Source organism: Oryza brachyantha, chromosome 5 (genome assembly GCF_000231095.2).
Source record: "Oryza brachyantha chromosome 5, ObraRS2, whole genome shotgun sequence".
Lineage (NCBI taxonomy): Eukaryota > Viridiplantae > Streptophyta > Magnoliopsida > Poales > Poaceae > Oryza > Oryza brachyantha.
The window spans coordinates 12,528,460-12,660,586 of record NC_023167.2 but is presented as its reverse complement, the minus strand read 5'-3'; the positions used below and the strand labels follow the sequence as shown (position 1 = coordinate 12,660,586).

Sequence of the window (132,127 nt, the reverse complement as noted above, 5' to 3'; positions counted from 1 at the left end):
GTAACTACTACAAGTTACCTAAAGAGGCCTGTAGCATAGCAAATTCATGTAGACAACAAATTGAAAATACAATTATCATATGTGCCTTTGTCACCGCACATCATTTTTAACCATAGGATCGCTAATTTCATTCGACTCATCAATTGCCTAATCAACTACTTGAAAATTGTTAATCATCTTCAATCGCTTACTACTAATAACTAAAACCCTCAAAATTATACATGATATCGAACTCTTTTCATCTAAACCTTAATTTATGCAGTTCTACATATATGGATATTCAGATTTTGTCAATTTTATCGGTTTAACGTGAATTTTTCTTAGGATGTCCAATTAGCATATAGAATAGAGATTAGAGTTATTATAATCAATGACTATATCTAATTTGCTGATTGTATGCAACCTATTGACCTTTACTAAGCGCAGTCTAGATCTCATCAATATCATTTGCATATAAAAAATATATGTCTTAGACTTAGCATGGGGTTCATATATATGGGCAATATTTTTCTTCGGTAGCACGCAAGATACTCGTCAACTGCAAAACATACACTCCCTCTCCATTCTATTTATAAGATTTGTCTAAATTTATCTAAGTATCAATATATATGTGTTCAAATTTATTAACATTCAAATGAATCTAGTCAAAGCGATAGACCAAGAAACCTTATAATGTATAACAAAGGGAATACCCAAGTATTCTAGACTGTGTTCGAGGGAGAAGTTTGGAAACTTCCCCCACATGGAAAATAGAGTGGTGGATTAGCGCACGATTAATTAAATATTAGTTTAGAAAACTTGAAATGAATTAGTATGAATTTTAAAAGCAGTCTTCCTATATAAACACATTGTTTAATAGCTCAAATTGGAACTTGGAAACGAAAAAAGTATAAATTGGAAAGGAGAGAAACAAACTCATCCTTAGATGTGCTTACAAGAGTAAGATGTGCGTGTATGTGCATTTACAAGAGCAAATGTACCTGCATATTGGGTGAAAATGGAGCGGATTTGAATTAATAATGGTCTTACTATGTCCTATACGGCTACACGTAATATTTTTTTTAGCGGATTCGGATGTTCGAAATAGAACAAAGATCGTGTTCTTCTTTGAGATAAGTAATTGGCGCGTAAAACATAGTGTGTATTAGTGTATCATTAATTAATTATTACCTATAAAAACTTAAAGAATGGATTGATGTGATTTTTAAATTCAACTTTCTTATATAAAATTTTTACAAAGTACATACCGCTTAGCACTTTAGTAAGCGTGCGTGCGAAAAACAGTAAAATTTGGGTTAGTTAACCTGGGGAAATAAAGTCAGTGTAGACACCGATCACAAGATCACAAGCTGACCATAATTATCGAATAGCATATACATCTATAGATAAAAGAAAATAAGTGATAATTTATTAAAAAAATTATGCCATTCTAAACTGACAGTAGAGTCTCTAAGTGAAAAGATAAACAAGATATTTGAATTGACTATAACAACGTATGGTTAAATCATACGGTAGTAGTTATATGACATGAAAATCAGATTATCCAAATTGCACCTGATCGTATTATCCTAGCATAAAGAATTGGATACTTCATATCCGTTGAATTTTAGATCAACATATCATAATCCATATCCGTTGGATTTTAAGAACTATTTATCATATATTTTTCTCGGATTATATCAATCGAAATTTAGAACAACATATCATAATCCACATCCATTGGATTTTAAGAATTTCTCTCTGATTCGCATAAGATCTATTTTCCGTATACGTAAATACAGTGTGTCTCGGGGGAAAGTTTGACGAGCCGTGGCCAAACACCATGGTTAGTGCCTTAGTTGCAAACCACGAAGTAGAGCCGTACAACGACCCAGCTGCCTCCGGCGCCGTGTGGCCACCTAATTATAAATTTCGTCAATCAATTAGTGACGAAGATGAGGCCGATTAATTAGCGTAACATGGCCGACGCATTATTGCGGCGACCTCGCGGCCTGCATGCCGCGATCAGTGAGGCAGTATATTATCGCACGGAGCTTAATTTCATATCATAAATAAATAAATGGACGCGTCTCCGGCCTCCGCCTTCGCTGTTACGGCTGTTGTTCGTTCGGTAGGTGCCCCCCACCACATCATGCGACAACCGCGCAAGAAAGCCAAGCCACCCCCGCGACCGCGAGCGATACGGGGGATAGCCGGGGGCGTCCCAGATCGGTCAACGAGGACGGGGGTATCTGGGCCTTGCTCGCAGTAGGTGTGGCCGGGGGAAGCGAGGCTTTTTGTGGTTGTGGAATGTCACTCACGGCGGTGGACTGGTGGGCCGCGGGGCGACGGGCGCCCGCGGCCGGTGTGGTCGCGGGCTGGGAGGAGGTCGCGCGACGCGGAACGAGACGGACCGCGACGTTCTCCGCTGCCAGAGCCCAGGTGGACTGCACCGTCGTCTGCACATCGTCGTCGTCTTGTTTTTGCTTCCTTTTTTTTCCCATCTTGCATCAAGCTCCGGATGGTGCCGTCGGTTACCGTACTTAAGTTTCCAGCAATCAGATCATAAGGATCAGATCCTTCATGAAAGCAAGGATAATAATCAGCGGTTATTTTGATCTAATCAGCATCTATATATGGACGCCATGCATGCCGTTAGAGAGATTTTTCTTTTCTGCAGTGCTTACACTATTCAAAAACGTGCTCAACTAGTCACTAAAATGTCAGGAATTGTTGGGTTCGGATGCTTCATGTGCTGCATCATTTCCTTCTCCAAGCCGGCCCAACCAAGCCCAAGAAAGAAGTACAAAAGGAACAACAGCTGCTTCTCCAAGGAGGAAAACAGATTAGGAAGAGCTGAAGCTCACGGTGGCGGCGGTGACCTGGGTGGCGGGCTTGCTCCCATGTCGATCTCTTTCTCCTCCCTGTTCCTTTCTTTACCTTGTATTTCTTAGTTTCTAGAAGCTTCCAGAACATTGTATCCCTTTAGTTTTCCACCTAATACCACTGCCATAACTTGTACTGATAGTTTCTATTAGAGTTGGAGTTTGAGGCCAGCGTGTTAGGTTGCTAACATAAAAAGATCTAAACGTGAGCAACTAAAATGACATGCCGACATGTAAAACCATATAATTGATCTAAACAATGGAGATAGAAAAAACATTTTCTCATCAAACGAATGGTCAATAATAACATAACCACATCTCAGTTGAATAAGATATTTATGGTGGAGATCTCAATTTCTTAAGTGACTTATGGTGGAGATACCATCGAAACTTGCCGCCTCCCCACATGTCCATTAGGATGGCAACGGCGGGCCTACGTTGACTAGATCTAGCGGGTTGATATGGTGGTGCTGGTGGTGGTGGTAGTAGTGGCAAAAAAACATTTATCAGAACCTCAACAGTAACGACGTGGTTTGGGTAACTCGACAACAGTGTACTAGGGAAGCTGTGACTATGGAGGCAATGTGAATGGTGTTGGGAGTTGTCGGTGACTAGTCAGCTCATCGATAACATGCCGCTTGGAGGATGGGTCGATGATGATTGTGGTCTTGATGGCGATGGCGATGGATTCATTTTCTTGTTGTAGCGTGATTCAATTCGAGGTGGTATTGATGATGTCCAGGGGAGCGGATTCAGCCTAATGGTTAGATCTAGTCTCCTTTGAGTGAGCGATCTGTCATCAACAAATAGGGAAGACAGCGAGCTCATTAGCAATGTCGGCGATGATTGGGATGGTTAGATCTGACCTAATGACGAAACATGATATATTTCTTGTGAGCAAGGCGGCTATAGTGAGGAGCAAAATCAGCATAATGACAATGGGTTGGTTGGCGCCTTGGGGTGGAGTGACAGCTAGGGCACAATGTTGGATCTAGGGTAGACCTACGACTGGGTATCCATTACACATCCTCATATCCATACCTGTACTATTTATGTAAGGTACCTGTAAATTACGCATTTGAATTTTGGACATGGGGATTGTATTACCCATTTTTAAACACTTTCTTCCTAACCATTTGATATGTGTAAAACTCATAACTAATTTAGGTGTGACTAATCTCTTTGTAAATGGGCATGGATAAATTTGGGTAGATATGGATTACCCAATACCCTCCCAGTGTTAGGCCTAATCTAGGGCCTATGTGCTACTAGATCTAGGGTGTCTGTGCGTATATTTGTAAGTTCACATTGGCAGCGCTCTTCTTCTCCACTTACACTAAACAACGTATAAGCAAAAGAACTAGGGCCAAGAGCTATTAGATTTCGATTGGTTGGATCAAGACAATGGAAGGGGCCGTGTGCTGAAGAAGCCAATTAGAGGTGGACAGATTATAAATGAAGGGTGTGAAAGTTGAAAGTGCATCTAGCATTCTCGTGAGTTTTGGTGACAAAGTATCTAGGGGGACTAACATATCTGTTAAGAAAAGTGTAGGTTTTTGCTCCCTTGTTATATATAAGGATGCATGACATCCAAAATAGGTGTAACTGGGTTAGGAGACATCACAAGATTGTACCACTACCGAGGGACAACAAGAAATGGTGTGATTGGTTGTACTAGACCAGAGACATTATTTTATAATTCTTGGGCAAAAAGTGGTGAGATAAATTAAATAATACAAGTTTGCCTGCCTACTAGCTGGTTGATGAGCACTAATTAAGGTTCAACCATGCGGAATATTCGTCGACGATGTGAGGTTTCTTTGGGGACGATGTAGGAGGGGTAACCAACATCGTGCATGGCATGACACCTGGCAGTGGGGGGGGGGGGGTGGGAGAAGGCAACGGACGGATGAGGTTGCGGATGGTAGCAAGCGACAACCCTCTACATAATGGACTACAACCCTAATGATGGGCACTGAGTCTACCCCTACCCGATGGTCATCGATGGTGATGAAGGAGAGGCATACAATTGACTCTGCATGCATTGACGAGAAGGATGAATAAGACTAGTGCAATTCCTTTCCATTTGCAACGACCATAGGCTCGAGGGTAGGAGGCGCTCTCAGAGGTAGTCAGCTCGACGACATATATTTTCTTTTTCTTTTTGCATTTTGCGAACAATGAGGAGAACTATTGCCCCGACGTCTTCCATCGTGGGCCCATACCATGCTTTGTCCACCCCCGAGAAGTCCATTATAGTCCTACATGCTTGGCTAGGACCCACAGGGAACCATCATTGGTCATCTTTGTCAATCCAGAGCCACATGTTCCTATTTGTCGATTGGTGCAAGGGCAATGTTGTCCTTTTTTTATTTCTCTGACTTTTGTTGCCTAGAGATTATAAAATATTACCTCCGTTGTCCTACAGCCAATTACACCATTTATGTGTTGTCCCTTAACAGTGACACAATCTTGCGGTGTCCCCAACCAATTTAACATATTTTGGAATCATGTAGTAAAACGTGCCTACATAGAATGGTGAAAAGGAATTCCACACGAAACAAAGTATTGGTGAACAAACTCAAATAGTTTTATTTCAATTATTTTCTTTGTTGAGTTCTGGGATCACTATACTATTAATATACTATTAAGAGGTGTCAACATCAGTTTACTCTGGTATGGAGGGGGCATTTCCTAACAATCCAAGAGGTCTGCAAACTTGTGTAGTTGAGTGATATTATGCATAACATGGGAGCGTCTTGCAAGAATGATTACACCCAATATTGTGTTCACATTATCATATTAAACATATTGTTTATATAAAATCACATCTATGCAGTCAAAAAATACATATCCATGCAGAGGACAATATTCTCTATCCAATTGTATCGTCTTGATGAAATTTATTATGTTCAATAAAACTTCCATTACCTAAAATAATACATTCAAAATAGTTACTTTCACACAATTATAGCTAGACATTTTACAAAAATGTAACAATAACAAATAATTTCATTAAGAAAATATTCCCTATGTGTCTTTGATATGTAACTTGCAACATCACGACTTTTACATATGTGTGTACCATGTGAGACTAGAACATTTACTAATTTAAAAGATTCTTATAGAACTTTTTGCAACGGAATTATGGTGGTGATTGTTTCGCTTTTTTATGGGGAAAGCGAAATGACTTATTTACAAATGAAACATAATTTATGAATAAGACTTTTATATATGTGTTCTTGGTAATTAAAAGCAAAGACTGAAATATAAATTGTGATGAGAAAAATCCATAAAATTAACTCTAAATTTAAGTTGAAATTTAAATTTTGACTTAGAAGCATAAGCGGAAAGATCTTATTGCCATATCAACCATTTGCTCCTTTGTCATATTTTCATGGAAATTAATATATAGTAATTAGCATATTTTCAAGAAAATTGCAGTTTCAATAATATGTTAATTATTGTATTTCTAAAGAACCGAGTACCTATGGTCCATGCCTCCATTTGGCCCATAGACTAAAGGCCCATCGAGTTCTCAACTAAATCCCTAATTTAAGTACATGATTTAAATTTAAAGGGTTGACACTTCGTTATTTACACAGTATAAGCATGTTAAATATTAAAGAGAAATCCTATGAAATATGCACGAAACTTATGAAAGCTTTGCATTTGGACCCAGCTTCATGAAATCTCATTCAGATAGTATGAGATTTCATCGGATTTCTAGATGTTTGATGATATCATGGTGTCAAAAACATACACCCCGATGTAAACTGAAAATACGGGCTAAACCTGTGTGTATTGAAATAAGGTACAATTTATCCTGTGTAAAATACAATTTAGTCTCTCTCTCTCTCTTTTTAAAGCAGAGGCACAATCTTTAACCACCACCGGGAATATGTAGAATAGCAAAGCCGAACACTGCTGGTGCTTGTAAGCCAATTGGACATATATTCTTTAAGAAACTTCGCGGTTGTCAGACTTGAAAGAGTGATGGTCCCTCTGAGACCCAAAAAAAAAAAAGAAAAATCCTAGATGACTTGTATGTATCCTATAAAAGATATCTTATGATTGATTCTTACCAATTTTGTAAAATTAAGTTATCTCGGAGCAATTTTAGAGAAATATACGGTTGGGATGAAACCTTATGCTTTCTCATTCATATCTAAGGTCAGTCTCAGTGGAAGTTTTATGGGTAATAAATAGGGTGTCATGTAGATATTTTTGATAATGCGATAAAGTATTAGGGCCTCTTTGAATTACAGGAATGAAAAAATGAAGGAATAGAAAAAATATAGGATTCTGACAGGAATGTAGGTGTAAAATAGAGGATTGTAAAACACAGGAAAAACATATGAATGACCGTTTGATTGGACCACAGGAAAAACACAGGAATTTGAGAAAAGATATAGACAAAGGATTTTTCCATGAGGTCCAACCTTTTGTTAAATTTCATCCAAAACTTATATAGGAAGATGCATTTCATATTCATAGGATTCATTCCTGTGATTCAAAGGGTTTTGTAGGAAAATTTTCTATAGGAATAAAATCCTCTAAAATTCCTATGAAATTCCTTTGAATCAAAGGGGACTTAATGAAGATAGGGATGCATAAGTTTTATGGAGATGAAACATTTTATGCATTGTTACCTAGACAGCTTATGTCTTGCATGTAACCTATGAAACAACAATAGATGAAACTATGTATTGAGAGAAGGATCTATGAAACAACAATAGATGAAACTATGTATTGAGAGAAGGATGTTTTATTCTAGTTTCAAACTTTTTAGATGACATGTCACTCTAGATAATCGTATCCACGAAACTTACAGTTACAGAGTAATCGTATCTACGAAACTTACGAAGGATAGCCTACTACCGTGTTTTCCCCGTGTGCCTATCAACACTTTAGTTTTGATCTTTTTTTTGTCCTGAGATCATAAAGAAAACTGGCACTTCCCGTTTGTCTTTTTCAGCAAAAAAACCAAATGGCATATTTACAAATAAAAAATAATTTATAAATAAAATTTTATATAAGTGTTCTTAGCCATATATAAGCAAATGCCACGATGAAAAACCTCTAAAATCATTTTTTTAAAAAAATTAAAGTTTATGTTATAAGTATAGACGGAAGTCAAATGATGATGAACCTGCTAATAAACATGACATTGTATTTGTAAGTATTTTTTTTATTTATGCGTTTTGACATTATTACGTTTCAAAGGGCCGTTAGGTAAGTAGTTCACACCGGCAACAATTAGGGGTGATTAAAAACCAAATGATATATTTACAAATAAAAAGAATTTATAAATAAATTTTTATATGTGTATTTTCACAATCTAAAAGCCAAATCTGAAAAATAAATTTTGGTAAAAACAAAATCTAAAATCAATTCTAAAGGTTAAAAATTTAAATTTTAATTGATAAGCATATGCGAAGGGAAAGAAAGACGGTGAACATTTGTACAATTGTTATCAGCGAACATTTCTTAGAGCAGGTACAATAATAGACTATAAACCGGCTATAAACATATTTTAAGAAGATAAGAGAGGAGAGAGAAGAGCAGTGGGCTACTAATTTATAACCAGCTGCAGCACGAACTCTAAGACATAATATCTGTATGACAGATGTGACAGTATAGTATATATTTTGTAGGTAGTTATTGTATGGATTGATTATTAGATTGACTATAGATGAATTGGAGCCTATAGTATTGAACTGGCTCTTACGCCCAGTTTAGTTCCCAAAAACTTTTTTAAAAAACATCACATCGAATTTTTGGACACCTAAATAAAACATTAAATATGCATAAACATTAGAACTAGTTACACAATTATGTGAGAAATAGTGAGACAACTCTTTTGAGACTAATAAGCACATGATTAGCCATATGTGCTATAGTAACCAAATGTGCTAATGACGGATTAATTAGACTCAAAAGATTCATCTCGTGGTTTTCATATGAAATCTGAAATTTGTTTTGTAATTAGACTATGTTTAATACTTCCAAGTCCAAGGTCCAAGGTCCAAGGTCCAAAGTCCAAAGTCCAAATTAGACTACGTTTTCATACGAAATCTAAAATTTATTTTGTAATTAGACTACGTTTAATAGCCGTGATTAGCAAATGTTTACTATAGCATCACTTCCTTGTCCAAAGTCCGAAGTCCAAGGCCTTGTTTAGTTCCCAATTTTTTTTTCCAAAAACATCACATTAAATCTTTGGACACCTAGATAAAGTATTAAACATAGATAAACTAAAAAACTAATTGTACAGTTACGGAAGAAATCTTGAGACGAATCTTTTGAGCCTAATTAGAAAGTGATTAGCCATAAGTGCTACAGTAACCAACATGTGCTAATGACGGATTAATTAGGCTCAAAAAATTCGTCTCGCGGTTTTCAACCGGAATCTGAAATTTGTTTTATAATTAGACTACGTTTAATACTTTAAATATGTATCCAAAAACTTGATGTGATATTTTTGCAAAAAAATTTTACAAACTAAACACCACCTAAGCCGCCGATGATTCTTGCTCTAGTTTTTTTTTCCTTGTCCCATTCCATTAACTGCATTTGAATGCTCCTTTTTTCCTCGTAGCTAAACATATGTTATATTTTGGGACATGATCAAAACTGTTGGACTAAATTTCAATTCAAATAGATAGATGTCCATCGAATTTTTGAAACTTTCGTTTTAAGCCTGCAAACTTTGAACCCAACAAAATTGTACTAAATCTTGAGAGGTTTTTCCCAAATTTGTAAAACTTCCAACTTAAAAGGAATTTGTACTAAATTTGTAAAACTCAAATATGTAAAAGAGTAAATTGCACCTTAGGCCATCTTTTATTACCCAAGTTTCACTTTGGATCATCCTTAAATCTATATATTTTTTACTTTCGACATGTAATTTTACAATTGTTACTGTTTGGACCACATCAAGCAACTTTTTGCTATGTCTAGCGTGTATTTCGGCAAATATATAAACTACAGATAAATAGGAGTTTACTAGTATACCGGTCTGATATGTTTAAGGTTATTGATGTGTACCGGAAAAAAATATTTGGGGTGATCCAAACAGAACGATGATAAATTCACCTAGTCCAAAATAAAAAATATATATATTTAAGGATGGTTTAAAGTGATACTAGGGTTATAGAATATATCCCAAAGTACAATTCACTCTTACTATTTTTTGTTCATATGTTCATATCAACCAATCACAATCCTCTCTAATTTAGTATATTGTATTTTGGATAATCTTTTATTACATAATTTTCACTTTGAATCACCCTTGAATCTATCTTTCATTTTGGATTGAGTTAATTTGCTATCGTTGCAGTTTAGATCACCCCAAAAAACTTTTCAAGCCATGTCCAATCTCTCATTTTGCAAATATATATGAGTTCACTCGGTGTTGGAGCTAATGTATTTGAGGTCGTTGATACGTAATGAAAAGAAGTGTTTGGGTGATCCAAATGCAACAATTGTATACCAATTCAAAGTAAGAAAAAACTTTAAAGGTGGTTTAAAATAATACTCAGGAAATATAAATAACTCAAAATATAATTTACTTGTATTTTAATGAAAGAATACTAGATGACTAAGGCAAGGACAAGGGGGACACGGATACATACCCATACCTATGTCCATGAGATAAACTTTACTCATGGGTTACCAACTACCCATGACGGATATAAAACCTTGTTCATACTCATTCATATAGCTACGTATTTACTCATTTACCCTTCACTGTGTATATATATATATGTATATATATATGTGTGTATATATATATATATAATAAACAAGTTTACTTGTGGATTAGCTATCAACTACAATATTTTTAATGCAATTTATTTAAGAGTTCAATCATATCATATCAGAAGACACTTAAAAAGTAGTGAACAAATATACTAGGGCTTGAAAATGTGAAGGATATTCTAGTCTTATAGCATTACATAAGTATATATGAGATATCACATATATTAAAATAAAAAATTTAGGGACCGAAAAAATACAATTTAATAACTGGCTTAACCTTATATTAAAACATTATAGACTAGTAGAACTCATATATCAATTGGATTCGATAACTAAGGGCCCATTTGATTCACAGGATAGGAAAAATATAGGAATTGAAGTAGTATGATTCTTCAATCCCATAGGAAACAAAAACACATGAAAAAATGAAATGTGCCCTTTGATAGTGCTATAGAAAAATACAGGATTTCTCTTTCACAAAGTTTCCAAAGAGGTTGGACCTCTTTCTTATTTTATGAAAATGAACTAAAGAAATACAATCGTAAGAAATGTTTTCTTTCCTTTCCAAGGAATTAAATGCATACATAGAAAAAAAATCCATAGGATTGTAAAATTTTTATACCAATTCTTTGAATCGAAGGAGCGCTAAACGAATAAGCAGGGCATGGGTTTTAACCTACAACAGATCCACTAATATAAAATAAAGAGTATACCCATTTTTACGGGATTTTTAACACACGGGCATCATTATCGTCGCTAAGTCACCGCGACCTCACTGACGAGAACATTAACATATGTAGTATATTCTACAAAGCCACATCTTCTAGAAAGTCGTCGGACGTCACGCCGCGCGGGAAATAAAAAAGGGAGTGCGATGTTGACAGGTTGCGCGAGGTCGTGCGTTTGGACTTCCAGAATCCATGACCAGAGCACGACGTGTCAAACAATCAAAACTGACGACCGACCTGTTCATGGAAAAGTATTCCGAACATATGTATTAGTTCTAAAAATTTTAGAAATTATAAAAATAGATTAATATTAAATATACAACTAAATATACAAGCCTAAATATAACTTATACAGTCCATAATAAAAATAACAAATATAATGGCTGGGTACACGTATTATTCAAAATTTAATTTGTTATTTTGTTATAGATAGCTTACATGTTTAGAAAGTGATATATATTATATTAACCTATCATCATAAATTTTTTTCGTCCAAATAACCACGCAAAATTTAGGCATTCCTAAACTTTTTTTCCAAAAACAACACATCGAATTTTTGGACATCTAAATAAAGCATTAAATATAGATGAACCAAAAAACTAATTACACAGTGACGGAAGAAATCTTGAGACGAATCTTTTAAGACTAATTAGTCCGTCATTAGCATATGTTGGTTACTGCAAATAACCACGCAAAATTTAGGCCTTGTTTAGTTCCCAAAATTTTTTTCCAAAAAACATAACATCGAATTTTTGGACACCTGAATAAAACATTAAATATAGATGAACCAAAAAAAACTAATTGCACAGTTACGGAAGAAATCTTAAGACGAATCTTTTGAAACTAATTAGTCTATGATTAACCATAAGTGCTACAGTAACCAACATAGGCTAATGACAGATTAATTAGGCTTAAAAGATTCGTCTCGCGGTTTCTATGCTATCCAATGAAATTCGTTTTTTCATTCGTGTCCGAAAACACCAATTCAAACATTTAACGTGACACTTGTTCCAAAAATTTTCTCGATTAAGCACCCCCGTTAAAATCCACTCCCCTACCCATGGTCTCGAGTCAACGACGCATTTCATCTTCTTCTTGCCGTTCCGCTCCCGCCAGTGATAATAAAAACTCCCAAATCCAAGAACCACCTGCACCCTGAAGCTAAAGCTCGCAGAGGCCGAGCAGCCGCAGAAGATGGCCGCGCTCCTGGGCGTCCTCCTCGCGGCCTTCCTCGCCGCCGCCGGCGGCTACGCGCTCAGCCTGCTCCACTCCTTCCTGTGGGTCCCGCGCCGCCTGGAGCGGCGGTTCCGCGGCCAGGGCATCCGCGGCCCGCCGCGCCACCTGCTCTCCGGCAACGCCGCCGACTACCGGGCGCTGCACGCCGCCGCCCAGTCCACGCCGCTCGCGTCCTTCCACCACGCCGTCGTCGACCGCGTCGCGCCGCACTACCGCGAGTGGCCGAAGCGCTACGGCCGGCCGTTCCTGTTCTGGCTCGGGCCCCGGCCGCGGCTGGTGGTCTCCGACCCCGAGGCCATGAGGGCCGTGCTGACCGACACGGGGACCTTCGTGAAAATCGGGCCCGGCGCGAACAACCCGCTCGCGAAGCAACTCTTCAGCGAGGGCCTGGTGGGCCTCTCCGGGGAGACGTGGGCGCGCCACCGCCGCGTGATCGCGCCGGCGTTCAACATGGAGAGGGTCAAGGTAAGGAGGCTTCACCTTGGAACATTAGAGTGGGTGATTATGCTCGCAGCTCATGTTGAGAATCTTTTAGACACTTATCTTTTAGCTTTTTTAAAAAAATAAACTTATTTACAAACGAAAAATAATTTATAAATAAAACTTTTATATATATAAACTTCACGATCTAAAAACAAGCAAATAATAAAAAAATAAAATATGATAAAAATAAAATTAATTTTAAATTTAAGATTCAGCATTTATATTTTGGCTTGTAAGCATAAGTACAATTGAGAAAAAAGTCTTTTAAACCTCTCGATATACAACGGACTAAAAATAACCTCCTCAAATTAGTCGTGGGTGGAGGACTCTTTCCTCCGATTCAAATCCTGACACCTACAAATATGACTTTGTGCATCCTAGTTGATGCAGATTCTGGAAGTAACATTTCAACCATCTAGAAAAATATATGCCCATGCGTAATTATGTAAGTAACTTAGATGTAAGTTGTGTCATATGTGAACTTTGTTACTCTTATTCTGCAAGGCTACGACCATCTTAGAACTAGTTCCAAATTTACTCTGATTCTTACTCATTTCTGGTAACTTGTGATTTTTTTCGTTCCAATATGCCGTGCTTACATATTGATTTTGAAAATGAAAGATTTTCGATACATATTTTTTTAGGACACGTAAGTTTTGTCTGTCATTTATATGCCGATGTCATCAAAAGTTCTGCTATCAACAATGCATTAGTCAAAGAATTTACCAGTGAGGTTAAATTGTTGTTCTTTCCAGGGATGGGTTCCAGAAATAACAGCTATCATATCATCCATGCTGGATAAATGGGAAGTTAAAGATCAAGCACGCTCTGAGTTTGAGATAGATGTAAACAAAGAATTCCACACTTTGATTGCTGATGTCATTTCCTGTGTGGCATTTGGAAGTAGCTATGAGGAAGGGAAGCGAGTTTTCCAATTGCAGGATGAGCAGCAAAACCTGGTACTTCTTGCACTGAGGAGTGTGTATATTCCTGGCTTCAGGTGAGGTTACCTCTATCTCTTAAGGGCTTCTTCGGATCACAGGAATTTTACTTCTTTGGATCATAGAAATTTCAAAGGAAACGGTTCAATTCTTCTATTTTTCCTCTGAAAACCCTTCAAACCGAAGAGACACTTAGCTTGCTTGCAACCCATGCCATGCCACGATTGAGGGAGAAAATACTGACCCCTTTCTCTCACAGGTTTGTGCCAACAAAGAAGAACCGAAGAAGGCATGCGCTAAACCAGGAAATCCGGAATTCCTTGCGTAAATTGATCGAGATCAATGGAAGGAAGTGTGAGGATTCCAACAACTTGCTTGGGATGATGTTATCAGCTAGTAAAAATGGCAGCGAGTTCAGAATGGGAATCGAAGAAATAATTGACGAATGCAAGACATTTTACTTCGCCGGGAAAGAAACAACGGCCACATTGTTGACATGGGCGACTCTTCTTCTAGCTCTACACCAAGAGTGGCAAAGCAAGGCTCGCGACGAAGTGCTTCAAGTGTGTGGCAAGCACGATCACCCGAAAGCGGAAAACCTGAGTGATCTCAAAATCGTGAGTCCAGTTTGTTTTCACCTTCTCTGTTCTCTCTCGTTCCTTGAACACAGCAAGTGATGCCTTTTCTTCTTTTCAATGCTGAAATGCAATTCCATCAGGTAAACATGGTGATAAAAGAAACCCTCAGGCTGTATCCTCCGGCTGTGCTTCTCAACAGGACGGCCATCAGGGATGTGAAGCTGGGCAAGCTCGACGTTCCGGCTGGCACGCAGATCCAGCTGCCCGTCCTTGACATCCACCACGACGTGAGCATTTGGGGACCCGACGCAGATGCGTTCGATCCGTCAAGGTTCGCAGAGGGCAGGAGCTACCACCTCGGCGCGTACTTCCCCTTCGGGATCGGCCCCACCATCTGCGTCGGCCAGAACCTCGCGATGGTCGAGGCGAAGGTCGCCCTCGCGATGATCCTCCAGCGCTTCGCGTTGGTGGTCTCGCCGTCCTACGTCCACGCGCCGATGCTCATGCTCACGCTCCAGCCCCAGTATGGCGCTCAGGTTCTTGTCCACAAGATCTGAGACCTTCGATTGATCTCTCTGTATGGATTTCCTGTGTGTTCTTGCAATAAGGTATTGTGATTTGTGAATGTTGTGTGTTCAGTGTTCTATGTGTCTTCGTGAGCGGTTTTGAAAGGACGGCTCCAGCTTGTCTGAACGTTCGTTCTCTCAGAAATGGGGCGAGGCGTCGTTAAATCTGGAATTTGCTGGAGGCAATGATAGATTAGTGCCTTTTAGTGGGAGCAGTTACTGTGTAGTAGTACAGACTACTCTTGGTACCTACAGATATGCACAGAAAATAAAATGGTTTCAACACTTGCAAATCTTGCTGAAATCTACTGATACAAAATTGGTTGCAATTGAAAATATCTCTGTTTCTCTCTTTTTTGAACTACATATGCTGTCGTCTGTCCAGCTGATCAAGCAACCACCCCACCATATGGTGGCTGGCAAAATGTATGGCCCACAAGGATATCGACCCATCTACGGCTGGTTACCAAATTTGGCCCGCATGCCAACTAGTTCTTGTCCATTAAATTCGGCCCAGTTCTGGCCCGTAATGTGATACGGCCCACCTGCGGCCACGGGAGAATCTGGCCGAGCACCCCGGTTCATGATGTGAGCGGGCCATGGAACAATTCGGCTCGCATCCGGTACATGAACGAATTTGAGAAAAGGTTATTTCGCCTCCCTTGACTTAGGCCCCCAACCATAAAACCGGGTACCAACGAGGCCGAAAAGGCTAATTAGCGAACGTTCGCTCGAACGGTCCATGCGCGAACAGGCCCAAAACAGCCCAAAAACAGATATTTTTTTACTCTATGTGTGTAAAGTTTTTTTATTTATGTATATAAAGTTTACATGTATAAATGTGTACATATAAAAATTTATATGTATTAAGTTTATATCTATAATATTTTATGCATATGTAATATTTGTAGTACTTATTAGATTTTAATATGGATGAGTTTGTATGTATAAAGATATTAAATTTGTATACATAAAGTTTATATGTCTAAAGTATATATATATATATATATATATATATATATATATTATATATATATATACACACGTACGTACGTATGTAAAAGGATAAAGTGCGTGGGTTCTCTTGTGGGCCGGCCAGTTTTAGCTCGTGGGCTGGACTTGCTAGGGAAGAGGGAGAGAGGAGATCGTGCGTACGTGTATTTTGTTCTTCTGTGTGTTCGCACGGAATAGACGTGCGCGAAGGTTCGCGTATTAGACCCATCCAAACTAGGCCGTTACTATGGGCCGTAGTTAGTGCTGTGCAGTTAATGGGCTGTGATTTCTCCGCCGACCACTTATTTCAATATTTTTGGGCCGTGCTATTCAGAGCATGTTTCTTGTCGGCTACTTTTTGTGGGCCGCTCATTCGTTTTCTTCGTGGGCTGTGTGTGTCACCACGGAAGGCCCTTTTTTCTGGGCCGTGCTATTTAGGGTCTGTTTAGTTACGCGTATTACTCTAACCTGGCTCATCTCTTATATACAAGCTGAATTTGGCTAGTCAGTCTCTATAGATACAGTCTCTATAGATACAGATGCAACTGTTTGGTTGTCTGTATTTGGTTGTCTATATTGCCTGAGCCCGGATATAGTAGATAGATATTGTTTAATTGCCGGTAGCCGGCAAATGGTTGTATAGAGAAGATGTTGTTTGGTTAAGTTATACACATTTCTGAGAACTACCCATACATAATTAATAGAAATTTTATTGAATAAAAGTCACAAAAACATACCTTTAGTAAACATATAAATGTATTCATCAGGTTGGATTTATTGAAGGCACCTGGATTGTACAAAGAAGTAGCAAAAAGGAAAAAAAAAAGGCTTGCTGCTGCAGCCGTACACAGAAGAACAAGTGCAAAAAATAAAGAACAAGCTTGCTGCTGCTGCGTATACAGCAAGAACAAGTGCAAACAAGAAAGAACAAGCTTGCTACTGCTGCTGCTGCATATGCAGCTCCCCGGCGTAGGAGGCACGGCCGCGCGGGGGAGGTCGGCGCGGCGTACGACGGCGTGGAGAGGATGGCCGAGCGGAGGACGGCGCGGCGGAGAAGGCCGACCGGAGGAGGATGGCGTGGGGGAGGTCGCGGGGGAGGACGGAGGTCGCCGCGGGGAGGACGGCGTAGGGGACGTCGCTGCGGCGGAGGTCGCGAGGGAGGCCGGCGCGGGGAGGTCGCCGCGGCGGAGGTCGCGGGGGAGGTCGCCGTGACGGAGGTCACGGGGGACGCCGGCACAAGGGAGGACGGAGGTCGCCGCGAGGGAGGACGGCGCAGGGGAGGAGACCCCAAACCCTAGCTCTTTTCTTCTGGCAAGCAAATGAGGAAGAGAACGATTCACGGGATTCACGCGCGGTGTGCGCCTGCACGAGCGGGTGCTTGCTTGCACGGGTGGGTGTAGCTACTCTGCATGACGAGGGCCAAGCCGACGAGGGAAGGTGGATTTCACCGTTTCTACTCACCCAGGACACGGGGCCTTTTTTTTTTATCTGCTGGGTCTGGCTCTGCTCTCATCCAGTCACTAAACAGCCATCTCAATACATGATAGATGTGAGACAAATCTAGTACAGGCAACCAAACATCCTCTTAGAGCATGAGCCACATCTTTTCGTTTATCTTTTGTTTATAACCAAAACCTTAAAATTTTTAATAAGTTGTTTTTTATTCTAATTTATGTTTTGATCTTTATTTTTAGCCAAATATATAAGATTTTTATTTATAAATATATCACTTCGTTTTTTGATAACCCGCATGTTTCTTGTTAGCTGTACTTGTGAATTCACATACTTAAAAAAATTTTGGTAATCAATTTTTATCATATACGTATCTTTCAATTCAAATTTGAACACCATTAAAAGTTTAAACCTAATTCAAAGTACTAAAAAATAAATAAATAAGGATCCGTCTAGTGATCAAATGTTTAAAATTTTAATGTCATCCATCAAATTCTGTCACTGCTATTAGATAATAATCTGAAAGCGTACATACAAGAAAAAAAATACATACACATCCTTTTACAGCCCTATGTATTAAACGCATGTTTGACAGAAGAAAAAAAATCAAAAATTTAATCAACAGCAAAAGTGAATAAAAAACACCCCATCTATTCACGGTATCCCCGCGCCCTAGGGGCAGGTCAGCAACCGGGGAAAGTTGCGTCGTCGAAGCGAGCGGCGGCTCACGCGGGAGGTAGGCGCCTGCCGTAAACATAATCAGAAATCAGAATCCAGAAAAAGAAACTCGGTGAATCCATGAGCACGACTTGTGAAACGATGGCCTCCCAGTACTCCCAGAGTCAACGCCTCTCTTCCTCTTCCGCGGTTCCGCCCGAGTTGTCCCGCCGGCTGAGCAGTGAGCACAGTAGGCGATGGCCGCGCTCTCGGGCATCCTCCTCGCGGCGTTCCTCGCCGCCGCCGTCCCTTACGCGCTCCGCCTGCTTCACTCCTTCCTGTGGGTCCCGCGCCGCCTCGAGCGCCGGTTCCGCCGCCAGGGCATCCGGGGCCCGCGGGGCCACCCGCTCTCCGGCAACGCCGCCGACTACCGCGCCCTGCTCGCCGCCGCCCAGTCCGCGCCGCTCGCGTCCTTCCACCACGCCGTCGTCGCCCGCGTCGCGCCGCACTACCGCGAGTGGCCCGAGCGCTACGGCCGCCCGTTCGTGTTCTGGCTCGGGCCCCGGCCGCGGCTGGTGGTCTCCGACCCGGAGCTGGTGAAGACCGTGCTGACCGACTCCACGGGGGCCTTCGACAAGGCCGGCTCCGGCGGTGGCAACCCGCTGGCCAGGCAGCTCTTCGGCGAGGGGCTGGTGGGGCTCACCGGGGAGAAGTGGGCGCGCCACCGCCGTGTGATCGCTCCGGCGTTCAACATGGAGAGGGTCAAGGTAAAAAAGAGGCGTTTCTTGAAGTTGACTTGTAACCTGATGAAAATGAATGATTCGTATGCTTGTTGTCATGTACTCATGTTGTCAACTTTGCTCCCAATAATTACAGACAACGACTAGAAATAAAATCATCAAACATGTGTCTTCGTCTAATTATATAAGCCTTACTAGAATGTTCACTATTCAGTTCTTGGATGTAACATGTGTCATATGTGAAATCATGGAGTCAGGGACCCGTTATGGGAGTGGGACTGCCAAAATTTGAATTTCTAGTAACGCGTATACAATGGAATTGGATTAGATCTTTGTTTTTTCAGCAATACTTTGTGCTTGCATATTGATTGATTTTGAAAATTAAACATTTTTAATACATATTTTCGAAGACAATTTGTACTAGTTTTCATGGTGAATAAACCTTTCATGTACTCTCTCCGTTTCATATTATAAGACGTTTCATATTATAAAACTTTTTAGATTTGACTAAATTCATCTATGTATTAATGTATACGTGTCTAGATTCAGTAACACATATATGAATCTACGCAGGGCCAGAAAGTCTTATAGTGTGTAACAGAGGAAATATCTTAGTAATATATGCAGGCATGATAAAAAATTGAACTCTGGATGATGCTACTAATCAAATTCCTTCCTTTCAGGGCTGGATTTCAGAAATAACAGCGATCACCTCATCCATGCTGGACAAATGGGAAGTTCAAGATGAAGGACGCGCTGAATTTGAGATCGATGTATTCAAAGAATTCCACACTTTGATTGCAGATGTCATTTCCTGTGTGGCGTTTGGAAGTAGCTATGAGGAAGGAAAGCGTGTTTTCCAATTGCAAGAGGAACAGCTAAAGCTTGCTCTTCTTGCAATGAGGACTGTATATATTCCTGGCTTCAGGTGAGGCTGCTATGTCTTTTAGCTTGCTTGGAACCCATGCTTATCAAACGCCATGGTTGGGGGAGAAAATTTTGACGCCTTTCCCTCATAGGTTTGTGCCAACAAACAAGAACCGAAGAAGGCATATGCTAAACAAGGAAGTTCGGAATTCCTTGCGCAAATTGATCGAGATCAATGGAAGGAAGTGTGAGGATTCCAACAATTTGCTTGGGATGATGCTGTCGGCCAGTAAAATTGGTAGCGAATTCAGGATGGGAATTGAAGAAATAATTGATGAGTGCAAGACATTTTACTTTGCCGGGAAAGAAACAACAGCTACCTTGTTGACATGGGCAACTCTTCTTCTAGCTTTACATCAAGAGTGGCAAAGCATGGCTCGCGACGAAGTCCTTCAAGTGTGTGGCAAGTACAAGCACCCAAAAGCAGAAAACCTAAGTGATCTCAAAATTGTGAGTCCAATTTTTATACTCCCTCCACTCTTTTTTTATACGACGGTATTGACTTTTGGATTTATGTTTAATCATTTATCTTATTTAAAAGATTTACATAGGTTTACTTATTTTATAAGTAAATTTTATAAAACTTTAGGTACTTTGACCACATTATCATAAAACTATATATTCAAGATTGTTATCACAAAAGTACAGATTTAGCATCAAATTTCTCATAAAACTATAGATTTAAAGTCTTGTAAGTAGTGAAATTATCAAAGAACCACAGGTTATAGAGTTCAACTATTATATTTTTTAAGTTACAAAAGTTGTATTTTTGTGATAAAACTAATATTAAATCTGTAGTTTTGTGAAAAAAAATGGTGTTAAATATGTAGTTTTTATGTACACACCCTTAAATATGTAGTTTAATACACACCCTTAAATGTGTGAAATTTACTCTTATTTTGTTGTGATGTGATTTATTGCTAATAATATTAAGTGTGACTTATAATTTATCATATTTGCATAAAATTTTTGAAAAAAGACGAACAGTTAAATATAGATCCAAAAGCAAATGGCATCAAACTAAAAAAACAAAGGGAATATTGTGATGTTGATGTTATCTCCTTTCTTGAGTACTTCAAGTAATACTTTTGTTTAATGTTTGAATGCAATCAGGTAAATATGGTGTTAAAAGAAACCCTTAGGCTATATCCTCCAGCTGTGTTTCTCAGTAGGATAGCCAACAGGGATGCCAAGCTGGGCAAACTCGACATCCCGGCTGGCACGCAGCTCCATTTGCCTATTCTTGATATTCATCATGATGTCAACATATGGGGCGCCAACGCAGATGAGTTTGACCCATCAAGGTTTGCAGAGGGCAAGAGCTATCACCTTGGTGCGTACTTCCCCTTTGGGATTGGCCCTACCATCTGCGTTGGCCAGAATCTTGCGATGGTTGAAGCAAAGGTGGCCCTTGCGATGATCCTTCAGCGCTTCGCATTTGTTGTCTCACCGTCCTATGTTCATGCGCCAATGCTTATGCTCACACTCCAACCCCAGTATGGTGCTCAAGTTCTTCTCCACAAGATTTGAGACTTCGATTGATCTGTGTGTGGATTTTTGGGTTCTTGCAGTAAGGGATGGTGAATGCAGCTGGTATTGTGTATCATATATCTGTGAGTAATTTTGAGAGGATGTTTCCATCTTGTCTGAACTTTCTCTCAGAAGTGGGGCAGGACTTGTTGAATCTCAGACGATGATAGATTAGTAAAAACTCTTGGTGCCTGCAGAAATGTGCACAACATAAAATAGTTTGCAACTCTGCATGTCTTACTTGATGGACTGTACAGAAAATATATGGTAATGGTTTGCAATTGTAAATGAATGTTGCTCTCCTTCTCTTCTTTTCTTTTGGATCATCTACTGCATATGTTGTCATATCTCGAACAAATTTGTCCTAAGCTAAGCATCATCCCATTTGCCATCCTATCTTCTAAGAATAATCAAATAAAAAGATCTCAAGAGTTAATCGAGTTTTCAGATAGAAGGGACGATATTGCATTCATTCAAGCATCTAAGTAATTAGCACGAACCAGCAGCGCAAGAGCACATCTAATCCTTCTTTCTTTTTTGGAAAAGCTAGCGTACGACGATGCCGTACGAATTGGACGATTAATGATCGCATCTCCCCCGCACAGCGTGCCTCCTCCGCATCGCACGTCTCCATACTGCTGCACCGTGCGCCTCCTCCACACCTCTCCGAACCTCAGGCACCTCATCTCTTCTTCTTCCGACTGCCCAACAAGCCCTAGGAACTTATCGTGGTCCAACAACCTGTCACCATCGGTGTCTGCCGTTGCGAGGATCGCTGCAGCCTCCTCCTCAAAGACGTTCGCCGAGCGCCGTCGTCACGCAGCCACGCAGCTCGGCTGCCGACATCTTACTATTGCCGTCCTCGTCGAAGGCCAAGAGGACGAACGGCAACGCTGCTATTGATACATGTTGATACCTTATGATACTATATGATATCATTTAGGACCTAATAGATTGATACCTGTTGATACCTTCTAACATCGTTTTGGTATTATCTAACACGTTTTGATATTAATCGGTATCTTCTAGGTTTTCATATGAGAATCAAACGGTACCTATCGATACTAATTGATTAATGCTGACATCATATGATACCACTTAGAACCATATGTTACTCTTGGTATCACCTGGTACCATGTCATACCTGCATTTTTTTAAGTTTTACTTGTCGCGCGACACTATGATATCAACTGGTATCATACTAGTGGTATCATCTGGTACCAGTTATCCATTGGTACGTGAGGCGCATCTGAGCGCGAAGACAGTGGAGGCGTGCGACACGCTGCGGCGAGAGCGCGACGTGGAAGCGCACAGCGCGACGTTGGCGGAGGCGGCGGCACGCGGCGATGGTGGAGCCGGCGATGGCGGAGCCGGGCAGGCGACATGCGGGGACGTGCGGAGGAGGGGGGGATGCAGATATTTGAATCATTAAACTATCCCGTACTGCAACGGGATACCGTGCTCTAGCATTTCTTTTTTTTTTAAAGTCAGATTCGATTAACCACATCTAGATCACATCGAATTTTCCTGCCAATATCATTCTGCAACTATGGTTAATCCCCTCTACGACGGCCAGCTCCAGATGACAGGCATCGCTTCTCCACTAGCCTTTGCCCTTCACAAAAAACAGCAGGCAAGGCAGACAGATCGACGCAGACGTATGTACGTCGTGCGCGAGCTCGCGCCATGGCCGGGAGCCCGCCATTTGGAGGGAAAGACGAAAGGATCCATGGAAGAGACGCTCAGGACCACGCTTGCTTATCTCCTCGTTGCTGCGTTGCTGAATGCATGGCGCGATCGCTTGCTGGAATGGTTTCGTGTGGCTCCTCCGCGTCGTCGTCGATCAGTGGAGGCCCAGCAGGCGCCGGAGCTCCCGCGTCGCCGAGTCGTCCACCCCTGCCGCCGCCGCCGCTGACGCGGCGGTGGCTGCTTCCCGGCAGGAGGAGAACCGCGGAAGCGGAAGCGCCCGCGGCGACGGCGACATGGCCCCGAACGCCGGCCCGGCGTACGCGTCGTCTTCGGCCGCCGCTACCTTGACCCGGACCACCCGCGTCACGGCCGGCGCCGCCACCGCCTGTCCGCCCTGCGGCCCACGCACGTCGCGCCGGCGCGCGGTCTGCTGGCGCGGCGACCGCTTGGTGGCGTGGGCGTGGGCGCGGACGCGGTCGAGGCAGTCGTGCGGGCGGAGCACCTCCGTCCCCATGGCGCTGGCGCGCGGCGGCGACTACGAAACGGCTCTAACGGTGTAGGTAGGAGGCGGCGGAGGAGGAGGAGGAGAGGAGGGGTGGGGGGTTGGATGAAGCGTGGGCGGCTTCCACCCCCTCTCCCGTCGGCGTCCCGCTTCCTCCGCTACGATCGCCTGGTCTCCACGGCGCGCAACGGTGCCCTCCGCTTTAAAGCCAAGCCATCCCCCGCGCTTTCTTCCCTCCCGGAGGTCCGGACGACAAACGTACGACGGCGCGCGCGTCGAGGAGTAAAAAACGCGCGGTTTGCGTGAGGCCGCCGCGAGCCCGCGGTGCGCGCGGGCCGCGGGCAGATCAGATCACACAGCCCACGTCTCGTCGCGAGGCCAAGGCCGATCCGCCCGTTCGAGCCGGCCCGTGGTGCGAACTGGGAGCACGCGCGCGCGCGCGTCGTCGTTTTCGCGGTGACCGGTGGTGGGGTGGGTTCGGGGAATCCCCTGGAGCCACACGCAGAGACGCGGGGGCCAGCTAGGATAAGGCGCGCGCGGCCGCGGTGATTGGGGCGCTTGTGAACGCCGTGGCGCCGCGTGGCGGCGACGGGACACTCCAGCCGCCAAATTTTGCGCGCCTAGTGGCCTCGCCTCGTCTCCCTTTGCTTCTCCCCCTTCTTTTCCGCGATCGCGCCTCGCCCACGCGCCCACGCCACACACGACCTCTCCAGCTTCGTTGGAACACCGAAGCGGGCTCCCCCTGCGTCAGGTAAGCAGCAGCCACGACGTTGCTCGGTTGATCTCACGCGGCGACCATGTGGTGATGTGTGCAAGGCGAATGATCAGCGCTGTGCACTTGTGTTTGGCGTGCGTCGGTAGGTGAAGCTAAGCTTGGAGTTGGATCGGGAGCAGGATGCCGTCGGTTTCGAGGGCCGTGTGCGTGCAGAGGGCGAGCGGGAACGGCCGGAGGAGCAGAGATGCGACCGCCGCCGCCGCTGCGGGCCGCCGATCGGTGGCGGCGCAGAGAGCGCGGCACGCCATCCGCTCAGGGCCCGGCCGCTCGGCGCGGGGCGGGCATTGCTCGCCTCTCGGGGCGGTGGCGGCGCCGGTGCCCACCACCACGAAAAAGGTAACCATGCGTTGCACCCCTTGCTCGTGCGCGCGAGCGCGATTGCTTTGTTCCAAGTTGCAAACCGTTGATTCGTTCGTGCGAGGAGCACCGATCAGGCGATTAATGGTTGTAATTAGCGTACGGAGGCGCTCAGAACAAACCATCGTATATACTCCTACAGCTCACTAGGTAGTATGAACGTACCTAGTTCGCCAGCCCAGTGGGCAATAAATGAATAAAGCCCATTAAAACATAGTTGTAGTCACATTTTTCTTCTAAAATATTCGTACCTGTGGTCACATCAATAATAAATTTAGCTAAGATTCAGCTGGCTTTTTATTGATTTTGACATAAAATTTTAGTGGTGCTTCCGTGAAGGTCCTATAGTTTTAACGGGGACAGTAGGGGCTTTAGTCCCGAATGTCGGTATGGTAAATCTGCCCCTAAGCCATATTTATAGTATTAACTTATAACTATATACATTTGCACACAACAGGTAGCCAAGTATCTATGGTGTGTTCTTTCTGTCTGTTTGCTTCATCACTAAACCGAATCAACGTATAGTAACTGGATTTTTATGTGAAACAGCAACTGGAAATAGTGTATATCCTGATATCCGCGCGGAGTTCCGTGATGCATGTTTGATACTCCCCGGTCTCAAAATGAATGGACTTTAAACAGAATTGATTTCCTTTGGAATGGAGGGAGTATGCCGTATTACCACGGTTGGAAAGATATTTGGACCAGACTAGATTGACGTCCTAACATAGTCGATTTGTTTCAGGTAGTATTGTGCAACTTTTTGTTTTTGTCATTATGGCTCACCTATTGTAGGACTGTGCTTCTCTACAAAATGTGCTCAACGTGGTAGACAGCTACTCCCTTAGTCGTAAAATGAAATTAATTTTGGATCTTCACACAGTCTTTGATAGGGTACTTAATCAATAATATTTAAAAAATAAGTTATTTTAAATAAAAAAGTTACCTATTATCATAGCTTATTTAGTGATAAATCTAGTAACATCATTTTACGTGATTGATCTTTTAGATTTTTATCTATTATTAATAATCAAAATTTAAAATGTTTGACCTGATACTATTTTTAAATAGTTATATTTTGAGACGGACGAAGTATTTTTCTGGGGCCTGTGGCACATTTTAGCCACCTTGAACAGTACAAATTTATAAATGTACCACCCTAATATGTGACAGTTAACAATTGGTTGGAGCCACCAAATGATATATATACTCGTTCCGGCCTCAAAATATATATATATATATATATATATATATATATATATATATATATATATATATATTCGTTCCATCCTAAAACGTAAACATTTCATGTATTAAAAATGACTGAACAAAGATTATAATCGGTTGAGAAGAAAATATAGATAAAAAATAAATAAATAATGATTGTGATTGGTTGGAATGAAAAGATAGGTAGATAAATAGCTATATTTAAAGGTGTGTTCTTTAGGGCAGATTTTTCTCGGCTTTTGCGTACATGCTTCCCAAACTGTTAAACGATATTTTTTTTTACAAAAAGTTTATATAGCGAAGTTCATCGTCTCATATTTTTAAAGTGGATTTTTAACTTTGTAATAATTAATTATATCATTTATATCAATAAATAGTTATCACAAAATCAAATAATCTTTTATGTTTTATCGATAATCTTCGAAATAATGCACATGATGGGTGGAAGTACTTTTCGCGATAATAGCGCCTAATAGTATCAGAAATCGAATGGCACAAAGAAAGACAGCAAATGACCGGGGAAAACAACAGCCGTAAAATTTCCATTGACATGCCTTAATTTATAGCTTATAGATCGCAAACAAATTGGAATTTTAGAACTAAATTAGAGGGGATCCTTTTGTTTCCTTCCACTTTGTAACCTTAATTTTTGAGTCGGAAAGAGTAAGAGCATAGAGTTCTTACCTGAATTTCTCTCTCATTAATTCTTGTTTTCTCGGCTTACAAATTATAGCTCAACGGACATTAAGGGGCTGTTTGGTATGGCTTCGGGTTCTTAGCTTCGTTTATTCTGAAGCTAACCCAACCAAATAATTTAGTGAGAAAAAAAACCAAACAATTGAGCTTAAAAAAACTAGAATAAGGTGGAGTTATAAAAAAATAGAGAAGTGAAGTGGGACTTGGGCAGCTCGACAAATCCACTTCACACTTAGAACATATTTCCTCCGTTTCATATTTATACTCTTGGCTAGATTTATTTATGTGCCAATGAATCTAGATGTATATTTAAAATATATATATTGATACATGAATGAATTTTGTAATATGGAACGAAATGAGTAAAAGTTAGAGCACTACTAAATATGCCACATGGTGCATTTTACTATATGCTTCCCAATCTCTTAAAATTAAAATTTCTCTGTTTCGTGTGTGTCTCTCTCTATATAAATATAATATTAAGTTTCTCGTCAAATCTTTCTAAATTTAGATTTTTATTTGATAGTACTCTTTCTATTCTAAAATAATTTTATCTTTCTAGTTTGAAATCGGACTAAAAAGATAAAATTATTTTAGATAAATGAAGCAAGTTAATTAAGTTGTTTATGCCCTTAAATAGTTATCATAAAAATCAAATAACCCTTCTATCTCAACCATCTTGAACACTAATAAGTGACATTTGCACGATTGGATTAACGAATCCTTCGTTCCAAATACCGAACTCCTTTTAGTGACCGCTTTGTCCGAGTGAAAATCAACGTATGATCCAGCCAGCGGGAATGAGAAGTATATATTTAGCTCCCCCATGATGTGATGGTAGTTCACATATAGTAGCTCACTGTGGAAATTAGTTAGCATATATACAAATGTCTATCGACGACCTATGTCTAAATATTATTATTACCAACTGGAAAAGGAAATAAAAATATGCAACTTAATGACAGTCTTATAATGCTCTGATTGAATAGGCTGATAGGTGCAAACAGCTGAAAGCTTAATCATTCCACCATTTGGAATCTTCGGGGGTAAGACAAACTGCAGTGACACTTTATCTATGTAGAGCTGCGTTCGGGCGAGAAAAAAGTGGTATTAGTTATCTGACGTAGAAAACGTAGCAATAGATTAGTATATAATTAATTAATTATTAATTATAAAAAAATAAGATAGATTAATATGATTTTAAAAACAAATTTACTCTAAAAAGTTTTAAAAAAATACATTACTTAGCAGTTCGTGAAGGATGCCTGTGAAACATAAGGAAACCTGGGATTAGAAAGGAGGAGCCCAACGTGGCCCTAGTGACTCCCAATCAATTTGGTAGACTTTCTAGTTACCTTATATATTTTTTAATTTCATGCACTGCTCATAGGCATCTTTTAGATTCTGGATTGCCAAGCCCATGGTTTTACCAAAACCAGAAAAACAGATACAGTTTACACGCAGATATTTTTTTTCATCCGTCCCAGTACACCAAGAATGTGAACGGAATCGAGCCTGGAATCCATGGTGAGACACTACTGGGACAGGGACCAAATGCATCTTGGCAATCTAGCAACTTAATTAAGCATTTAAGCTGGTAGGCTCGACCATTAGGCAAGTGGCGGCCAAAGTTGTGATCACGCAAGTAGAAAACTAGGATTTTTAAGTACTTTTCGCCGCGGCTAAATCCAAGCTATCACGGGAAACTTTAACAGCAATCTAGCCAATTAGCACGGAGGTGTATCGGCACATGCATGAATGGAATATATATACTATCTCCGTCCGGAAATAAAGTCATTTCTTAGGTTTGAGATACAATATTTTGACTCTTCGTCTTATTTGAAAAAATTTTTATCAATATTTTTATTGTTACTAGATAATAAAAATGAATAGTAGATCTTTTAAATTTTTTATAAATTTTCAAATAAAACGAATGATCAAAGTATTGGACACAGAAATCGAAAAATAACGTTATTATGGACGGACGTAGTATCTGATATCTGAGGGGTTGCAGAGATGTTCATTTCACTTGACATCATCACGGACCTAAGCAAACATTAGGGCCGTGTGCTGCTAATTTCTTATCTGTCCATCAGATGTTCGGTTGCAATAATGTTCTCAATGGTCATTCGTGCATGCTGCAAATTTTCTTATCTTGTGACGTCTAACTCAAATCATGTCTTCTGTAAGTTAAATCATGGTTTTTGAGGACTAATTCATATGATGGTGAATCATATATGGTTGAACCAAATGCCGTGCGATTGCTTGAATTGGCCGACAGCGGAGTAATATATTTTCCGTACTAGGTGGTTATCGTTTGGTTTTTTTTTAAAAAAAAACAGAACTATATATTTGCAAATAAAAAATAATTTATAAATAAAACTTTTATATACGTGTTTTCATGATTTAAAGCCAAGGTTGAAAAATAAACTATGAAAACCCCCTAAATCAATTCTAAATTTAAGATTAAAAATTAAAATATTGATTTATAAGTATAAGCAGAAGCAAACATATTAGGATACTAGCACAGCTAATTAAGGCTTATTGTATTTTGGTTTATTGCCTAAACCAATTGCGAATAAAACTGGTAATAACAAAGCATTTATAGACTTACTTGTTTTGCTGTAAACAATTTGACAATAGGAATATTTTAGTAAGACTAAATAAAATCTTAAGGGACTAAGTAACACAAAAAAATGTTTGATAGGACATTTTTTTATGGAGTTCTGTGTGTTAGATTTGTTGCTAAAATTGAATCTACTGTTACGAAAATTTCCGATCGGTTTCCGATTCTACCAAACAGATGATTTAAGACAAAAATTGCTACAGTCCATTGAAAAAACACGTAATTAGCCGGTGGACACCGTAAGATCACAAATTTGCTACAGGACACCACAAAAATATGGTAATTAGCTACCGGGCACTCCGGCCAATTTTTTAATATTTTCGGAGTTAAAAATTTTAAAAATGATGAAATTTCCCTCGGTGGCCAACCCATTATGCGTCCTCGTCGCCGCTGGGTCGTCGCCCTACTCGCCCTGTAGGCTAGGGTTCGGGTGTGGTGCGGCGCCGAGACCAACTAGGTCTGGTTTGAATGGACCCAATCGACATAACGGTTGGTCACTAAGGGCAATCTTGTTATTTTTAGAATTTTTGACTCTAAAAATAATAAAAAAAATGGCTGGAGCTAATTACCACATTTTTTGGTGCTTTGCAGTAAATTCGTGATCTTACGGTGTCCACCAGCTAATTACGCGTTTTTTATGCGTTGTAGCAAATTTTGCCATGATTTAAAGGTTACTTACAAAAGTTGAAAATTGAAATGGTAAAGAATATAAAAATGAAAATAGAAACTGTTTTGTTGTTTTACCAACTGTCTACATATTCTGAAAAAAAATACCATTTTTATAATGATATATAGGAGTATTTCTGAATACTCCAATATATAGGATGGTGCATGTTTTTATTTGGCACATAGTTTAGAGCATCAACTTCTCAATCAAATCCCGATTTTAAGTATGAGGCTAAAGGGGAGATGGTTCATAGTTTGTCGATGGAGCATTTTGGTACGACACATTTACTAGGATAGCAAACCGAACTAGCTAGCTCTAAATTAACATTGCCAAGATTTTAACATCAGAGTAAACAATTTCTTTCATCAAAATGTTAGCTTGCCAATATTTTAGTAAGTTTAACATGGGGGCAATTGCTCTGTTGACCATATTTCCATGCCTAACGACCAATTTGATATTGCTTTGTGAAGTTTGTTCATTTGATCTTTTTTTCAAAAACGAAAATAGGAGCCGTATTCTGTGAAGGCACAGTAAGAGCATCTTCAAGATAATACTAATATTTCACTATCCAAAAACTTGTATTGGGTTTATCTAAAAAAACATTGGGCATAAAAATTACACGCTCCTCCAACAAAAATCTAAAAATGAATAACTTCTGTTAGGATACAATTGAGGTAATTTTAGACATGAGTAAATATTACGAATGTATTTGGTAGAGCAATTTTACAGTCCTGAGTAGGTATTGGTACCTCTGTTAACTTCTCAAAGACCGTAAAATTACTCTATTTGGTAACCTATTGGAGATATATTTTCTAGTCCGATTTATAAAATTTGGTTTTAGAGATTAATTCTAGACATCTCTTTGAGATGCTCTGACCTGGTTAACTCAAGGATAAAATACAGTTTATGCCCATGCTCATTTCACCCTACTTTCCCATTGGATTATGCTTATTTGACCCAATTTTGTACCGATAATGCATTTGACTGATTTGACAATGCAATGAAAATTTTGACTCAAGTTTGACGAATTTTAGTATGGCTTAAGCAATTCGGGTAAGGTTTGGTATGGTGCAGCCTGCGTCGCCCGCTGGGCGCGTCCTATGCCGCTATACGCCCATGCAGCGCGCCTTGGAGGTCACCGCCGGCCACCACACGCCTCCGCCGCTACTATGCAAACCCTAGGTACAACCACACAGGCACATCTGGTGGCTCCTGTCCTTTCTGCTTCTTCTGTGCTGGGAGCATCTAATCCAGCCATAAGGGCATTTTGGTTTTCTACCATCTCTAAATTTATTTTCCATAATGTTATTATAACTGAGACATTAAAACAAGACGAAACGTCACCTATATTTTTAAATAAGAGGGTCAAACGAGCAAACTTTTTAAGATGGAAATCAAATTGATAGTTAGACCAAAAATAGATTCAACAGATCAATTACCCCGTATAACATTGACTGCAAGCCAAACAATACCATAATGTATTTTTCATGTGGTAGGATAGTTGTTGTAGAAATGAACGTTTCTATACAAACCAAGACACTGTAAACATAAGTATATATAATGTGGTTACGTTCATACAACATAAAATATATTGTCGTTCGTGCTCAGATGGTTCTGTTCAAAATATGCTGGAATTTGTCAGTTTCATGCCCTTCATATTAGACTTAGAACCACGAGATGTTTTTTATAAGGACAATAACAGAATTATATACTGTATTTTATTATACATTCCAGTTCTGGCCTCTGGGGCATCATGCGTCTGGCCTCTGGGGCATCATGCGTCTTTGTTTGCTGCAAAAACCGCCACCTTCCGTAGGAAACCAGAGTTTCTACTCCCCACAGATTCAACCGAGTGTACTTAATTAGTGATAAATTAATTATAACTAGGAGAGAGGACATACCATCAACGTTACCGACAGGAAGACATTCGTCACAAAGGCTATAAATTGTGACTGCAAGGACATCGTGAGATGATCTACTTGGCAAATATTATGAGACCCATAAAACCATTTCTATTGGAAAGTTTTATTTTTATGTTTCTAATAATGCCATATAAACCACAAATATTTAATTGATAATCGAAATAGACTATAGTAATTATACTTGTTTTACTTCGTAGTTTCATAGGTAATGCATGCAGTAGATAAACTATACTAGAAACCATGTAAACATGTTTCCATTTGGATAAAATCCAGTCTCTCTTTCTTTATTAATTATTTGTCACAATATAAAAAAATACTCACATATCACTTATTTAATAAAAATCAAGCCCCTATTGAGAATATCCTAATGAAAGTTTGTGTGCGATGAATTTCCTATAAGACTAGGCATTTATATTTGAGGCCAGAGAGTACTATTGAACATTTAAGTTTCTTACTTTTATATTGCTTAATGGTTCTTTCTCTAGTTCGATAATTCTTACCGTTTTAGACAATGACTGTTAAAGTTTGGTACTGTTGGTCAAGTTGACAATTGACCAGTATTAGAGCAACTTTTTATAGAGTTGAATGCTACATCTAATTTTATTTATGAAAATAACTCATTAGTTAAGAGATGGGTACATATAGTACACCGCATTTACACTACCTCTAATAAGAGGTAATATATATAACACACTGCCTCTGCATTAGCTATAATACACTAATTTGAGCTATTACATAGATCATGCAAAGATTACCTCTACACGAGAGGTGGCTTATTCCCTTTCGTATTCACCTTACTATTTAATCTTAGGAGGTATTCTAGAGCTTACGTTAAGAGACACATAGAATTTGCTCTTAGCGAACTATATGAGTGTTACATAAAGCTAGGCAATATGCATGGTTTTCTTTTTAAGTAGTCTAGTCTGATTTTGCTTTAGTTAAACTTGTAAATTACAAAATTTGGGGAAAAGAAGTGATTCAAACGTGGCACTGCAAACTGATTCTGGCTGAGGAAATGGATAATCCTATCCCTTGCCATCTTCTAACCTAGAAGTCCATTTGGAGTTGCCAGGTAGTGAAAACATGCAACACGTTTTTTTAGAGAATTTCCGCGTTGGCAAAATTTTGACATGATCCGGTAGCTTATTTTTCAACAGATATACGTCATTTTCCTTGCTTCTATATGCAAGAAAGATTATTTTGTTGACATATCTTCGACCTATTATACTACTCACTCATCCAAAAAACTTTATTTTTAATCTACTTTACACGTACTACTACAAAATCACAAGGATTAAAATGTTTTTCATATTTTCAAAATTGTTCACTATTTTTTTATATCACTCACATGTCTTTTATTTTAGCAAAATTCAATACAGTAATTACTTTAAAAATAAAGTTTTTATAGAATAAACAAGATAAAACAAAATAAAATCTTTTTAAAAACGGAGAGAGTACCTGTACGTCTCGTGCTTATTTTTCACTCTCTCAGCCCCGGTTTGTCTTTTTATTTTAAAATAATCAGAGCCGCACATGTTGCGCCACATGGGGGTTTAGATAGCGTGCGCTCGTGCGGCTGCACGTGCCGCGCCGCTCGGGTGCCTGTCGCGACAAACGCCGTGGAGCGGAAGCGGAATACCGGCCGGGCACCGCCCGCGGGTTTCCCTTCCGCGCGCGCTGCTGCCGCGTCCGTCCAAAGTAGTCCAAACGCGACGCGAATACGTGATGCGTACAATGGCGTTGCGCGCAGCCTCGCTCGCTGCGGTGATGCATGCCGTCGCAGCGTGGGCGCACGGAACCCAACCCCGCCCCGCCCCGCCCCGGCGGCCACGCGTCGAGGCAACCCGACCGCGCGGCAGAGCAGGAGCAACGTCCAAAATCCCCCCACCAGATGAGCGAGAGTGTTTGCATGCGCCGTTTCGACGACCTCATCTAACCTCTGTTGTTAGCTCCGTTTGACCAGCAAAGCCACCTACCTAATACTTGACGACGTGGCATCATCAAAGATTTCAAGACGCTTTCGGAGAAGCACGCTTGGTTGGTCGCCACCGGCGACGGATGTAGCAGACGATGCTGCAGGGGTCTCAACAAACTGTAAAAAGTTTTAACATCTTTTCTGTTCATCCTTCGCATAAAATTATAAGAAGGTTTATCTGAGAACTCCATAGACTTAACGAAAATTGTAAGAGGGTTTATATGAGAGCTCCCATAGACCTAACGGTTAGGGATGACAATTTTACCCATGGGTATGGGTACCCGTGGGCACCCAACCCGACGGGTATGGGTGTGGGTGTAATTTTTTGCTCGTGGGCGTAGCCGTCCGCGACCGGACTACCTAATGGGTAGCGGCAGGGTTTTAATTTTTACCCATGGGTAACCCATGCCCAACATGAATATAATTTTCCCCCAATTTATCTATATAAATAACCATATATATTTTATTATGATCCTATGGTTTGGTTGGTAGTTCACTATTTTTTTAAGTGTGATACTATGTTTTTGATATCATTGTTCTTTTTATTTGAAATTTTAAGTTCATTGTTTCTTTTACTATTTTTTTATGTATATTGGATAAGGAATTAAGGATATGTTTATTTGAAAATACCCACCAGGTACCCAAGCGCCCGCTGGGTATGGGTATGGATATAATATTTTGCCCCCTAAGCAATTCATGTACGGATCGGGTATTCATGGGCGGGTATCGGGTCAGGCATGTTCCTGCTCCGCCCGTACCCAACCCGATCCATTGTCATCCCTACTAACGGTGTAGTGTGGGCTTGAGCCCACACCGTCCTCACGTTGGATCCGTTGTTGGACGACACTATGTACATACACGAGTGTTTAGATCTTTGGCACTTAAAATCACGGGCAACCAGTGGCGAATCTTTTGCAAACAAAACGAGATATTTGCAAATGAAAATAATTTATAAATAAAACTTTTATATATATATATATTCTTAACAATTCAAAAGCTAAAAATGAAAAATAAACGAACATCCTCAAAGTCAACTCTAATTTAAAATAAAAAATTCAAATCTAACTTACAAATATAAGCATAAACGAAAAGGTGAGTATGTATAGCATGAGCACGGTAGGCACCCGAGCTCCACCGCCCCGTTAAAACCATGAGAGCCTCTACTAAGATATTCATAAAATTTATGTTAACAAACAAACAAAAAAAGCTTATAGCATCATTGGTTAGATAGACCACTACGCACAACCCATACATAAAACTGGTGAGAAAATAGTAAATTACCATATGATTAATTGATTCTAGCTATAAACAAATATGAAATGGTATAATATTTTAAATCAACTCTACTGTAGAAAACATCACCGATTAGCCGTTTAAAAAATGTACCCGTGACAAACGAAGGAATGTTAATCGGGAAGAAATGGTAAATAAAGCGTGGCGAACAAATTTTATCCATTGTCCTTCGTTCTTTTCTTTATAGACGTGACACGGCCTTTGTTTGCTGCGCATACCTGCTCTCTCTCTCTCCCTCTCTCTCTAAAAATCAAAGCCACTTGCAGCAGAGCAAATTGCCAACGTCGTTTTTCCACGATCGAATGTGGTGTCACAATCACGAAACGATCGCTCACTGTCGCGATAAAGGAGCATCATATCCTCGCGGCGATCGACCAGAGAGGGACGGACGTGTAGCCGATGTCGAGCTGCCAAAGGGTTTTGATTGTTTGGGTTTTTAGGAAAAAAAATCAACCAACATATTTATAAGCGAAAAATAATTTATAAATAAAACATATATATATATTATTCATAGCAATTTAAAAACCAATGAAAAAATAAACGTTATGAATAATAATTAAAATCAACTCTAAATTTAAGGATCAAAAATTCAAATTTTAGCATATAAGCATAGGAGGCTATTATAGTATGGTCTCCTGTATTAAAACAGGATAATTCCAACAAAATATCAAACATCGTATCTCATCGATATTAGATATGATACTACACCGACACTAGCTGATACCAGAGTAATAGCTAGTGCTTGATTAGTACCAATTTATACTAGGAGGTATTAGTTGATACCCTGTCGGTAATGATTGATATAAGATGGCTACTCCATACTTGAGAAACCCTCGCTCTAGCCGTTATCGTATTTGAGCATTGACTTTATCTTGTTTTCACTACCAACTATTGGTACGGACCAATAACTAATAAGGGCATTTCAACCCATAACACTAGATGTAGTTTCCATAAACTCCGAATCATCAAGAAACTAGTACTATACACTACTCTTCCAATGCAAACACTATTATTCTATACTTTAATTTAATGCTACTTATCTCACATGATATCTTGAATGTTGTGTAGAAACCATGTCTAATGCAAGACATGGTTTCATTCTCTTTCCTCATTTATTCACTTATCACATCATCTTTCATACTAGATGATAACTTATTTAATGTTATGGACATCATCCTAGTTATTGGGTTTGGAATGCCCTAAGTATCAGGTTTCATATAGTTGCATATGTGATAAATATAAAATATGTATGTATGGCAAGGATCAGTTTGACGTATTTACATGTATTAGACCATTTGATGGGTTATGTTTAACAACGCAAGTAAACAATATCAAGTGCTATAAGTGGCCTTCGGAGTTAAAGCAAATCACTTCATGTAGGTCATGAGATTATAGAAGAAAGAATCATGTTAATTATTTGAGAATAATGAGAGAATTATAGAAAGAGAGAATCATGTTAATTATTTGAATAGAAAGATAGAATCTTGTTAATTCGTTGAAGCAAAACACAAGCTGCTTAATATGGCACATCGATGAAAATAAAAGTAAATAGAGGTACCTTACCGAGAATAAAAATACGATTTTACCGTATAACATTTCTAATAAATATAACTAGAAATTCTAAAAAGATGCTATTGAAAATCCATCCCTGCAATGCACACACAACGGCACAAGCAAGCGACGAGACGGGGCACCGGCGCGCGGGCGGAGCCCATCCTGCCACGCCGGACGTGGCTATCCGTTGCACGCGTGTCGGGCGTGGCCGTGCGTGTGCACGCCTCGGGCTCTTCTTATCTCCAAGGTGACCCGAAATGTCCGCTTGCTTGGAGAATTTTGCGTGTTCACACCGTCAGCTGGTACCCATCAGCAAATAATTTCTTTTGTTAGCTTAATCAAACCGGAAAATTTGCAGTGTTGCCCCCATTTGATCCATCTTTAACTTTGTGCTGATTAGCAAATGGTAATAAGGTCAAGTTCGTTTTATGAAAAATTATCCGACACAGAAAACATAATAATAAATAAGTACATGGTTAATTAATTATTAGTTGTAAAAATAAAAATAAATTAATACGATATTTTAAAACAACTTTTATATAGAAATTTTTTTAGAAAATATACTATTTAGGTAGTTCAGAAAATATACGTGCGAAAAACGAGAAAATATGAGTGAGCAAGAGGGACAACCGAATACGAAGAGCTAAAATAGGTTAGGAGTGTTTTGGGGGGGGGGGGGGGGGGAGTCATGGTCATCCTAATGCAAGCAAGCAAGCAAGGCTATATATGGCCTGTGCTTTTCGCTTTAACTCGTCCTTTAATTTCCCTCCTATAGTCTCATGAAAGTTCATGGCGCCAAACAACTGAACTAGTGGCAAATGATGGGATGATATGCATGTACAGCTACTTTTATTTGGGCTGGACGTGTTGGTTCTAAACTGAGCCTGCACCGCTATCAGACAGTGTACATAACGCCATCGATGAGCAAAGGAAACAGAAAGGCTACTGCCCAGCGACATTTTATTTGGTCATTTCTGCTGCAAAGCCCTCTTTGGTTCTTATTGAATGCCAATTTGGCGAAGACCAATTTCTAGATGGTTTCCTTGGTGGTAAAACAACTTGGTATTGCTTAATTCTGTATACTCCGTATTTAGTAGCGAGTCCTTGAGAGCTTAAACTATAGCAGTTTATATTTATAGTAGAAATACGGGTGCGTTTAGAATTTTCCACTATAATGACAAGGGTATTCTAGTAATGCGATAATTTAGCTTCAATCCAATCGTAAAAATTGATCTACAACGATGAAGGACGACGGCACATTCTGTGGCAGCGTGATTCCTCCCATTCTCTTGTCGTTGCTACGTCCCGAGCATCTCCTGTCTACATGGCTAGTAACACAAAAAGGACATTGTTACCAATTTTTTCTCGCACAATAACATAGAAAGAGTAATTTATTTTTTTTAATTTTATACCACAATCTATTTGGGTTGACATAATTTAATAGGCACAGTTCGATAATTTGTACTGATAATATATATTTCAACATAATAATTCTCTTCCTTTTCATTGTATATTTTCTATCTGTATAAATACATATAACAAATTTGATTATGTAGCAGAAGAATACAACAGTCATGAAGTGGTGGCTCACATTGAGCTAAGAGTTCAATCGAGCAATAATGAACAACTTAAAACTTCGTGATTGAATCAGAATGGATACGTTACTGTCTAGTACATGGCCACTGATGTGTGTGTGTTTGCGTTGATAAGTTTGAGCCATAAAGCAGTGGGTTGAAGATGAGCAAACCACACCATCAAACTAATTTTGAGTTCTATGTGGAATATCATGTGTGGTGGTGGTATTCTTGGATGCATTTACTGACATAATTGGTTGGTGACCCAGGTTTTTTTGCGGACAAAAATGTTTGTCAACACCAGTGTTACTATGTGCCGATGTCATATAGTGTTTATAAACGGCGAGCACCAAAAAAAAAAAAAAAAAACACACACACACACAGAGCCGATGAGGCATTGCTCACACAAGCAAAAGAAACTTGTTTGGTGTAAAGATATTTGGCTCTTATCTAGTTTGTTGGAGCACATTACGTTGCATTTTCGACCTATTACAATCCTTACAAAGCATGCATAGTTCATCTGTGTGCTGTGCAACTTTTGGCCGTAACACATTACACTCTGTATGCTCTGCTCAATTTCGTGCACACTCCTAAACACATGCTAATTCCTATCTAGTCATAACGATGGGCTCTACACATATACCCCTGGTTTTGAAGCAGAAAAATCCAATTTAATTCACGCTTAAAACTCACAAAGATCTGCATTTTTTTTTCATTTACCACACGTCTAATTTCTTTTGGGCTCTACACATATTCCCCTGGTTTTGATACATAAGCATCTAAAATTTACTCGCACCGGAAAGCTCACAAAGCCTGCATTTTGTTCACCACACGTATAAATTTCTTGTTCACATATTGTACTTTACATTGCACTATTAGACTTTTTGTACGACTTTACAATTACATTATTAGGTGTTTTTTTAACACAAAAATCCACCTACCAAAGGGCCCTTTTGCCGGGCCGGTCTTTCTTCCCCCGCTTGAGCCACCCGTGGCGATGGCGTCTCCCGGTGGGTCACACCGTCAGACGCGCGCGGGGGTGCTATAAATAGAGGGGCTTGGCCTCTCCGCCATGATCACCACCACTGAGCAAGCTTAGCTCTCTCACCGGCGGCTGCGCTTGCACTGGGCACTGATCGGTGTAGTCCCTCTCTCGCCGGTGCTAATGGCTCCAGCTCAATGTGCGCGTGTGCAGAGGGTGTTCCACTTCGGCAAGGGCAAGAGCGAGGGCAACAAGGCCATGAAGGACCTGGTAATTGGCATGATTGATTAAATTGTTTGTGATGAGTTGAACTGAACTGGGAACATTTGGTTGGTTGAACTGACGCCGGTGATGGTGGTGGTGGTGGTGGTGCAGCTGGGAGGGAAGGGGGCGAACTTGGCGGAGATGGCGAGCATCGGGCTGTCGGTGCCGCCGGGGTTCACGGTGTCGACGGAGGCGTGCCAGCAGTACCAGGCGGCGGGGAAGAAGCTCCCGCCGGGGCTGTGGGAGGAGATCCTCGAGGGGCTCCAGTGGGTGGAGGAGTACATGGCCGCCCGTCTCGGCGACCCCGCCCGCCCGCTCCTCCTCTCCGTCCGCTCCGGCGCCGCCGTGCGTATTACTACTTCACTTACTCTCTCTCTCTCTCTCTCTGCCTCCCCGTCGCCGTCGTCGTCGTCGTCGTCACCGGCGGTGAGGTGATCGGTCGATCGATCTCTGTCGCTCGTTTGCTGATCGTTTTGCGTGCAGGTGTCGATGCCGGGGATGATGGACACGGTGCTGAACCTGGGGCTGAACGACGAGGTGGCGGCCGGGCTGGCGGCCAAGAGCGGCGACCGCTTCGCCTACGACTCCTTCCGCCGTTTCCTCGACATGTTCGGCAACGTGGTACGTTTCACTCCGCTCCACTCCACTCCTCGCCTGGCTGAGTGACTCGGAGCTCAGCTCCCTAGCTCGTCGGAGTTTTTAGCCCGATTTGCTTGCGTGGTGCGTGTGACCGGGTGAGTCACGCTGCCACGGCTGCGTCGATGTGGTGGTACGCGAGTTGGACGGAGTTACGTGCGTTTCGGCAGAAGTCATGCTGCGTCAGCGACGCGACGGTGGTGGTGGTGGTGGCTGGCCGCTGGCCGCAGATGCGCATACTTTTGTGCGCCCCCGGGTGGGCCCCGGTTTTTTCCGGCTCATCCGATGTGGGGGGAATTTGTCCGCACTAGAGTCACTCGCTCCAACTTCCCAAACGCTATTTGTTTTTACAGACCATTTTTGTTCTTTTGCGGTTCTGTTTTTTTTACTAGTACTACTGGTACTAAATTAAGAACATTTGACTTTAAAAAAGTATTTTTCTTTGTTTTATATTATAAGTTATTTTAGGATTATTTTAAGTCAAGCATGTTTTAAAGTTGAATCAATTTTGCACAAAACTAATATAATATTTCAACACAAAAATATACTATAAAAATATTTAATAATGAATTTAGAGAAACTAATTTAGTATTGTAGCTGTTAGTATGTTTTTTATAAGCTTGGTCAAACTTAAACTTAAAAGAAGTTTAACTAGGAAAAACCTGAAATGACTTACTCCCTCCAGTTTATTATTTAATATCGTTAACTTATACATCTACATCTGATCATTTGTTGTATTTAACTTTTTGTGTAAATATGAAAAATTATAAGTCATGTTTAAAGAGTTTTTACTAATAAATTAAATCACACCAAAATAATTAATAATTATATAATTTTTTTAATAAGACAAATGGTCAAACCTACACCCAAGAGTCAACGACATCAAATAAAAAAAACTAAAGGTGTATAATATAAAAAAAAGTAACATGGAGAGTACTGTGTCAACAAATACAAATATCATATATGCGAATTTACGTGCTGTCAGTATTCGAGGTCCTGGGAAGAATACAAGAGGTTTTCCTAGGAGACCTGTACGGCACCATTGCCGTATATTGACCACAGTTCTATTGATGGTGACGTGTGACTAGTAGTAGAATTTGACACTCCTTAGCTTGTAGTACATAGCCATGTTTCATTGTTTCGTAATTATACTGTGGCGGTACGGGGTGCAAAAAGATTTATACCTTTTCGGTTTGAAGGTATTTAATATGAATGTTGAAGTAATTGGTGTGTTTTTAGTGATTTTTTAAAAAAATTCGTTGTTCCAAATAGCCTGCTCCAGACCTCCAACATAACTGATGAGTTCTATATTGCGAAAATATCTGTCTTCCTAGAAGTTCCAGCGTTTATTGGACAAGTTGGTTTTGTCCTTCCTAGCAAGCTAGCTAAATATTTCCAGTAATACTATCAACCAAACTATTTTTTTGCCTACATAATAATTGGGTATACCTTCTTTGAATCAAAAGTCAACTTTCATTATCACCTAATACATGGAGTGTAATATTAACTTTTTGGGAAAAAAAACATTCTTTAGTTTTATTCTTCTTTTTAGCAAATGTCATTTTAGTGTTAAAAAAGCAGCAAGTTTTTTCAAGTGAAATCACCGCTCAGGCATTCACCACCGGGCCTGCACGACTTTTGCACGTGCACCACACGGTCACACCGGCCGGCCGGTCACCTTGCACCGTCCCGGTCGGGCGCTGGAGTCCCAAGCGGTTCGAACCCCCGAGAGGAGCCCTGCGCTCGAGCCCCTCCCTCCCTCCACCCTGCCCATCCCAATATCCCATTCCTATCCATGGCTGTACTCATCGCTAGCGACGCCGCGCCTGAGCCCGCCGCCATGGAGGATCCTTGGCCGCGATTCGCCGGAAAGATAGGAGGCTCCGGTAAGATAGCACTATAGCAGGATGGCAGGGTTAGTCGCCTAAGTGTGATGGTTGTTACTTTACTCAAACACAGCGGAAATTTACTTTTGTTCTGCTCAAAAATCGGTTCCAGGTTTTGCGAATGCGTTCTGGTTCTTGAATCCTACAGAGATCGGTGGGTCTTAGGGGAATCTTTTTTTTTTCTATTTTCCAGGTCATGGACATTCCTCATGCACTGTTCGAAGAGAAGCTCGAAGCCATGAAGGCAGCCAAGGGACTGCACAACGACACTGACCTGAGTGCCAGTGACCTCAAAGAACTAGTGGGGCAGTACAAGAATGTCTACGTTGAAGCCAAAGGAGAGCCATTTCCCTCTGGTATGGCCATGAAATTTTCACCCTTTGTGATACCTGAATTCAGTGTCTTGAAACTGAGCCTTTTCTTTTGGCACCAAGATGCTCATGCACTGTGTCTTCTTTCTTTTTCTTTTTTTTGCTTGCCATAGATCCCAAGAAGCAGCTGCAGCTGGCAGTGTTAGCTGTGTTCAACTCATGGGACAGCCCAAGAGCAATCAAGTATAGAAGCATTAACAAGATCACTGGGCTGAAGGGCACTGCTGTAAACGTGCAGAGCATGGTGTTTGGGAACATGGGGAACACCTCCGGCACTGGTGTTCTCTTCACTAGGAACCCAAGCACTGGAGAGAAGAAGCTCTACGGCGAATTCCTTGTGAATGCTCAGGCATGACTCTGATCATGTTGCTCATATTTGCATCTCTGCGGTTTAGCAGCAACAATTCATGTATACCTAAACGATTTCTTATGATGCAATAATGTTTCTTCTGCAGGGTGAGGATGTGGTTGCTGGCATCAGAACTCCTGAGGATCTTGATGCTATGAGGGACCACATGCCGCAGCCTTATGAGGAGCTTGTTGAGAACTGCAAGATTTTGGAGAGTCACTATAAAGAAATGATGGTATGATATTCTAATATATGCTTTATGCATCTATCCCTTAATGGTATTAAGGCATTTCTAGAAGCATAAGTGTTCTACTTACCCTCTGAAAAACTTAAGGAAACATCAAAATGATCGTCTGATCATATACTCAAGCATTGGTGATATCTCCCATAGCTTGCACACAGACATGAGTTATCTTGAACCAATTTTGATCATGCTATTGTTTAAACAACTAGGTAATGTGCATCCACTATATTTTCTGGGAGACTAACTTACTTTTCATGTATAATGCAGGATATTGAATTTACTGTTCAGGAAAATAGGCTTTGGATGCTGCAATGCAGAACAGGAAAGCGTACAGGCAAAGGTGCTGTAAAGATTGCTGTAGACATGGTCAATGAGGGCCTTGTTGAGCGCCGTACAGCACTTAAGATGGTAGAACCAGGTCACCTGGATCAGCTTCTTCATCCTCAGGTATATTATATAACTAAGAGGCTCTAATGGTCTATAAACTCATCCACATGAATAGGCACATACCTTTTCTTGCTACCTGAGTTGTCCCACAATGATCTGTGCTGTTTTAGAACAATTTTGTTGGGTTGTGTATTGATGTCATGGAAGTAAGCACATCGATTGTGTGCTTAGAATAAATCAGTTAATTGTATGCTGGAAGAATCAAAGAATAAATGTGTGTTTCTGATCTATTACTGAAATTTGATATGCATTTCTGCTTTAATTCTGAGCATCAAAACATTTTAGTTTATATATTTCGACAAAATAGGTAGAATGTGTGCTACTTGAACTCTCAGCGTTGTTAATTATTTGAACCGACTTTTAGCAAACAAAACAGATTATCTCATTATGCATTCCGTTGTAAAGTATAACACCATTATCATAACTGATAAATGCCAAACATAACTCACTCAAGTGTTCATGTTGGCAACTGTTATTTAAAACTTTGTTTCCTGCTAGCTCATATACAGATCTTTGACATGTGTACTTAAGTTTCAGTTCACAACTAAATTAATGGTAATTACTGATATGTCTCTTTTAATATGTCATGAAAACCAGTTTGAGAACCCATCAGGGTATAAAGACAAAGTCATTGCCACTGGCTTACCAGCATCACCTGGGGCTGCTGTGGGCCAAATTGTATTCACCGCCGAGGATGCTGAAGCATGGCATGCCCAAGGGAAAGATGCTATTCTGGTACTGCTTAATCACCCTTCACTCTAGGAAAATAAATCTTTTATAATTTTATATGATGTTTAGTTGACTTGTGCTCTGGTGAAAAATGGTTTGTAAATTATCATGGCAACATTTGTTTGTTTCCTTGTTCATATTTGAACAGTAACAGCTGTTTGTAGGAAAAAAGTAGTTTTATCACAGCTTATATGAGCTGCACATGGAAACTCCATACTTCATCACTACATTTGTTGTATCTTGACATTTTCCTGTCCTTTATGAATTTAAAGGTGAGGACAGAGACCAGCCCAGAGGATGTTGGTGGCATGCATGCAGCTGTTGGAATTCTTACAGCAAGAGGTGGTATGACCTCTCACGCCGCTGTTGTAGCGCGGGGATGGGGCAAATGTTGTGTGTCAGGTTGCTCAAGTGTTCGTGTAAATGATGCAGCAAAGGTGATTGGACTAGTTTTCTGCATCACACAAACATTTAAGAATTGTTCTCTTATGTACAAAGAGGCTGTCTTTCCCACATCGAGTTTGTAATTATCAGTTTATACTGCAGTTAGTTACTTAAATTGCTGTCTCTCTGCAGATTGTAGTGATTGAAGACAAGGAGCTTCATGAAGGTGAATGGCTGTCATTGAATGGATCAACTGGTGAAGTGATCCTTGGCAAGCAGCCACTTTGCCCACCAGCCCTTAGTGGTGATTTGGAAACTTTCATGTCCTGGGTGGATGAAGTTAGGAAACTCAAGGTAAAGTTCCTAGAAACAATAGATGCCTGCCATTAGTCGCAAAAGAAGCAAAATACGTTTCAAGTTGAAGTCAGCCTGAAAAAAGTACATTAGTATTATTTTCTCACTAAGGTTACCTAGTCCAGTTGCCAGCTTCAAAAAAAATGCTTATTATGAGTATGTTCCATGTTCTAGGTTATGGCCAACGCTGATACCCCTGAGGATGCATCAACAGCCAGAATGAATGGGGCAGAAGGAATCGGGCTATGCCGGACTGAACACATGGTGTGTATTAACTTTGTTGGTAAATGCTTGGTATTTTTTTCTAGGATGATAGGTGCCTGAACTCTTTTGTAGAGTTCAACATTTAAATGTTAGATTTATGGATGCATCTCTTCTCTTCTAGACAGTGCAGATAGTTTCATGCCCTGTTCTCTTTTTCTGCTTTCATAGTTCTTCGCTTCAGACGAGAGGATTAAGGCTGTCAGGCAGATGATTATGGCTTCAACTATTGAACTAAGGCAAAAAGCACTAGATCGCCTTCTGCCTTATCAGAGGTCTGACTTTGAAGGCATCTTCCGTGCAATGGATGGTAAGTGAAGTTTTTAACTTATTTTTTACATGTGTCTTAACAGATTTGGATGCACTAGTGTTTTACAGAAAAAAAAAGTTGAATACTAAGGAAGAGCTTAGTATCAAAAGTATCAAGAGGCAAATAAACCCTGCCCAGAAAATTTAGAGGGTGATTGTTTAGTTTTTCAGGAAAAAACAAACGGCATATTTACAAACGAAAATAATCTGTGGATAAAACTTTTATATACATATTCTTAGCAACAACTCCAAAATCAACTCCTAATTTAAGGTTAAAAATTCAAATTTTGGCTTATAAGCATAAATAGAAGTGAAAAGATAAGGCTATTAATTTTGGGGCAACATTACAGTACTTTTTACTTGTAGTGGTAGAGTGTAGTATATATTCTTATAAGTATATTAAATATTTTATTCTAAACTTTGGTAAGATATATTTATCAATTTATCTATTTTAAAATGATACATGACACACAATTTTATTGTAGAGTTATATATTTTAGTTTCAATTTTACCCTTATAGAATTTCTACTACACATACTAGCGGTGTAGTATAACAAAATCAGATCTGTTGGATTCAAAGTAACGAACGGCCCACAATCATTTAAGGGTATCTTAAAAAAGTCCTAATTTTGGGAGGTGGTGAGTTACCAACTTACCAGGCATTGAACCGTGGCCAGTGGCTTGCTCCTGGTAGCTATCTACCAGCTGAGCAATGCACTGCTCTCACACTAGTGTTTTACTGAAGGAAACAAAAGCAGGCTTACTTTCTTAGATAAGATAATTCATTTGCTCTAGTGTAGAAGCAAAGTTATAATTTTGAAAACAAAAGATGCAATATACTTTTAGAACATTATCCATAAGACCATAATGTAACATAAGCATCACGCATGTTTATGGGCACAGTTCTGCCACTCCTGACTTTTTATGGAAAGGGGTACATTGACGATGTACACCAACATGAAGTATAATTCATTGCATCTTGCACACTACATATTTGGTCATGCAGGCTGGTTTATAATCAATATTTGTTGCATTCTAGGGCTTCCGGTGACCATTAGACTCTTGGACCCTCCACTTCATGAGTTTCTTCCAGAAGGTCATGTTGAGGATATGGTGCGTGAGCTATGTTCTGAGACTGGAGCAGCTCAGGATGATGTCCTTGCAAGAGTAGAAAAGCTCTCAGAAGTAAATCCAATGCTTGGTTTCCGTGGGTGCAGGTTAGTTTTTGTACTTTGCTATTCAGTGTTGAAATAGGTTTTTCCTTTTTTAGAGCATGTAGTCCTCTTTTGTTTGGGCTTGCAGAAATAATCAATTTGCATTGTTTTATTCTGCTAATGCTGGAAATGATCAATATTCAGGCTCGGTATATCGTACCCTGAACTAACAGAAATGCAAGCCCGTGCCATCTTTGAAGCTGCTATAACCATGACCAACCAGGGTATTAAAGTTTTTCCGGAGATCATGGTTCCCCTTGTTGGTACACCTCAGGTATGATCGCTGCTTTCTTCTTTTCATTCACAGTATCTTTTTGCCGGAATCATTCACAGTATCTGGCTTGTGTAAATGGATGTTTGGCAAGCTGTTGCACTTCAGAACGATAATAACCTTTTCAATAATGACAAAATTGCATAATAATTTCTATTTACATGTATCCCATATCCTGGAACCATGCAAGTATAAATCATATTTATGGAACACTGACTTCAACCAGGATGTGGCCCAATTCATCTACTTAAAAACTAACTGCTTCCATGTTCTGATATATTTGTTTTGTTCCCATCGGTTTCAAACAATTGACATTTGAGTATATTACTGTATCAGGAATTGGGGCATCAAGTGGATGTTATCCGTCAAATTGCTAATAAAGTGTTTGCGGACATGGGAAGAACCATTGGGTACAAAGTTGGAACTATGATTGAAATTCCCCGGGCAGCTCTAGTGGCAGACGAGGTAGGAAACAATTGGTAGCTCCCACCTTTTCTGGAAGTCCTAAGTATGGTTACTGCCATTCAGCATGTACACAGAACTGCACATGCAATAGTTAGTGATAGAACATTCAAAGTTCAAATGATGATTGATTATAAGAATATTCAAAGTTTAAATCTATACACTGACAGTGTTGTGGTGGCTGCATATTTATTGACAGATAGCAGAGCAGGCTGAGTTCTTCTCCTTTGGAACAAACGACCTCACACAGATGACATTTGGTTACAGCAGGGATGATGTGGGAAAGTTCCTTCCCATCTATCTGGCTCAGGGTATCCTCCAGCATGACCCTTTTGAGGTAAATTTGTACAACCAAAATGTCACTCCTTAAAAGTTTAGTAACCACCCATATTTTCCAAAATGGCTCAGGGTATCCTCGCAGCTCGTATTTGCATTTTCTTTTTCCCAAGTATTGTCTCCTGATTGTAATCTGATCAATATATTAGGTGCTTGATCAAAGAGGAGTGGGGGAGCTGGTTAAGGTGGCTACAGAGAGGGGCCGCAAAGCTAGGCCTAACTTGAAGGTCAGTCTTGTAATGGAGGACACTACGGCCCGTTCTTTCTCCCTTCTATCTAACCCAGATTTTCTCGTTTTTTTACACAAATGCTTCCGGAACTATTAAACGATGTATCTTTTACGAAAATTTTCTATAGAAAGTTATTTTAAAATATCATATTAATATATTTTTCAATTTGTTTACAACTAATAATTAATTAATCATATACTAATCTATTACTATGTTTTCCGCGCCGGTTACTGACCTACAACCCAACGCAACCCTACCTTGTATAGAATCCATGGTTTTTTATATTGAATGGTCTTTATTTGCAAACAGGTGGGCATCTGTGGTGAACATGGTGGAGAGCCTTCCTCAGTTGCTTTCTTTGCAAAGGCCGGGCTGGACTATGTTTCTTGTTCTCCTTTCAGGTTAGTGGAGTGATAAACAACATCAAAGAAGTCGACTCTTTAGATTCATGGATCAATCATTAGCCTGTTCTGACATATATATACTCTCTTCGGCAGGGTCCCAATTGCTAGGCTAGCTGCAGCTCAGGTGCTCCTCTGAGGGCAGGGCGCCTCCCTCCTCTTTACCGGCAACCAGATCGCTTGCTGTTGGTGCACCTGGTGAAGAATAATAATACATAGCCATGGAATATTGGAATGTTGGAAACTCTGCTGCCTGACAAAGGCCTTTGTATGTAGTCTGCGTGTGCGCATTTAAGCCTATGTTTGTGGTGGTTTCTGAACTTCGCTCGAACTGCCATGGTAATGTACCAAACAGCGATGACGACGAAGAATCAAAATAAAGGTGGCGATTACCTGTAATCCAAGTCCATGCATGGATCTTCTTCAGATCACTCTTCTCCTTGAGTTGCACGTGAGTCCAAAGGACATCTTAAGCCAAGCTGTTGGAAACCAGCGTTGCTTGATCAGATGCTCAGATGTGAATTAAACGCACGAGTCCAAGCTAGATCAGAGAAATGAACATATATCAATGCTAGATCATCCCCATATTCATTGCTGCAGAGGAGGGATACGTTCTCCATTCTTGGAGAGGTATATACTCCTTATCACTTAAAAATGTGTACCTTACCATAAGGGAGGTACCAAAACTAATTTCACAGGTGGAAGTGGGATTGGATATTCACACACACATATCTATAAAGATCTTAGTTTTTAGTGAGGTACGGCAGGATGTCCCGCTCCTCGCCACGTAGCCTAGCACTGTTACACTGTTCATGCTTTTTTTCTCGTCTGATCAGCCTGCACCTGTTTTGGCCTGCAACGGTTTTGGTCATACATGGGGAAGAAGACGCTAGGTTGGTTCTTGCCACGTCTTGCTATTTACTGTTCACCATTCTTGCCAAGTCTTGCTATTTTTGTTTTTGGTGAACACGTTGTTGTTAGCTTTCACAGTTCACACGAATGTTTATATGTCTGAAGCGCACATATTTTACTATCATATCTATTATGTTCTTCGCAATGTCTGTGGCTTTGCCACAGGTACACCTTAGTGTGTGTATATATATATATATATATATATATATATTCTTCAATTCTTCTCCAGTCTTTACAAGGCTATCTGTACCTTCTAAGGATCTTAGAAAAGTTTAACATTGTCGACCGTGCATTTTTATTCTAATCAGTTTCCGGTTTAAAGTTTTGCCTCTTAAATGGTAGGGATAAAATTTCTAAAATAAATAAAAGTAGTCAGGACATATATACCTCTGCAAGATGTAAAAAAAAAGACAGTAAAAGTTAGATATCTGTAGCTTTGGAATCTTTTTTTCCAAAAATAAATACTAATCCTAATATATACAAAGGAAAGAGGTCCTATTTTTCCTACCTCCACCTACAATGACGAACATAGGTATTTTGGAAGTGTTGGGTCACCTACATCTAATATTATCCAATGGATCATAGTCCAAGTTGAGCCTCCACATCAGCTGCCACAATGGACCAACGTAAGTATTGCTAATCAATCTCATCAATCAGTATAACCAATCTCTTCCCAAGGATAACCGCTGATTAGACATACCGTAAATTAAGAGCTACTTCAAACCCCCTTATCTTGCTCCCTGCACTGCTGTAGGATCAGAATATAGCAGAAAGGGGTAGGGGTGGGCGCTCGATTATAACCAAACCGATCATTTCGGTTTTTTTGGTTTTCTCTAAATTTCAGTTTATCTAAGAATAGAACCGATCTATTACTAAAAAAAAAAAATCAAAACCAAGACATTTCTGTCCGGTCTCGGTTATGACCGAAATAACCAAAAGATGAAATATCAGTCTCCTCAAAAGATTCACAACAATCATAAAGATAGAAAAAAACACCGAAACGTTAAAAATCACACAAAAAAATTACAGATATATATCGACTCCTACACATTGCTCGCCGTCCTCCGGCAGCTGCCCAACACCACCAAAGGCAACCCCCCCCCCCCCCCCCCCCCCCTAAATCAACCAGTGGCCTCCACGTTGCTCACCTGAGTACCGAGAGAGACAAGGAGGATGACGAACAACCTACACATTGCTTACCAACTCCACCGCTAGATTTAGGGGGCAGCGAGAGAGATGGCAGATGGGGAGGAGGATGAAAAGTGTGGACTCAAGGAGGGAGGCATGAGACGCATAGAGAATCGACGGCGAGACTAGATTTGGGGGCAACAAGGGAGACATGGAGGAAGACAAAAAGTGCGGACTCGATGAGGGAGACACGGGCACGGAGAGATTCAGTGGGTGCAACACTGGATTTAACCGCCGGATTTGAGGGGCAACGAGAAAGACAGAGGGGTTCCATTCTTTTGTGTTTGCAGCTGCGTTTCGGCACGGTAGGCTGCTGCTTAAAAAGCAAAAGCAATTCCATTTTTTTTTTTTGCTTATGAGGAAAGAATCATTGAGTAGTGGATCTTTTGTGTCCTCGTGGGAATTGAGTAATTTTTTGTGAGATTATACATGTTTTTGGTCTTCACTAGACAATTTTTCTTTTTTACAAAATGATAAGTAATTATTGAACATAAAACAAAAAATCAAGAAAGGACTCGTTGGCATATTATTGATTTCACATAATTAAGTTAGTAGATCGACCACACATAGCCGTAGATAGATCGCGTATTGCGTGCGGCCCACTAGCAATGGATTATCCAAATTTAGCCTAGTAAGAGAGCCGATGGGCTTACGCTGAAAATCTTTAGCTACAATAATAAACCGATAGAGCCTAGGGAGGAAGAGCTGACGTGGACTAGGCGACGGTGTAGACTCAATGAGGTAGGCGTGAACACAGAGCAAATGAAGTGAAGGAGTTAGGGTTTATAATAGTGGGCTTGGTTGGCTAGCTATGCATTGTAGGCCTTTTTATTGGGCTTTACCGATTTTTCGAGTAGTTCGGTTTTTTCGTTTAACCAATCGCAGGAACCAAACTAACCATACTAATTTTAATTAATTGTTATTGCTAACCAAACATATGATCAAAAAATCGGTTCTGATTAATTTGGGTTCAATCTTGGTTATTTCCGTTTAATTTCTTTTGCCCACCCCCAGTAAGGGGGTGGGGTGTGCCAGGTAAATGATTTGTGAAAAATGCATGCGGAGCAACGGCATATAGAACTCCAAAGCGGCGATGCTGAGTGGGGCATCCAGAACTCAACCATTGCTAGTGTAGGCACAACATAATTACATGCATAGCACCATGCTAGAAAGCCAAAGCTGCCAACTCCCCTTCCTGTAGTGGCCGACTCCAACCGGTCTCCGTTGTGGTATGCATTTTTCCTTAGAAGTAGAGTCGAATGTGAATTTTTAATTGTTATTTAAGATATATTACGGAACATGCATAGCATGTGAAAGGTTGCTAGTGATACAAAAGAGGAAAACTAACTGTACCTTTCCCCATACAACATATTAGATCTTAGCCATTTCAATGGATAACAATGCCAGCCTATATAACATAAATAGGACAATTACTACCAGGAGCAAAAAGGAAAACTGACTGGACCTTTGCACATTGCTTAAAGCATGACTCTGCTGGGCTAACCACGCAGGTGTACAGCTAAGTACCAGCGCGTGCCATATAGGTAAATTTGTCATATCTGAGATAAGCAACGAAAAAACAAAAAAAGAAAAGTTGGAAACTACCTGGACGCTTCGCCCACAGTTTCCAAATACTACTCTGCTCTAAAAAAATAAATGAATGCACAGCTAATACCAGCAAATCTTCCCAAATGCAATAAATGGTACAGTGAAATCATTTAATTAGTACTAACATATCCTTCTAAACCCCTCTAATACCACCGTGTTTTAACAATGTGAACTGGTTATGCTGTTGTAAACAGAGCAGATAAATATCTTGCCTACAGCTCAAAACTCAAGCTCCCTAGGGATCTCTATAAATACAAAGGCTCCTGAACAAACTAATTCAAACTATCAATACCTTTCCCCACCTATCTATCTGCAGTTCTACACTCCCAGCCCCAAAGGTGGCCACCATGGCTCTGGAGGTACTTGTAAGATCTTGTTTTAATTTCTAGTCTGTTTTGCTTTGGTTTGCTTGGATCAGGTGGTGTTGTGGTTTTATCCACACACGCGTGTGCTTTTTTTTTTTGGGCTGAATCGGATGCCCTGAGTCCGTTTCGGATTCCGACTCCCTTGTCGGATTCCAAGTACTATTTCCCATGTATAATTTCTTCTATGGGATACGGCAAGAGAAATCCGAGTCGGATTCCACACGTGTCCATGTTGTTAGTATGATTTAAATTTTAACTTTCATGTCAGATCTATGGTAGCATTTCCTATGTATAATATATTTTATGGGATAAGACATGATAGATCTAAGTCGGATTCCAAATAAGTGTCCATCTCCATGGAACCCACAAGGTTGTTGATCTCTATTCTCATCACTCATGTCAATGAATAATCATCACTTCCTTAACATGTCTTTTCTCCCATATCATAGGAGGGCAGAGGTCATAATAGGAACAGTTTTATGAGGTCCATCTTGGCATTAATACTGTGCCAATATAAAAGTTCTTCATTTGTAGCACCACTTGTGTCAGTGAGACACTTGGCAGCAAATCGTGATGCAACAATCTTTGTAATGTCATGTCCTAGCATCCCACCTTATGGTTGGATGAGATTAGATCATCAGTATAATTTTTTCTTATGATGTATTCGCCAGATAAAAAGGGGTCAGTCTCAGGAGTAGAACAACTGTATTGAATTGAATCCCTTTTTACCTTGGTGAGGATAAAGGAGAGCCGTTGATAAGGACGAAAAATATGATATCCCAACAAACTCTTCTCTGCTAGACCTTCCCTGACTAGCTTGCTTGTTGTCTTGTTGATACTTTGATGATAAACCTTTTGTACTTAAATTTTATTTTCTCAAATATAGCTAAGCTTGTTTTCTTTAAAGTAGTTTTGAACAAAATTCTGGATGAAACTAGGGGTAGTTGAATTCTGAATTCTTTTGTTGCAATTAACTTGAAAGAAAATAAGCATGATCCAGTACTGTGCTGAAATTCCCAAGGAACATTTTTGTCATTAACATCCTTCTCTTTACTTAAATACTTGAATTCCATGTTTCCAATGTTTACCGAAGATGTTCAAATTCTGTCCTTCATGATATAATTAAGAACTATTTTTAACTTTATATTTTTAATAGGGGAAACAAGTTTCTGGAGATTCTGTTACCATGTACGCCATCCAATGCTGCGAATGCGAGAAATGGCGTATCATTCCAACGAAAGAAGAGTTTGAGAAAATCCGTATGAACTTCTCCGTGGAGCTATGGTTCTGCAGGAAAAAGCCCAACTGCTCATGTGAGCACCCTGAAGATATCCAGTATGATAGCAGCCGCATTTGGGTCTTGGACAGGCCTAGCATCCCTAAGCCTCCTCCGGAGACACGGAGGCTGGTGATCATGAGGACCGATCTATCTAAGATGGACGCCTACTATGTCATGCCAAATGGGAAGCGTGTGAGGGCCAAAACCGATGTAGATAGGTTCCTGGCAGAAAATCCAGAGTATGCTGCTACCTTACCAGCTTCAAGCTTCAACTTCTCAACACCTAAGATTGTTAAGGAGACTGTTTCTGAGAGTGCAAAGTGGGTGATCGCAAAGGCTAAGATGGCAGGTCGTAAGGAACAGGGTGCAACAAATGTCCAGAGTGGCAGCAGCAAGTAGTCACCATTGAACCTATGAATCTAGATGCACCACACTTCAGGTGACGCCAAACTTGCGAAAGATATGGGAGCAGCCACCTTAGAAACCTACCTATTTCCCTTCCTTGTTTACCTCAAGAAGTCATGCTATGTTTTGCAAGTTGCTTTTATGTGTCGAACCTTTATATTTAAGTTCATATCGACTGCTGCAAAGTTTTAGAACTATTTTCATCTGGTGATTTTGGATATTTGCTATCTAGTAGTGGTTTTACATGTGCTTTTGTGTTTGTACCTTTTCATACCAATTAACTATTTTCAGGTGGTGATTTTCGATACTTGCTATATATGCAATATGTATCTACAATGCAGTTTTGATCCACACAGACTATTGATTTTATTATCGAGTGCAGGTGTCATCCACACGGGACAGAAAAACTTTTTGGGGCAAATATTAACAAGTTGCCCAAGCATTACAACAAAATACTAGATTATGATAGGTTATTGATTGTTTTATAGATCCATTAAGTGGCATCGAGATCTCTCCTCTCATCTTTTCGCTTATGCTTATACTATAAGCCAAAATTTGAATTTTCAACCTTAAGTTTGTTTTTGGGTTTTTTCATTACCGTTTATTTTTCAGCCTTCGCTTTTAGATCGCTAAGAACAAAAGTTTTACTCACATTTTTTTCGTTTGCAAATATGTCGTTTCGTTTTTTCCTTAAATAAGTCAAACAATGACCTCCCTCAAATACAAAGCGGTGGTTCTTTTTCGCAATGCATGAGTTGGGGGAGAGTGAGAACCACAACCTTGCTTTTAAGTAGTACAGAAATTCCAGTGGAGTTTAATGTTACATTATTTAAAATTAAAAAACAAAGATAACCTTGTCAATGTGTTTGGGTGGACAAGGGTCAAAAACCTTGTCGGTCTATCCCCGTGAAAGGCCACATATCACCCGCTCTATAGGCTATCCTCGGGATCCACTCATGATGTCCGCCCTCGTTCACCCCTGGGCCCACAGCCTGAGGCGTCATCTTCTCGCCTCGCAACCACTCCACCCCCACCGTTGCCACCGAGTATGGCCTCAGTGCCATCACCGGTCTCTCTCCCCTAAGCGCCCACGAACCAGGTATTGCTTTGCCTTGCTATCATCGATCGTCGCTATATATGTTTCGTTGTGTTGGTATTTCCCTCCCCAATAGTTTTGGATGGTTCCTCTTATCCAGTTGGTCTGTGTGGTGATGCGATGTTGGTTCTGGTGGTGGGCTATATCGTGCTTGGCCGTTTGATTCGATTGATCTAGCTTGGTTTCGTCTGGTTGATTGCGACATGGTCTGCATGTTGCGCCTTGTATAATATAACTAATGTTGTCTTCCACATGTGTAGATGGGGATGACTCCAGAGTTCAAATAGGGTTTGGTTATTCTATATAATTTTGCCATAGGATGGAAAATTACAGATAATATTATCGCTCTCAAGAGCATTGGGGAAGGTTCGATCTAGAACCTCAATTTAATCTAATGAGCAGAATTTGTGCCTGTTTGCATGGAAATTATAGGCAACTTGCTTTGCACTCTTGTGCATATCTAAAGTATTACGTATGTTTGATGGTAATGGGAACTTTATATTTGTTTCTTAATAAAACTTTCCCATTACCTAAAAAACAAAGAGTTTATAGGGTACAAATGAACAAAAAAAGCAATTTCTATGGTTTATCAAAATCAGGTTTGGCATCCAAGAAGTATGGTAGTGGCGAATCTAGAATTTTACAATTGAGGGTTTAAAAAATTAGTTGGTATATAAAATAATAGAATATCTTGTTATTGTTAATATTATAATTCAATATTTTTATTCAATGTATAGTTTTACTTCTAAATACATATTGATATTAATATTTTTTACGGTTATTTATTCTTTGTTTTTCATATAATAAGTCAATTAAGTTTTTTTTCTAAATTTAACTTTACTAAGTTTAATAAAGTTTATTAAAAGAAACACAAAAACATTTACATTATCACATTAGTTTCATTAAATATACAATAAAATATGTATTCATGATGCATTTATTAGTTATTGTAAATGTTTATTATTCTAAAGCTCCAACAATATTGACGTATTTTTCTATACGAATTTTGAGATTACATGAAAAATATTTGTAGTATACTATAGTCATCATATTTATAACAAATCTTACTCCCTTATTTATCTATTAATATTATATAAATTTATATAATTATTTGTATCTTTATATTATCTAAAGATATTAATACCTTACAATATTATGGATTAGGTGTGAAAAATGTCTTAAAAATTTTAAAAACTAGTTTAATAATGTGAATACATATATACAATTATTACAACTAACTGTGTAAAAATCATAAATAATATATACTACGAGTTAGTTTTTATGTATAATAACATTTAGGTGGCTGAAACTAGTAATATCATTATAGAAATAACAAAGGATAAGAAAATAATAAAAAACATTACAGTCACAATATTTAGTTTCAAATTACGTGGTAGTAAAAAATAATTTTATGTTAAAAACATAAAGATTTGAAATAGTATTAGTAAATTATTGGTAAATAGGGTGTAAATCATAATACTTATGAGAAGTTTGTCTCATTTGTAGGGTTGGAGACTAATCTTTTGTTTATTTTTTCTCTTAGCATGTTTAGCAAATTAACCATTTGCTTTGAATTGAATAAAATAATAGATAATAATATCAAAATTTTTAGTTGTAACTCATAATGCGAGTTTTTTTAAGGAGGAAATGGTAAGGATGTCATTATAATTTTGCAAAATTAAAGATGTATCATTATGACCCATATATCATTAACTGATGAGGTTGTACGTGTTATCAAGATACCAATGACATATGTATAATATTTTACAGTTTACAAATTTTTTATTAATCTCCGCCACCTGAATAACCATATCAAATTCCTCTTCGCAGTTCGCACCCTCGTATCTTCTCTCCGTCCTCTCTTCCCCGCACAGCCGGCCGGCGAGCTCCGCCCCTCCGCGAGCCGTGGACGGGCTTCCTTGCGGCAGTCCCAGGACGGGCTTCTCCTCCTACCGCCTGCGCTGATCTCCCGCGAGCAGGGGCGCTGTCTTCCTCGGTGAGCATCCATCCATCCACGCACTCTACTTTTTTTTTTCCTCTTCTGGAATCCGCATCATGAACCCTAGATAGGTTCTCTCCTGAAATCTGGCTTAATTTTCCATAATAATCACGGGTTCTTTTTGTTCCCGAAAAGTAGATCCGCCCCTGTTGTCAATGCCCCCTCTCTTAGTGGGATTTTGTAGGTGAAAACCATGTCCAGTTCCTAGATGGACGAGGGCGGCGTTTCAACGTCGCCACCTCCTTGGAGGCGTCATCTTGGTCTGTGGGTGCGTTCTAGGCCCGGCGACGATCGGTCATGCTCAGTGCGGCCGTCTCGATGCTAAGGGGCGTGGTAGGGCTGTCGGCATGGCGTGGTGTGTTTTCTTGGGCTATAATCTTGTGAATCTTTGTTTCTCTTAAAGTCTTAGGGGGTGTTTAGTTTGCAAAAACAAAAAATTTTGCGGTTACATCGAACGTTTGATCGGATGTCGGGAGAGGTTTTTTTGACACAAATGAAAAAACGAATCTCACGGCTCGCTTAGAAACCGCGAGACGAATCTGTTGAGCCTAATTAATCCGTCATCAGCACATGTAGGTTACTGTAGCGCTTATGGTTAATCATGAACTAATTAGGCTCAACAGATTCGTCTCGTGATTTCCCCTATAACTATGCAATTAGTTTTTTATTTCATCTATATTTAATACTCCATTTAGATGTTTAAAGATTCGATGTGATGTTTTTGGGAGAAAACTTTTGGAAACTAAACAGGGCCTTAATACAAAGATGCATAATTATTCTCCGTATTTTTGGAAAAAAAAATATTAAGCTCAACACTGAGCCCTAATTTAAACAGCTAAACTTTTTTAGGTCTAAAATGCTAGCTAAGTGTCTCGAAAAGTTATTGGCGTTAATCTTTGCCATGTCCAAACCAATCTGGACTATATTCTGGTCTTGTTCAATCCTCACGGCCAAGTAACCTATGGTACTCTCTCTCAAGTTGCCATTGCACAGTTGCAACTCTGGTTAACGGCTTATTTTTTTTAGAATGTTTTGTGGAAGGGTTATTACAGTCCAGGTTCGGTATCATTGATCGCTGTCTTAGCAAAATGCCCCACTTTTAGTTCGGCTGTAATGTGAAGACAGCACTACTCTACTTTTTTCTCCTGACTGGATCTGGTTTAATTTTCCTTAATAATAACCTTAAGGGATACTAATAATAGGTTTCTTTATTCCCAAAAAGTTTGGGGGTTCACAATAGACCCTCCCCTGAGATATGGACAGAAGCATGAAAGATAGTGGAATCTGTCCAGTAACAAAAATACATAGAACATTTGATTGAGAAAATAAAAGTTAATGGGTTACACCATTTAGTACTTTTACAGTTATTAAGTTCGGACAAACATTTTATACATTAGCAAAGTAGGACTGTAGGGAGTGGAGACTATAGAGGTTGTAAGGGGAAGAGGAAGTGAGAGATTTTTTTTAGTTGAAGCCATCTGAACCATTTCTTCACATCACTGTGTGTCTATGAATCAATTTTAGATTTCATCACAACATGCTGAGCAAAACTTGGAATTTTCTGCCACTTATAAAAATTGAATGCAAAATCTTTTTCTGTGGTTACTTTTGTGCTGCCAAACGTAAGTGTGCCTATATGCTTTACTCTATGTGAGCTATACATGGCATCTGCATTATGCCAAAGTTGCAAAATCTAACTGCTAAGAAGCAGCTTTTATGGACTTCTAAGAAAATAAAAGGCATCAGCCTTTGATGTTTCTATTTGCATATTGAGAAGTTGTTCTGTAATCCTACTCGAAAGAAGTATGCATCCTTTGTCATTAACATCCATTTTCCATTTGTTTGTGCCTTATAGAATTAATGTTTACATTTCAAATGCTTATTTCAGGATCGGAAAAATTCTTTTACTTGATATATATAGTAATGAAAGGTAACCTTATTTTGAGAAAACGAGGTTCCTCCACAGATTCCATTGGCATGTATGCAGTCCAATGTTGTGAGTGTCACAAATGGCGCAAGGTTGACACAAAAGATGAGTTTGAAACAATTCGTGAGAACTTCACTGAGGAGCCATGGTACTGCAGTAGGAGACCTGACTGCTCGTGTGAAGACACTGCTGACATTGAGTATGATAGCAGTCGTATCTGGGTCCTTGATAAGCCTAACATACCAAAGCCTCCAGCAGGAACTGAGAGACTAGTGATTATGAGAGGTGATTTGTCTAAAATGGATACCTACTATGTCATGCCAAATGGGAAGCGTGTAAGGTGCACCGCAGAGGTGGATAAGTTCCTTGAGGCCAACCCAGAGTACAAAGATCACTTTTCAGCTGAAAGCTTCAGCTTTACAACACCCAAGATTGTTGAGGAAACTGTTTCTCACAGCTCTGTGTGGAAGTCTGGGAAGGCTAAGAAGCAGGACAGGATAAATGCTTCAAGCAATAAACACTAATTTATTTGGGAACGATAAGGCATATGCTATGCTTGGGTGATGCTTATCTCAGGTTGTGATGCTACCATCATCTACTTTGCAGGGTGGTCAAAATCTGTTTATATTTGCACTTTAAATCTGTTCAATCTCTGTGATCTGTGTTATGATGCTCAGAACCTGTTCTCTGTATTAACTCTTCGGAAAACTTTCAGATGGATGAGAAGGTCTGTGATTATGCTGTCCATAACTAACCTTAGTTACATGCCTATCAATGAAAAAGAGTTAATATTTCTGAGGCTTGCTTCTTTGTTGATAACTTGATATGTGTTCATACCAGAATAATCATTGGAGATTTGATTTGTCGCAATAGGTTATGTTTCCATTTAAAATATTGCAAAAAAAACTCTAGATGAATTTAGCAATCAACAACAGCATGAAATGATTTCAGATCAGGGATGGCCTCTAACAAAATATAGAGACTAGCGAAGTGCGCTGACCTGGTAGTCTGGTACTGAAATACCTGTGAACACAATGCTTATTCCATGTCATGAGTTGGCTATGTGCCTATGTGTTTTTAGTGTGATTGTGCAGCTTCCGAGAGGTCCATGGAAGCGCATGCTGTCAAGTCGTGGTCTGCAGTGTGAGATGGAGGCGCATCAGGTTTTAGCAGGAAATCAAGAAACAATATGTAAGCAGCAGTGGAATAAGTGCTATGTCTACATGAAACGGAGGGCTCACAAATCTGTGGCTAAGCCCATACGTATCGACAATCGTGATCAGTTACCGTCACCTTGGATGTGGCTTCTTCAAATTTACATTTCTTTTGGGTTCTTGTCGGCCGTGTGACTTCCACAATGCACACCCATTCTCGCAATTCCTATTTTGAATGATCCAAAAAAAAAAAGCTTCAGGCTGCTTCTTCCTCTCTGCACAATCAAACACAATAAGATGCATAGTCCCAAAAGTTAGCACAAATCATTCCAGGTAAATTGATTCAAAACCATCAGGTCAGGGTAACTTCTTACTACCGTCCCATAATAATCTCATTTTTCGTTTTTCCGTGTCTAACGTTTGACCATTCGTCTTATTTAAAATTTTTTGCGATTAAAATTTTTATTATTACTAGATGATAAAATATGTATAGTACTTTATACGTGACTAATTTTTTTTAAGTTTTTATGTAAATTTTTCAAATAAGATAATGGTTAAACGTTAGACACGGAAAAACAAAAAATAAGATTATTATAGAACGGAGTTAGTACCTTTCAGTGGCTTGTCACTTGGGTCACTCTCATCTCAAAGACTTGCACTGCAATCTGCACTGTTCCTCCAACTGATCGGTGATACTTGGTAGTAACTTCGAAACTTCTCTGAACATCAGATCATAAGAACACACAATCCCGTCGCAATCAAGAACATGTATTATAGTGGCAAGCACAACACCCAGTTAAAACCATATGAGAAATTTTTTATGAACCGTGGCCTCCTAACAGCTGCGTTTGTCTTGTTCGTCAAATCTGTCAGTGTCAACTTCACAAAAATTTTTTAAAAAAATCAAAAGTTATCAGAGAGCCAAAGCTACATCAAAACTAGCAAATCAAGTGCTACCTCTAGTCAACCTCTAGTCAAATTCAAATATTACCTCTGTTCCATAATAACTTTATTTTCCGTTTCTCCGTGTCCAACGTTTGACCATTCGTCTTATTTAAAAAATTTGTATAAAAACTTAAAAAAATTAGTCATGCATAAAGTACTATTCATGCGAGTAAGAATAAACATATTAATTGCAAAAAAAATTTAAATAAGACATTGAGTCAAAATATTATATCACAAAACTGAAAAATGATCTAAAATTTTAGGATAGAGGTAGTGTTTAACATTTATGACAGGATATGGTAAAGTTCTAATATTTTGACAAAAAAAATTGTTAATAAATTTATAAAATCTAATAAGTTATAATATAATGGTACTAGTATTTTTTTGAGAAAAATCTATACGGATCTTTTGCCTTCCATTTAAACAAAGCATTTTAGAAGTTATCGATAGTTGAAAATTTAGAAGATTGATAAAATCTTATCCTAAGTAATTAGTAAACAGGCTGGTCTCCAAAAATTTTATGTTACTTTCTGTTGCTTGTTGAATTGAAAAGTTGCCGGAACTCACCTGTGACGGGAGCGCAGAAATTAATTCTGGAGGCACACACCGACACACGCTGGCGTCGAACACCTTCACGGCGAGTAACGCCGCACCCTTCGTGCCTGAACGGGAGCAACCACACCCAATGACGAGGCCATCACATCAGCGCGCGCCAACTCCGCCAACCCGTTGCCGCCGCTTCCCGCTGAAACCTCCGCGCGTGGATCGATCGATGCGCCACAGGCCGGCTAGGAGGACGGCAACGCGACGTGCGAGATGCTTGCGAGGGTGCCGCGCAGCTGCTCTCGTGGCGTCTAGGCTAGTAACCCGCCTTGAAGAACTTGAGCTGCCGTTGGTCGCGAAGAAGTGGTGCCGGAGTGAAGAGTTAGTGAGCCCGTGGAAAGATCAGGATTAGGATTTAGGAGCCGCCGATGAAGAGATACGGCGGTCGGAGTTCTCCAGAAGTTGATTCGTTTTCAAATGGGAAAAATAACCCGACGGGTCCGCGGCGTTAAAAGAGTGCAACTAGGGGATGGGGACACGATGGAACAGGTAGTGTACATGTCTACCCATCAGATATAAGTTACTGCTATATACATTCACGCTAAAAAATCTTACGATAAAAAATCTTACGATACGAACAGATGTAACAACCGATGGATATGAAACTTTGACCATATCCATTACATAGTCACATACACATGGATTTATTAATTTATTGATCAATGTATATACATACATGATATGAACAATAGAAAATTTATATAATTTACTTATCCTTTAAGTAATTTAGATATGAATTTAACTTAAAATAATCAAAATGCAAGACATAAGATATATTTAAACATAAACATCTATAAATAATAAAACTCACAGATCGATTAGATTTGATGGGTAAACGGACGAATCGAGCATAGACGGTGGCGCTACCCATACCAAGTCCATTGACTCATCCGGCATATGTTTTTGACATCGAATAACAAACCCATGAATATAAAATGAAGAATATACTTGATTGTAATAGAGATTTTCCCATGGATAAAACGGGTAATCTGGCATGATGGTCATCCCTAAGTGCACTCGTGCAACTAATTTCTGTACGGTAACCTTATTTTTCGCTTCCGCTTATTATTATAAGCCAAAATTTAAATTTTCAGTCTTAAATTTAAAGTTGATTTTATGAGTTTTTTTCTTCTGCAGTTAATTTTGAGCCTTGATTTTTATATTACTAAAAATATGTACATAAAAAATTTATTCATAAATTATTTTTTGTTTGCAAATATGACGTTTGATCTTTTTCATGAAAAAGTCAAACAATTACCCATAAATTTCGCTTACATTGATTAATAAAACTACATATTTAAAATGTTATATCACACAACTTCTCGGTTAACATCAACTTCACAAAAATACATATTTAAGGTTAAGTAGCGCAAAATTATATGTTTAAAAATTAGTTTATCACATAGTAACTATAGATTTTGTAATTTAAATCAGCGGCGGAGCTGGCATATGGGCAGGGGGGTCTTCAACCCCCTACCGGTACCAGAACCATAGAGACCCCCTAATACCCCCTATAAATTTCTTCCATGTATCTATAAAAATTGAAACATATAAGACAACATATTTCAATTTATGTTAGACTGTTTTGGTCATCCAGTTAGACCCCTGTTATTTTTTTTGTTGGATCCGCCCTTGATTTAAATCTATAACATCTTTGTTTTTCTTAAGTTCTAAATATTGTAGTTTTATGATTAAAGTGATTATAAAACTATAGTTTTATAGTAAAGTTGATGTTAAATATATTTTTTCTGTTCTCTAATATTCGTCCTTACCACAGTAGGTGTACTTCAAACAAGAAGATGGTTTTCAATTAACGTGTTTTGCAACAGGAATATTTGACTTGAACCGTTGATCTGGTGCTTACGCTGACTACCACCTGATTTCGCACTGCTGTTTGATGCAATGGGAATTTGGGATGGGCATATGCTCCAGATATTGCATCTTCAATATCCATGTGCCGATAAATTGGACGGCTGAGATCATTTCTGCTACATAAAATCCAAGCTGAACGACGAAGCGAGAAATCAGGGTCGCTGGGACATTTAACTTTTTGATATTCACTACACATTTACGCATTTCTGTTTTGATAACTCGTAGTTTTAGAAGCTGCAAGCTGCATAGGCGGCCACGTCAGCACGGCGCGAAGGCCGGAGGACGACGACCTTTCATTCCCCATCCCTTCCCCCCTCCCTTCTCACCACGAGAAAAAAAAACCTCCGCGCGAACAATGTACAGCCCTCTCGGCAGCGGCTGCGCGTTCGCCGCCGGCTCCTCGTTCCCGACGCCGGCCGCTGCAGCGGCGTCGCGGTTGCCGGCGTCCACCCTTACCGCCGGGAAATGGGCGGGCAGCAGGAGGAGGAGACCGGCGCGGACGGTTCTTGCGTGGGCGAGCTCGGATGGCTCGGACGGTGGCGGCGCTGCTGGTTCGGTGGCGGCCGAGGCCTCCGCCGTGGGAGAGAGCAAGGAAGGAGAGGAAACCGGGGGAAGAGGCTCTTCCGCTGAGTCGTCGACGGAGAAGAAGCCGGCCCCCGTTGATCCCAAGATTGAGAAGGAGCTTAAGAAGGTCGGCTGCTTTTCTATTCATTGAGCACTCTGCTTGTTCGAGATCGCTATGAACACGTATATTTTGAGCTCAAAAAAATTCGAACACTTGAAAACTTCACGAATTCCACAGTAACTGAGTGGCAATGAATAGGTAGAATCTGACCTGAGCCATCAGAAATGCTAGCTGCAGGTGCTTTAGCATATCTATAGTTTTGGTCTGAACCCTACTTGCACAAAGAAATGCTCAAAAATATATTTTTTTAGGGAAAGGTAGAAATGCTAAAGATTTTGTTGATACAACACACAACATGATGCCATCATTCCAAATGATGTTTCATATTAGGTGTACTTGTAGCATAGTGCAAACAGTTGGTAATTAACCCTGTGTTCCTGAGCAGGCAGTTCAGAAGACCGCTGCAACGTTTGCACCGAGGGCGTCCACTGCCACAAAGAACCCTGCAGTGCCTGGATCAACCCTGTACTCTATCTTTGAGGTCCAGGGATATGTCTCCATGCTGTTGGGTGGAGCCCTTTCCTTCAACCTTGTGTTCCCATCAAATGAGCCAGATATTTGGAGGCTGATGGGAATGTGGTCCATCTGGATGTTCAGTAAGTAAGAATTTAATTCGTGGTACTTGTCGAGTTGTTGTTCGACGAAGTTTAAAAGTTTGTAAATTGTTCCCATCGGTACCAAGGACTATAACCTATCGACCGTATCTCTTTTGTCGTCGGCAGCTATTGGCTAAAAATGCATTGAAAGTGTTCAATGCTACCACGTTATGAATCAACTGATACAGGGGGGCACTTAGTGCCTCACTAGCTAAAAACCCTTATAGTGCAATTCATCCAATTCTAGATAAAGAGTAGTTATTTTAGAAACCGAGAATTTACAGTGGTGTCTGTTTGGCTGTTCTACCCATACATATATGATATATTCTTACCTTTGCCAAGAACCTTTAACAGAAGTTTTTGAGGCTATCAAATCAAGCAACTAAATTGTATCTGTATCTCAAAATCATTTTTTCAGCCTTATACTCTTATATTGTACATTATCTAGTTTCTAGATGACATTAAATTAGAAACATTTTCTGTGATGCTGTAACTGATCAACTACGTACTTCTGCAGCTATACCTTCTCTTCGGGCCCGTGACTGCTCAAACAAGGAGAAAGAGGCTCTCAATTACTTGTTTCTGTTGGTCCCTCTAATCAATGTCACTATCCCGTTCTTCGTGAAATCCTTCGCTGTTGTCTGGTCAGCAGATACCGTTGCGTTCTTTGTGATGTATGCATGGAAGGTATTTGCTCATGTTAAATGTTCTCTGCTCCTCCAGTATCCAGTCAGTTGTTGTCAAATGCTTAACTAGATTCATTTCTGCACAGCTTGGGTGGCTGCAAAGGTCAGAGTGAACCATTTCCTGACCAAAGGAGCATTCGAACAGCAAATTTTGCATATGTGAATTTTGGAGGGCACGCCTACATGCGTCGATGAAATTTTCCTAGATTTAGTTGTGTACATCCATTGAGAGTGAAGAACCTTGCTTTCATTGACAACAAAGTACTATACAGATGAACCTTGAACTGGCAATATTAGTGTTGACTGGAACTGAGGATCTCCCAACCTTTTACTATGGTTTCCCAGTAGATCATGTGTTAAGGTGATACCTGCTGTTGTCATGAAAATCCAGCATGTGAAAGTGTGCATCAACATAGGCAATATGTATATGGTTCAGTGCCTGATTTGGGGGTAAATATTCTCACGAAGAAAGATCAAACTGCACACATCTCATTCATATCTGGTGTCCTTGTTCCCCAGTTGATTCCTCAAAGCAAGCTTGTGGCTCCCCGCTTTGAGAGCTCGAAAGCGTACTTTTCATTTACGCTTTCGAACCAAATAACTTCGCCTCACGCAGTTCGGACGCAAGCAGGTGAGCGATTCGAGAAAATTGAGAACCATGGGCGGCTCCTCGAGCAACAGCGGCGCCCCGTCCGCGCCACCGCCGCCGCCGCCGCAACCCCTCCACGTGATGGACGCGGACGAGGAGGACGAGAACGTGAAGCAGCTCAGCGAGTGCGCCGCCCTCTACCTCTCCCTCCAGGCAAACGCTCTCTGCGCTCCCTTCCCATCCCTCCCACCCTCGCCTTCTCTCCCCCGACCTCGCCTTAGTTGAGGAGGCGCAGATCTCTTCCTGGCTTCTTGTTCCTGATCCTGCTGGCATCGCTGTGGATCCTTTTTCAGGACTGCCTCGTCGAGTCCAACCGCAACTGGAAGGCCTGCCAAGCACGTAAGCATGACAAATTCTTCTTTCTGTAGGCCTTGGGGGTCTAACTTGTCGCGTGATTATGTGTGAACCGAATGTGTTGATGAAACCTTGCTGATTGCTTTCTATGGTTGGTGATTTGGATCGAGTATGTTTGTTAGATTGTAATGTTGTACAGAAGTAGGCAAAGCCTTTGATTTGGAATATTGAATTGAATATTCCGTTGAACTTTCACATGTTATATATGGAGTTCTGGTCAAGTTAATTTAGGAATTTTAGGAAAGTAGGAGTATTTCTTTTTCAACAGAGTGTTTGTAGTGGAGTAGAAGTGATCTTCAGGCTCTTTCTCATGTTATATATGAAGGAGTTCTGGTCAAGTTAATTTAGGAATGCTAGGAAAATAGGAGTATTTCTTTTTCAACAGAGTGTTTGTAGTGGAGTAGAAGTGATCTTTAGGCTCACTTTCTTGTAACATTACACTGTTTAGATCCCCTTATGAGATGTGGGAATTTTTCTTGCTTCTTTGGGAATTGAATTGCTTGGTAAGTTCATGCATTATAATCAGGACCTTAATGGCATGATATGATCTAGGATACGATGTAATCCCTCCTAGTACAGCGAATCTGGACAGAGCTGTCCAGATTCGTTGTACTAGGAGGGGTCACATCCCCTCCAAGATTTCGTTTTTTGGGGACGTGAGGGAGTAAGTTACTAAAAATGGGACTCGCAACCATCCAAGATAAATCAGGATGTGTCAGATTGTGCACATTTGATTTACCTTGCTGGTTGCAGGTCCGCAACAACATCATGCATACAGATCCAACTTTGCTGTATGCCCTAGCACTGCACAAAGTTGTTTGGTCACGCATTTGTGTCCTATTTGCTTTTCAAAATTATATTAATTGCAGCCACAGTTGATTTCGTCTTTCTTTCTCTGTAGAATCACTGTCATAAGGTAATGTTTGCTTGAGGGTCTAGCCCTTGCATTGTGTCCAAGTTATATTTGGTATTTCTTTGAGTAGAAAAATTCAGTTGCTATTCTCTGGCTGTGTAAAGTCAATGTTGTATTAGTTTCTGCATTAAAAAATTCCGTAAGCAGGTTGTGGCTTTTATCTGATGAAAATCTCACTTTTGTGCTAATAGTATTTGTTTTGCTTCTTTTTATGTCAGATGTTCAAGCCTTGAAAGCGTGTGAGGCAAAGAGAAACAAAAGTGAAAAATCATAAATCATTTTTTAATGTGGCCAGTTGGCATTAATACCAGGCAAGTAGAAATTGCACATATTACTATGATACAAAGCTCTACTGTTCGTTAAATATATTTGAACATTTTGAAATCATCTTAGTTGTTTCTCAAACAGTATGTTATTGTTCTTACAAGTTACAATCAGCATCAAACTGAACACCTTGTATGTTTTGACCAGCCTGCATTTGGAAGGTACCTCATATTCTTCATCGAGGATGGCAATATCATAGGCAACGTGTAGGAGTTCTTAGCTGCTGATGGCGAAGGTCTACGGCATCAGAATTCATAACCTGTAGTTAACTTTCGGCTGAAAAGGCACATGTCGACCTTGCAACGTTAACTGAACTGAATTTTCAGTCTCCAGTAGCAGTTGCTGTTTCTTCAAATTTGGATGCAATTAGGCAGTTCCAACAATACATGAGCCTTTGGGTAACTGCTGTGTGAGTTAAAAGATCTTTCATGTTACCGAGCTCAAATGGAATCATCTGCAGTACTGTTTCTGCAATATTGCTCACTGTACACCTATAGCCTTTGCAGCTTTCTTACACTACTTCCTGCAATGTTCCTGATGCGTCTCTTCTGTCTGTAGCCATGTATGGATCTGAACTTCTACACCAGGAAAGTAGAACAGGAATTACAGATAGAACCTCTCTATCAGGAAAAGTGGAATTGGAATTACACATATAGATAGGTTACAGCCAAAAGTTGTCCATAATCACGAGACCTGGTATTTGGCATTATTGACAAACTGCAGAGTACAAGAACTTTCTGAAAAACCAGAAACTTTTTAATAGCCACCGGTTACTACAACTCTGCGAGCATGAGGGCTGCTACTGCTCTATTTGGGGTTTGTATGTTCATGCTCATCCGCTCAAAGTTTACTATCTTCTGAGGCTGGAATGAACTTGAGTGAGATACTGTTAACACAATGCCTCTCATCTGTAGGCGTGTTGAAACCCTCCCCTTTGAACACATGGCCTAAGTGTCCTCCACAGGCCGCACAGGTGATCTCTATTCGCCTGCCGTCAGGATCAGGCTGAAGTTGCAAAACAGTGCCAGCATAAGTAGGAGATCATGGAATGTGAAAGAGGGAAACAGCACAATCATATATATTCATTGCTATCAGAAAGTAGAAGACAGAACCATACCGTACGTGCAATGGCTCCAGGAAATCCTTCATAGAATGCTGGCCAACCACAACCTGAATTGAATTTTGTAGACGACTTGTACAATGGTGTTCCACATCCAGCACATTCATAAACGCCCTCACCAAAGAACTTGTCATATTCACCTGTTCCAGGATACCTGGAAAAAGCATACGATGAAATCAAAATTCATCATATATTACACTGTAATTAGTTCAACAGACTACCAGATTAACCATGCCATACAACAGTTATTCATTAAGTGTTTGACAACGTTCCGTTTGATTTAGATTATTGAACAGATTATTGACTTGATTATAGGGACACATTAAAATGCTTTGAGAAATAAACTTAACAAATAGCTTAAAACAAGTGGTCTAAACAATGCAATAGAAAGTTTTATTTAGGAAACGTATTTTTCCAAGTGTGGAGCAAATAATGTGGTGAATAAGCTGAAAAGAACAGGGCTAACAAAATGTTGGTAATGAAAATAGGATTGATATTGCAGCTTGGTGCAGAATTATCTTTTGCACCGTTACTCAATTGTCAGGACTCCGGTTGCAGATTAGAAATAAAATGAGTGTCAAAAGATGGTAACAACCCACAAGCTTTCATAAGACTTGGCTTTAGCAACTCTAGCTCGGTTGTTTTCACTCACCTTCTGAACTTCATGATAGGTGTCTGTGTTCAATGACATATTGGTAGAATGGTAGGCAAAAGAAGTATTACTGACTAAAGGTTATGCACTAGCACTACGGAGCAATATACAATCTTGGTCAAGAGAAATATGATGTCTAGAACCAAACCTAGAATTAGCGTTTCAATGCAGGAGCATATTATTAGCAGGCTGATAAGCTGATAAATTTATGGGAACATACTAACAGGCTGATAAAAAGATTTATTTTGCCTTCAAAGTAAAAGATCAAATACAGCTGTTACACAAGGAGTTGCCGTCTACAATTCCACCATCTGATAGCTACGGTAGCACAGCTGCTACTTAGTTTATGAATAAATTGCAAAAAAACATTATGTGGTTAAAAATGCAAACATAAGAATGCCTGCAAATTTCAAAGGAAACGCATATTCAGATGAGCCATGGAATAGGCTGGTATCACAGGTTTTTCAGTTCGAATAGTAGGTGCGCCCATGCTGATAAAAGATACTATCATGGAGTAGCAAGTTAGCAACTGCCAACTCGAGAGCAGCCAGTAAAGCCACAGGATCATTGGCTATTCCCAGTCAGGACTCGGGAGCCATAGGGCACAGGCAAGTCATTTCTGAACAAACTATTGCAATGAAATGCACAATTGCACTTGCACACATGCTCGTATATTTCTATATTAAGAAATGAAATGTAAATTGACGTTCTTTGTAGACCAGATAGATCATTCTGCTACCCCGGCGAATTCATTTTATGGCGATCAACACAAATTTTAGAATTCTAAGGGGAGGAAAGAAAAAGGATAAACAGTGGGAAGAAAGGTGAGAATTATTTGTACTCAGTCTTACTCGGTGGCCTTGCGGCGGAGGATGCGGAACTGCTCCGGCGAGAGGATAGCCTCCCACTCCTCCTCAGACTTCTGCACGGATCCGGGAGGAGGCGGCGCCGACGAAGACATCGCCACGACGCCCAGCGACCGCCGGCCAACCATCCCCCCGCAGCGCCGGCTAGCGGACCACCGGTTGCTGCAGCGCGGCCGCGAGCACGAGAGCGCGACGTGCCGAGGTGGCGCGGAGGTGGAGGGCGGGGCGAGGAAGAAGGAGGCGAGCGCGGAGAGCGGGCGCGCGGCGAGCGGCGCGCCGGGGCGAGGGTGCGGGTGGGGGTGGGGCGACGCCATCATCCTCAGCTTGAGCAGATGCTGGACGCCCATTTTCTCCTGGCCCTTTTTTTCGCCGCCTCGGCAAATTTCTCCTCAAGCTGTCAGGCAGTCCGTTGTACACGTGTCGTGGCCTTCTCGTTTTCTGGTGGCCATAGCCGATAAGGTTCCTGTGTAGTAAGTGTGACTGGATTAGTGGATTTTGGCCTTTGGTCATGCTTATATAATCTAAAATTTTAATTTTAATCTTAATTAAATTTAAAGTTAAAGTTAATTTTAAGGTTTTTACCGTAGTTTATTTTTTATTTTTACTTTTAAATCACTATAATCACATATATATATATATATATAAGTTTTGTTTATAAATATATTATTTGTTTTTTTACGACCCTAAAAATGAGGCTGATACACCGGTCGTCTTGGGAGTTGGAAGACAACCATTGCGTTCCCGTTGAAAGGCACCCACTTTGCTATTTGAAGTTAGAACAAGAGCATTCACGATACCATGACTGGAATGATTTTTATAGAATTAAATAAATTATCACATAGAATAAAAAATAATGTGATAAATAAGTTAATGAAGAAAGAAGATATGTTTTCTACACAACATCTAAAGTATGATGAGAGATACTACCTCCGTTCTGAAATAAGATTATTTTCCAGTTTTTTAGATACAATGTTTTGACTTTTCGTTTTATTTGAAATTTTTTTGCTATTGATATTTTTATTGTTACTAGATGATAGAATATAAACAGTACTTTATGTGTGACTAACTTTTTTAAGCTTTTAAATAAAATTTTTAAATAAGACGAATGGTCAAAGTATTGAACACAGAAATCAAAAAACGATTTATTATAAGACGGAGGTAGTATATAACATCAAATTTACATGTGTTTATATTGTAAGAGTAGTATCTAGTACTATTTTTTTAAGACAAAGAGAATGCAAAAACTATGAGTAGTACTTTGCATAAGGATTGCTCTAAGATCTACTTAAAAAAAATGAACTTTCTATTCTGTTCTTGCCACAACTTCTAAGGCTGTGTTCCTCAGCATGCATAAGATATCTAACTCTTGTTATTTTTCACAGGCACACTTCCCGAACTGCTAAACGGTGTATATTTTGTAAAAAAAATCTTAGAAAAGTTGTTTAAAAAATCATATTAATATATTTTATATTTTTAATAATTAATAATTAATTAATTATGTATTAATCGCGGCAGATAACTAACCCATCCCCTCCTCCCATCCGAGCGCGGCCTACGTTATACTCCGTATATGATCTAAAACCTGTAACGCCACTTAAGATTTGGTGGGAAATTAGTAGAATTTGGATCCTATAAAAGAATTTCCTTTTGGTGAAATAAAGGATTGAGATTACGTTTCTATCAAAATCCAACGCTTTTTTCCTGTTCCGACGTTTTCAACATCATGTGTTTCAAAGGTGGTCTAAACATCTCTAGATTTCTATTGCTGAGCTGAAAAACCCCTTCCCCAGAAATGCAGAAATGTTGCTGCTTTGTGGCCTCCTTAAGACAAGATTTAGTTTTCACACCTGCATATTATGAATTTAGATTTCTTTGCAATATATATCAGTTTGAAGTGTTTAAAACCTCCTACTGGCAGAGTCTCTTTCCAGCATATCGGCATAATCCTTTGACAGAAAACCATAAGCAAAGGGTATGTTCCCATGAAAAATGACCCCAAGACATGGCAAAAATGTATGCAAGGGCAACAAATGTTCTATTAAGAGCAGCAAATCTGTCGAAGTTCTCAAGAAAAATATGAGCTCCTGGTTAAAATGAAGTTTCATATTCAGGAAATACGAACTGTCCGCATGAGACATTTATAAAATATAACTTTCTAAATGGAAAGGCCACTTTGTCAGTAACAATACGAGCGATACACCACTACACAGTTCAAGAAAATCTGAACCCATTGGACCTCTGAGTTACAATTTTGCTATATGCAGCATTTGTTTACCAAGCCAATCCTTCAAAACTGCCGGTCTACTGACATAATAATGACTGCATCATTGATCATGTACAACAAAGCATCAGACTGAAGACCTACATGCAAGTTTGTCAGCAAAGAAATGATACTAGCAAGCAAGTCATTTGATCCTCTGAAAGAAAAGCATAAACAATGGTACGTTCCATGAAAAATGACAAGAGACGGCTAAAATGTATGCAAGACCAACAAATGTTCTATTAAGGTTAATGAATCTGTCAAAGTTCTGAAGAAAAATGCGAGCTCCTAATGCACTGGCCGGAACCAGGTTAAAACGAAGTTTCATATTCAGGAGATATGAACTGTCCAAATGGGACATTCTCACAAATATGCTTCTATACTGAAATGTCAAGCTGTTCAATAGCAACAAATATGAGCAATACATCCCGACACAGTTCAAGAATATCTGAATGCATTGGACCTCAGCTACAATTTTGTTATATCCTGCATTTATTTATCAAGCCAATCCTTAAAAAATAACAGTCTAGTGACTGCATAACTGCATCATGATCATGTACAACAGAGCATCAGGCTGAATACCTACATGCTAGTTTGTCAGCAAACAGTTGATACTAGGAAAATTTATTCAATAAACTCATCATCGGTGCTCTCATAATCACTATCCTCATCCAGATCTTCATCTTCCACCTCATCATCTAAAGGTTCCGACAAAGTGTTCATGTCAAAAGAATTCTCAACTTCCATTTCCTCAATCCCAATTGTATCATACTTCATGCGCTCATCGAATTTTTCATCAGAACAGTTTAGAAGCCATGCAAGAGAGCATGTGAACCCCTTCTTAGCCACTATCTCATGCCGCGGCCTTATAGTTGACTCAAGGCCATATGTAAAGAATGCAGGGAACTCAACCAGCTCCTCTGAATTCCGCTCCATCTCATTTTGAAAGTATTCAAAGCTCATCTTCATTATATCCATATTCAACGCGAGCAACTGTGGGCATGCTACGACCATCTTGCTGACCTGAGAGAGCAAGAAGCCACAAGCAGTTAGGAAATTAACATGCTTTAGAACTGCAGTTCGACCAAGGCTAATGGCTTGTGGCATCCTCTCTATCACTCTACCAAAATCCTCACTGCTGACCAAAATGCTAGACTCAAACAAGCTCTGTTGTGCAACAAGCTTGTCTCTTAGCTCAATTCCAAGAATGTCCGGGTATTGTGCCACAACGGAAGCTAACGCCTCCTTCCTCACCCCAAATTCCAGAAGCGCCTCAATATTAGGCTTCACCTTGTCATCCAACCCAAAACCAAGAACATATGGCTTCTTCTCGATGATCCTTGCAATAGCTAGCCTCTGCAACCCAATGCCCTCAAGGTGTTCGGTGAAAGGTTTGATAATCTTGCCGACCCGCATGCCCAGCACCTCAGGAAAACGGGTGATAACGCTGCCAATCTGCCGCCTTGCCACACCAATGCCGACGAGGTAGGCGATGGAGGTGCTCATGGTTCCCTCGAGCTTGAAGCCGAGGAGCTCTGGGTATCGCTCAAGCACACGCGGCACGTCGATCGGCCTGACATCCATGCCCTGGAGGTACTTGACAACGGGGGCGAGATCCACGACGACGCTCGCATGGAGCACCTGCGGGTACCGGCGGAGAAGGTCCGGGAGCGCGTCCTGGCGGACGCCAAGCTTGCCGAGGTAGTCGAGGACGGGGACCATGTTCTTGCGGACGCTGCACCCGAGGGCGAGCGGGTACGCGGAGAGGTCTTCGTTGGAGAGGCCGAGGGAGTGTAGGAACTCGACGCGCTCGCGCATGACGTCCACGGTGGCGGGGAGCTCGAGGCCGGCGAGCTCGCCCGGGTCGACGCCGAGCGAGGCGAGGAATGCGTCGACGTCGGCGCGGCGGGCGGCGCGACCGCGCTCCATGACGAGGAGGCTTGGGCGCGCGTAGAGGGAAGAGGAGGAGGAGGAGGAAGGGCCGGGGCTGTGCCGGGGCCTGCCATGGGTGGGCCTCGGGGAGCGGCCGGTGCGGGGCGGGGAGGATGCGGAGGCGGAGGCGCTGAGCCGGAGCAGCTTGCGGAGGTGGGGGGAAGGGGGGAGAGGCGGCTTGGGGTGGGCGGAGAAGAGGAAGAGGGACTTCATCATTTGGCGGCGAGAGGAGGAAGCGAGGCGTGGCGAGGCGATGGAGGGGGTTTCGGGGGTATCTTGGCCGGCGATGAGACGAAGGGACCTTGGCTGGGCGCTGGTGGCCGGGCAGAGTAGGGGATATCTTCGTCTGAAACGGATTTTTCTCGGGTTTTTTTCCCTTGTTTAGGGAGCTTCTCCCCAGAAAGTTGGTTATACCAAAACTGTTTTAAGTGGTTCATAGTTTCTAAGAGCGTGGAGATTGGGTGGAAGATCATGAGAGAGGTGGGGTTTCGTCAGCGTGGAGATATCGGGGGCAGTGGACCTCGGCGGCGACATCTCGGAGGAGGCAGATCTCAGGGGCAGCGGGCGACCTCGGCAGCAGTCACCGTGTCCCCGTGGAGATCTTGGGGACGGTGCATCGAGGGCATTGCCCGGAGCGGCGACGGTGGAGGAGCTCGGGCCGGGGTAGCGACAAAGATCGGGTGGCGAACGACGGCGGCTAGGGATGGCAATGGGCCCCGATACCCGATACCACGAGTATTTGCTCCATTACGGAATGGGTATGGGATCATATCTCTCTGTGGGTATCAAAATGAGCAAGAATTCATCCCCGGCGAGTATGGCGGGTACGAAGACGTTCTCTATGTATCCGTCCTCGTTACTCGTTGAGGAACCAGGTACTGCTATTCATGTGTATATCAAAAATCAAAATAGGCCCAGTTAGCATATATTGGCCCAAGCCCAGTACATCTCATATAAAAGGAATTCTAACCCTAAAATGCACCCTTTCACTCTCCACTTCTCCAAAGTCCAGCCGACGGCTGCATACAGCATCCCTTGTTGTCGGCGCTGCTGCTGCTGTGCTGCCGCTGTGTTGTTGTTGTGCTGCATCTGGCCATCTCCGGTCTACTCCAGCCTCCGGCAAGCAGTGACCCATTCGGCCGTCCGACCATCCCTATCCTTCCCCCTTCTCGGGCGTCAGTGCGCCACATTTTAGCAGGAGAACGGGCAAGGACTGCAGGAGGGTGACAACAAGCAGATATGCAAGCCGACCATCATCTTCCACCTGCAAGCTGTCCATCGTCTTTCGTCTCTAGGTATGGTCCAAGCACGCCGCCGAGGGTACTCGGATATGGGTACCCGACGGGCATGCAATCCCTAGTCGGGGACGGGGAAAAATCTGTCCCCGCAAGCGGGGACGGGGACAGGACAAATTTTAACTCATGGGGATAAGAACGTTTTGCCCATATCCGTCGGTATGCCCCCGTTGCCATCGCTAACGGCGGCAGAGCTCAGCTCGGGGTAGCGATCGGGCGGCGAGCGACGCTCCATTTAAACTGTGCCACGTCGCATTGCATTCGGTATTAGAGATTTTTTAGTTCAAGGGCTTGTTTGGTTCACAGGATTTTCAAACTATAGGAACAGAAAAAATATAGGAATGCACATGCAAAACAAAGGATTGAAACATAGTAATTTTTTCCTTCAATGAGCTAAATAAAGAGGATGGAGTGGATGTTCTTATTCCTATGAAATTAGTACATTTTGGAGAATTTGTACAAGATTCCTATAGAAAAATTTCCTTTGAACCCTGTAAAACATATGCATAAACAGTATTTATTCTAAAAGGAATAGAAATTTCCTATGATTTTTCCTTCAAATCGAACACGCCCCAAAGCTGTGGGCTGCGAGTCCCTTTAAGCAAAAGCTCAAAGGTGAAAAACCTAATATGGGCTGAAGTGCTAAACCCTCTCCAGTCCCCATTTCTTCCACTCCCCGTTCGGCGTCACCATGTTCACAGCCGTCTGGCGGCGGCGGCTCGCCGTCCCATTCCCCCAAATCCGCGGCGGCGCATACCACTTCCAGCCTAACCCCCATGCCGTCCTCCTTGCTCACGCCTACTCCACGGCCACCGTCTCCGGCGGCCGTGACTCCGAGCCATGCCCCGACACCATCTCTTACCTGGTCTCCTGCGGTCTCACCCCGGCCGCCGCCCGCCAAACCGTCGCCACCGCCCGCGGCTTCCGGATCCGGTCCACCCAAAAGGCAGACGCCGTCCGCGCCCTCCTCCGCAGCCACGGCTTCTCCGACGCGGACGTCGCCCGGATAGCCCGCGGCGCCCCGCTGCTGCTCACCGTCGATCCCGACCGGATCGTCCGGCCCAAGCTCGAGTTCTTCGCCTCGATCGGGTTCGAACCCAGCAAGCTGGCCACCGTGCCGCTCCTCCTCTCGCGTAGCCTCCACAATCACATCGTCCCCACCATCCAGTTCCTCCGCGGCGTCATCGGCACCGACGACGAAATCCGCCGCGGGTTCTCCAACATGCCCCGCGCCCTCCAGGTCAACCTGGACAACTGTATGCGCCCCGCGGTGGAAGCCCTCCGCCAGAACGGCCTCACCAGTAGCGTGGACTTGTCGAGAGTCCTCGTCTTCCAGCTGGGCGTGCTCATGCTATCACCGGCCCGCATTGCCGAAATCTTCGAGGATCTCAAGGCTATGGGTATGCCCGTCACGGACAGGCGCTTCGCCGCCTGGTTCCGTGCGATGTGCAGCATGAGGAGGGAGACATGGCTGCGGAAGGTGGCGCTGTACCGGAGCTTTGGCCTGTCCGAGAGTGAGTTGTTTGAAGCCATCAAGAAGCAGCCCACAATACTGCTTGGCGCTGAAGAGACCATAAAAAGGAAGGCATTGTTCTTCCGCGAGGAGCTAAACCTTGAAATGAGAGATGCAATGGCAAATCCAGTTTTTGTAGCATATAGCTTGGAGAAGACGATCCTGCCAAGGTGTGCTGTGTTGAGCGTGTTGATGAGAAAGGGGAAGATTAAGCCAGATATTCAGTTGCCTCAGGCATTGTATGGTAGTGACAAGACTTTCACGAAGAAGTATGTACAGAGATATGCTGCTGATGTGCCAGACGTTGTTAAGGCATACGAGGGTAAGATTAAATTCAAAGGATTCAAAGGTACTTCCAGAACACAATGGCATTAGGTTGGGCTATCTGAGTGCCATTGAGATCAAGGCACATGATTCTAAATTCTAACCATGTTTCATGGAGCAGCATTACTCCGTGGTTGGCCCATGTTTAGTCAGTATCATATACATCTGTAGACTGTAGTTTAAGTCATTGCCATTTTGAAATCGTCAGGCCTATGGAGATCTAGAAACATGACATTATGCCATTATGGTGTTACTGAATTTTCTTGATCTGGATTGATGAATTAGTTTATTGAATTGGCTATGCCTTTAAGGCCAATTCCTCCCAAGATTTTCCGATACTGAATGCAAATGTAGTATTCAGAAATGAACTTAAGTTGTAATTTTGAAACAGTTCTTCCTAGAACTCACCTGGAATATCTGTGGTTTGTTTATGTAGATTTTTCACTACAGCTTTTCCTATAAATCCAGCAAAGTTGTTTAAAAAAGTCCAAGCTAGTTGAATGAGGGCATCATAAAACAAGTTTACTGAAAATTATAAGGGCTTCATAGAACTGTTTAGTGGGAAATTACAATAGTGGCATGCCGGCATGGCTTGCATTGGCTAGATGGTACAGCACTAAACTTCTAATCCTTGCTCCAGATCACTAAATAATTGGGATTTACTCCCGCATGATGCTTAGTGAAAGTTTTAGGTATATTGACATGCAAATCAATGGTAAATTTGGTTGGATGAAATGAACTCTTTCCAGTTTGCACTGCCACCATGAGATACGAAACATGATGATTACACTGCAGTAATCATGATGTACTGCTCTTGAAGCTTGCCTGGTTCTTACTGCCCACGATAACTTCTATCGAGGTGTCTTAAGATTTGGCATCTTCAAATCTTTGTTGTGTTGTTGCTGAGAAATTCAGGAAATCTGATAGCCTTGAAATTGTTGTTTATCTTGAAATCTGCTAGTCATGTAGCTTAAGGTTATAGTAACTTCTTTGGACTGGTTTGTAACGTTGGTCCCCGTGAGGTGTTGTAAGTTTTTGTAAGGAACTTGCTCTATTTTTTAAAGTGCCTTAGTGATGCTTAATGGAAGTTTTATGTCCTGGAATGAGAGATCCATTTGGCTGAGTTGATGACATACAAACCATAGCTGGTATAGTCTGAACTGTTGTTACACACCATCTGTATTTGAGTTGAGTCCTTGTTTATCTCCAAATCACTTGCTATTTTAGCTCGAGTATGATTCCTGAACTTTTCCATATTGCTTCCATGAACTTGGAAGAAAGTTTGTCTAGTTTCTTCACTCTTGTAGTACTTCCCCCTAATGATTATTGATACTTGTTTCAAGCCTCTTGTATGGTGATTAATAACTTTTGATGCAGCTGTTATACATGTTGTGCATCCGTATTCGGCGGATATTTGAGAGGTAAATACATGTTTCACTTATCCATACAGTCGTATTTCATGTTTTGAAATGTGACGTTTTTCCCTGATTGTTTGGGTTGGGTATTCATCAATTTCTTGGTTGGTACCTCGAATCTTGTGGTAAATTTTAAGGGTGACTGCAAGGTCAGTAGCTCTAAAGGGACGGTCCTGGACAGCCATCCAAGGTGCCCTATATAAATTAGCGAAAAACTTACACATGATCCGTAATGGTAGAGAGCAGGGCAAAATGCTCAATCATTTCGCTGTTCAATCATTTCTGCAGAAGCCCTCACATAACACATGCCCAAAAATCTGTGCCTTTAACGCATCCATAGGTAATGGATGTTAAACATTAAATCCATAAATCTCACTAATAAATTTGCAAGAGCAACTTTTATGATAGGGACAATTGTTACCTCTACTTTTATCCACACCATCTATTTATAAAATTAAAACTAACATATACAAAATACATTGATTCTAGTGTACTAAAGTCTAATCTATATTTACCTATCCACTCTTAACATTATCCCTTATTTCTTAAATTTTGTGTAGAGATTGTAACCTTGCATGAGGGGTGCTTAGATACTTATAATACTTGCTCTCATGAAAAAAGGTATTCATATATGTGTAATTATGAACACTAGGATTTAAACTCACCGGTTTTATAAGCATGTGTCCATTGAAACACCTAGGCCGTGTTTGTTCGGTCATATTTTTCTCAGTTTTTTTTACTTATCTTTTGCACGCATTATTCTCGAACTACTAAACGGTGTTTTTTTAAAAAAAGTTCTAAATAAAAAACATCACCTCACATTTATAAAGTTGATTTTTAGCTTTGTAATAGTTAAGTTCATCATTTATCGGTGACGCTGCACAACGCACTATGAAACAACGTAGCGCGTCACACAGCAATCAACCAATCACCCTCCACATCAGCCCACCCCCTCCTACCACCACCACCGTCAACAAAAGCCAGTGGAGTTAAAAAATAACTGAATAACTGATAGATACGAGTGTTAAGTAAAAAAATAACTTATATATGTGTGGGGTGTTTACTACGATATATCGTAGAGTTAAAATTTAATTGATGATAATATAAAAGGATTATGGGCGTTTACTGGTGGAGGAGTTAAAAATTAACTTTCATTATACATTCAACCTCACTACCAGTGTGTTAGTTAAAAATTTACTCATATACCTAGCATGTGTTGTATTGTTCGATAAGTTAAACTTTAGCTGCATAGTATAACAGCGTGGTGGTGTGTTTGTCAGTTAAAAAATAATCAATATGTGTGCAATGTGTTCTTGAGTTAAAAATTAACTCGCGTTCACTGGCTTATATTTATGCTTCAGTACGTTAAAATTTGACCGAAAAGAGTCAAAGCTTAACTCACTTTATTCGGGGGCACCCTGCAAGTAATTCAAAAGGTTAAAATTTAACTGCAACGTGCAAAGGTGGGGTGGTTACTCAGTTGGTGGGTGGTGTGTGTTCTGATTTGGTTGTGGTGTGTCATACGTTATTTATTACGTAGCGCTCAAAGCACTGTGTAGTAGTTCTACATCATTTATATCATTAAATATCTATTATAAAAATCAGAAAATCTTTTATTTTTATCTTAATCTAGCTGTTTCATTGCTTCAAAGTTTTACACGTTGGGTTATATGTATACTGTAACTTGTTTCCTCAACTATTGTGGTGATTACAATGCACTAAAATATTAGTTTCATTGAAATCATGTTTCATGCAACTCTTTTAAGGCATCTTCGGGATGCAAAAGTTTAAAAACAAAAGTAAAATATGAGAAATGCATAATTGAAATGTAACAGCTAAGGCTATCAGTGAGCCGAGCTCGAGCAAGCTCATGTGCCCGGATTGTGATTCTCTGTAGTAAGGAGCATGGTGCCTTTGTCACTGACAGATAGGCCTATTGGACCTTAGGCCCATCTATCAGTGACAAATGCATGGTGACTTTGACTACAGAGAATCCTGATCCATGTGCCTAGGCTCAAGAGCTCTAGCCCATCCTATTACACCTAGATTAGGCCGTGTTTGGCTGCTCAATTCCTTACTCTAGATTCCATCATTTTTCACGTGCATGCTTCCCGAACTGTTATGTGGTGTATTTTTTTATAAAAGTTTTCTATAGAAAAGTTATTTTAAAAATCATATTAATCTATTTTATAGTTTTTTATAATTTATAATTAATTAATAATATACTAATTTATTATTACGTTTTTTGTGCTGGATAACTACCATTCTTTTACTTTAGCCGAACGCGACCTTAGGAGTTGTTCCAAAATAATTATCTTGCTAAATCTTTCCCAACTCTAACTGTGTTCATATATTTAGATTACTAAAATCAGTTAGTTTGTCACGTGGGCAGGGGTGGAACTGGTCATTGGTTTATGATTTTTAACTCCTCCGTGCACACACGTGATCGACCGTTTTTTATCTTGTTACAGGATCGGTCGTAGCGTATTTTTTTTGTTTGCACAAGATCGACGAAGCCATGTTTTCTCTTGTTATGCACCAACTGCAACACATATTTATTGTGGATGAAGGACAGAGGGGAAGGAAGCTAGGAACGGGCAAAGGCGGTTGAAAGTCGGAGGGGATGGAGGAAGAGCGTGAGAAAAAAGCGTGCACGATAAAGAATAAGTATGCGTAAACCAGCAGCTAAGACGCGTATGTTTATTGTGGTCAAAGGACAGAGGGAAAGGAGGTTGGGCGTGGCTAAGGTGGCCGAGTGTCGGAGGGGAAGGAGGAAGGGCGCGAGGAAAAGCGTGTGCGAAGAAAGAATAAGTACATGCGATACTAAATTTTTTACCTGTTGGAGCAATTGAAAACACTAAAAAAGACATTCAAATCTTACTCATTTTTTATTAGTATTAGGAGAAATGTAAAATTAGAAGTATGTATTAGGAGCTGTTGGAGATTACATTTTAGACTATTTTCCAAAAATATTTTCTAGAAACAGAAATTAGGCATTTTTAGAGATGCTCTATTATACCCCTGTATCCCTCAAATTTGAAATTCCCCAATCCAAACAGTTGATTAACCCTAGCCCACTCCCAACAGTCGCAGTAACGCTTCCAAAATCCAAACATGTTCCCCACCGCCGGCGGCCGCCGCTTCCTCCTGGTCATCCGCCGCGCCACCGCCGCCGGCACAAACCCTAACGACCACCACCACCACGCCGGCGCGCTCTTATCCCATCGCTACTATTCGGCCCGCGTCGCGAGAAACCCTGAGACGGAAGCCGCCGCCGCCGCCTCCTACCTCGCCGCCTCCTTCGGCCTCTGCCCCGCCGACGCCGCCAGGATCTCCCGCAAGACCCGCTTCCGCTCCAGCGCCGATGCGGAAGCCGTCGTCGCCCTCCTCCGCGGCCACGGCTTCTCCAATGCCAACATCGTGCAGGTGCTCCCGAAAACCCCGAACCTCTTCACCCTTAACCCCGACAAGATCCTCCGGCCGAAGCTCGAGTTCTTCGCCTCCCTCGGCGTCACCGCCGCCGCCCTGTCCCGCGCGCCCATCCTCGGACGCAGCCTGGAGAACCACCTGGTCCCGTGCATCGAGTTCCTCCGCGGCGTCGTCGGCACCGACGCTAAAGTCCGCGCGGCCATCTCCCGTAACCCCTGGGCCCTCTGGCCCGACATTAACAGCAGCATGCGCCCCGCCTTGGAAGCCCTTCGCAGCCATGGCCTTTCTGACGCGGACATCTGCAAGCTTGTCGTCATCAATGTCAGCGTTCTCACGATGTCACCCGACCGCATCAGGGGGATCTTTGAGGACCTTGAGGAGCTCGAGTTTCCAGTCACGCACTCGCGCTTCGTGTACGGCTTCTGGGCACTGTCAAGACTCAAGAGGAGGGCATGGGAGGAGCGCATGTCCATGTACATGAGCTTCGGGTTTACCAGGAGCGAGTTGCTCAAGGCATTCAGGGAGCAGCCCGGTTTACTAGTGTTCACAGCTACAAGTATCCACCAGAAGCTCTGTTTCTACCGGGACAAGGTAAAGATTGCGCTTGCAGATGTGATTGCACGACCTCTTCTCTTGACGTTCAGCTTGGAGAAGAACATCCTCCCTAAATGTGCTGTGCTGAGTGTGCTATTGAGGAAGGGCAAGATTAAGAAAGATGGGAGAGAGATGGTCTTGTTCAGATCGTTGCGGCGTAGCAATACAAGTTTCTTTGAGAGATTTGTGAGGAAGTATGAGAAAGATGTGCCAGATGTTGTAAAAGCATATGAGGGGAAGATTAAGTTCACAGGATTCATGGATTAGGATGTCATTGTTTGATTACTCTGAAAGTCTGAAGTCAAAGTGACAGCTTTCCAGGGTGTATTCTCTATAGCTTGTAGGTAAGTCTAAATACATTTTTACATTGTCTTGCCATGCAATCTTACCTTAATGTTTGTTGGATCACTTTTGCCATAGTACAACTAATGGCATCATCCAAATCCGAAGTTGTGACATGTTATTTAACCTCTGTATTTTGTAGTTTTGTGGTGTATATGCACCTAGAGACAATTTCTCTTACCTTAATCTTCACTGAAGGATAATACATCGTATTTTGTAAGGATGATCAGCTCATTTAACTATCTGCTGAATGAACCAATTTACCCCTGCCTAATAATGGTGTCACCAGAGTATTTCCACTGGCACTTGATCTGAAATTGCACTTCTAAGTTATGCTGCTCCAATAAAATATATACATAGTTCTGTGAAATATTATGGCACTGACAAACTCTTTTTTTAGAGTTAAGACCCCATCATGCCTGTGATTCTGTCATTTTTTGTAAATCTGTGAAGCATCTCCTCCATATACAAAATTTGTTTCACCCAATGGAATGACAAACTTATAAGTGTTAAAAGTTGTAATCATTTTTATTTATGGTATATCCTCCCTATACAGAACTTTTTCACCCCCTTATGGATCTTTTTTGTTGCTTTGTGTATGTCAGTTCAAATATTTTCTTGAGCGTTTTATGTAGAGGGAATATAAACCATGTGCCACATATTCTGCATTGTCTTATAATCTTGCCCCATGCGTTGATCTTTGCTGTATAGAACTATAGATACAGTGCTGTCGACTCTTTGTGGATGTTAAGATGTTGTTGAAAGCAATTTTATCTACATTTTGTTTCAATCATTCACAAGTACATTGTATCACCCAAATGAAATCACAGTTCGCGAGTTTCCTTTGTTACCAAGTATGTAGGCAGGACCGAATTCCAATGTGCACGACAACATGAATACCAGCGCACTAAATTCTAGGGGGAAGTAAATATGAGCAGAGCATGTCCATGTCTTTGTTATCAGACAATGCATTCCACATCTTTGTTGTAGCTAATCGTGTAAGAAGGTAAATGCACAGTTGTAATTCGTAAACGAGATAAAATATCATAAAATATAGTGTTATAGAGAATGTCCAACATAACTTTGGAAAGTTCACATCTGGCAAATAATAAAGATCAGCGAACTGAGCACCTACCTCTGTTAAGCTGTCCGGTTTCTCTGCATTAATACAGAGGAACACGGTTGATGTAAGCGAAACAGTGATTCAATGGCATAAGTAGTGCAGTAATAGTAATTTTGAAATGGTGTTCATTACTGTAGCAATGCATCTAATCCATCCGTTTCGATTTAGCGGTCACGAGATATATCAAATTCATATCACGGTTGCTCTCTACATAGGATCTCATTCCCTGTTAAGCCCATTACCAGTGCAAATACTAAATGCCCTTGCTTTTAGCCTAGTTTGGCATCAAAGTTTGAAACTTTCGTTAAGTTGAAATAAGGGCATTCCTAATCCATAACACTAGAGGTAGTTTCTATAAACTCCACATCATTAAGAAACTAGTACTAGACACTACTTTTCCAATGTAAACACCACTATTCCATATTTCAATTTAATGCTACTTATCTCACATGGTATCGTGAATGTTGTGTAGAAATCATGTTTCATGCAAGACATGGTTTTATTCTCTTTTTTCATTTATTCACTTACTATATCATCTTTCATCCTAGATGGCAACTTAATTAATATTATGGATACCATGCTAGTCATTGGGTTAGGAATGCCCTAAGAACCATCGGGCAACGATAGTTATTTCTGAGCCAATAAATGGGTTAGAAGGTTTATGCTTTAGGTACTACACCAGTACACCTTGTTTTCAGTTATGCAGATCGGTGGATGCTCCTCTCTTGTTTTGATTTGTATTGTAGAGTTTACATGGTATTCTAATGCTCCCCCTGGTTCAGGAAATTGCCCAACATGTCGTTATTACTCTGAACAAGCATTATCAAACATAATACGATTTGTTCTGAACTTGTGACACTCTCGAGCAATAAAATCACTGAGTGGTTTCATATCCCTGAGTTGTTTTACAGAATTTGGAGCAGATACCGGTTTCGTTGCCTGTATATTGTATACAATCTATTTTGAATCAATGTCTTTGGAATTTATGAATCCTTGCTCATTGTTAACTTATATGAATCTTTACGCTGACCGTGGCAATTCCACAATCGACACTCACCACGTATAGCAACACAGCTAGTACACAGTGATCCTACCCAACGACGCCATCCAATTGATCAGCTCCAGGCCGCAGCACCGGCTATGGCTGCCGTCCTGAAAGCTGCCAGGTTGGTCTCGCTCCGGAGCATTGATGCCAATGGAGAAGCCGGGATCCATCTCGGTGCGGATAAGAGCAAAGCCAATTTCTGACACCGTTTTTGTTTTTCCTATCTTCCTCGTAGCCAGTGTACTTAAGAGTTAAGAGCCCAGTCACTTTGCAGACAAAGGGCACGCTCGAAGCTGGTCTAATCAGCCGCATGTAAAACGAAGAAAGTCAATAGCATATGATTAATTGAGTATTAACTTTTACAAACTTGAAAAATGGGTTAATCTGATTTTTTAAACAACTTTCATATAATTTTTTTACAAAAAATACACCATTTAGTAGTTTAGGAGCGTCCGCATGGAAAAAAAGAAAATTTACCCCCAGTCAGTTGCGAACGGGCCCCAACTCGGTCGAGATCCTTGGTTGTAATGTATAGAGACACTATTTACGTGAGAGGAACAGTAAATAAATGTTATGGAAAGTGCTTCAATAATGTAGCAACCGTGTATCTGAAAGACCATTTATTGCTGTAACAAATAATGTAGCGCTAAATTTTGTTCATATGTTTTGATCCAACCGTCACGAAATATATCAAATACACTCTACTGCTACTGCAGAGGATCTTATTCCACCCAAGTCATATGTTTAGTTTATCATTCCCTTAGTGAGTGATATTAAGTTAAACAACATATTTGTAAATAAAAAATAATTTTAAATAATTTTTTTATATTTGTGTTCTTAGGCCTGAGTGACCTAAAAAGTAAAGACGGAAAAATAAACGATGATGATAAAACCCTAAAATCTATTTCAAATAAAAGGTTAAAAATTTATAACTTAGGCATGTTTATTTCCCAAAAACTTTTCTCAAAAAATCACATCGAATCTTTGAACACTTAAATAAAGCATTAAACATAGATGAAACGAAAAACTGAGAAAAATCGTGAGACGAATCTTTTGAGCCTAATTAATGTATTATTAGTCATAAGTGCTATAGTAACTAACATGTGCTAATAACGGATTAATTAGGCTCAAAAGATTCGCCTCGCGGTTTCAGGCGAGCTGTAAATTTCTTTTTTTCATTCATATCTAAAAACCCCTTCTGACATCCGGTTAAACGTTTGACGTGACCCGTTTGTTAAAAAATTTTGGCAACTAAACAAGGCCTTATAAGTATAAGGGTGTTAGCTTTCTTTTGAAAACAATGCCACTATTGGGAAAAAAATATGTACCGTATTCACAGATTCTCCGTCTCTCTTCGAGCTCCTGGAAACCATGGTACAAAGTACAATACATTAGTATGCGTTTGCTCACAACGGTGGATGAGCAATTTATTCCAAATGCAACTGCAAAATATAGGAAAAATATTTCGGAAGTTTGTGAGACGAGAGATTAGCTGCGTAGGCAGCTGCCAGCATTGGCATTGCTACTCGCTACTACGCTAGCCGAGGCGAAAGTTGTCGCAGGTCGTGTGCCGAGACGGGAGGTAGGAGCTGAACCCAAGCCGCGACCCCTCGAGGTCGAACTCCAGCAGGGTCTCCTCCATCATGCGCCCGCCGATCACCACCGAAGTCTGCGGCTCCGTGCCGCCGTCCACCACGCCGAGGCAGAGCGCGCCGCCCTTGCCGGCGGCCACCATCGAGCTGGCCCCGAGCACGACCCACGGCGCTGCCGTGCTCTGCAGCTGCAGCTCGATGGCCGGCAGCACGGCCCGGGCGCCTCCCACCACCTTGCTCCCGTCGTAGCACAGCTCGAACGGCTCCACCGCCGGTGCCCGGGGGATCTCGCCCATCTCCTTCGCGAACGCGCCGGTCACCGCCTGGTGGATGGACCTCTCCAGCACGGTGTAGGGGGACACCGTGCTCAGCCTGGTGCCGCCCACGCCCTTCCTGTCGATGGCCAGCAGCGTCGCGTTCAGCGGCACGGCGCGGCCGTTCACCCTAATGCCCGTCAGGCCGACGAAGTAATCGGTTGGCTTCTCCCTCCAGACGCGGCCGTTCAGCTGGATGGTCGTCTCGCCGATGAAGTACTTGGTCGACTTGTCCTTCCGGCCGTACGGCGCCGTGCTCACCGGGTTGACGAGCAGCGGGGTGTAGGTGAGAAACTTGGAGAGGTCTACCCCGGGCTGGAACGTGTAAGGCGCATCGCCGAAGACGACGAAGCCGGCCGCGGAGGCCGCCGGGAGGCAGAGGGCGAACTTGCGGGGGAGGCGGAAGGTGCCGGCAAGCTGCGTGGGGAGCGCGAAGCGGGCGCGGCTGAGGGACACCATGCCGGTGGCGCCGGCGGCGAGGCCTTCGGTCAGGAACGTGCGGCCGCAGGTGAACAGGAACGCCGGCGCGGTGGCGAGCGGCCCCGGCGCGGGGCGGAACGTGGTGGGCAGCGACAGCACGTCGGTGAGGACGTTGCCGGCGGTGCTGACGCTCGTGACGGTGTTCTTCGGGAACTCGGCGCAGGTGCCGTTGAGGCAGCCCGAGGACGGCGCGTCGAGGCAGCTGACGGCGCAGCCGGCGTTCTTCAGGAGGCGGCAGGGCTTGGACCCGCAGGGCACGCCGGCGTACGACGACGACACGTACCCGGCATCGCAGTCCACCCAGAGCATGGCGCCCGCGAGGTCCAGCACGGCCTTCACGGGAACCTGCGGCGTCCGCTGCCGGAACACCGTCACGTACTGCTGCGTAGCGTCGTCCTTGTTCACCGGCAGCACCACCGCGCTCCCCCCGCCGCTTGCCGCCGCGCAGCGCGGCGAGCCCAACACGAGTAGCAGGAGAAGAGCACCAGCAGCAACAGCGAGAGGAGAACCCCGCAAGCGTGTCATCGTATAAGAGGCGGGATGATTGTCGATGGTGATGTGTGTGACAGTGTGAGCAAGCAGCGCATCGAGCGGCAAGCCGGCAACGAATGATAATATATATAGGCCCGGCCCGTTTAGTTCTAAAAATTTTTTCGTATTCATCCATCACATCAAATAATAAGATATAGAGCATTAAATATAGTTAAACCTTTTAAGCTTAATTAGTCCATGATTAGTGCTAAGTAACTTATATGTGCTAATGATGGATTAATTATGCTTAAAAATTTGGCTTGTGGTTTCCTACCATACTATGTAATTAGTTTTTTTAATTCGTTATCGAAATAGTTTTTTAATATCTGATCAAACATCTATATAACAACCAACCCAAAAAATTTCACTAGCTAAGAGCATCCCAGCCATCTACCCATCTCATCCATCATCCTGAAAATAAGAGAAAAATGATAAAAATTGAGCTTTAGTAAGACATTCATACCATCTTTTATTTTTAGATGTTATAGAGACTCCATATATATACAATATGTCATATATGAATATATATATATATATAATCTGGTAGAGCACAGATAAATATAAAGTATAAAACTATTTTAGATTATCATCAAATAAAGATAAAAATGATATAAACAAGCCCATAATAGCCACGTGCGACCGGTTTTTGTGGTCTGTTGCGATACCGCGGCGAGGGATGCATGCAGTGCCGCAGTAGTGGGCAGCAGCCGACCAGCCACGAGGCGAGCGAGACGCCGGAGTGGACTGGGAGACTACGTGTTAACTGGCTAGTTGTATTTGACGGTTTGGCCGTCTGGGGCTCTGGGCATGTGCGATCTCAGGACGCGTCGACCATGGAGTACGTGCTACTGTGTTCTAACATGGTTTCGAATCAAAAATCCAACGCTCCAACCAACCCAGCCTATTTGTTAGGCCAGTATGGTCCTAACCCTTGCTAGTTGCTACCGTCTTCGTCTTCTACCTTGGCTAGTTGGCTAGAGATCAGAATTGGTTCGATTGTTTTGCAGGTTTAGCGGGTTTGTTACAAACAATGTACAAGTCTACAGGGCTGGGGTTGACATTTCTGTGTGGGTGAGATCTGACTCATCAAAAGCCAGGCATCCTGTGGTCTTGCCCTTCAAGCCCTTCAGAAGCTAGCGTATCCTGCTAAACGTATAGCTCATGCAATTCACAAGCCGGACATTATTTGTCACCGTTTCCAGCCTAAACGTATAACTCATGCAATTCACAAGCCACCATACGAATTTATCGGTTGGTGTGAGATGGGATCATAAGAGGGGCTAGGAAATGAGAATTCAAGTTTACTGTTTATAAGGCTTTTGTGTGTGATAGAAGTAAGCTTTTACTAGACAAGTGGAGCATGTATTTTTATGAGTACACCTAGCTATCACAGCGGGACATGGTACAATGCAAATAGATCAAAGTTAAAACGCCAAATGCCTATTCTCAATGTTAATGAAAAAATGAGTAAAATTGAAAAAAAAAAACACACACACACACATCTTTTGCTATTGGTTAGGTTCCTAATCAATAGGCAGAGACGAGGACATCACTCCTTCAGATAAACACGATAATCCTCCATTGACTATTCAAGGTCTAATTACAAGAGTTCGCGTGCAACAATTGAATTTACAGGTGAGTTCGTTCTTAAGTTCTAGTTGATGTGATTTTAAGAATAGATTGTTACCTAATGATTATATAATAATTAGAAACAATGGAGAGGACGATAAGACATTTAGGGAGGGACTTAGAGGCGTGGAGAATCAGCAAATATGTCCAAATCAAGATGGAGGTCTAAACCAAGTCGACTTCGAGTATGATTTGGAGTTCAGGACTAATCTGCACTAAAATTTCGGACGCCAGGTCACATATAAACTCGGATTGGTGCGTTCTTTATGTGGATGGAAAGCTAAGAAGACAATATTTCCAATGGATCTGGTCTCACGTCCAAGTGCATTACGAGTCAACGGGAATCGTTCGAACAAGTTAATGTTCAAAATTTGTCCCGATGCCGCGTCACCGAATTTTGGGCCTTTGAACCGTGTATCATGTTGGAGTCCATTAGGGTTGCGTCAACAGGAGTTCCATGACCCTGAACTCTATATATTAGTAGCCGCCGACATAGTTAGGGTTTGAGTTTTGCTTAGATTAATTTGTTTAGAACAGTTTCGCCATTCGTTCGGTTGGTGAGACTTCAACTTGTGAGTTTAATCATTTATTTGCAATTTGGTTGTGATATTTCTTGTTCTTGTTTGTGTTCTTTGATTCGCAAGCAGGGATTAGCCTTCTCGACGAGGTCAACCGGGTTTAGACACGGTTGATAACCAGAGGAGACGTGGTGATGCGATTGTGGGGCTTAAGGGCATGTTCGTTCAGAAGCCAGATCGAGTTGTGTCACAAATCCACCAAATCGAGAGATTATCGGACGAAAGATCAGGAACCCTAGTTTACATCAGGCAGTCCCTTGATAAACTACAAAGTTAGAACTCCACCCTCGAATGAATCGTCCCATGCCAAGGGACTTCAACATGTCAAAGCTACAATTTTGCACAGAAAACATAGAGAGTGATTGTTTGGCTTATTTAAGAAAAATACCAAATGGTGTATATGTGTTCTTAGCGATCTAATAGTAAAGACTGAAAAATAAAATACGATGAATGAAACCTAAAATCAACTCCAAATTTGATATTGAAAATTTAAACTTTGGCTCATAAGCAAAAGCAAAAAGATAATGGTGTAAATTAACAATGTGACGGTGGCAACAATAGGCCAGCGGCAAATGGTTTTTTAAATTTTAAAATTTTCATACCTTAAATTCAAATAAAATTAAAAATCTTTTTGAAATTTTAATTAAATTTGGTGTAGTTTTATACTAATTAATCGTGATTTTCGCAGGTACCGCAAAAAGCGGTAATGGTTTTTAAGGTGAGACGAGAAAGCACGTGTGAAGCTGGGATCTGTCCCTGCCCTGAGCGACTGAACACCCTGACATAGTGACGATGCAACATTTGTCGCTAATCTGATATTATAAACTCCTAGCGAAGAATTTAAGATTTGTGCTGCGGACAAGTCATTTTTACGGGTCGAACACGAGTTTTCTTAAGAATCTTATATGTAGAAACAAATGTGATTACGCAGGGAAACCACTGAATTTTTTTTTTTGGATAACTAGTCATCAACCCATGCATTCTCACCGTCAATATTTAAATAAAGGTTTAGTTCCTATTCTACCGTATATTTTAATTTTTTTCTCATATGGGTTTTTTATTTACAAGGTTTAGTTTTGACTTCTTGCTCATGCATCATACTAATTGGTTCTTAACTATTACCTCGGTAGTTTAATAGATGATGTAATTTACTTTTTAGCACACATTTAACCATTAATATTATTTAATTTTTTGTGAAAATGCAAAAATATCAATTATAATGAAAACACATTAGTAATAAATCTAATTGTAACAAAATAATTGATAATTACATAAGTATTTTGAATAAGATTAATGGTCAGATGTTTGCCAAAATGTCAATGGCGTCATCTATAAAAAATATAGAGGAAAGGAAATATAATTCCAGCACTGTGAACAAAATATTATATATTTCAATCTTTGACATGTATTCTGGTTGAATCTCTTGGTTATACATTAAAAGTTCTTGTAGATCTAAAGAGTTGTAACTTCCCAACATGATATGTGGGGCAATTTAAATTTTGTATAAAATATATACTTACTCCGGTCATTAATACATGACATTTTTTACGCTAAATCAATGCTGAATATTCTATTTCACACGTGAAAGTTACAGCTCGAATCTATAAATCTATTAAATCTTTGATATTATTGATTACCCCCCTACGACCATTAATATTTGTTTTAAGCACTAGTTTTGGTGACAAAAGTAACATGATTTCATCGTGTATATTAGTGAAAAAGTCAAACAACTTATTTGCAAATAAAAATATTAATATTTTTATATATATGTTTTAACTATTTAAAAGTAAATGATGAAAAATAAAATACGTTGAGGAAAAAAATTCTAAATCAACTCTAAATTTAAATTTTAAATTTCAAAATTTGGCTTATACATAAGTATAAGCGAAAAGATTACACAATTGATTTGGGAGATTGGGAAAAAACCATTGAATGAGAGCGTGTACCATACGCTTTTCCACTAAAGAATACTCATACTTTCTAAGAAACCATAAAATATTTAACCTACATCTTTTCGGAAATAATTGTTTACATAATAGCAAATCAGTCTGATAATAAATTTGACTACCTTCATCAGACACGGCAAGTAGAGGCATTGGGCAAGTGCAGGTACATTGGTTCATAATTTGGGAGCAGACTAGCCGAGGCGAAAGTTGTTGCAGGTCGTCTGCCGCAACGGGAGGTAGGAGCTCAAACCCATCCGCGACCTCTCCAGGTCGAACTCCAGCAGGTTGTCCTCCATCATGTGCCCGCCGATCACCACCGCCGGCGACGACGGGTACAGCGTGGAGCCACCGTCCACCATGGCAAGGCAGAGCGCCCCGCCCTTTGCGGTCACCATCGAGTTCGCTCCGAACACCACCCACGACGCCGCGGCGCCCTCGCTCTGCAGCACCAGCTCAATGGTCGGCACGGCTGGCCCCGCGCGGGTGCTCCCCACTCTGCTCCCGTCGTAGCACAGCTCGAACGGCGCCACGGCCGGCGCGCGGGGGATCTTGGCCGCCGTCTCGGCCGCGAACGCGTCGACGACGGCTCTGTAGATGGAGGTCTCCAGCACGGTGTACGGCGACGCCGTGCTCAGCATGGTGCCGCCGACGCCGTTCTTGTCGATGGTCAGCAGCGTCGTGTTCAGTGGCACGGCGCGGCCGTTCACCTTGATGCCCGACACGCCGATGAGGTAGTCGATCCCTATCTCGCCCGTGGTGTACTTCCCTGCCGTTTTCACCCGGTTGACGAGCAGCGGCGTGTAGATGAGCGACTTGGAGAGATCCACCCCGGGCTGGAACACGCGGGGCGCGTCGCCGAAGACGACGAAGCCCGCTGCCGAGGCCGGCGGGAGACACAGCGCGAACCTGCGGGAGAAGCCGAAGGTTTTGGCGAGCTGCGTGGGGAGCGCGAAGCGGGCGCGGCTGAGGGACGCCATGCCGGTGGCGCCGGTGGCGAGGCCTTCGGTCAAGTACGTGTGCGCGCAGGTGAACAAGAACGCCGGCGCGGTGGCGAGCGGGCCCGGGGCGGGGCGGAACGTGGTGGGCAGCGACAGCACGTCGGTGATGATGGTGCCGCCGGCGGTGACCCGCGTGACCGCGTTACCCGGGAACGCGCTGCAGGTGTCGTTGAGGCAGGCCGGGGACGGCTCGCCGAAGCAGCTGTTGAAGCACTCGCGGTACTTCATGAGGCGGCACGGCCTGGATCCGCACGGCACGCGCGCGTACGACGACGACGCGTACCCGGCGTCGCAGTCAACCCAGAGCGTGGCGCCGGCGAGGTCCAGCACGGCCCTGACGGGCACCTGCGGCGTCCGTTGCCTGAACACCGTCACGTACTGCTGCGTCGCGCCGTCCTTGCTCACCGGCAGCACTACGGCGCTCGGCTTGCCGCCTGCCGCCGCCGCGTGGCACGGCGAGACCGAGACGTAGAGCAGGAGAGCGACGGAACAGACAGCGAGAGGAGGTGGCAAGCGTGCCATTATGAGAGAAGGAAGGGCTGAGGACTCGATATTTCGACGTGGGTGTGTGACCCAGAGAAGAGGCACCGAAGGATATTTGTAGGACGCAGCGCGCGCGGTTTGGTCTCTCCCAGTCCCAGACTTCAAGTCTCCCAATCCAGCGGCACCATGGGCGCGGCGGAAATGGTTTTCTAAGCACGCGCTAGTGGATAAACATGGTTCCAAAAATAATAATATAAATTAATATGAGATGTTATATTTGTAAATTTAAATTTAATTTCTATCGATTACAAAAAATAATTAAACTGAAACTAATGTACAAATATTCATAGATATATTTGTTATAGTTGCGAAATGATATATTTTATATTAATCTATTTTGTTAAAATTATAGTTTAATAACTATTTAGGTAACTAGCCAGAAACGATGAATATCGACATAAATGCTAAAAAGATTTTCTCGGCAAAGGGTGGTAGACCTGACACTGGTAGTGCACGGTTGTACACTGCACAGCCGCAGCCCGGGTGAGTATGAATATTTTTCTTAATTGTTTCACTTGGATTTATATTTATAAGCTAAATTTTAAATATAAAACTTAAATATATAGTTGATTTTAATATTTTTAATCACTTTTATTTTTTTTAATCTTTGTTTTTAAACTACAAAGCCTATATAAAATTATACTCACAAATTATTCTTTAATTATTAATGAGTTGTTTTATTTATATTTAATTTTAGTGAAACAATCACGTTGTATACGAGATGCCGAGTGGGAAGGGAAGCTCCTAGCCGGTAGTATTTGACGGCTTTGGCCATGTGCGAATTGCGATCTTTGAGTCTTTGACGCGTTGAACGGCGGACGCGGTGGGGCCACGCATGCATGCAGGAAAACCACGTATACTAGTACGTAGTAGTTCCCATTTTTGTACGGGTGAGATGAGACGGTGATATCCAGGTAATCAAGGACCATGGCAAAGGATATTGTGCTGCTCTTAAACTGGTCAGTTCTCTCAATCCCGCACGCTGGCCAGCGGCTCAGCTGGAGCGGCGAGAGCTGAAATGGACATCTGTATAAGCAGCGACGGTGGATTACATTTGCTGACAAAAGGAAAGTCAGGGACGGCTAAGAAATGGTTGATGTGCTGGAATACTGGGAAAACCTGACCTTGTGTAAAGAGAAGAATACATCAAAAGGCCTCAACTCGTTTTTCCTACTTGTTAATTGGGAAATCTGGACAGAACATAATAGGAGGATGTTATAGGGAAAGGAGTTACAGCTAGGAAAAATTATAACACGGATCATGGGAGAGAATAGGACAATAGAATCAATGTAAGGTGTGGCCATGCAAATAGTCTGCAAGGCTTGGGTAAAATCTTGTAAATAAACATGCTTTCTTCTTAATATAGCACCAGCGTCAGCTGCCTTCGGTTAAAAAAAAAAGTCAGGTACTCTAGTTGTTTGGCGACATGTTTATAAACAAAAAATAATAAATAATTTATGAATAAAATTTTTGTACGTGTATACTCAACGATCTAAAAATCAATGCTGAAAAATAAACTTAAATGAAAAAATCTTAAAATTAACTTTAAATTTAAGGTTGAGAATTCAAATTTTAGTCTATAAGCATAAGCAGAAACGAAAAGATAAAGATGGTAGTGCATGGATATGTGAGTTGAAAATTGAAAATTGGATTGTGTTTCAGTAGGGTTAAGGGAAATGGTAGCTGCCGGTATACCATTCCTACCATTGGGACGATACGTCGGTATTCCTCATGTACGGCACCGTAGTGTGCGTATGAAAAAGATTGAAAGATAATTAATTAGTAATACACTAATTAATAAAAGCTAGTAATTTATCAGTAACTAAGGTGTAATAGTTATTTTTTTCAATTTATCTTTTTATTAGAATTGAGATATTGTAATGTATGATTCATATTTTTAAAGTGGCATCCTAATATCGATAAGTATTGCTGGTACCATCTTGGTATCAACCAGTATCGATATAGTATGAGCTGATAGCACGAAGTTATTAGTTGATGCTAACCAAGTATTTGCAGATGAGCTAATACCACTATATTATCAATTAGTACTAGCCGAGTCTTGATTGGTACCAGTGCGATATTAATTTTGATATTGGTAAGATATCATATTTGTATGGTAATCATTCTGTTTTAAAGGGGATACCGTACAATATCAAACCCTAGATTAATTGGCCACGGTCCAATTTTCCTAACGCTAACTAAACCCAAATTATTGTTTCAACCAAACGCTGCTTCTCCCAATCAAGGAGATGGTAAAGAACAAGTAGATCCAAGTCAAATGCCTAAACTGGTTGACTTTGTTGTAATAGATGAACAGTTTATTCCAACAACTTTTGCACGATCGCACAAAGAAATACAGATAAAGTTTTTCGGATTATTACTTCCATTATCTAACCAAATTGTTGGGAGATAGGCTACGGTGCCAGCTGCCTGCATTGCACGCGCGTTTAGCCGAGGCGAAAGTTGTTGCAGGTCGTTTGACGGAACAGTAGCGAAGAGCTGAACCCCAGACGCGATCCCTCCAGGTCAAACTCCAGCAGGTTGTCCTCCATCATGTGCCCGCCGATGACCACCGACGTCTCCGGCGTGGCGCCGCCGTCCACCACGCCGAGGCAGAGCGCGCCGCCCTTGGTGGCCACCATGGAGTTCGCCCCAAACACGACCCACGATGCGGCCTCGCTCTGGAACACCAGCTCGACCGTCGGCACGGCCGGCCCCACCCTCGTGCTCCCCACCTTGCTCCCGTCGTAGCACAGCTTGAACGGAGCGACGGCCGGCGCTCGGGGGATCATGGACGTCTCGGCCGCGAACGCGTCGATGACGGCCTTGTGGATGGAGGTCTCTAGCACGGTGTAGGGGGACACGGTGCTCAGCTTGGTGCCGCCTACTCCCTTCTTGCTGATGGACAGCAGCGTCGTGTTCAGTGGCACGGCACGGCCGTTCACCTTGATGCCCGTCAAGCCGACGAAGTATTCGGTTGATTTGTCTCCCTTGGTGGACACCCCCGCCGTGCTCACCGGGTTGATGAGGAGAGGGGTGTAGATGAGCGACTTGGAGAGGTCCACGCCGGGCTGGAACACGTACGGCGCGTCGCCGAAGACGACGACGCCGGCCGCGGCGGCCGGCGGGAGGCAGAGCGCGAACTTGCGGGAGAAGCGGAAGGTGGCGGCGAGCTGTGTGGGGAGCGCGAAGCGAGCGCGGCTGAGGGATACCATGCCGGTGGCGCCGGCCGCGAGGCCTTCGAGCAGGAAGGTGGCGCCGCAGGTGAACAGGAACGCCGGCGCGGTGGCGAGCGGCCCCGGGGCCGGGCGGAAGGTGGTGGGCAGCGACAGCACGTCGGTGATGATGTTGCCGCTGGTGCTGACGTGCGTGACCGTGTTCTCGGGGAACCCGCCGCAGGTGTCGTTGAGGCAGGCCGGCGACGGCGCGCCGTCGCAGCTGGTGGCGCACGCGTTGCTCTTGGCGAGGCGGCACGCCTTGGACCCGCACGGCACGCGCGCGTAGGACGACGACACGTACCCGGCCTCGCAGTCCACCCAGAGCGTGGCGCCCGCGAGGTCCAGCACGGCCTTCACGGGCGCCTGCGGCGTCCGCTGCCGGAACATCGTCACGTACTGCTGCGTCGCGTCGTCCTTGCTCGCCGGCAGAAGCACGGCGGGCGGGCCGCCGCCTGACGCCGCGCGGCACGGCGGGGCCGAGACGAAGAGCACTAGTAGGAGAGCCGTGGAAGCGACAGCGAGAAGAGGCATGCGCGCCATGCTGGGAAGACGAAGGATGTGACTGACCGATGGTGATGTGAAGAAGGCTATGCGGCAAACTGGCAACTTGCAAGGAAGGATTTTTATAGCGCGCGGGGGGTTGGTCGACGTCTCGACGATGCCACGATACCGCGGCGAGCGAGGCAGCGAACGCGATGGGAAGTGGTGTCGCGCAGCCGTGGGCGCGACCGCGCGAGATGCCGAAGTTGACCGGTCCATTTTCTTCCTCTATTTTGGTAGCTTCCATTAATTTATGGTTTGGTCATGTGCCAGTAGCGATCTTTCAACCAGCCCATGGCGTGCTAAGCATGCATACGTGGGGTTGCCATATTTTTGTATGGGTGAGCATCTGAATGCTAATATTTTGCCATCCAAAAATTTGTATTAGATCCATCTAAAAAATATTTGACATACAAATTATATACTTCTCTAACAGAAATCTAAAAATGAATAACTTGTATTATAAACATATATTCTTGTCTTAAATTTAAGATACAATTTAGATAATTTTAGACATGAGTAAATATTAAGAATATATTTGATAATCTGTTAGAGATATAATTTTTAGTCTAATTTCTAAAATTTAGTTTTAGAGATAATTTTAGACATCTCTGTCACATCCAAAGGCAAATGATTCTATACTCACGTGATCATGTCCCTGGCCCAGGCTTATTCTGCCGGAGACGCTGACGTGATGACGCGGCACCCTTCGTCGTTAACCTCGTTTAAAACTGCTGCTAGCGAAAATTTTAAGACCTTTTGCGTGGATGACAACGAACAAGTCGTCTCGTCTCCATGGAGAATCGCATCGACCCAGGCAATTTGTGGGCGGGCGTAAAAGCTTGAGGCCATGGGAGGGAGTCTATTTTACGGCCGGGGGGGTTTTGTTCGGAGGAGTAAAAAGTTGGCGGTTGATCAGGCACGCGCGGGCGTGCGCCGGCAGCTTTTCTTCTGGTCGCGGGTGCACGCCGACTCGCCGGTGCTGCCGGTGGGAGGCACGCCCGCGCCCGGCGGGCCATGGATCTGCGCTGCAGGGAACGAACCGGACCATCCTGTTCAGATCTCGGATGGTGCGAGACTGCGAGGCGAGGCGATAACGACGGTTCACTTTTGCTGGCAGGGTTTGGCTAGAAAGCCTGCAGGGCACCACGTCCCCGTCCCCGCCCCAAATCATGGGGGAAATTTAACTATTTACCCTCTTATATTTGCATACTCTCCAAATACCACTTTTACATTTACTCTTACATATATATCATCGGAGGGAAGTTAGGCCCTAATTTTATACCATCTTGGCTAAACTGGTACTCCATGTCAGCACGTCGGCATGGAGTTAGCACGCGAAATGACCATTCTAACCCCGGAAACAAGTGAATCAATTGAATTGGAGGATGAGGCTTGGCCTTTCGGGTTCACTCTACACATGTTACTTATCGTGGTTGCACTCTATGTCAGCACGCCGGTATGGATTTAGCATGCGAAATGACCATTCTAAACCCCGGAAACAAATGAATCAATTGAATTGGAGGATGAGGCTTGGCCTTCCGGGTTCACTCTGCACGTGTTACTTATCGTGGTTACTTAGCTATTGTTTTCATTTAAAAATATAAACAAATGTTTATAATTTGTTTATTTTAGATTAAAAATGTTTTAATCTAAAATGAAAAGCTTATAAATATTTATTATAATAGAAGGGAGAATTACGATTAGTGACAGGAAGCGCGATGACGCGCGACAAAAAAAACAGACCACACGGATAGATGGACGAAGGAGTAAGCACTTATTATTATTATTATTATTATTATTATTATTATTATTATTATTATTATTATCATCATCATCATCATCATCATTTTATAATAGTATAAATGTTTTGACAGATATTTTTAAATGAAAACAATAGCTAAGTAACCACGGTAAGTAACACGTGCAGAGTGAACCCGGAAGGTCAAGCCTCATCCTCCGATTCAATTGATTCATTTGTTTCCTGGGTTAGAATGGTCATTTCGTGTGCTAAGTCCATGCTGGCGTGCTGACATGGAGTGCCAGAACAGCCAAAATGGCGTAAAATTAGGGCCTAACTTTCCTCCAATGCCATATATGTAAGAGTAAATGCAAAAATGGTATTTGGAGAGTATGCAAATATAAGAGTGGCAAATAGTTAAATTTTCCCATATCATGGGCTGTCCCCGCGTTGTGGGCGTCGTTGGGAACTTTGAAGCGGGACAGTAAAAATTTCACCGGAGGTACCTAAACTTAAAGGTAAGTTTATTTTTCGTCCCTTAATCGTAATACAGAAACGTGTACCCTTAAACTCATAGAATTCGTTTAAAACATGTCTCTCGTCAGTGTTGATCTTTTTTTTTTGACCGATTTTACTGACATGTCATCCGGTGGATCCCACATGTCAGATTTTTTTAATTTTTTTCTCTCTACTTCTCTCCCTTGGCTGAAACTCGAAATTGGGTTAGCCTGGTTGGTCAGGCCCAAATTTCTTCCCCCAACCTATCGAAAAAGTCAACAAGCAAAATATGTTACATGACACCCAAAATATGTAATTAACTGTGAAATATTGCAAAGATGTGAATTGACTCTAGAATGTTAAAAAAGACATGGGTACTGTTAGTCTTATTTCATTATTTCATAGCCGGATGTTGGAGAGAAATATTTCAAAAATATGTTTTATCGTCTATTGTCGGGCGCATGTATAACTCATGGTGGTTGACACATGCAACCACTCTAGGTAGTGTATAGGAGCTGGAATGGTCGGACGTGAACAGGTCCATCTTCCTCTCCATATGCGCTCGATATGAAATAATACCGAGAACACTTATATGAGCTAATTACATTTTTTAAAATTTCTATAGTCAATCCACGTCTTTACAAGGTGACAGCTAAGTACACGTTTTTTGTTCCCCGTAACAAATTTTCTCTAGCGATAGATGGTTTGAAGCCGGCTTAAGTACTGAAATGGTGTTTAGTTAATGTTTCACCTCAAATCTAAAACCTTTCCAGCTAGCGAGCAAAGGATGTTATAAGGCCGATTCAGTTCGAAGCGTTGCAAAAACTACAAGCACCGTAGAAAAGAGTTTTTGGGTGGGGAAGGGGGATGGCATTTAGTTTGACGTTCGAATTGTGACAGTACTACCTCCACTTCACCATTCATCTTGTTAAAAAATTGTATAGCTATAAAATACTTTGTTGTGATTTGTTTTATCATTAAAGATATTTTAAGCATAAATTTTAAGTTTTCATATTTGTAAAAATAAATAACACAAATAATCAAACATAAAGTCAAAAGTTAACGACGTAAAAAAATAAGTATATGGGAAAATAGGTACCTAAATCTTTTTAGTATCTTTGAAGTAGTGTTTCATTTTGCTGTAGCAGACTTTAGGCATTAATCCGTGGCACGTAGGCTAGGCTATCACCATGGTCGTTTCTACAATCGTACTCCTACTTAAATCAACATTGCGATTTGCACCGCTTGACCATTGTCCGGATAAATCTTCCGCGACGTACTGTCATTTGACATAAGTTACTGGCGCGTGGACCTATAAAGGTCTGAGGCTCACATGTTAGTCACTCAAAATCTAAGTGCAATAAGTTAGTGTATGTTTCCATTGCCACTGGGTGCCTTCAAGTTGGTTACCTCCTAGTTCAGGGAATCGACCTCTAGGTCTAAAGGGGACCTACCTACTCCTTAGGAAAAGGGGTCGGGATGGCCTGCCAATCAGGAAAAGGGGTCAGGGTGGCCTGCCCCTCTTGAAGGAGGCAAGCCTAAGTCTCAAAGCGACGACACATACCAAGTCCTATCTATATGCAGTGCATATATTTTTCTAAAATGGATGCTAGACATGACTAGGAAAGTTATTTGAAATGAATAAAACCGTTTTGGTCTAGGCAACCGCTTGAAGGATGAGCTTGATCTTGGTGGTGACTTGGAACCGAGGCTTCACCAAAGATGGTTGCTTGGAGAGGAAAGTGGTTCAAAGAGACTTAACTTCAAGAGAAGCTTTCTTAACAGGGAGTAGGGTGGTTGGTTCTGAACTATGGGAAACAATGTTGTGTCTTCCCTCGCTTTTTATCATGCATTTACCGCTTTATATTATGATCTTGTAGTTTTCTTGTGCCAGCTTATTATCTATCTCTTTCACTAGCTTGCTTGTGTAGAAAGTGTGGTTGTGCAGCCCCCCTTAGTTCATTTCGTGTCATTTGCATAAGGGAAATTTCACCGTGTTGGCTGAAGTGTCCGGTCAAAGTCGGACAATCCGAGTCCCTATTTTTTCAACTGTGATAGGACAATCCTACCTCATCCATGGTTGGACTGTCCACAACGATACCGAGTTTTTTGGTTAGTATTTAATAATGTTAGAAGTTATGTAGTTTTAGTAAGCACCTATTGACCCCCTCTAGGTTTCATCCTAGAGTTGTTGTATCTTGCTTATCCTCTTCCTAATCACCTTATGCAACTTAAAATGGCTCGTTGCTCACCACTCCTTCCCCTTTGTGACCCCTCATCCCCTACTCTCCTCCCTGCAACTGATTTGTGCCTTCTATCATAGACACAAAGATAGTGGTTTGGAGTAGGCATTCAGTTACTTTGTTTATTTTGCTTCGGTTAGTTTGGTCACGGGAGAAATTCGCTTATTAGAAAGTTAGGACCAAAATTAGTTTGGGGGAGTCAGAAATTCTTTTTTTTTGGTTATTTCAGCTAACTGACAACCATAACCGAATTAGTAGAAATTATTTTGGTTAGTTTGGTTCCAATTCTGGCTATCTCAGTTCAATTTTTCCCTTTAAGTTTTTTCTGTCCATCCCTAATAGCGGTGGCAATTCTCGATTCCTATTGGCCACGGGGCAAGATATGGTGCTCCCCCTTAGTGGCAATGGACAAGGGTCCTTAACCTTTTCTTTTTCAATAGAGTGGCAATTCTGATGGAGCATGATGTCAAACTTACCAGATCTAGAGGTTCAATAGTGTGTGGGTGTATCTGTTGTGCTCCTCACCAACACATCACAATGTTCACCAACATTGTTTCACTTATGCTTATGCCTACAAACCAAAATTTGAATTTTAAAACTTAATTTCGAAGTAGATTTTGGGATTTTTTTCACTGTAGATTATTTACAACATCAACTTTTAGAATGATAAGAACATGTATGCCAAAATTTTATCCATAAATATAAGTGAAACAATGAGGATGTTTGCGTGTAGTTCCTCAAGCAATGTGTCTTTCTTAACATCCACAAGTATCATGCTTGATACTTAAGTTTGATACTTGTCATATTAGGTTAGGTTCCTCGGTATCAACTGATACACATAAGACCTATGGGTATCATACCCCATAACATACTGGCATCACAATATCTAGGCATAGGGAGAGATGTCATTGATTGACCAGTCACCAAGCCACATGTTGTTAGCACTCTCTCTTCTCCCGTCCTCTACTTAACACCTTCACCTTTGTTGTTGTGGTGGTGGTGGAAAGAAAGTGGTTTATAAACTATCGCATATGTATTCATCTAGTTGTGCTCTTTTTTCATCAATATAGTTTAATATATATACTCCACACTAAGTTACGCTTAAGTTTAGTGGTGACTGATTTTGACTCTCACATTGATCTTCCAAGTATAGAGCATTATATCACACTAATACCTTGATATTGTCCTTTTTTCATTTGGTATAGTTTGTCATACATCATATACCATGCTATTTCTCACTATAACTTCTTTCATCAACACTGGTACATATAATCTTCATATTCATATATAATTATTTATTTATCATATATTGGTACGCTGTGGTAAAATCAGATTTCACGAGACGAGAGCATGCCATTTATACATGGAAAAGCTTAGTTAATGAAAACCATTACAATGTAATTGCACTTATCTTATTAGAATCTATCTTATTTGAAAAACATCTTGTCAGAATCTAGATTGGATGGGTACAATCCCTCATAGGTATTTCCCGTAGAATTCAAGCGTCTCCAAAACCGCAAACAATTTTAGTAAATCTGTTCAAACTCGCACTGGTCTGGTCCAATCCAAAAAAGCACAAGCCCGACACAATCCAAAAAGCCTAAGCCTAGCCTGGGCCGGCCATGCATTGAGCTAGACTCTTGCCTATATATTGAAGCCTGAAAGTCCAAAAGCCGAAAAAACTTAGAAAAACCTGATGAGCTTGAGCATTGTTTTTCGTGAATTGGTTGGATGTAAACCTAGGTTTTTAGCATTTTTTTAGATCCAGCCCAAAGCCCAGCCCGGGATTTAAACATGCCTAGTTTTCACTATTAGTCTATCTAATTATCTTGACAAAGAAAACTTTATCTTTGGGAAATCGAAAAGAACGTGAATGGTAAGAAAAGAAAGGCTACCGGGGAATTCAGATCGCCGTCACGCTCCGCACCGTAACTAAACGTAAATAACGGCCGCCGAGGAAGAGGACGACGAGTCGCAGAGAGCAGAGCAGCGAAGCAGCCGCGGCGGAAGCGAAAGGAGAAGACCCGTCGCGCCGCGGCCGCCGTCCGGCCAACGCGGCCGATCCGGCTCCGCCGAGCCGAGAGCCGGTAAACCTCCCCCTCCCACAAAATCCCCCCGTCGCCTGCAAGCGCCTGCGCCTCCGTGCAGCTGCGCACCGAATCTCGATCTGAGCCCCCGCCGACGACTTCGCAGCTCTCCGCCCCGATCTGCGGCGCCGGCATGGCGCGGTTCGAGGTGGGCGGGAAGTCGGTGCAGGGCGTGGACCTGCTCCGGCGGCGGCACTGGGCGTCGCGCCTCGACCTGTGGCCCTTCCTCGCGCTCTACGCGCTCTGGCTGGTGGTCGTAGTCCCGGCGCTCGACTTCACCGACGCCCTCGTCGTCGTCGGCGCGCTCTCCGCCTCCCACATCCTCGCCTTCCTCTTTACCGCATGGTCCGTCGACTTCCGGGCGTTCGTCGGGTACTCCAAGGCGAGGCACCTCTCACCCCCATCTGGTCACTGCTATGGTATCTCTGTTTGTCTCTCGCTCTAGTCTCTAGGGCTGAACTGCTTGCGCTTGGTGACGGTGCAGGTGAAGGCTATACGTTCAGCCAACGCGTGCAAGGTAACACCTGCGAAGTTCTCCGGATCGAAGGAGATTGTGCCCCTGCATATACAGAAAACTGTGAGTATGGCGTCATTTTTTCTAGTGATGGTGTTTTTGATGCTTTGGCCACTGAATGTTGGTTTGGATGGGTGCTCAGGTGGCCTCCTCCTCAGCAGCAGGTGAGACGGAGGAGATCTTCTTTGATTTCCGTAAGCAGAGGTTCATCTACTCCCCAGAGAAGGATAACTTTTTCAAGCTCCGTTACCCAACAAAGGAGTCATTTGAACATTATATCAAGGGCACTGGATATGGAACAGAGGCTAAGATCAACACCGCTGTGGATAAGTGGGGGAGAAACATGTAAGCTGCATCTTAGCTTCCTGTTTGTTCACATGACTTTCAGTCTTGAGTAAACTGATCGCTTGTATGGTTGTGAGTGACATCATATACAACAGTATAGTCAATCTAACAAAACACAAGCATGGTTGTTCTTGAAGTCTAGGTTGAACTACACTGTAGCCAATGCATGTCTTAAAAACTAGCTAAATACCCATGGATAAAAATGAATCATATAGGTTCTTATATATGTTTCAAAACAGTAATTGCGATGGTTCATCAAACATGTCTTTCACATTTCTTGTTACAAGGAGCATCTGACTAATATGGTACATATTTGAATTACAATTTGGTGACTTCCCTAATAAGAAGAAAAAAAACATATATAAAAGGTCTGTCGTGTATCGTTGATTAAATTTAGGGTATAATCCATAAAATGCAGTATGGAGATGTTGTGTGGAAGATTCACTACCACAGCCACCACTGCTTTCTTTGTTCAGATAAACGCCCAATTGAAGATTAGCCTCTTCATACAAATATGCCTGGGAGAAAAGGAACAGAATGGAAGTGGCTCTTGTGCATTGGCATATAGAATGATAATGAAGTAGACTCCAAGGAGCAGAGAAAGGCATTCATAAATATGTTTATACTTTACACTAGAAATTTAATTACTATATATTCTTACATAAAAAGTATCTTGAAATCACTTTTGGGCCAATTCGGTTTGAAGGAATTTCAACCCACAGGAATAGGAAAAGTGGAGGAATAGGAATGCATGCCCACATCAATCCATAGGAATTTTTCCAAGAGGTTTGAGTGGATGAGAACTTTCTGCAACTTGTTGGAAAAGAAAAATTTCCTTTAGTTCTCCTGTACTTCATTCCTACAAACCGGATGATTTCCATAGGAATCCAATCCTTTGTTTTTCCTCCAAACCGAATAGGCCCTTAATGGGCAATATGTATCATTTTTTTTTTTGGATCTGACTATAAGTCTATAATACTAACTGGGAGGTAAAGCAACATATGTAGCTCTTTTATTGGTTGTAGTGAAATGCTGCAAAGTGAACACAGTCTAGGTTTGTATGGAAGTTGAATATGGACACCTGATGTGGGAAGTGCAGACATGAAATTTTCACATTGAGAAAAGAAAAAATCTACTTATATATGTTTATTACTCAAATCAATAATATGAAAAAAGACTTAACTCATTGGACTCTTTGAAAAACTGAAACTTTCATCACTGCATGTGTTTAGCTATTGTGTATTAGTGGCTGATGCTCAAAACTGTTTTCTCTCTAGATTTGAATATCCGCAGCCCACATTTCAGAAATTAATGAAGGAGCAATGCATGGAACCGTTTTTTGTTTTCCAGGTTAGTCTATCTCATCGTTGACTTGTGATTTTAATGGTTCATCTGCCTTCGTTAATACTGATTTTTTTTTCACTCTTCAGGTTTTTTGTGTTGGCCTTTGGTGTCTAGATGAATATTGGTACTACAGCCTGTTTACACTTTTCATGCTCTTCCTGTTTGAGTCTACTATGGCAAAGAATAGATTGAAAACATTGACTGAGCTAAGGCGTGTGAAAGTTGATAATCAGATGGTGACTACTTATCGCTGCGGAAAGTATGTCTGCTTGATTCGATTAACTGCTTATACTATTTTAGCATGTTATTTGTCTTATGACTTTTTTTATATGCATATATTCAGGTGGGTCAAAATACCTGGGACAGAACTACTACCTGGAGATATTGTGTCAATAGGCCGCTCAGTAAGTGGTGAAGATAGGTCTGTACCAGCAGATATGCTATTGTTGGCTGGATCCGCGATAGTAAATGAAGCTATTCTCACAGGAGAATCTACTCCACAGTGGAAGGTCCCCCCTCTTCTTGTGCATTAATTCTTTGCTTTTTCCTGAAAACGCAAGAGAATTGCATTTCATTTCATTAAGGGGAAGAAAATAAAAGGAAAAAGATACAAGGTAGGAGAGACAAAAACTCTCCTACCGCAAGACACTCACCCTCACTTCACACAAAAACTGCCATATTAGCTGCTTAGGTTTGTCAAACCACTAAACATCTTTTGAAGGGCAGATGCTCTCGTTAAACACCAAAGGTTACCCTTAACCCCTACTACCTGCAAGACTGTCGCAACGCTTGGACTGGTATTATTGAAAACAGTCATTGTGATGCTTCCAAATCTCCCAAGCCACTAAGATAGCTAGGGAGTTGATCCCCTTTTTTCACATCTTTTGGCCGGTGTTTTGTAATTTGGTTCCACCACCTATTGGTTGAGTGTTGAGGCGTTGCATCAGGGATTCCTAGCTTTAGGAACACTTACGTCCACACTTGGCGGGAAAAAAACACAAGCTATCAGAATGTGTTGGATAGTTTCTTCACTTTGATCACAAAGGGGACATGCCGCTGGGTGCTGCAGTCCTCGCTCTGCAAGCCGGTTGGCTGTCCATCACCTACTGTTGACGGCCAACCAAAGGAAGAACTTACAGCGTAGAGGAGCCCAGCTCTTCCAATGTGTTTCCAAGAATCAGATTTGATTGATCCCAGGAAATAGGCTTCATAGGTAGATTTACAGTTATACTTCCCATCAGTGGTTAACTTCCAAACATGCTGGTCTTGTTCAGATAGCCCTCCATGTATGCCAGCCACCCATTTTCTGTTTTCCAAGGCCTGCTCCCCAATGTGTTGTTGCCTTGCCCTCTTGGAGATTAAATTAAATAGATTGGGGGCCATTTCAGCTACTGTTTTCCCTTGCAGCCACCTATCTTTCCAAAACTTGGTGTTTTCTCCATTTCCCACTATAGTTTTTACTGCCACGTTGGAAAGAGAATGGATGTTCTGGGGCACATTAATAGACAAGCCGGCCCAAGCTCTAGCAAAATCAGTTTTCTGGAGCCATAGCCACCTCATGGGTAGCGCCCACCCCATCTTTTCTAGGTTTAATAATACCAAGGCCTTCATAGGCTAAAGGCTGACATATCATTCTCATTCATTATCATGGTCCCAAGAGATGAAGCAATTTCCTTCATTATCATTCTCTCTCCCCTTCCACAAGAAGCCGAGACGCCTTCTATCTATAGCCTTTACCACCCACTTAGGAAGATCCAACACCATCATTGCATAGATAGGAGTAGCCGAGAGAACCATCCTAACTGTTATGAGCCAACCTGCCCTGTTCATTAAGGAGGCCTTCCAACCCAGTAAACTATTCGCCATTTTGTCCACAAGGGGCAAGAAGTCTGTCTTTGATGGCTTACGGATTGTAAGGAGAAGTCTGAGATAAGAGCAAGGGAAATTCTTCACACCATAGGATAACTCGTTAGATATTACTTCCAGATCCTCTTCCATGCAGTAAATATGAGTGCAAGAGCTCTTTGCCATATTGGTCCTTAGCCTAGAAATTTGACCAAAAAAACTCCAAAAAACTGCTTGACTTGTGCATTAATTCTAAAGATCTTTTGTGTGGTGAAACCAAGGCTTACAAGCACAATCGTTGATTTTGTTTTTCCTTTTCATTTGAGTGCAACAGTTCTTTACTAGACTATTGTCGGTCCACAAATCTTAACTTCTAGATTAGAAAATTTTAAATCCATAATTCATTTTCCTATCAAACATGCATGTATACAATTGGAAAGACCTATTGTCTCTTTATAAAATATGGAACAAATGTCTCCAGAGAATTTGTTAACTTCGCAGGTATAGGAACACTGAATTTGGCAAGCAAAGGCTTGCATATACACTAAGCGTGTGAACTAGGTAATTACCTTTTTGACATGGAGGTCAGGCAATAAAGTAATGGGCCTATTTGGGGGAGCTTCTCCCAGCTGCAATTTTTCCCAAAAGCTGCTTCTGCCAAAAACTGCCCCAAATGGTCCATAACTTCTGAGAATCTGTAATTACAGATTCTGAAAACGAACTAAAAAGCCAGAAGGTGGCTACCAAACAACTGCTTCTTAAAATCTAAAGCTCCCCCAAACATGCCCAATGTCTTGTTAGTATTCCAGGCTTCCAGCCTACCATTGGTGGAGACATTGTGGCTTAGACCCCCTTTGATTCAAAGGAGTTTCATAGGAATTTTAGAGGATTTCATTCCTATAGGAATTTTTCCTACAAAGTCTTTTGAATCAAAAGAATGAATCCTATAAAATTCCTATGGAATGCATCTTCCTATACAAGTTTTGGAGGAAATTTAACAAGAGGTTGAACCTCATGGAAAAAATCCTTTGAGTCTATCTCTCTCCTCAAATTCCTGTGTTTTTTCTATGGTCCAATCAAACGGTCATTCCTACGTTTTTCTTGTGTTTTGCAATCCTCTGTTTTACACTTACATTCATGTCAGAATCCTATGTTTTTCCTATTCCTCCGTTTTTTCATTCCTATGATTCAAAGGGGCCCTTAACTCCTTCTCTCAACCCATGAACTCTCAAACCCATGAACAATATGCGTCTGAAGGTTCTTTGTAACTCCGGAATTTCTTCGTAGCATATTTACTTGGAAGCTTGGGCTTTTCCACAATGATTGCAGTGAGCTGCATTTGTGGTGGTTATATTTATCTACTTAAATGGGTAAATGGAATACCCCATTTCCTCTGATTAGAAATTAGTAATATTTTTACCTAGTATTTTTGTTCATTTTTAGTTCTCGAATTCTGGTTCTGACTGATCTTCTATTCCTGTAGGTCTCAGTTGCTGGCCGTGGCCATGAGGAAACACTATCTGTAAAGCGAGATAAGAATCATATCCTATTTGGTGGCACTAAAATATTGCAACATACTCCAGATAAGGTAGAGACATCCAATATACCAACTAGCATCTGTTTATAGTATTGGAAAGTCCACAGAATGATGCACAACTGCGCATCTATAAACCTTCAGTATATGTGCTGGAAGCATTCTGACATGTTTACTTCTATTCAGTCTACAAACCTTCGAGCACCTGATGGTGGTTGCATAGCTTATGTCTTGAGGACTGGATTTGAGACTAGCCAGGGAAAGTTGATGAGAACCATCCTATTCTCAACTGAGAGGGTATCTTCTTTTTTTCAGTTAATACCGCTGTTAAGATATTCAAACATAACACTCACATTCTAACAACATAACAGGTTACTGCAAACAGTAAGGAGAGTGGCTTGTTTATCCTATTTTTGCTTTTCTTTGCAGTAATTGCATCCGGCTATGTGCTTGTCAAGGTAATATTAGATGCAATTGTCAAGAGAATTCATTTATGTTTTAGTTGTATACTATTCCGCACATTTATAGTTTGAACTTTGGTCTGTCCATGTCTAGGGATTGGAGGACCCAACAAGGAGCAGATACAAGCTTTTCTTAAGTTGTTCATTGATTCTTACTTCTGTGATACCTCCTGAATTGCCAATGGAGCTTTCCATAGCAGTTAATACATCTTTAATTGCACTAGCCCGCCGTGGTATTTTCTGCACAGAGCCATTCAGGATACCATTTGCTGGGAAGGTTAATAAAATAACTATATTGTTCTTATGTTTAATCCTTCTTGCAAAAGCTTTTAGAAGCTCTTTTTTCCATTTACCAGGTTGACATATGCTGTTTTGATAAAACCGGGACATTGACATCGGACGATATGGTAAATGATTTATCTATGTGCTTTTTTAAAAAAAAAATCTAGTGGAATGTTGTTAATTGAGATGAAATGCATTTCAGGAATTCCAAGGTGTTGTCAGTTTGGAAGGTGATGAAGAATTGATAACAGATGCAAATAAGCTGCCACTGCGCACCCAAGAAGTATTATCCAGTTGCCATGCATTGGTATTTGTAGATAACAAACTGGTATGTAATGGGCTATATGTCAGAAATAACTGTATCGAAAGCATAGCCAAGGGAAGTTTAGACGCCTTCTTTTGTTGATGCTATGTTTCATGTTATTAAAGGTTGGCGACCCCCTTGAAAAAGCTGCTATAAAGGGCATAGACTGGATCTACACATCTGATGAGAAGGCCATATCCAAAAAGTAAGTTATTGCCTGAAATAACACATGTAATGGCATTGGACTTGTGCATGTGATGACCCAAACCTGATAGGACCATTATGTCCATGTTATAGTTAATTAAGTGTGATGTACTTTTGGTTTATCAAGAAGGATTTATAAAACTGAACATTTGCTGTGTGCCTAGTCAGGCCAAGTAAATTTTCATATTGGTTAGTTAACACGAGAGTATCCTGTTATTTGGGGTAAATAGTTTAACACATAGTTTCCCATGTTGATTATTTTACCCTGTCAGTTATGTTGCATGTTGCCAAATTTTCCCTTCTCTGAAATTAGTCAAACTAGTTCTATTAGTAGTAATTTATATTTAGTCACATTTCAAAAATTATAATGGACTAGTGGACTACTTTTTCTGGAGGATTTCGCTTCTCTTTCTTCGTTATGCACAACTACTTATCTGTTTATAGTATTGGAAAGTCCAGTAGGCAGACTGATAGCGCTGGATGTTTTTCCTTACAGAAACAGGATTTCCATGTTCGGTTCATTTACATGTATTACAAATAATTTATATCCGAAATGTTAGTACCGGTATAGTTATTATTTATTGATTCCAAATTAAAGACTTTCTATTATTTATATTTCTCGATGTCATCTTAATTGCAGGTCTGGTGGTCAACCTGTAAAGATTGTGCACAGATATCATTTTGCTTCACACTTGAAGAGAATGTCCGTTGTCGTCAGTATACAGGAGAAATATTATGCTTTCATAAAGGTAGGAATTCTGAGAGACTACATAAATGTTGTACACATTTTTTTGTTAATAACTTAATAAGACTGCTACTTGGGATGATCCAGAAGCAGTTTCTTTTTGGCCCAGTCTGCCATGCATTTGGCATGAAGAAACAGTACTTTCTGTAGCTATTAAACATTTTAAGGCAACCAAAACATATGTGACTTTCACAAGGTTTGCATTTCACATGTTCATGAACATTTATGACTGGTTTCAACCAAATGAATGGTGGGAAGAATTCACCATTTAATCCTTCATATGTTTTAGATGGAGATTAGATAGGATACATTATAAATTTTGAGCAGCTAGCCGAAGAGAAACATATTCATGACTTGTCTGCTTTCTCTTTGTTTAAATGCATAAGAGAAAATGAAACGCCAACAGAATAATTTACCATTTGTCATGTTAGAACTCCTCTTCGTTCAAACAAAATTTAATATATAAGGTTTCCTTCAGGAACACATAAATTTTGGATAATTTTATTACCAAATGAATCGGATATATTCCTGCAGGAGCCGAGGAGAAATTCTCATGTTCCAAAGGAGGCCTAACTTGATCCACCTAATTAAACTAATTATCCAGTTCATAAAAAATATGGTGAATCAGGCGAGCACCCTTCAATAGATATGCTTGCTTCAATAACAGCACCTTCCGGAAGCACTAGTGACCATCTAATAGGAAAATCAAGTAAACAAAAAAGAATCATGATACTAGTTATCAACTGATTTTCTCATTCATAGTTTGTTTCACTATTCTGTCTATTGTTTCCATGTTTTAGATCTTGTGAGATTTCAATTATTTTTTGCTCAACCTTTCTGTCTGGTCCTTTTGTGAGAAACCGTTCATAAAGTATTCTCTTGTTTTGTGGTTCAGGGTGCACCAGAGACCATCCAGGAGAGGTTAGTTGATTTACCTGCGGGATATGTGGAGACATACAAAAAATACACTCGACAAGGCTCCCGAGTCCTGGCTCTTGCATACAAATTGCTTCCGGATATGCCTGTAAGTTATCATTCTTCCATTTCTCATGTCATGAACAGTGTGATTTGTCAAATAATTCCTTCTTTTTATTCTTTGTTATCCTTCTTCCAGAAGTTCCTGATATGCAACATAGCAAGAACATTTTAACTAAAGAGGAACCTTGCCTTTTAACCTGATGTATAAGAGCTAATAAATTCCAGCTACTCACAGAATTCTATTTTAGTAAAAGATAGTCCAATTATGATTCGTTTTTGTATGATTGTATTAGCAAAGGTCGCAGGAGTCCTATGGATCTTCTGTTTGCTCTTAATGGTACTGATAGGCTCTAAATCTGACATGTTTAACCTTTACCAGGAATGTTTACCGAGGTGAAGCATTCCCTAAGGACATTCTGGCTTCATGCATTACCAATGAGCTGGGTCTAAAAGCAATCGCTAGTAATATCACTATACATGCATGTAACATAACCACATGTCATATATAAACCTCTTTCAGAGGGAGGCTGGATGACAAAGACTGGAGTTTAACGGTGATGGGTGAAGGAGTGCACTAATTTGGGGATCAGATCTAGAATGATAGTCATGGGAAAGACCCCAACTGAAATTTAGGGACTAAGGACTTGTTTATTATCGAGTAACTTGAACCCTTAGTACATGAACTTACGAGGTGGGTGCAATCAGTGCATTAACTTTTAAATTGCTCGTTTTGGCGCACAAACTTGTCCAATGTGTCTGAACCAAAGCCAAAAGAACAATCATAACTGATTTCACTAAGTTGGATGCTGATTAGGATGTCATATAGGTTCATATATCGAGATAATATAAATTTAGATATGCATATACTCAATCAAACATTGAATAAGTAATGTCCATCGTACAGATAAAAGATGTCTAAAATATAAAGGGAGTATGCAATGCATTCAAAGTAATGCAAGAACTTGGTTCACATGCCCTCATGTGTGCTCATGATATCTAATCAGATTCTAACTTGGTATAATTAGTCACCCTATGTCATTTTGGACTTGGTTCACATGCATTAGATAAGTTTGTGCACCATAGTGAGTACTTTACAAGTTTGTGTACTAAATTGCATCCACCCGACAAGTTAGTGTAACACATGGTTCATTCAAGACATGAAGTGCAATCCCTTTTATACAGATGACACTACTTGACCCCTAAAGAATAATCAGTGGCTTTGAAAATGACCATCCTAAGATATTCCCAACTATCAAACCAACCAAATATCTAATGATTCAACTCAACAGAAGCAGTGCTGCTACAACATAAACAACTCCACATAATTACTTTCATGCTATTTATTCGAACTTGACCCATTTGTCGGACCCACCCCTCCCTTCCATATTTCATGATTCTGTTCAAAGGTTGTATCCACACAAATATATGGCTACCTAAAACCACCCTTTCTCTCTTCCTTGACTTTCTCAATGCATCTTTGTTAAGGTATAGGAGCTTATGTCAGTCTCTTACTTTTTTTTTTTGCCGGGCTGGCCGAAGTGGCCAGACCAAATTTTCAGTAAGTGTGGAAAAAGATGCATATACAGGGGGGGGGGGTACAAGGTTGTGACTAGTTCAACAGCATGCTGTCGATGCCGGCTTCAGCCAGACTGTCCCAGGGAAAAGAAAAAGAAAACACACTGCACAAACTAAATTACACTGATAAAACTAGTCCATGCCCTTCCTCCAATCTCTTAGGCGTGTTTGGTTGCTGGGGTGATAAGTTAACTTATCCGGCGCGGAAAACGTAGTAATAGATTAGTACATGATTAATTAATTATTAAAAAAATATAAAATAGATTAATATGATTTTTTAAATAACTTTTCTATATAAAATTTTTGCAAAAAGTACACCGGTTAGCAGTTCAGGAAATGTGCGCGCGGAAAACGAGGGGGTTAAGTTAACTTATGGGTGAGGGCGAACACGGCCTTACTCTTGTCTAGTATTTATCTTGAACTGCTATATATTTGGGCCTAGAGCTTGAATACATCCACTATTCATAGTACATTCATCCTAGGTGGATTTGTTTGGATGTATCCATGTTGAATCATCGAAACAGCTCTTACAATGGTGCGACACACCATTTAGCAATTTACAGAGGAATTTGGTGGAAAATATTGCCTTGAAACATCAAATTGGCAAATATTTGCAGAGCAAAACCTGCTTGCTAAAGTGTCGTCTATTTGTGCTGTAGGCATTTTTTATTTAGGAACACAAGTAATGGATTGTCAAGGCAATTGGATATCGCCATAGAGGCAAAGAGCAAACTCTGATTTGGAGAGTCCTAGGTTCAGAATAATCATATAGACTTTTACAATGATATTTATCTATGAACCACAACATTTTCATCCAGGAAAAATTAATATCCTTGAACTTTACAAGTAGTTGCAATTTACTTGTTTATTTTATATTTTTCTGAAGCAACCCTATCTAGTCTCAATTGTTTGGCGTCTTGGTATTTGAATGACAGGTAAACGAAGCTAGAAGTTTGGAAAGGGATCAAGTAGAGAGTGACCTAACTTTTGCAGGTTTTGCGGTAAACCACCCTCCCCTGCTCACATACATAAATTTTATAATTTCTGAAGTTTATTGATGTGCTCATTTATGGTAATGGGGTTTTGTGGACTTAGGTTTTTAACTGTCCTATAAGGAGTGACTCCGGTGCTGTCTTACAAGAACTGGAGCAATCTTCCCATGACTTGGTATACACTCTTACTCATTGTGTGTCCATTCATCAAATTACAAGGTTATGTTGCAGTGGCATATACACGCATTGTGCGATATTTCCTGGTTGAGGGGTTTTTATTGACAAGTAATATGACCTTTATACACCTGTATGCTGTCATACATAGGCCAGTATGTTGCTCAAGACTTGCACGAGAGTTTCCATTTGTGTGATTAAACATCTTACCACCTGCCTGATGTATTAGGTTATGATCACTGGGGACCAAGCTTTGACTGCTTGCCATGTTGCTGGTCAAGTTCATATCTGTTCCAAACCTGTTTTAATTCTGACACGTACAAAGGCTGGCAGTTTCGAGTGGATTTCCCCTGATGAAATTGACAGAGCTCCATACAGGTAACATCTATATACAAGGGTTTGCTCTATACTACTATCAAACTTTTCAAACTTTTATCACATGCTTTGCAAAGATCTTTCATTTGTATGGCTGTTTTTTCTTTCCAGTGAAAAAATAAGTCTTCCTTATATGCTGGTGAATATTAACATTGCTTGTACTTCGTTTATCTATGCCACAAACACTGTGGTTAGGCAACACATTCCTTCAAATTTAGAAAAGGATAAGCAGTCAATATGGTTTGTTTTCCTGTTTCGTGATTAATATAGAATTAATTATCCCAAACTTCACTTCCATTGCACAAATATAGGGTAACTAAGTGTAATATCTTCTTGATTTTTCAAACTTATGTTGCATATAGTTATTCCTGTTTTATATCTGTCATCATAATGACTGTATGTAACGTGTTATCTTCTTCCATGCCACGCCTAATGTGTTGCTTCAATATTTTGTAGTGCTGAGGAGGTTGCTGGGGTATCTGAATCGCACGATCTTTGTATTAGTGGAGACTGCTTTGAAATGCTACAAAGGACTGATGCTGTTATCCAAGTCATCCCATATGTGAAGGTATGTGAGCACGTCACATCTTTTTGGCCTTATACGGTACCTTCTACTGGCGGTAGTATTCTAGTAGGATCTAAATCTAACAGTTGATTTTTCATGTGTATTTAGAACAGTTTGCCAAGGTTTAGCAAGTGTCATTTTGACCATTCATCTATCTAAACATGTCATTTGACGCGAGTTTAATCTACCAACATGTTTTTGTTCCAGTTTTGCCCATACCATAGAATCTTATCCTTTAGGTCAAATGCAATGGATGGACCAAGTTTATCCTAGGGTACCATTAAAAAAACCTCTAATAATACTTTAAAATTGTTGATTTTGTATGTGTCATCTTTTCAGGTTTTTGCCCGTGTTGCTCCTGAACAGAAAGAACTTATACTGACTACATTCAAAACCGTTGGGAGAGTTACACTGATGTGTGGGGATGGAACCAACGATGTTGGTGCACTAAAACAGGTCAGCTCACACTTTTTTTGGTGGTGGGGGGTGGGGGTTCAGATTCACTTTCTTGACTCAAAATGTGTGTGATAACATTTGTTAATCACGTCGATGGAACTTTATCTGAAGCTCTGAACTTTTCTGGTGGTATTGATCTTGTAGAGGTTTTCGTACTCAATTATTTGTGTTTATATTATTTATATGATTAGCCACTAGATCTTTACTGTACTTATTGGTTATGGCTATGAATTGATGGTTGCTGAGGCCCTACCCTGGTGTTGGTGTTTGGCTATCTCTGGTACAAATGATATGGATGATTGGATTACGATTATGCATAGTTGCATACATGATGTACCAGCGCTTTTCTAGTTCTGTCACTTCCCTAGGTGGAGATTTTGTTTTTCCATTTTTTAATATAAAAGAAGGGGAAAAAATATCCAAAGACTTTGGATGAAGTTTTCCCAAAATCTCTGGTAGTTGACATGATGAACACTATCTTTAGCTATTATAAGAGTAATGATATGGAAGAGGTTTAATCCAGTTGATGGCTTGGGAAATACATGTACATGTTGTTGGTGTTAGGCACGTTGACCTATATTATCTTTGTACTACTATTTTGTTTCATTTTGTCAGTGCTTTTCTGCAAACTTAACTGTAACCCAAAAAGTTACTTCTAAATTGATAGAGCTGAGGTATTTCTATGTACTTGTTCGGTAGTACTATTAATGCTTTAAATATACCAGAACATATGATACCTAATTATGACAATATTTAATGGAATTTTTCCCTTGATTCCAAAATTTCAGGCTCATGTTGGCATAGCTCTTTTGAATGCCGAACCTGTCCAGAAATCAGATACAAAATCTCAAGCATCCAAACCTGAAAATAAGCCAGGGAAGTTGAAAAAACCGAAACCTTCTCAGGAAGGATCATCACAATTGACCCAACCTGCTAACAGTTCTGCTAAAGCATCCAGTAGCCGTCCCTTGACTGCAGCTGAGAGGCAGAGAGAAAGACTACAGAAGATGATGGAGGAAATGAATGAGGAAGGTGATGGCCGTTCAGCTCCTATTGTGAAGCTTGGGGATGCTTCCATGGCTTCGCCTTTCACAGCAAAGCATGCCTCTGTTGCCCCTACACTTGACATCATCCGCCAGGGGAGAAGCACCCTAGTCACTACCCTTCAAATGTTTAAGATTCTTGGGCTGAACTGTCTTGCCACAGCATACGTTCTCAGTGTGATGTATTTGGATGGCGTCAAGCTGGGTGATGTTCAGGCTACAATCAGTGGTGTCTTCACTGCAGCTTTCTTCCTCTTCATTTCCCATGCTCGACCCCTTCAAACACTGTCTGCGGAGCGGCCTCATCCAAACATATTCTGTGCATACGTCTTCCTTTCCATTCTTGGTCAGTTTGCCATGCACTTGTTCTTCCTGATCTCAGCCGTCAATGAAGCATCCAAGTATATGCCAGAGGAATGCATTGAGCCTGATTCAGAGTTCCACCCAAATCTTGTCAACACGGTTTCATACATGGTGAACATGATGATCCAGGTTGCAACATTTGCAGTGAACTACATGGGACACCCATTTAACCAGAGCATATCGGAGAACAAGCCCTTCAAGTATGCTCTATATGCAGCAGTTGCTTTCTTCACTGTGATCACATCGGATATGTTCAGGGATTTGAATGACTACATGAAGCTTGTACCCCTGCCTGAAGGAATGAGGGGCAAAGTGATGCTTTGGGCTATCCTTATGTTCTGTGGTTGCTATGGATGGGAGCGGATTTTGCGATGGGCGTTCCCAGGCAAGATGCCAGCATGGGAGAAGCGTCAGAAAAAGGCAATTGCAAATCTGGAGAAAAAACACGAATAGTATCTTGTATTTTTTTCTTTCACTTCAATTCTTTACTCCACTGGCATAGTTTTAATCTAATATGTAGCTTAGGAGAATTTTGTCGGACTGTAGGTCCCATTACTAGCAAGATACATGGTCAATATCCACTCCGCTTAGGGTTGGACGAGATTTCACATTTTTCTTCCATATCATCTGTTAATGATGACATAGCATTGATGAACCTGAATTGCTACAGCAGTTCTCTCACGGGAGAAATTACCTGAATTCGCTATACATCTTATCGATTTGTGGACTCCTGTAGTCTAGTGGACCGTGGTCTGTTGCATTTTGTTTCTTACTACTACTTTTGTTCTAAAATCTAACTATTTCTGAATTGTTTAGCATAGATTAAGGCTGAGGAAAAAAAATACTATATCTCTCTTTACAAATGAGAAATTGATGTGTGGGAGGATAGGTAGGGTAAAATGGAAATAATTTCAAATGAAGAATGATTCATGAATAAGTAGTATTACAAACGCTTACTACCAGATTTAAATTTTAGAAATGGTTAGATTTTGGACCAGAAGGAAAAGCATTTTTGCGATGCTTGTGTTGAGGTGGGAATGGTAAATCTGGTTGGGACCAAAGCAAAGCTTCGATTGAATCTGGATGCTTCTAGCCAGCCCTTGCTCAATGCCACGGCTGTCTATAGTAGTAGCTGCATGTATTGTTTCACCTACGTTGATTGGTTGTATGAACTTTGCAAAACATATTGATCAAAATGGATGAATAAAATGTTAGTAAATTTCACGTAATAGATATATGATAAATAGCAGCGATCGCCTTGGTAGCATGCACGCCCTAGTTGTTTTCTACCGTATTACTTCTTTCGTTTCAAAATATATTACACATTTTTGTTTTGTTAGATAATAGTTTGATTATAAATTATTTTATTAATATGCCACTGTTGTCATAAAACTATAATTGTAAGAAATTACTTTTGAATGTGAATCGAATAATATCAATTTTATCTTATAAAAATTATATTCTCATAGTAATATGCAGTCAGAAAAGCCAAATACGTACTAAATTTTAAAATGAAGTATTTATAGTAAAATTTAAAGCTTCGCTGAAAGGTCAAAAAAGAGTATTGTGACTGCCGACTAGGGGACCAGAGCAGAACAGAACAAAGACATGCTATCCGTGACACGTTAAGGGCATATAAAAAATGCTCTCATTGCTGTGGTATTAATTAGTCTATATAAGTATAGAGAGTAACTTGAGAGATGTTCTTCGTATAATTTTTTTTACTGATGTAACTTGAAATATAAGTAGACTTTATCATTAAATATGTCCTAATACCATTCGATATAAATAACCAATCACAGCGCAAACCAGCCGATCACAACACAAATGTAATACAAATTCTCAGGCAATTGATATTTCTCAAATGTATTAAAAATCAAGGTTCCACATTATTAAGACAAGACATCAAGATAACCATAGATTGCGCTCTAGACATCAAAACCGAACTAAGCAACAGCCGCAAAACGTCCAACCACGCTAACCACAGCCTGCTCACCACCACCTGAAGCATATATCAATCAGTACTTGTAGTCCTTGACGTGAAGGCTCTCGGAGGCGCCCTCGCCGAGGACAGCATCGCCCTTGTATGTACCGAGGGTGGCCTCGGAGTTGGCCTTGCACCTGACAAGGAAGGCCTTCCTGGCGCTCTCGACGTTCTCCGTCTTGCCAGCCCAGGCCTTGAGCGTGCTCTGCTGGAGGGCGCGGCCGAAGGAGAAGGACAGGGACCACGGCTTCTTGGTGCTGAGCTTGTTCATGGCGTTGAGGTTCAGAGTTGCCTCCTCCTCGCTCTGTCCACCGGACAGGAAAACGATGGCCGGCACGGCGGCAGGGACGGTCCTCTGGAGGGTGCAGACGGTGTACTCGGCGATGACCTCCGGCGCCACCTTCTTGGAGTCGGAGCCTGGGGTGACCATGTTGGGCTTCAGGAGGGTACCCTCGAGGAGGACGTGGTGCTCGTTCAGCGCCTTGTAGCACGCGGCGAGGACCACCTCGGAGACATAGGCGCAGCGGTCAATGTCGTGAGGGCCATCGACGAGGATCTCGGGCTCGACGATCGGCACGAGCCCGTTCTCCTGGCAGATGATGGCATAGCGAGCGAGGCCCTGCGCGTTGAGATCGATGGCGAGCTGCGACGGCTCGTTGGGGCCGATCTTGAGGACCGCGCGCCACTTGGCGAAGCGGGCGCCGGCCTCGTAGTACTTGGCGCACCGCTTGCCAAGGTCGTCGTGGCCCTGGGTGGTGGTCTCCTTCTCGGTGCCGGCGACCTCGATGGTGCCCTTGTCCACCTTGATGCCGGGGAGGACACCGCCCTCCTTGAGGACATCGACGAAGGGCTTGCCATCCTTGGTCTTCTGGTACAGGGTCTCCTCGAAGAGGATCACGCCGCTGAGGTACTGGAGGGCACCGGGAGTGCAGAAGAGGAGCTCACGGAGGGCACGGCGGTTCTCCTCAACGTTCTCCACATTGATGCTGGCGAAGCGCTTGCCGATGGTGCCGGTGGACTCGTCCGCAGCAAGGATACCCTTGCCGGGAGTGCCAATGTAGGCAGCGTTCTTGATGAGCTCGTCTGCAAGATGGCAAACACATATTTTTAGCAAAAATCAATTACATGTCCTCATCGACTTAATTATTGATATATCACGGTCGTCCAGCAAACCCTATGCCCAATTCTTAATTAATCCAATCCACCCAAGAACAGATCAATATATTTTTAAGACAAGATGATCACATCAATATAGAATGTCTATTTTCTTCGAATAACCTTATCTACACTACAATTCGTCACTAGCGAATGGATCTGTACCAGATGAACAAAGATGGTAGACAAACGCAGCGTCAATCTTAACTTAAGATAAAATGCATTCGCAGATTTTTCACTAAAGAATCATTACGTATAAACTAAACCAACATGTCAACATATAATCAATCTTTTACCCACAACGAAATGTTTCCTCGATGGAACACGACGTATCACACACGAACGAGAGAAAAACACCAACACCAATTTACGGTTCCCGAACAGATCCAACAAACTCCCTCCCGGATCCTATCAACCGGAACCAGATCTAAACAACAGTCCCAGATCATATCAACCGGGGCTAGTAGATCTAAACAACAACAGAAACAAAACAAGAACGAACGAACAGATGTAGAGTGGAGGAGGGAAGGACGAACAGCAGACGGATCGTACCCTTGTATTTGCCGCAGTAGGCCGACATGTCTGCGGACGGAGATCGGCGTGGAAAGGAGATGATGATGAGGAGGCGGCGGCGGCGGCTGTGGGGGGAATGAGCGAGGAGGAGGAGTGGGGAGGGTGGCCTTTTGAAGGGCGCGATGGGATCGGATCTGACCTGTGGGCGTCCGGCCGCCTTCTTGGAGGAGGGGTAAGAAAACCAGCAACTTGGGGGTAAGTTCCAACGTGCGAGCGCTGCGAGGATGCGACCCGATCGATTCTGCGGGAGCCGCCGCGGCGTTGGCGGTGGCGGTGGCGGTGGCCCGCGCGGGTTTCTGGGTCAGCTTTCGTGTCGTTCTGTTTGGGCCGAGGGAGATCTGCGGGCGTGGGTTGTGCAGGTGCAACTGTGTGCACGGTTTTTAGTCCACGAGGGAGATATTGGGCCGAGGGAGATTTGCGGATGTGGCTAAGCGGGGTATTTTTTGAATTTTTGATTTTATTTTTTAAATAATTTATAAATTTGATTTTGTATTTCAAAAAATCATAGATCTAACTTCTACCGCCTTCTAGAAGGGCGGAAAGCCTACATGGAAAACGACCGCCGGGGTACGAGGAATAGACGCAAACGGCGGCCCTGATGATTTTATGTTTAGCCTCTTTCCACCCTCGGTTTTTTTGCAAAATCGCCATCCTCCTCCCTCATATCTTGGCTGGGCTGCACATTTTTTATTTTCCCCCTTTTTGCCCTTACAGAGAGCAAAAAGGGCTAAACGCAAAATCGTCCGGGGCACCGTTTGTAGCCGTTTCTCGCGGACGGACGACCGTTTGCCACGTATGCTTTCTATCCTCCTAGAGGGTGGCATGAGGTTAGATCTGTGATTTTTTTAAATGAAAAATTAAATTTATAAATTATTTAATAAATAAATTCAAAATTTCAAAAAATTCGCCATGTGGGTGGGCAAGTGCAACTTTGCGGTGGGAGTACTTAAAAAGTATAAACAAACTCATTTGTCACTTAGTTATTACTTCCTCAGTTACTTAGTTTCACAATATATATTTTTAAATTTAATTATATTTATAAATACTAATATATCTATACATAATCATATACACTGATCAAATAATGAATCTACAGTATGCTAAAAAGTTTTATAGCATAAAACGGATACAATATAAAATAGAGCGGATATTATATAGAACGCGTCAATGGTAATTCAAAATAAACATGTTTCCAAGGAAGATTTCTGCTGCTATAACCATATACAAGAGTCATTAACTGAATTTGATCGCTTCATTGAAATAATTGCTTGCAACGCTTCATTCCAGTTTCGAGGGTTCACTTAAATGCTTAAACTTTAGACAACATAACTTGGCTATGTGTTCTTTCACTAGGATAACTTGACATGGTGGCTTCTTACCAAGCTTGATTACTATGTGTAAAGTCAATATTTTTTGAATGAAGGCACTTAGGCATGTATGTGGTTAATTTTTATTTTGCATCTTACCATTACTAGTACAACTGGTAGATTTTGGGTGTGTTTCGATAACGTCCAATGTGTTTCCCCAGCATACCGAGGACCATGATATGAGACTGCATCTTGTAGGCGTTAGGAATATGTTTTCTCGGTGTGTGGCTTATAAGCTAAAACCACATGACTTATAGATAAATTTACGATAAGATTTTACAATTATATATGTAGTGGTCAATGCTGTGTAAAAAAAGAATTTGTAAAGTTAGGTTTTAAATATTAAAATTGACCGGCGATAGCCCAAACAAGTCGTGTTAAGACAGTCTCGACTTGAAGGACGTTCTTGATTCAGTCGTTTGACCATACACTACAGTCTGTAGTATAACCAAGTCTTCTACTCCATCGGTTTCTCACTTTAGGTTTATTACTCTAATTCAAGCATATTTATATTGAATTAAATTTTATTAAAATACAACAACATTTTTACAAAATAAAAATGTTATAAAATATTTTTAATTATGGATTTAATAAAACTAGTTTGGTATTGTGATGTTAGTGTATTTTGCTAAATTTTGGACAAATATGCAGATGTTTAGCTTATGACAAGCTCAACCAGCAACATCGGTTTCCTTATAGTTATTATAATCAAAGCAACTTATTAGCAATTAAAAAAATAATCTATGGATATTTTTTATGTGTTTTTGGTGATCTAAAAGTAAATGTTGTAAATGATAAAAAAATCCTAAATCAACTCTAAAAGTAAAATACTAAAATTCAAATTTTTACTTATGCTTAACATTTGTTGGTACAAATGATGTATAACACGAAACAAATAGAAAAAAAAACAAATCAGATTCTTCACCAATTCGAGCACCACGTATTTTCTCGTGTTTACCAATTCCACGTATGGTGACCTGGACACAATCGAAGAAAAATAATCGGCCTAATTGCTTTGAATTGGATCGACGTTGATCGGCCATTTAGTCATACAGTACGGGAACCACAATGTCGCACCACTAGACGGCTGCTGTACAAGACATTTTGCATTTGTTATCGTCCTTTGACCTTTGAAGTCTACCCTCGAGGCCTCGACCAATTCAGCTGCAACAGCATCATCTCCCAAGTCCCAGAGTCTAGATTCTTACCTCTCCCAGTGTTTTTTCGTTTAAAAACATTAAGACATTGTTTAGTTTGGAAGAACTTTTTTAAAAACATCATATCAAATCTTTGAAACATATTTGAAATATTAAACGTAGCCTAATTATAAAACAAATTTCAGATTCCGCCTGAAAACAGCGAGACGAATCTTAAGTCTAATTAATCTATCATTAGCACATGTTGGTTACTTTAGCACTTATGGCTAATCACGTCCTAATTAGGCTCAAAAGATTCGTCTCACGATTACACCCATAACTATGTAATTCATATATATTTAATGCTTCATTTCGATGACCAATGATTCGATGTGATGTTTTTGGAAAAAAATAGAACTTTTATATTGACCATTTATCTTATTTAAAATCTTTATAGAAGTTTGTAAAATTATAAGTTATGATAGAATACATTCATTAATAGATAAGTCACATCAAAATAGCAAATGATTATTTAATTTTTAAATAATACGATCCAAAAGTTAATCGTATCAAATTAAAGACATTGGAGGTAACTTTTACTTTATCCTACCATCAAGTTTGAAGTTTTGCTAACATCTATAATACTAAATCAATTTAATTAAATTCATAATTGAATATAATTTTAATATTGTATATATTTTCTTTGTTAAAAGTATTGCTACATTTTTATCTTAATTTAGTTATTTTGAAAGGTTTTTAACTTAAACAAAACTTAAATGACCAGTAACAGAGTACTAGTGACTCTATCCCAGTGACACATTAGGGTTCCCATTGATTCACAGTTATCTACTTATAATACAAAGTTTGAATTTTAAAACTTAATTCTGAACTTGATTATTTTTTTATCGTGGTTTGTTTATAACTTTTAATTTTGAGTCATCGTGGGCATGTATGTATATAGAAGTTTTACTTATAAAAATGTGATTTGGCCTTGTATTTTCTAAAAGATTCATCGATGGGAGCCTAGATTAACAAGTATCATAGTACTTTATTGTTAGAGATTCCTTGGTGTAACACAACCTGGTAGTCAGCGACGAACACATAAATTACCGGGGATCCTATACATTTCATAACACATGCAATATTCTTATTTTTATCTAATAATATAATATGATTAATGTATATAAAACAACTAAATATTAGAATTTTACCAGTGTTGTGACCCTAGGTAGCACTATATAGAAAGACCCATGCTGGTAGTAGTGTGGTTTAGATCCATGTGGCAAGAGATGGATGTGCACTGATGTTTTATACCACATTTGAAGTTTGGAAAATTCGCAAGTGTACGATTATAATTTTGCTTGTTTTAAGATATGTTATTAGTATCTCAATGTCATGTAGGGTCTACATAAGTTAATGATGTTTGGGTCAGGATGATATATCTTGAGTTTTTTAAAATTATAATGGTATGGTTATAGTTTTCGTTAGAAGTTTAGATAAGTGAGATTGTGCTCCAACCAGGATATCCCTTTGATGAACTTTTTTACATGAAACGATAGCAATATATATCGCATAGGATGAGAGGATAAGTCCATTCAATATGTAAAACGGGCTAATGCGATTTCTGATTTCCGAATGCACGTTGTTATGATTAGTAGTGTCAGCGGGTCACACAGTCACGTTCTCTCCGGCTGAGTGTTGCGCCCACCGATCTGCCCAATTGGCCCTACTTGCCAGTGACCAGAAACGAAAGTTTGGCCGCATCCACCTATCCCCAACCCTCCCGATACATACAACGGGGTCGTCCTCTCCTCTCTCCCACGAGGCCACCAGCAACCGAAATCCCCTCCCGACCTCCTCTCTCCCCGCGATCCCCCACCCACCCACCCGCGTTGGAGGCGATGGCGTCGGCGGCGGCGGAGATGCAGCCGCTGGCCCCGGCGGGGTACCGCCGGGCGCCGGAGATGAAGGAGAAGGTGGACGCCTCGGCCGTGGACCTGGAGGCCGGCAACGGGGAGACGCTGTACCCGGGGATCTCGCGCGGCGAGAGCGCGCTCCGGTGGGGGTTCGTGCGCAAGGTGTACGGCATCCTCGCCGCGCAGCTGCTCCTCACCACGGCCGTCTCCGCGCTCACCGTCCTCCACCCCACCCTCAACGCCACGCTCTCCTCCTCCCCGACCCTCGCGCTCGTGCTCGCCGTCCTCCCCTTCGTGCGTACGTGCCCCCTCCCCCTCACCATCTGATCCTGGTTGACCTGACCTTAGATGTGTTGCTCTGAATGAGATCGACTTTATTCTGTGACGAGGCCTTGATTGATCCATACGCATCGTGCTGATTAGCAGCCGGTTTGATTGTTTGTTCACCTGGTTGAACCTAGACAAATCTACGCATTACTTGATTATATTGTTACAGGTTGCACGTTTTTGCTCTATAATTGAGACTTTGGCCTCTAGATCTAGGATCTAATTACGTCCAATTAGATTCAGAACAGGAGTTTATGATGCCTTGGGCAAATGGCAACTTGCATTCCAAATTGGGAGGATAGTAGATGTTCTCGTTTTAAAAACGAATGAAAGTGATTTCTTGTATAGTTATACAAAATTTCACAAAGATTTATGTAGTGGGTAGCATCTCTATGGATTGTGTCTAGGGACTGGTTTATGACAAACCGAATTACATTAAATGCCAGTGACCAGTTAATGCAAATAACAATGGAAAACGTTGTTGCAACTGTTATCAGACCTTAAATAATAGGGAGTATGATTTACATGCATTTTGGTTTGGTCTTATTTGTTTCCCTTTGACATCATATGAAGGGAGCTTTATTTGCAGCCTGTACTTGTGTTAGTCAATTGGCCTAATGAGGTTGGCATGGTGGGGCTCTGTCTGTAGAACACTTGTATATCCAGATTTTTCTTCTTTCAATCATGAAATTTCTGCTTTGTGTTTGTCATAGCTGAGATTTATTTAATCTCCTAAGTGGTTAGTATATGGAAATAAATATTGTAGAAGAGTCTCAAATCTTGGATCAGTAGGTCAAATTTTTGCTCCCTGCTTTTGTTCATGTTTGTGTTAGTGCTGCGAGTAAATACTACCTGCTTCATGTCAGTTTTGAGAAAAGCCTAAGGAGAGGACAGTAATAAGTTTTCTAGAAGATGGAATGGTTTTTGTGAACTCTCAGCTGATTGTGTTGTTTCTTGCAGTGATGGTGCCATTGTATCATTATCAGCACAAACACCCACACAATTTTGTTTACCTGGGTCTGTTCACTTTGTGCTTGAGTTTCAGTATTGGTGTGGCATGTGCAAACACTCAAGGTTGGTTTTCTTTTCTTTGCAAGTTTTAGTGATTTTGTTTGACTGCTAACTGTATTTTTTACAAAAAAAAAAAATCATTTGTGTGGTGCAGGAAAAATTGTGCTTGAGGCTTTAATATTGACCTCAGCTGTAGTCGCCTCTTTGACCGCGTATACTTTCTGGGCTTCAAAGAAGGGGAAAGAATTTGGTTATCTTGGACCTATTCTGTTTTCTGCTCTTATTTTACTTATCGTGATAAGCTTTGTGCAGGCAAGTGTATACTCAGTTTGATACAATGTACTCATCCAAATAGCAATCCTACCAGCACTGAACTATTAGCTATAATAATCACTTCGCTGTGAAATGCTGTGTTGCAGGTGTTCTTCCCATTAGGTTCTGGATCAGTTGCCTTGTTTGGTGGCCTTGGAGCTTTAGTTTTCTCAGGCTTCATCATCTACGACACGGAGAACTTGATAAAGCGCCACACTTATGATGATTACATTTGGGCCTCAGTTGAGCTCTACCTTGACATCCTCAACTTGTTCCTTTATATCCTAAACATGATCAGGAGCATGCAAAGTGATAACTAGTGAGTCCAGCGCCAACAAGTATTGTGAACCCATTCAGTGACGCCAGTGTCTCCTGCTCTATGGAGTATTTTGAACAGCAATCCATATAACTCCGAAACATTGTAATCTACTTTGCTGTCGTATGATTGTCGTGTCGAATGACGAGACTTAAGTACAATAAATGTATAGTGGTAATGTGAGTATAGCAGTCAGAAGTCTGTGATCCCAAAGATTTGTGCCGTGGTGCCAATACTTATTACCTTGCGATGTTTGTTACTGTTTCTGCGTTCCATCTTCCGAAAGTTCATGTTTGGGTTAGTGATTGGGAAAACAAAAGCAGAGAATGTTCCAAATGAACCTTAAGAGTATTTCTAAGGGCTCACCTAAATTTCATTATTCATATCCTATTTAAATGATCATTTAAAATAAATTTTCTATTCATACCATTCTAACCGAACATTTATATTATATCATTTATATATATTTTATTAATATTTTATAATTACATCTTTTTATGTTGTTATTTTTTATGTTGTTATTACTCTCTTTCTCTTATAATTGAATGTTAAGATATAAACTGATGAGAGAGTATATATATTTAGAGTTTCTAGATAATGCTATGTTTTTTTGATAATAGGATAAATGATCTATTGGAATTTTTTTTTTACTTCATCTATTTTTAGAATGGATAATAGAATAGATGATCCGCTATATTTGCTCTAACGTCCCCTAATTTGATGTGGAGATCAGCAGGCGGTTGGGAATGTTTTTTTAGCAGTGCCATAAGTACGATAAAATCATAGGATGAAACGACAGCAGCGGCAGTGCATCTGTCCGTCCAGGCAAAAAAAAAATCATGCCAGCGACGGTGCGTTTGAAACAACGGCTGGTATAGCAATTTTCGTTTTTCTAAATCTTCATTCTGAACAGACGAAGGGACGCTATTACTATTTACTAATTACGTACTACTCTGAGCATGTTTACTTGTTATCCGATGCTAGTTCACTTGAGCTCTGGTTTGCAGAAACTATACCAGTGTGCTCTTCTTCTCTGGAATTTGAATTAGAAGGATCACAAATTCGACCTGTTTAGAGGAATGAAGCTCATCAGACATAGCACATGCAAAAATTCACATCCAAGATAAATAAAAGCACACTGGATGGTACGATGCGGCATTGGAGGTCTTGCGGTGGGAGAACATATTTGGGCCTCACAGTCGTCTTCACGAGCCACACTAACCATAATTCCGTTCTGTCTAACAACAAACAAAGTGAAAGAGAAAAGTCCACCAAAAATCCCTCAACTAACATGCGAGTTTGTTTTTCGTTTTTTAACCGTAATACACATATATGTACCCTTCACCTAAATAAAACCATGCAAACTCAGTCCTATGACAGGATTGACTCTGTTTTTGCACGGTTTTAAATAACGTGGCATAAGATGACTCTACATGTCAGTAGCTTTAATTTTTTTCTTATTTTCTTTTTGTTTCTTCTCTCCCATGCTCTTCTCTCTCCTTCCTCACTTCACGTGGGGCGGCGGTGGCTGGACACGTACACAGGCACCGCTGGGGCGAGGGGCTAGCCGAGCTAAGCGTGAGCGGCGATGGCGCTGGTTGGATTACTCGTCCGCTCGGCAAATGTCGTCGTAGCTTCGTCGTCCGGATCCTCGTCGGCGACGAGCGCCGTTCACCGTCAGCTAGTTGTCCTCGGCGTCGAGCAACTCCGCGAACCACTCGTGCAATGGCATGCCCGACAGTATGCGCACCGGGTGGTGGCCGCGAGCTTGTCCTCGGCGATGGGTCAACATCTTCGTCCTCGCACAACAGCGCGCCATGGTCCATGGATGGGCTCGAACGAGTCGAGCACAGCAGCACGCCATGAACGGTTGCTTCTCCTCGAGCTAGCTATCTAGCTGTTCTATATAATGCACCCATCACTCGCAACAGCACTCACTTCAATCCAGCCATGGCGGCCAAGGTGGAACTACTGCTCGTGCTTGCTCTTGCCGCTACTGTCCCTTCACGTCGTCTACGGCGGTGACAATGGCGGCGTCTCATCCGTGGCTAGCGGCAGCCACCAGCCCGAGCTGAAGCCGAAGCCAGGCGGCGGCGGCGATAGCTGCAACATCAGTGGCTTCCTGCACGGCAAGGCCGGCAGGTGTAACTGGGTCTCCACCGCCCAGCATGTCGTAAACCAGGTGCAACGGTGGAGCGCTGCATGTAGATGCCCAGCATGTCTTACTTGTGCGCGCCGTACGCCTGCCCGCACAACGTCTCCACCACGCTCCCCATTCCGAGCTGCGTGCATTTGCCATGCCCATCCTCGCCACCAGGGACGCCGTCGCGCTGGCCGGCGGGCAGCTGTCTCGCCAGCAGAGAGATAGATGAACGGGAGAGAGAGAGGAAGAAAAGAGAGAGAGAGGAGAGGAAGGGAGAGAAAGAGAGAGAAAAATTAAAATAATGTGACATGTGGGACCCACCGGACGCCACGTCAGCAAAACCGGTCAAAAAATAGGTCAATACTGCCGAGAGACCTTTTTTGAGCGGATTATATGAGTTTAGGGGTACACATTTCTGGTATTCTGGTTATAGGACCAAAAACAAACTCGGTTTCAAATTCAGGGACCACGGATAGACTTTTTCCACAAACAAAACGAGTCACGCGTAAGTGGCTTTCCGGTCTGGCCCATTTGGTGTGGGCAACACATAACCCTTACTACTGTTTCTGGTCCCATATATACACAGCCCGCAAACGGCTGTATCATTTCCGGCCCATCGATTAAGGCCACACGTGTAGCCCGTAATACTGTTCTGAGCTCCTGGCTGATAAATTACGAAGAATGCATGTTTCAGGCCCGATGGAGCAAGAATGCAAGATCGAGCAGAGGCAGCCGAAGTTGTTTTATTCTATCGTTGATCCCTTTCTTGGAGAGGGACCCTCACTTTACCCTGGCGATCGCATTGAATAACTGCATTCTCCAACTACCATTCCTACTCGTACACGATCGCCTTACCCTGAATTACCCGGACTGAAGTGTTACATTGTGCATGTTGAAGCTAAAGTTTTACATTTTGTGCACGTTGAAGCACTTT

General features: G+C 41.3%; 17 protein-coding genes and 1 long non-coding RNA gene across 18 annotated transcripts; 10 read left to right on the top strand and 8 right to left on the bottom strand.

Annotated features, from left to right (window-relative positions):
* The first annotated feature begins 12,480 nt into the window (after window positions 1-12,480).
* Window positions 12,481-15,480, top strand: LOC102700240 (cytochrome P450 734A1-like). Its single transcript, XM_006654322.3, has 4 exons — window positions 12,481-13,057; window positions 13,831-14,075; window positions 14,276-14,633; window positions 14,735-15,480. The coding sequence occupies exons 1-4, from the start codon at window positions 12,551-12,553 to the stop codon at window positions 15,149-15,151; spliced, it is 1,527 nt and encodes a 508-aa protein (XP_006654385.2). The 5' UTR covers window positions 12,481-12,550; the 3' UTR covers window positions 15,152-15,480.
* Window positions 15,481-18,446: 2,966 nt separating this feature from the next.
* On the top strand, window positions 18,447-21,839 carry LOC102712262 (cytochrome P450 734A1-like). Its single transcript, XM_040524076.1, has 4 exons — window positions 18,447-19,029; window positions 19,686-19,930; window positions 20,022-20,379; window positions 21,043-21,839. Exons 1-4 carry the CDS (start codon window positions 18,520-18,522, stop codon window positions 21,457-21,459), a joined length of 1,530 nt encoding a protein of 509 aa, XP_040380010.1. The 5' UTR covers window positions 18,447-18,519; the 3' UTR covers window positions 21,460-21,839.
* Window positions 21,840-22,878: 1,039 nt separating this feature from the next.
* On the bottom strand, window positions 22,879-23,841 carry LOC121054441. Its single transcript, XM_040524077.1, has one exon. It carries the CDS (start codon window positions 23,660-23,662, stop codon window positions 23,303-23,305), a length of 360 nt encoding a protein of 119 aa, XP_040380011.1. The 5' UTR covers window positions 23,663-23,841; the 3' UTR covers window positions 22,879-23,302.
* A 473-nt stretch (window positions 23,842-24,314) lies between these two features.
* Window positions 24,315-48,850, top strand: LOC102711981 (pyruvate, phosphate dikinase 1, chloroplastic). Its single transcript, XM_040524508.1, has 21 exons — window positions 24,315-24,401; window positions 24,512-24,761; window positions 39,512-39,568; window positions 39,674-39,907; window positions 40,046-40,183; window positions 42,278-42,440; window positions 42,569-42,804; window positions 42,911-43,039; window positions 43,316-43,495; window positions 44,093-44,230; window positions 44,497-44,661; window positions 44,801-44,962; window positions 45,137-45,226; window positions 45,395-45,533; window positions 46,572-46,749; window positions 46,891-47,020; window positions 47,354-47,482; window positions 47,679-47,816; window positions 47,965-48,042; window positions 48,355-48,446; window positions 48,543-48,850. The coding sequence occupies exons 2-21, from the start codon at window positions 24,546-24,548 to the stop codon at window positions 48,583-48,585; spliced, it is 2,835 nt and encodes a 944-aa protein (XP_040380442.1). The 5' UTR covers window positions 24,315-24,401; window positions 24,512-24,545; the 3' UTR covers window positions 48,586-48,850.
* A 3,602-nt stretch (window positions 48,851-52,452) lies between these two features.
* On the top strand, window positions 52,453-54,406 carry LOC102711705 (methyl-CpG-binding domain-containing protein 4-like). The gene is made up of 2 exons (XM_006655244.2): window positions 52,453-52,513; window positions 53,676-54,406. Exons 1-2 carry the CDS (start codon window positions 52,502-52,504, stop codon window positions 54,195-54,197), a joined length of 534 nt encoding a protein of 177 aa, XP_006655307.2. The 5' UTR covers window positions 52,453-52,501; the 3' UTR covers window positions 54,198-54,406.
* A 2,707-nt stretch (window positions 54,407-57,113) lies between these two features.
* Window positions 57,114-59,976, top strand: LOC102699960 (methyl-CpG-binding domain-containing protein 1-like). Its single transcript, XM_006654321.3, has 2 exons — window positions 57,114-57,295; window positions 59,187-59,976. The coding sequence occupies exon 2, from the start codon at window positions 59,222-59,224 to the stop codon at window positions 59,747-59,749; it is 528 nt and encodes a 175-aa protein (XP_006654384.1). The 5' UTR covers window positions 57,114-57,295; window positions 59,187-59,221; the 3' UTR covers window positions 59,750-59,976.
* Window positions 59,977-60,232: 256 nt separating this feature from the next.
* Window positions 60,233-61,161, bottom strand: LOC107304276. The gene is made up of 3 exons (XR_001550301.2): window positions 60,991-61,161; window positions 60,519-60,654; window positions 60,233-60,361 (listed from the first exon to the last, which is right to left on the bottom strand). It is a non-coding gene; the product is annotated as an uncharacterized LOC107304276 (long non-coding RNA).
* A 2,949-nt stretch (window positions 61,162-64,110) lies between these two features.
* LOC102699685 (protein RESISTANCE TO PHYTOPHTHORA 1, chloroplastic) lies at window positions 64,111-66,564 on the top strand. The gene is made up of 4 exons (XM_006654320.3): window positions 64,111-64,490; window positions 64,870-65,080; window positions 65,598-65,767; window positions 65,853-66,564. The coding sequence occupies exons 1-4, from the start codon at window positions 64,155-64,157 to the stop codon at window positions 65,877-65,879; spliced, it is 744 nt and encodes a 247-aa protein (XP_006654383.1). The 5' UTR covers window positions 64,111-64,154; the 3' UTR covers window positions 65,880-66,564.
* Window positions 66,565-68,627: 2,063 nt separating this feature from the next.
* LOC102699404 (peptide methionine sulfoxide reductase B3, chloroplastic-like) lies at window positions 68,628-71,019 on the bottom strand. Its single transcript, XM_040523970.1, has 3 exons — window positions 70,630-71,019; window positions 69,124-69,280; window positions 68,628-69,011 (listed from the first exon to the last, which is right to left on the bottom strand). Exons 1-3 carry the CDS (start codon window positions 70,989-70,991, stop codon window positions 68,847-68,849), a joined length of 684 nt encoding a protein of 227 aa, XP_040379904.1. The 5' UTR covers window positions 70,992-71,019; the 3' UTR covers window positions 68,628-68,846.
* A 2,345-nt stretch (window positions 71,020-73,364) lies between these two features.
* Window positions 73,365-75,147, bottom strand: LOC102711437 (transcription termination factor MTERF4, chloroplastic). The gene has a single exon (XM_040524136.1). The coding sequence runs from the start codon at window positions 75,050-75,052 to the stop codon at window positions 73,529-73,531; it is 1,524 nt and encodes a 507-aa protein (XP_040380070.1). The 5' UTR covers window positions 75,053-75,147; the 3' UTR covers window positions 73,365-73,528.
* Window positions 75,148-76,776: 1,629 nt separating this feature from the next.
* On the top strand, window positions 76,777-78,457 carry LOC102722959 (transcription termination factor MTERF4, chloroplastic-like). Its single transcript, XM_040524286.1, has one exon. The coding sequence runs from the start codon at window positions 76,823-76,825 to the stop codon at window positions 78,017-78,019; it is 1,197 nt and encodes a 398-aa protein (XP_040380220.1). The 5' UTR covers window positions 76,777-76,822; the 3' UTR covers window positions 78,020-78,457.
* Window positions 78,458-82,471: 4,014 nt separating this feature from the next.
* On the top strand, window positions 82,472-84,059 carry LOC102711159. Its single transcript, XM_006655242.3, has one exon. The coding sequence runs from the start codon at window positions 82,498-82,500 to the stop codon at window positions 83,671-83,673; it is 1,176 nt and encodes a 391-aa protein (XP_006655305.2). The 5' UTR covers window positions 82,472-82,497; the 3' UTR covers window positions 83,674-84,059.
* A 3,205-nt stretch (window positions 84,060-87,264) lies between these two features.
* On the bottom strand, window positions 87,265-88,833 carry LOC102722677 (probable aspartic proteinase GIP2). The gene has a single exon (XM_006654317.2). It carries the CDS (start codon window positions 88,825-88,827, stop codon window positions 87,454-87,456), a length of 1,374 nt encoding a protein of 457 aa, XP_006654380.1. The 5' UTR covers window positions 88,828-88,833; the 3' UTR covers window positions 87,265-87,453.
* A 4,295-nt stretch (window positions 88,834-93,128) lies between these two features.
* LOC102722397 (probable aspartic proteinase GIP2) lies at window positions 93,129-94,545 on the bottom strand. Its single transcript, XM_040524623.1, has one exon. It carries the CDS (start codon window positions 94,504-94,506, stop codon window positions 93,178-93,180), a length of 1,329 nt encoding a protein of 442 aa, XP_040380557.1. The 5' UTR covers window positions 94,507-94,545; the 3' UTR covers window positions 93,129-93,177.
* Window positions 94,546-96,691: 2,146 nt separating this feature from the next.
* Window positions 96,692-98,324, bottom strand: LOC102722119 (probable aspartic proteinase GIP2). The gene has a single exon (XM_006654315.2). The coding sequence runs from the start codon at window positions 98,283-98,285 to the stop codon at window positions 96,975-96,977; it is 1,311 nt and encodes a 436-aa protein (XP_006654378.1). The 5' UTR covers window positions 98,286-98,324; the 3' UTR covers window positions 96,692-96,974.
* A 6,381-nt stretch (window positions 98,325-104,705) lies between these two features.
* On the top strand, window positions 104,706-119,697 carry LOC102710879 (probable manganese-transporting ATPase PDR2). The gene is made up of 21 exons (XM_040523948.1): window positions 104,706-105,236; window positions 105,339-105,431; window positions 105,511-105,713; window positions 106,991-107,063; window positions 107,144-107,316; window positions 107,401-107,566; window positions 110,386-110,490; window positions 110,623-110,733; window positions 110,808-110,894; window positions 110,992-111,174; window positions 111,254-111,304; window positions 111,382-111,507; window positions 111,609-111,688; window positions 112,328-112,436; window positions 113,328-113,456; window positions 115,921-115,986; window positions 116,081-116,152; window positions 116,381-116,529; window positions 116,983-117,094; window positions 117,431-117,547; window positions 118,336-119,697. The coding sequence occupies exons 1-21, from the start codon at window positions 104,988-104,990 to the stop codon at window positions 119,404-119,406; spliced, it is 3,525 nt and encodes a 1,174-aa protein (XP_040379882.1). The 5' UTR covers window positions 104,706-104,987; the 3' UTR covers window positions 119,407-119,697.
* Window positions 119,698-120,792: 1,095 nt separating this feature from the next.
* On the bottom strand, window positions 120,793-122,815 carry LOC102721837 (fructose-bisphosphate aldolase 1, cytoplasmic). The gene is made up of 2 exons (XM_006654314.3): window positions 122,645-122,815; window positions 120,793-122,020 (listed from the first exon to the last, which is right to left on the bottom strand). The coding sequence occupies exons 1-2, from the start codon at window positions 122,670-122,672 to the stop codon at window positions 120,972-120,974; spliced, it is 1,077 nt and encodes a 358-aa protein (XP_006654377.2). The 5' UTR covers window positions 122,673-122,815; the 3' UTR covers window positions 120,793-120,971.
* Window positions 122,816-126,999: 4,184 nt separating this feature from the next.
* On the top strand, window positions 127,000-129,311 carry LOC102721550 (BI1-like protein). The gene is made up of 4 exons (XM_006654313.3): window positions 127,000-127,382; window positions 128,372-128,485; window positions 128,577-128,734; window positions 128,842-129,311. Exons 1-4 carry the CDS (start codon window positions 127,070-127,072, stop codon window positions 129,052-129,054), a joined length of 798 nt encoding a protein of 265 aa, XP_006654376.2. The 5' UTR covers window positions 127,000-127,069; the 3' UTR covers window positions 129,055-129,311.
* The last annotated feature ends 2,816 nt before the right edge of the window (window positions 129,312-132,127 follow it).

Coding starts and splice junctions, on each gene's coding strand:
- LOC102722959 (XM_040524286.1), top strand. CDS start 76,823: ATGTTCACAGCCGTCTGGCGGCGGCGGCTCGCCGTCCCATTCCCCCAA.
- LOC102721550 (XM_006654313.3), top strand. CDS start 127,070: ATGGCGTCGGCGGCGGCGGAGATGCAGCCGCTGGCCCCGGCGGGGTAC. Junction 128,486..128,576: donor GGCATGTGCAAACACTCAAG/GTTGGTTTTCTT, acceptor TGTGTGGTGCAG/GAAAAATTGTGCTTGAGGCT. Junction 128,735..128,841: donor TCGTGATAAGCTTTGTGCAG/GCAAGTGTATAC, acceptor GCTGTGTTGCAG/GTGTTCTTCCCATTAGGTTC.
- LOC102700240 (XM_006654322.3), top strand. CDS start 12,551: ATGGCCGCGCTCCTGGGCGTCCTCCTCGCGGCCTTCCTCGCCGCCGCC. Junction 13,058..13,830: donor TCAACATGGAGAGGGTCAAG/GTAAGGAGGCTT, acceptor TGTTCTTTCCAG/GGATGGGTTCCAGAAATAAC. Junction 14,634..14,734: donor ACCTGAGTGATCTCAAAATC/GTGAGTCCAGTT, acceptor CAATTCCATCAG/GTAAACATGGTGATAAAAGA.
- LOC102711437 (XM_040524136.1), bottom strand. CDS start 75,052: ATGATGAAGTCCCTCTTCCTCTTCTCCGCCCACCCCAAGCCGCCTCTC.
- LOC102699685 (XM_006654320.3), top strand. CDS start 64,155: ATGTACAGCCCTCTCGGCAGCGGCTGCGCGTTCGCCGCCGGCTCCTCG. Junction 65,081..65,597: donor GTGGTCCATCTGGATGTTCA/GTAAGTAAGAAT, acceptor GTACTTCTGCAG/CTATACCTTCTCTTCGGGCC. Junction 65,768..65,852: donor TTGTGATGTATGCATGGAAG/GTATTTGCTCAT, acceptor ATTTCTGCACAG/CTTGGGTGGCTGCAAAGGTC.
- LOC102699960 (XM_006654321.3), top strand. CDS start 59,222: ATGAAAGGTAACCTTATTTTGAGAAAACGAGGTTCCTCCACAGATTCC.
- LOC102712262 (XM_040524076.1), top strand. CDS start 18,520: ATGGCCGCGCTCTCGGGCATCCTCCTCGCGGCGTTCCTCGCCGCCGCC. Junction 19,030..19,685: donor TCAACATGGAGAGGGTCAAG/GTAAAAAAGAGG, acceptor CCTTCCTTTCAG/GGCTGGATTTCAGAAATAAC. Junction 19,931..20,021: donor GTATATATTCCTGGCTTCAG/GTGAGGCTGCTA, acceptor TTTCCCTCATAG/GTTTGTGCCAACAAACAAGA.
- LOC102711159 (XM_006655242.3), top strand. CDS start 82,498: ATGTTCCCCACCGCCGGCGGCCGCCGCTTCCTCCTGGTCATCCGCCGC.
- LOC102711981 (XM_040524508.1), top strand. CDS start 24,546: ATGCCGTCGGTTTCGAGGGCCGTGTGCGTGCAGAGGGCGAGCGGGAAC. Junction 44,963..45,136: donor ATGAAGTTAGGAAACTCAAG/GTAAAGTTCCTA, acceptor TCCATGTTCTAG/GTTATGGCCAACGCTGATAC. Junction 47,817..47,964: donor TCCAGCATGACCCTTTTGAG/GTAAATTTGTAC, acceptor TCAATATATTAG/GTGCTTGATCAAAGAGGAGT.
- LOC102722677 (XM_006654317.2), bottom strand. CDS start 88,827: ATGACACGCTTGCGGGGTTCTCCTCTCGCTGTTGCTGCTGGTGCTCTT.
- LOC121054441 (XM_040524077.1), bottom strand. CDS start 23,662: ATGGGGACGGAGGTGCTCCGCCCGCACGACTGCCTCGACCGCGTCCGC.
- LOC102722397 (XM_040524623.1), bottom strand. CDS start 94,506: ATGGCACGCTTGCCACCTCCTCTCGCTGTCTGTTCCGTCGCTCTCCTG.
- LOC102710879 (XM_040523948.1), top strand. CDS start 104,988: ATGGCGCGGTTCGAGGTGGGCGGGAAGTCGGTGCAGGGCGTGGACCTG. Junction 105,714..106,990: donor GATAAGTGGGGGAGAAACAT/GTAAGCTGCATC, acceptor TTTTCTCTCTAG/ATTTGAATATCCGCAGCCCA. Junction 111,689..112,327: donor GAGAAGGCCATATCCAAAAA/GTAAGTTATTGC, acceptor TCTTAATTGCAG/GTCTGGTGGTCAACCTGTAA.
- LOC102722119 (XM_006654315.2), bottom strand. CDS start 98,285: ATGGCGCGCATGCCTCTTCTCGCTGTCGCTTCCACGGCTCTCCTACTA.
- LOC102721837 (XM_006654314.3), bottom strand. CDS start 122,672: ATGTCGGCCTACTGCGGCAAATACAAGG. Junction 122,021..122,644: donor CTACTGCGGCAAATACAAGG/GTACGATCCGTC, acceptor GCCATCTTGCAG/ACGAGCTCATCAAGAACGCT.
- LOC102699404 (XM_040523970.1), bottom strand. CDS start 70,991: ATGGGCGTCCAGCATCTGCTCAAGCTGAGGATGATGGCGTCGCCCCAC. Junction 69,281..70,629: donor CTCCGCCGCAAGGCCACCGA/GTAAGACTGAGT, acceptor TGCTTTTTCCAG/GTATCCTGGAACAGGTGAAT. Junction 69,012..69,123: donor CTGGAGCCATTGCACGTACG/GTATGGTTCTGT, acceptor TTGCAACTTCAG/CCTGATCCTGACGGCAGGCG.